Source organism: Ipomoea triloba, chromosome 10, assembly GCF_003576645.1.
Source record: "Ipomoea triloba cultivar NCNSP0323 chromosome 10, ASM357664v1".
NCBI classification, from domain to species: domain Eukaryota; kingdom Viridiplantae; phylum Streptophyta; class Magnoliopsida; order Solanales; family Convolvulaceae; genus Ipomoea; species Ipomoea triloba.
The window spans coordinates 25122734-25239497 of NC_044925.1; the positions used below are offsets into that span (position 1 = coordinate 25122734).

General features: G+C 34.9%; 9 protein-coding genes and 2 non-coding genes across 16 annotated transcripts in view; 4 read left to right on the plus strand and 7 right to left on the minus strand.

The window, feature by feature from the left end:
• LOC116031986 (probable LRR receptor-like serine/threonine-protein kinase At3g47570) overlaps window positions 1-5899 on the minus strand; it is a 10280-nt gene extending 4381 nt beyond the window's left edge. Inside the window, exons 1-6 of the mRNA XM_031274366.1 lie at window positions 5867-5899; window positions 4963-5698; window positions 4719-4790; window positions 2743-2814; window positions 1137-1208; window positions 796-867 (exon numbers count right to left, since the gene is read on the minus strand). Of these exons, the coding sequence (XP_031130226.1) occupies window positions 796-867; window positions 1137-1208; window positions 2743-2814; window positions 4719-4790; window positions 4963-5698; window positions 5867-5899 (1057 nt within the window). The remainder of the gene's footprint in view (window positions 1-795; window positions 868-1136; window positions 1209-2742; window positions 2815-4718; window positions 4791-4962; window positions 5699-5866) is intronic.
• Window positions 5900-11113: 5214 nt separating this feature from the next.
• On the minus strand, window positions 11114-23542 carry LOC116032542 (receptor kinase-like protein Xa21). 2 transcript variants are annotated; one of them, XM_031275148.1, is made up of 6 exons: window positions 22739-23542; window positions 15624-15695; window positions 14941-15012; window positions 13943-14233; window positions 11747-13735; window positions 11114-11646 (listed from the first exon to the last, which is right to left on the minus strand). In XM_031275148.1, the coding sequence occupies exons 1-6, from the start codon at window positions 23514-23516 to the stop codon at window positions 11291-11293; spliced, it is 3558 nt and encodes a 1185-aa protein (XP_031131008.1). In that variant the 5' UTR covers window positions 23517-23542; the 3' UTR covers window positions 11114-11290. The 2 variants fall into 2 exon arrangements, with proteins under 2 accessions (XP_031131008.1, XP_031131010.1); XM_031275150.1 differs by lacking the exon at window positions 15624-15695.
• Window positions 23543-26036: 2494 nt separating this feature from the next.
• Window positions 26037-28405, minus strand: LOC116033364 (receptor kinase-like protein Xa21). Its single transcript, XM_031276113.1, has 5 exons — window positions 28237-28405; window positions 28029-28175; window positions 27570-27697; window positions 26493-26985; window positions 26037-26125 (listed from the first exon to the last, which is right to left on the minus strand). Exons 1-5 carry the CDS (start codon window positions 28403-28405, stop codon window positions 26037-26039), a joined length of 1026 nt encoding a protein of 341 aa, XP_031131973.1.
• Window positions 28406-32658: 4253 nt separating this feature from the next.
• Window positions 32659-35849, plus strand: LOC116032037 (CBL-interacting serine/threonine-protein kinase 12-like). Its single transcript, XM_031274424.1, has 2 exons — window positions 32659-34352; window positions 35188-35849. The coding sequence occupies exon 1, from the start codon at window positions 32887-32889 to the stop codon at window positions 34333-34335; it is 1449 nt and encodes a 482-aa protein (XP_031130284.1). The 5' UTR covers window positions 32659-32886; the 3' UTR covers window positions 34336-34352; window positions 35188-35849.
• Window positions 35850-38615: 2766 nt separating this feature from the next.
• Window positions 38616-40628, minus strand: LOC116032038 (CBL-interacting serine/threonine-protein kinase 20). The gene has a single exon (XM_031274425.1). It carries the CDS (start codon window positions 40339-40341, stop codon window positions 38983-38985), a length of 1359 nt encoding a protein of 452 aa, XP_031130285.1. The 5' UTR covers window positions 40342-40628; the 3' UTR covers window positions 38616-38982.
• A 3000-nt stretch (window positions 40629-43628) lies between these two features.
• On the minus strand, window positions 43629-48659 carry LOC116033536 (protein MALE DISCOVERER 2-like). 5 transcript variants are annotated; one of them, XM_031276285.1, is made up of 14 exons: window positions 48145-48659; window positions 47456-47976; window positions 47235-47367; window positions 47008-47079; window positions 46678-46821; window positions 46423-46593; window positions 46091-46171; window positions 45943-46004; window positions 45449-45853; window positions 45174-45364; window positions 44961-45093; window positions 44712-44866; window positions 44437-44622; window positions 43629-44315 (listed from the first exon to the last, which is right to left on the minus strand). In XM_031276285.1, exons 2-14 carry the CDS (start codon window positions 47571-47573, stop codon window positions 44055-44057), a joined length of 2112 nt encoding a protein of 703 aa, XP_031132145.1. In that variant the 5' UTR covers window positions 47574-47976; window positions 48145-48659; the 3' UTR covers window positions 43629-44054. The 5 variants fall into 5 exon arrangements, with proteins under 5 accessions (XP_031132145.1, XP_031132144.1, XP_031132141.1 ...); XM_031276284.1 differs by having other exon boundaries at window positions 45449-45850; window positions 46091-46186; XM_031276281.1 differs by having other exon boundaries at window positions 46091-46186.
• Window positions 48660-54443: 5784 nt separating this feature from the next.
• On the plus strand, window positions 54444-54515 carry TRNAE-UUC. The gene has a single exon. It is a non-coding gene; the product is annotated as a tRNA-Glu (tRNA).
• A 1211-nt stretch (window positions 54516-55726) lies between these two features.
• On the plus strand, window positions 55727-56740 carry LOC116032792. The gene has a single exon (XM_031275510.1). The coding sequence runs from the start codon at window positions 55893-55895 to the stop codon at window positions 56415-56417; it is 525 nt and encodes a 174-aa protein (XP_031131370.1). The 5' UTR covers window positions 55727-55892; the 3' UTR covers window positions 56418-56740.
• Window positions 56741-66474: 9734 nt separating this feature from the next.
• On the minus strand, window positions 66475-69349 carry LOC116031489 (protein LIGHT-DEPENDENT SHORT HYPOCOTYLS 10-like). Its single transcript, XM_031273712.1, has 2 exons — window positions 68673-69349; window positions 66475-66798 (listed from the first exon to the last, which is right to left on the minus strand). The coding sequence occupies exon 1, from the start codon at window positions 69277-69279 to the stop codon at window positions 68704-68706; it is 576 nt and encodes a 191-aa protein (XP_031129572.1). The 5' UTR covers window positions 69280-69349; the 3' UTR covers window positions 66475-66798; window positions 68673-68703.
• Window positions 69350-97651: 28302 nt separating this feature from the next.
• Window positions 97652-99067, minus strand: LOC116032825 (ervatamin-B-like). Its single transcript, XM_031275545.1, has 2 exons — window positions 98584-99067; window positions 97652-98443 (listed from the first exon to the last, which is right to left on the minus strand). The coding sequence occupies exons 1-2, from the start codon at window positions 98909-98911 to the stop codon at window positions 97860-97862; spliced, it is 912 nt and encodes a 303-aa protein (XP_031131405.1). The 5' UTR covers window positions 98912-99067; the 3' UTR covers window positions 97652-97859.
• A 2078-nt stretch (window positions 99068-101145) lies between these two features.
• On the plus strand, window positions 101146-101248 carry LOC116033735. The gene has a single exon (XR_004100908.1). It is a non-coding gene; the product is annotated as a U6 spliceosomal RNA (small nuclear RNA).
• The last annotated feature ends 15516 nt before the right edge of the window (window positions 101249-116764 follow it).

Consider the following 116764-nt stretch of genomic DNA (forward strand, 5'->3'; position numbering starts at 1 on the left):
GGGGGGGGGGGAATTGTAACAAACAGCAGCCTCACAGCCATGAGGAAGCTGTGTTTTTTTTTTTTTTCAAATATAAAGCAGAGTGGATTGTGGCTCATAAACAGGCACGCACCACACTACTCTGGAGAAACTTTTCTCTGGGGAATAATATTTGCTCTCCTCTATTTATTTTCTTCCCCTATCTCTTCCTTTATCTCTCCTTTAATTTTTAATCTCCTCCATCTGATGGAACAATATCTTAACACTATACTATAATTTCATACTCCATACTTGATAGACGTAGAAATCTTGTCATATAATCTACCATCCATACATGACAAGGAATTCTCAATAAGTTTAATATCCTTTAACATTGTCAGATTCCAATATTCTCTTGACAATGATCCATTTAGTTGATTCTCCCACATAGTATTTAAGTGATCGAAGAGCATTCACCTATGTTCCTTAGAATGTTGCCATAAAATTTGTTCTTAATATGCAAGTAAAGTTTTTCAAGCTTTTGAAGATTGAACAATACACATGCTTGGTAAGAGAATACAAAACAGGCTTTTGTTTGTCATGTTATATGACTTAGTGTAAAACTGTTAAATATTATTATTGGTATTATTCCTAAAAATTTAAATAAAAACATGAGTTATTTTTTTTTGAGAAATAAAAACATGAGTTATATGCACTGTATATATATATTTATTAGAATTATTATTGCATAAAAACCATTAAATTTGGTCATTTTTAAATGTTTCACATTACTCTAGTAGCTAATTGCAAATTGCAAGCACATACTGACACACTTACCTTCCAAGTTGTTACCATTGAGTATTAAAATCCGAAGCATATTCAAGCTCCTAATCTCTCTTGGTATTTCACCTGTCAATTAGAGTTACCCAAGCTAAGTCACGAACAAATACAATATTATATGTAATCGTCATAATGGGGTCTATTCCTGCTAGATTTACACTATAATAACTTTCTTTTATTTTGCAGCTCAATAAAAAGTTGTACATGTTGAAAGCGCAAGACAATTAAAAAAAAGAAGAGATCTACATTCTATACCTAACAAGCCAAGGAATTTTCAGTAAGTCCAAGATATTTTAGCATTGTCAAATTCTAGTAGCTAAATGCATGCACATATTTACCTTTCAAGTTGTTACGATCGAGTGTTAAAACCTGAAGCATATTCAAGCTTCCAATCTCTCTTGGTATTTCACCTGTAATTAGAATTACCCCGCTATGTCATGAACAAATACAATATCCATATGCAGTTGTCATGATTGATGAGTCTATTCCTAGATTTACATTATAATAACTTTCTTTTATTTTGCAGCTCAATAAAAAAAAAATGTGAACACATGTTTGGTGGGAGAACGCCAAATAGACTGTTTTTGCCATGCTTATATATATTAGTGTAGAATTGTTAAATATTATTTCGGGTATTGTTCCTACAAACTAAAACATGAGTCATAAATAGTGTGTATGTGTTTGGAATTATTACTGAAAATTGTTAAATTTGATCATTTTCAAAGATTTCACAATACTCTTGTAGCCAAATGCAGGAACATACATTACCTTCTAAGTTGTTACTACCAAGTCTTAATACTTGAATCATATTCAAGCTCTCAATCATGATTGAAAAAATTGCTAGCGGTCCTTGGTCGCCTAATCGGCGATTAATCTGTGCCTAGGCACCCTTGTTTTTTTTTTTTTTTTTTTTCCATTTTTAAACTTTATTTAAAATTTTTACATTTTTAAAGACTTTTTTCATTTTCTAAAATTTTTTTACATTTTTTAAGACTAACCATTATAAACTATTTAATACTTTAATAGTTAATACTAAAATATTAAATATTAACCTAAAAAGCATCCATAGTTCGAACAATTTAGGATTATTTCGCTCAAAGCGATGTCTAAAAAAGAAGAATAGCTAATTGATCGACTAGGCGGCCTAGTGGATGCCTAGAAGGCTTAGCCGGCGCCTAGGAAGCCTAGGCGGTTAGCACCTAAGCGGCCTTGGCGGCGCTTAGACGGCCTAGTTTGCAACCTACCACTAATTATGGTGATAGACTAGGCAGCTGGCCGGCGCCTAGTCGTAATTTTTGCAACACTCCTCCCAATCTGTCTTGTTATTTCCCCTGCAAATTCAATTTTCCCAAGCTAATTCACTAATAACAAATACGATATCAATACGTTGTTGCACATGATGGAGTCTATTCCTTGATTTACATCATAATATCTTTATTTTATTTTGTAGCTCAATAAAGCACGGTACGTGTTGAGGGTGCAAAACAATTTAAAAGAAGAGATCTATCCTTCATAGCTTAAAATGAATTCTCATAAAGTTGAAAATCCTTTAGTATCCTCAAATTCCCAATATGTTTTGGCAACAAACCATTTAATTTATTCTCCCACAAATAAAGATATTTAAGTGAAGAGTAGTCCACTGGAATGTTGTCATATAGCTTATTCTTATACAAGTAAAGTTCTTCAAACTTTTGAAGATTGGAACACATATTGGATGGGAGAATACCAAATAGACTGTTGTTGCCATGTTTATATAAGTTAGTGTCGAAATGTTAAATATTGTTTCTAGTATTATTTCTACAAAATAAAAAGCAAAACATGAGTTATATATATACTATATTCTTATTTATTAGAATTTATTATTACATAAAAATCATTAAATTTGATGGTTTTCAATGGTTTCACATACATCACTCTAGTAGCCAAATCCAGGTAAATACATACCTTCCATATTGTTATTTTCGAGACTTAAATTCTGAAGCATATTCAAACTCCCAATCTCTCTTGGTATTTCACCTGCCAATTCAATTTACCCAAACTAAGTCATGAACAAATACGTTGTTGTCATGATGAAGTCTATTCCAAGATTTATATTATAATATCTTTCTTTTATTTTGTAGCTCAATAAAGCACTGTACGTGTTGAGGGTGCAAAACAATTTAAAAGAAGAGATCGATTCTTCATACCCAACAACAGGGACGGAGCTACAATAGGGGCAGTGGGAGTAGCTGCCCCCACTCACCCCACCCCATCCTATATATAACCCTTGTATGTATATATGTATATATAGTACATGTTTTAGATATGACTACAAGAAAAAAAAAATATATGCAAACAATTGGTTAGTTGAGTTGGTAGTGGTGCCTTCCCTTATAGGAAAGGTTAAGGGTGCGAATCCCCTACGGCTGTAAACAAACTTTATTATATTTTTATGAATATTTTTATATGTGTTTTATTTTTAGCCTATATCCAATAATATTTATGACTATATTTGAGATGTGTAATTTATAATGTGTTTTCTATTTAAATTATTTTATCAAATTAATTATGTTTCATATATATTTTGTTATGAATATTTTTATAAAGTTTTGATGTGTTTTTTTTTTTTTGCATATATCTAATAATATATATGAATATATTTGAGATATGTAATTTATAATGTGTTTTATATTTGAATTATTTTATCAAATTAATTATGTTTCATATTTTGTTATGAATATTTTTATAAAGTTTCGATGTGTTTTAATTTATTTTTCGCCTATATCCAACAATATTTATGACTATATTTTTTAAGTGTTTTTTTTAAATAGCTTCTTCAAAGCTTTTTTAATATATATATATATATATATATATATATATATATATATATATATATATAGAACAATCATTTGGTTTGGTTCATTCTTTGACTGCTCTGCTCCCCCCAAACAAAAAGAGAGACTTGTTCTTGCTCACGGAAATCGCCGGTTGGGTTTACCAAGAAAAAAATGGGAATAATTGGACGTAACATTCTTTAACCGCTTATATACATATATATATATATATATATATACATATATATATATATATATATATATACATATATATATATATATATACATATATATATATATATATGGGCGCGCTCTAATGAGAACGGGTGCCCAGGAGAGAAATAAGAGCGATCCACGTCCACGTGTCTAGATCAACAAATCAGATGTAATATTAAAAAAACGACGCAGTGGCATTTTCGTAAATAACTCGAACTTTGGTGCAAGTAAATGTGTTATAAGTGCAAGTACAATCACTTACAAGTGCACCTATTTTCACTTACAAGTGCAAGTAATTTACCTTGTAACATTCGTGCACCTAGGTACAACTAATTATACCATTAGGTGCAACTAGTTATAACGTTATGAATATTTTTATAAAGTTTTGATGTGTTTTATTTTTCGCATATATCCAACGATATTTATGACTATATTTCACCCCCACGGAACAAAATTTCTGGCTCCGTCCCTGCCTGACAATTATTTCTTAGCAAGTACAAGATCCTTTAGCATTGTTTCAAATTTCCAATCTATCTTGGCAACGGCCCATTTAGTTGATTATCCCACATATAAAGGTATTTAAGCGAATAGCATTCTCTTATGCTCCTTGGAATGTTGCCATATAGCTTGTACTTATACAAGTAAAGTTCTTCAAGCTTTTGAAGATGTAAACACGTTTGAAGGAAGAATACCAAACAGATTGTTGTTTGCCATTCTTATATATGTTAGTGTAGAAATGTTAAATTTTTTTCAGGTATTGTTTCTACAAAATTAAAGCATAAGTCATAAATAGTGTGTGCGTTTAGAATTATTACTGAAAATTGTTAAAAATCTGACCATTTTCAAAGATTTCACAATACTCTAGTAGCCAAATGCCGGAACATACATTACCTTCTAAGTTGTTACTACCAAGATTTAAAATCTGAAGCATATTCAAACTCCCAATCTCTCTTGGTATTTCCCCTGCCAATTCAATTTACCGAGGTTAAGTCACGAACAAATACAATATCAAATACGTTGTTGTAGCTCAATAAAACACGTACGGTACGTGTTGAGGGTGCAAGACAATTTAAAAGAAGAGATCTATCCTTCATACCTAACTTGTTAGCAAAATGCAAGCTAAGAGCATACATACCTTCTAACTTGTTACTGCCAAGTTTTAAAATCTGAAGCATATTTAAGCTCCCAAACTCTCTTGGAATTGTCCCGACAAAATTGTTGTAACTCAACCGCAAAACTTCAAGTTTCAAGCAACTTGATAAATTCCTTGGAATATTACCATTCAACTTGTTGAAATGCAAGTGTAGCACTTCGAGTCTTTTAGCATGTTCACATAACTTCATTGGAAGAGAGTCAGATAAGCTATTATTGTTGAGCACCAAATTTTGTAATGTGGAAATGTTGAAGATGGTGAAGGGGATAGGACCAACGAGTTGGTTAACTTCCAATATCAGCCATTTTGCATTCTCAAGATTGCCAATCTCCTCTGGAATTATTGCACTAAAATTATTATAACCAAAATCTATGTATTGTAGTCGGCGTAGGCTGGCTAACTCTCTAGGCAATTTTCCATAGAAACTGTTGTGACTTATGTTAAGAGAAACAAGAAATGAGAGGTTGCCTAATTGTGGTGGAAGGGTACCCACAATACCCATATTTGATATGTCTAATGCGACCACTCTTTGGTGTTTGGATCCGCAAACAACTCCAATCCAGTTGCAAACAGAAGCACTGGTTGACCAGTTGTTTGCCAATGTATGGTTGTGACTTAAGCTGGTGTAGGATTTCAAAGAAAGAAGCGAGGACTGATCAGTGGTGATGTTGGTGGCTAGGGCGCTGGGTATGAACGCCATTGCTAAAATCAACAAGGATAATAGAGAAGATAAGTTTGTGATCTCCATGGTATTATGCATATATGACAGTTGATACAGGCGTAAGGTTTCCATGAATAAATACTACTATATATATATATATATATCTTGGGTGGCACCAAATTTACTTAACGAGTGGACTTCAATTATCTATCATTTATCTTAATGAAAATGCATTATTGCAATAATATATGACTTCATACTTTTGTATCCTACGGGTCTTCATTCAGCTCTCAAGTTGACGACCCCACTATATATGACCTGTACGTATTGGCTGTATGCATGCAAGAATACAAAATATCATCAATTCTCCTTAATTGATTGATACGGTGTTCATAATCAGCTCTAGAATGCATTAATTTAATTTAATTTGTATCTCAGCTAAAGGCATGCATGGAAGTCTATGGCAGGGAATTTATTATTAAGCCCAGAAATTGGATCAGTAACCTGGAAACACACCAAGCACACTCAGGGGCTTAATGAATTTGATTAATATTCTTTCTTCAACAAATAAGGTTTTAAGAAAATTGTGTTTTGCATGACTCAAACTAATCCTTATTTTTTTGTTCTTGTGCTTGTTATTTTCCGGAATGATATTTTGTTGTAGTATTATATCTCTAACACAAACAACATAACAACTATAAAAATAATACTGAGTACAAATAAGTCCAAAATTAACATCTAATATCAAATTCAAAATAACAAGTTCAAAAAAATAAAAAAGACACACACACTGTTTGTTCACATTACAAGCCAGAAACATAAAAATATAAGAAATTTAGATTCCACATCCCACAAAACTTAATACATTCAACTCCAATTTCAAAATTTTTTAATTTTTAAAACTCGATAATTGTAAACTATTTTTTTAAATGATAATTGCAAACTATTTAATACTTTAATAGTTAATAATAAAATATTAAATATTAACCTAAAAAACATCTAAAGTTTGAACAATTTAGAATTATTTCGCTCAAAACAATATCGTTTTGAGTGAAATAACCTATTTAAAAAAAGAATTAGGGAACAATAACTAATCGGCCAACTAGGCGACCTAGTCGACCGCCTAGTCAGTCAGTCACCTAGACCATCGATTATGATGATACGTTAAGCAATCAGCCAACACCCAGCGCCGATTAAACGGTACCTAGGCGGGATTTTTGAGTTTATAATGAATTCTAGGAAAGTGGCGTGACCCTTGGAGCAAGATAGAGTCTGAAGCCAGAATGAGACATATTATTTTGTGTTTAATTTATTGTTTGGTTGACCTTGACCTTTCACGAAGTGGCGTGACTCTTGGAGCAAGATAGGCTTGGTTGATTTCGTGAGTTTCAGAGACGAAATATTTTCAAAAGGGTAATACTTGTGTTAGACCGGTTCACGGGTCTCAATTTATGAGACGGGTCGGATTTTTGACATCATTAATCAAAGATCCGATCCGTATCACGGATTGAGATCCGTGAGAGAGTCTCACACGAATTTTTGTTTTTTCAAATTTATAAAAAATAAATAAATAAAACAAAATCAAAAAAAAAAACTACTATTTTAAATTTGGTCACATTTAGACCGTCTCACGGATCTTTATTCGAGGGGTGGGGCGGGTCAGGTTGAATCAATATGCAAATGTCATACTTATATGTTCAAATGTAATACTAATCAGGAATAAAATGTTTGTTACTTATAAGGAAAAATGTAATACTGTAAGTATTATATTTTCCATCAAAAGTATTACATTTTTCATAATAATAATGTTGGCAAATACCCCTTATTTATAACGAAAAAATAATACTTTTGAAGAAAAATGTAATACTTTTAAATCGAAATGTAAAAGTATTACATTTTCCCTTGAAAGTGTTACATTTACCCTTATAAGTAACAAAAATTTATATTCTTAATTAGTATCAAATTTAAGCATATAAGTATGACATTTGTACGTATAAGTATTACATTTTCATATTAACTCAATCCGATCCGACACGTCTCATAATGAGACGATCTTATACAAATTTTTGCCTTTTAAATTTTCAGTTAATCTAAAGGAAGACCACTAGACCTCAAGATAAAGACCAAGACAAAGTCTTCGTTGGACTGACGACTTTAATGATTTTCATGAAAGCAATATGAGTAAAGTTCACGCAAGTTCGAGTGATAGCGGTATTCCTCTTACAATAGTCAATTAGAGTGTGCTGAAAATTTATTCCTACTAATTTAATGATTTGTATATATATGGTGGGAATTAATTTGATGCAAAGAAAGCAAAAGGTTGCAAGACTTTTCAAATAGAAATTAGCTGGAAAAATTGGAGAGAGACCAAAAACAATTAATAATAAAGAAAATAACATTTGTTTCTCATGAATTATAAGCTAATAGCACTTTTTTCTATGAATTATTCATGTATTTACATCTGTCTCCTTAATTATTTAAAAAGTAGTGTCATCCCTCTTCTGTTAAATTGGGCTTTTGAATTATTAAAAGTATGAGCAAAATATGTATTTCAAGTTATTATTCTTCTCCAACAAATTATTTCTTATATATGAGAATTATAATAAATACAAAAGAAAAAAGAGAAAAAAACTATTTATAAATATTATAATTATAACTTTAAGCTAATACTACAATACTAGTAACAGAATTAAGACTTTAAACACAAATCTATACTATTCATAAAAATAAAATCATCCATTTTAACTTCTCATCCAAAACACTCTTATACTATTAAGGTGTAGCAACGCCCTGATAATCTTGCTCCAGCATTACTCTTAATCCGTCCGGAGGATTGACTAGTATAGTCATACCCTAAGGCCAACCTTGCCCTATATTGGCTAAGAAGTCTGCACATTAGTTGCCTTCCCGATACTGATGGTCCCAGATTAACCCACCTGCATTGGCAATTCCAGAACTTGACTTCATTGCACCATCCGTATTAAGTTTAACGAAACCTGGCTGCGGAGGAGACGATGCAACCCAGACTTGTTTTGCCACTAGAGGGCCATGATTCTTTTGTTTTTTTATGTTTTTCTTTTCAATTACAGCTTGGACAAAGTCCGCAATGGTCTTCGTCATCCACTAGTTTGGATGAAGAACATTAGATGATAGGATGAAGAACATGACAAAGTCTTGGTCGTGTACGGGACAATAATTCCCCGTCCAAAACGCACTATAGACGTTGGAAGCAGGATTGGCGTGCTTTAGTAAAGCTAATCTCCTTCTCTTTAAGTCTTTAGTGGCCTATTTTTGGTCTCATATGACTCACTGTACTTTCTTTTGTTCCCGGTTTTTTTTTTTTTTTTTGGTTTTCAAAAAAAGAAAAAAAAAACCCGGAAACAAAAGAAAGTGAGTCATATGAGACCATCTCACATATGAGACCATCTCACAGATCCGGTGAGACGCATAAGGTTAAAATGAAGATGTAATATTTATGCTGAAAAATGTAATATTAATTAAAAATAATAAATTTTTTATTACTTATAAGGGTATGTGTAATAATTTTGGTCAAAACCTCCGCTTCCTCTTCAAATAAATAAACTCAGAAAAAAAAAATAAGATCTTGTGCGATATTGTTTTATATAGGACGTGCATGTAATATATTTTTAACAAAAATATGCTCCGTACTTCTTTTCTAGGGACCCATGAAAGGTATTACCAATCGTTATATCGTGGACCACAGTGCACATAACAATGTGCATCTTGGTCCAAAACGACGTCGTTTCGGTGTTAGTGGACGCGGATGCGAATGACTCCAGGAAATTCATTATCTATAATACACATAATCATTATCTAGAATACACAGAACGTTTGCCTAGAATACACAGAATGTTTGCCCAGAATACACAGAATATTGACACAAAATACACAGAACTCATCCTCCTAACATTCGAATGCACAAACGCATCACAACCTGTGTTAATAACATGAATACACAGAATATTGACACAAAATACACATAACTCATCCTCCTAAACATTTGAATGCACAAACACATCACAACATGTTGTTACTAACATGAATACACAGAACGATTGCCTAGAATGCACAGAATGATTGCCTGGAATACACAGAACGATTACCTAGAATACACAGAATATTAACATAAATACACAGACCGGCCGAAACGGGAAACGTGATTTCCAAAAAAAAGGACGGTTAATTTACAATGCTCAAAACGACGTCGTTTACGTACGTGGTGCACATTGCTATGTGCACCGTGGTGCATGGTATAATTTGCCAGGTATTACTGTATATTTTAGCTAAAAAATTATATGTCGAGGCGGTCTTATAAAGACTTAATTCCAAAAAAAAAAAAAAAAAGAGTATATGCTAGGACAAAAATTAAACATTTTAAATAGGTATTAAGATCAAACGCTTATCACTTGCCAAAAGCTATAGTTAATAGCAAAAAAAAAAAAAAACTTTAATGTACTTCTTTATACTTGTATAGTAGTAAGTTCTACATTTCAATAGTAGTGTGTTCGACTTGGCCTCTAGGGCTCTGTCCAACAATAGGGATAAGCATAAGATAGCTAAGTGATGATGGAATAATATAATATCCCATTATTATTATTATTTATAATAAATAATAATAATGATATTAGTCAGAAAAAAAGAAGTTGGGGCATGACAATAGGGAGAGTTGAGGGAAGTTGTAACTACACAGAAATGACCATATAAAGGCTGAGGATCTGAGACTCATTCAGTACTAAATATATTGCCTCTCTTCTACGTGTACCTTAGCTTTCTTCTTCCTTCTTTTATCTATCATGTTTATTCCTTCTTTCCCATGACCATGGCTGCCTCTGTACATGTACAACACCTACACCAAATATAACAAAAACTTTCGGCTTGGCTTAGCATAAAGACTTTCTGCTTGGCTTAGCCCAAAAAGGCCCGTGATTTTTACTGCTTTGGGTTTGCACGTTAAATCCTTGTGTCATATATTGTTTATTGATTCTCTGCAATCACTTCATTATCACCCATTTATTATCTTTTTTTTATTTATTAATTCGGACACACCGGATTAATTAAATCCATCATTAAGTTAAATGCTACGTAGCAACAATATAATTTAAGCATATTGGTGGAAAATTTTTGAACATTTATGTATTGTAACGATCATATTTAACTATTAAAATTTTAAATATTTTAAAAATTATCTCTTTTTTTTTAAAGTTTAAAAATTATATCTAATTATATTATCAACTTAAAAATTATTGTCTTCAAGTAAGTTTTTCTATTGCAAATTGATGTTACAACACAATTCAGATCACTGACAAATTAATAAAATTAAAAGTAAAATATTTTTAAACAATTGCAAAGAATGTTACTGGATTTGTGTATAACAACTGTGTTACTATACTCTATAGACCAATACTTCCTTCAAGATCTCTAAATCCATGGAGCAAGGTGAGTGAGGTTATATATAATGAAGCTGGAGCATGGATGAAGAGAAAACTTAAAACAGAATTCTGGAAAGAAGATGCAGCTAAAGATGACCTAGTAAATTACTAAATAGGATTTCTGTACATAAACTGTATCTGCTGCATTTTATTTCCATTTTAAAGAAAGATACAATAGGAGATGCTAATACATACTACTCTAAATACTTGCATACAGGGAAAGAAGTTGGGCTTTGATCTTTATCAATGCTGATAAGGCATCTTTGATATTCATCCTCTCTCGAGGGGATTTTGTTGAGCATTTCATGCCTATCTCAAAGATAGCCGACACACACTGCAACTTTTCATCGTACTTCCCTTCATCTGATTCAAGTAAATTTGGATCTATAATCTGACTTGTATTTACAGGAAGTGCATTGTGCACCCAACTTCTCAGACATAAATCTTCGCTGAACATTTCATCTCGAGGTTGAGTCTTCGTGAAAACCTCCAGCAACATAATACCATAACTGTACATATCGCTACGTGTGGATATAAGACCTTCTTGCCCATACTCTAGGAGTGCAAATTTTGATAGAAAACCATTAGAAATGCAAAATGTTATGTGATCAATGTTAAAATCAAATCTAGAAATTTAAAAAACTGAAACATTTACCTGGAGCAATGTAACCAATTGTTGCTAAGGTGTTTGTAATGGCAATGGAGTTTCCATCTCCTAAGAGCTTTGCAACACCAAAATCACTCAAATGCCCCACCATGTCAGCATCTATTAAGACATTACTGGGTTTCAAGTCGCAATGGATAATAGGATTGGAGTAACCATAGTGGAGATATTCCAAAGCAGATGCCACATCTATCATTATACTCACTCTTTGTATCATATCCAAGAAATAATTATGAGAATGCAACCACTTATGTAAACACCCATTGGGCATGTACTCTAGCAACAATGCTTTAAAATTCAAGTTGGAGCAACTACCAAGGACCTTTGTCAGATTTCTGTGCCGAATGCTGTGTAAAACCTCACATTCACTGTCAAAACTCCTATTTGAACCTTCATGTTCCAAACGAAAAACCTTGACAGCTACGTGCATCCCATTTGTTAAAATCCCTTTATAAACTGATCCAAAGCTTCCACTACCTAGCGAGTTGCTTTCATCAAACCCATTTGTTGCCCGTTGGAGTTCATAGTACGAATATCTTGCTGGTGTTGTTGCTAACAGAAAGTTTGGTTCATCTGGAACCTCACCCCTGTTGTGCCTCTTGAAGATGCATAGCACAGAAATAGAGGCAATTAGCACTATAAGAACTGCCAACGAGACAAGTACAATGAGAAGAACTCTATCCTTCTTTGATTGATGCAGAGTATTAGCAGGGCATGGTGGGACATGCATCCTACGAGTACCACATAGACCATCATTCCCCAAGAATGATTCATAAGTGAAGTTGGCAAAAGGGCCTCCACTCGGAATTTCTCCGGTTAATTTGTTGTAAGAAGCATTGAAATAGTTCATACTTATAAGTCCCTCCAATGACTTGGGAATTATTCCGGAGAATTTATTATCGGAAAGATCCAACCAATGTAGATCCAGGAGTTTGCCAAAAGTGTTAGGAATAGAACCCTGAATTTTGTTATGGGCCACAGAAAAAAGGATTAACCTTGTCAAGCCTCCAATACTACTCGGAATATCTCCGAATAGTTTGTTATTTGAGAAATCAATACCTACTGCCATATTTGCATTCCCGATTTCTTGAGGTAGAGAACCGCTCAAGTTATTCGAACTCAAGTTAAGCACCAAAAGATGTTTAATGCTCCATAGGGTAGGAGGGAAGACAGTGAATTCGTTTTCATACAGATAGATCATTCCCAGGGAAGAAATGTTCCCTAAACAATCCGAGATTGGACCTGAAAATTTATTTCTGCCTAAATCTATCCAAAACAAATTCTGTAGTTCACATATCACATCTGGAAATGATCCTATTAATTTGTTGTCCGATATGATGAACGCCTGAAGACTCTGAAGCTTTTGAATGGTTGTAGGCAAAAATCCTATAATGTCGTTGGACCATAAATTCAACTCGTATAAGCTGCTAAGATTGCCAATCTCCTGTGGAATTCGTCCCCTGATGTTACAATTTGCTACGTTCAAAATTTGGAGAGTGTGGGAGAGGTTGCCAACTGCTTTTGGGAGCACGGCGTTTAAAGGGTTAAATGCTAACTCTAATACTTGGATAGATCTACAATTTTCCAATGAAGTTATAAGGCTAAATTGAGGATCAGTTGTTAGGTTGTTGGAAAACAGCTTTAGAAGTTCAAGTTTGGCCAAGTTTCCAAGGGAATTTGGAATGAAGCCTGTGAATTGGTTCTTGTCAAGATCAAGATGAACAAGGTTGGAAGCATTTGAGATTTGGGGAGGTATCAGTCCTCCAATATAGTTTTGGCCAAGGTATAAGTATTCTAAATTATGAAGGGAATGACCTAAAAATGTTGGAAGAGTACCTGAAAGGTTATTTACTACAAGGGATAGTGATTTGAGTGTTGATATATTGAAGATTTCCCACGGGATGGAACCACTTAATCCATTTTCCTGCAATCGAAGATTCTCTAGTTTATCAAGGTTGCCTAACTCTTTTGGTATTTCACCTGCATGTCAATTCAAGTTACTCAAGCTAAGTCATGAACAAATACAATATTAAGATATAATTGTCATGATGGAGTCTATTCCTACATTTACATTATTATAATATCTTTATTTTAATTTTGCACCTGAATAAAAAAAATTGTATGTGTTGAGAGTGCAAAACAATTTAAATAAATAAATAATAATAAAAAGAGCTCCATTATCCATACCTGACAAAAAATTGCCACCAAAATCAAAAAACTCTAGCATTGTCAAATTCCCAATCTGTCTTGGCAACAATCCGTTTAGTTCATTCTCCCACATAAAAAGGTATTTAAGCGAAGAGCATTCACCTATGCTCCTTGGAATGTTGCCATATAGCTTGTTCTTATACAAGTAAAGTTCTTCAAGCTTTTGAAGATGTAAACACATGTTTGATGGAAGAATACCAAATAGAATGTTGTTTGCCATGCTTATATATGTTAGAGTAGATATGTTAAATATTGTTTCGGGTATTGTTCCTACAAAATTAAAACATGAGTCATAAATAGTGTGTATGTGTTTAGAATTATTACTAAAAATTGTTAAATTTCACCATTCTCTTGATATGAACCTGATTGATCCAATCTTCTCTTTACACTCTAATTTAAAGAATAATTTAAAATGGTTTATTAGGGTAGGTAAAATCGAATATGGAGGTTTAACTTGGGGCTAGGAAAATGGCTAGTTTTTGGGTGTTGATAAGTCTTCGTCCACACCGGGTTATAAGGTGATACATAGGAGCATAAACGACGCCACAAGTGGGGTTTCACACTTGATAAGTCAGGTTTGCCATGACCAACTCACAAGTGAGGTTCACACTTGATAAGTCAGGTTTGTCATGACCAACTCATGGCCGAACTCTTCCCGAGTTTTAGAAAAGACTCAATTTTCTAACTCAAAAATTCTAAACTCTATATTTCATTTGACATTAAATGACCTTAAATAGTCATTAACCAACATATTACAACCATATGAGATAATTATTAAGAATATGATAAACTAATCCTAACGAACAAATTAAGATAAACATGAAAACTAATATAATTCTAACAAATTAAGTCTAAAATAATTTTAAAAATAATCATCCTAATTAATTAATAAAACTAATTCTAAAATATTCTATAAGAGTTCAGGTGCCACAGCAACTCTAGTAGCCAAATGCAGGAACATACATAACATACATTACCTTCTAAATTGTTATTACCAAGATCTAAAATCTGAAGCATATTCAAGCTCTCAATCTCTCTCGGTATTTCACCTGCCAATTCAATTTACCCAAGCTAAGTCACAAACAAATACAATATCATTATGTAGTTGTCATGATTATTGAGTCTATTCCTAGATTACATTATAATATCTTTCTTTTATTTTTTAGCTCAATAAAGCACGGTACGTGTAGAGGGTGCAAAACAATTTAAAAGAAGAGATCCATTCTGCATAGCTGACAATGAATTCTCAGCAAGTTCAAGATCCTTTAGAATTGACAAATTCTCAAGTTGTCTTGGCAACAGCCCATTAAATTGATTCTCTCACATATAAATATATTTAAGCATTCACCTATGCTTCTTGGAACGTTGCCATATAACTTGTTCATATACAAGTAAAGTTCTTCATCAAGGTTTTGAAGATGTGAACACATGTTTGGTGGGAGAATACCAAATAGACTGTTGTTTGCCATGTTTATATAAGTTAGTATAGAAATATTAAATATTGTTTCTAGTATTATTCCTACAAAATAAAAGCAAAACATGAGTTATATATACTAATAAATATACTTATTTATTATAATTATTACTCAAAAATCATTAAATTTGATGATTCTCAATGGTTTCACATTTTTCTAGTAGCCAAATACAGGCATATACATACCTTCCAAATTATTATCATGGAGCATTAAAAATATAAGCATATTCAAGCACCCAATCTCTCTTGGTATTTTACCTGTCAATTCAAGTTACCAAGCTAAGTCATGAACATATATACAATATCCTTATGTAGTTGTCATGATTATTGAGTATTTTTAGATTTACATTATAATAGTTTTTTTTTTAAAAAAAAATTTGTACAATAAAAAATTGTACGTGTTGAAGGTGCAAGACAATTAAAAAGAAGAGATCTATCATTCATACGTGACAATGAATGCTCAGCAAGTTCATGATCCTTTAGCATTGTCAAATTCACAAGTTGTCTTGGCAAAGACCCATTAAGTTGATTCTCTCACATATAAATATAATTAATGTCGGCAAATGGAGTTAGGCAACATCCATGCAGCAGCCAAATTAGGAAGTTGCCAACTTTGAACAAGAATGTTAGGTAGCCAAACTTTGTTGAACAAAATATTTATTGTTTGGTCCTTACATTTTAGGCTAATTACAAAATGACCCCAAATCTACAACTATAAATAGGGAGGTCATTTGTCATTCTTGTCATCCCAAATCATTCTATTCTTCCCTCATATACTAGAGATATTAGAGAGTTTGTTGAGTGTATTTCCCCTTCCTAGCAAGAGAGAATTATCATTGTTTTCTCCTTGTTAGTTAAAGAGTGGTTGTAACTCCTATTTTCTCATAGTGAAATTCTTCTACCCTTGCCCGTGGTTTTTACCCTAATTTGTTTAGGGGTTTTCCACGTAAAATCTGTGCCTCATTTATTTTTCTTTCTCAAATTATTGTTGCAATCTGATCTATCCCACTTCCGCGGGCGCAACAATTGGTATCAGAGCCTTCAGATATATTGTTCAGAATTTGTTTCAAGAACAATATGGCAGCGAAATTTGAGATTGAAAAATTCAATGGGAAAAATTTCTCATTGTGGAAATTGAAGGTAAAGGCTATCCTGAGGAAAGACAACTGTCTAGCAGCTATCAGTGAAAGGCCGGTGGATTTTACTGATGACAAAAAATGGAGCGAGATGAACGAGGATGCTATGGCGGATCTATACCTATCAATAGCAGATGGAGTATTGTCAAGCATCGAGGAGGAGAAGACGGCCAAGGAGATTTGGGATCACCTCAACCGGTTGTACGAGGCCAAGTCACTGCACAACAAAATATTCCTTAAGAGGAAATTATATACTCTTCGTATGTCAGAATCTACTTCAGTGACGGAACACTTAAATACGCTGAATACTCTATTTTCCCAGCTTACATCTCTAAGCTGTAAAATAGAGCCACAGGAGCGTGCGGAATTTCTACTTCAGAGTCTACCTGATTCGTATGATCAGCTCATCATCAACTTAACAAACAACATCCTTACAGACTATCTAGTCTTCGATGATGTTGCAACTGCGGTTCTTGAAGAAGAAAGTCGGCGCAAGAACAAGGAGGACAGACAAGTCAATCTGCAACAGGCAAAGGCGTTAACGGTGATGAGAGGAAGGTCAACAGAACGTGGCCAAAGCAGTGGTCGTGGTAGATCAAAATCAAGTAAGAAGAATTTAAAGTGTTACAACTGTGGAAAGAAGGGTCACCTAAAGAAAGATTGTTGGAATTTACCTCAGAATTCCAATCCTCAAGGAAATGTTGCAAGTACCTCGGATGATGGAAGTGCTCTCTGTTGTGAAGCATCAATAGCCAGGGAAGGCAGAAAAAGGTTCACGGATATATGGCTCATAGACTCGGGAGCCACATATCACATGACCTCAAGGAGAGAATGGTTCCATCATTATGAACCAATCTCAGGAGGATCTGTGTACAGCTGCGACGATCATGCCTTGGAGATTATCGGCATTGGAACCATCAAGCTGAAGATGTACGATGGAACAGTCCAAACTGTTCAGGATGTGCGGCACGTGAAGGGCTGAAGAAAAATCTATTATCCTATGGAATATTGGATAATAGTGCAACCAAGATTGAAACACAGAAAGGAGTCATGAAGATTTTCCAAGGAGCGCTTGTGGTGATGAAAGGGAGAAGATAGCTGCAAATCTATACATGCTGAAGGGAGAGACTTTGCAAGAAGCAGAGGCATCGGTTGCCGCATGTAGTCCAGACTCTACGCTGCTATGGCATCAGAAACTTGGGCACATGTCAGAACAAGGAATGAAGATTCTTGTGGAGCAAAAGCTACTTCCGGGGTTAACAAAGGTATCACTTCCTTTGTGTGAGCATTGTATAACAAGTAAGCAGCATCGTCTTAAATTCAGCACATCAAATTCTAGAGGCAAGGTTGTTCTAGAATTGGTTCACTCTGATGTGTGGCAAGCACCGGTTCCATCCCTAGGAGGGGCAAAGTATTTTGTCTCATTCATCGACGATTACTCTAGGAGATGCTGGGTGTACCCTATCAAGAGAAAGTCAGATGTGTTTGCGACTTTCAAAGCCTTCAAAGCACGGGTGGAACTTGATTCCGGGAAGAAGATCAAGTGTTTCAGGACAGATAATGGAGGGGAATATACAAGTGAGGAATTTGATGACTTCTGCAAGAAGGAAGGCATCAAAAGGCAGTTCACGGTGGCATACACTCCTCAACAAAATGGAGTGGCAGAGCGGATGAACAGAACCTTGCTGGAAAGGACAAGAGCAATGTTGAGGGCTGCGGGCTTAGAAAAATCATTCTGGGCAGAAGCAGTCAATACCGCCTGTTATTTGGTGAATCGAGCTCCATCAACTGCAATCGAGCTGAAGACACCAATGGAGATGTGGACTGGTAAGCCTGTTGATTATTCAAACCTCCATATATTTGGAAGCATTGTGTATGCAATGTACAATGCCCAGGAAATTACAAAGTTGGATCCGAAGTCCAGGAAATGTAGATTCTTGGGGTATGCTGATGGAGTAAAGGGGTATCGCTTGTGGGATCCCACTGCCACACAAAGTTGTCATCAGCAGGGATGTTATCTTTGTAGAGGACAGGCTACAAAGAGGAGAAGTTGATGATAGCACGGAAAAGAAAAGCCAGAAACTACTCAGATACAGGTAGAGGAGGAATTTGAACAAGATTCTTCTGAAGCAGAACCGGCGCACGAGGAACCAGAACCAGAACGCTCTGGAGCTCCAACAACTCGTCAATCAGACCGTGAAAGAAGATGTTGTGAAGCATCAATAGCCAGGGAAGGCAGAAAAAGGTTCACGGATATATGGCTCATAGACTCGGGAGCCACATATCACATGACCTCAAGGAAAGAATGGTTCCATCATTATGAACCAATCTCAGGAGGATCTGTGTACAGCTGCGACGATCATGCCTTGGAGATTATCGGCATTGGAACCATCAAGCTGAAGATGTACGATGGAACAGTCCAAACTGTTCAGGATGTGCGGCACGTGAAGGGCTTGAAGAAAAATCTATTATCCTATGGAATATTGGATAATAGTGCAACCAAGATTGAAACACAGAAAGGAGTCATGAAGATTTTCCAAGGAGCGCTTGTGGTGATGAAAGGGGAGAAGATAGCTGCAAATCTATACATGCTGAAGGGAGAGACTTTGCAAGAAGCAGAGGCATCGGTTGCCGCATGTAGTCCAGACTCTACGCTGCTATGGCATCAGAAACTTGGGCACATGTCAGAACAAGGAATGAAGATTCTTGTGGAGCAAAAGCTACTTCCGGGGTTAACAAAGGTATCACTTCCTTTGTGTGAGCATTGTATAACAAGTAAGCAACATCGTCTTAAATTCAGCACATCAAATTCTAGAGGCAAGGCTGTTCTAGAATTGGTTCACTCTGATGTGTGGCAAGCACCGGTTCCATCCCTAGGAGGGGCAAAGTATTTTGTCTCATTCATCGACGATTACTCTAGGAGATGCTGGGTGTACCCTATCAAGAGAAAGTCAGATGTGTTTGCGACTTTCAAAGCCTTCAAAGCACGGGTGGAACTTGATTCCGGGAAGAAGATCAAGTGTTTCAGGACAGATAATGGAGGGGAATATACAAGTGAGGAATTTGATGACTTCTGCAAGAAGGAAGGCATCAAAAGGCAGTTCACGGTGGCATACACTCCTCAACAAAATGGAGTGGCAGAGCGGATGAACAGAACCTTGCTGGAAAGGACAAGAGCAATGTTGAGGGCTGCGGGCTTAGAAAAATCATTCTGGGCAGAAGCAGTCAATACCGCCTGTTATTTGGTGAATCGAGCTCCATCAACTGCAATCGAGCTGAAGACACCAATGGAGATGTGGACTGGTAAGCCTGTTGATTATTCAAACCTCCATATATTTGGAAGCATTGTGTATGCAATGTACAATGCCCAGGAAATTACAAAGTTGGATCCGAAGTCCAGGAAATGTAGATTCTTGGGGTATGCTGATGGAGTAAAGGGGTATCGCTTGTGGAATCCCACTGCCCACAAAGTTGTCATCAGCAGGGATGTTATCTTTGTAGAGGACAGGCTACAAAGAGGAGAAGTTGATGATAGCACGGAAAAAGAAAAGCCAGAAACTACTCAGATACAGGTAGAGGAGGAATTTGAACAAGATTCTTCTGAAGCAGAACCGGCGCACGAGGAACCAGAACCAGAACGCTCTGGAGCTCCAACAACTCGTCAATCAGACCGTGAAAGAAGACGTCCCACTTGGCACTCAGATTATGTTATGGAAGGGAATGTTGCATACTGCCTTCTAACAGAGGATGGTGAGTCATCAACCTTTCAGGAGGCGATAAACAGCTTAGATGTTTCTCAATGGACGGCAGCAATGCAGGAAGAAATAGAAGCTCTCCATAAAAATAATACATGGGAACTTGTGCCACTACCACAAGGAAGGAAGCCAATTGGTAATAAATGGGTCTTCAAAATCAAAAGGAATGGTGACGATCAAGTGTAGCGGTATCGTGCAAGACTGGTGGTGAAGGGATATGCTCAGAAAGAAGGTATTGATTTCAATGAAATATTTTCACCTGTGGTTCGACTAACAACAGTTCGTGTAGTTTTGGCGATGTGTGCTACATTCAACTTACATCTAGAGCAGCTAGATGTGAAAACGGCTTTTCTTCATGGAGATCTTGAAGAAGAGATATATATGCTCCAGCCTGAAGGATTTGAAGACAAAGAGAATCAGAACTTGGTTTGCAGGTTGAACAAATCTCTATACGGTTTAAAGCAGGCGCCAAGGTGTTGGTATAAGAGATTTGATTCCTTCATCAAGTGCCTTGGATACAACAGACTGAATGCAGACCCTTGTGCATATTTCAAGAGGTTTGGAAAAGATAACTTTGTTATATTGCTGTTGTATGTAGATGACATGTTGGTCGCAGGCCCCAACAAAGATCACATTGATGAATTGAAGGCACAACTGGCTAGGGAATTCGAAATGAAGGACTTGGGACCAGCAAACAAGATTCTAGGGATGCAAATTCACTGAGACAGAGATAATAGGAAAATTTGGCTTTCTCAAAAGAATTATTTAAAGAAAATCTTGTCACGTTTCAGCATGCAAGATTGTAAGCCAATTTCTACCCCTCTTCCTATTAATCTCAAAGTATCCTCAAGTATGAGTCCTAGCAATGAAGAAGGGAGGATGGAGATGTCTCGAGTACCGTATGCATCAGCGGTGGGGAGTCTAATGTTCGCTATGATATGTACAAGACCAGACATTGCGCAAGCAGTGGGAGTAGTTAGTCGGTACATGGCGAATCCAGGCAGAGAGCATTGGAACTGTGTGAAGAGGGTCCTAAGATACATCAAGGGGACCTCAGATGTTGCATTATGTTATGGAGGATCAGACTTTCTTATCAACAGGTATGTGGATTCTGACTATGCAGGGGATTTGGATAAAAGTAAATCTACTACAGGATATGTGTTCAAAGTTGCTGGTGGAGCTGTAAGCTGGGTTTCAAAACTGCAAGCAGTTGTGGCTACGTCAACAACAGAAGCAGAATACGTAGCAGCTACACAAGCTAGTAAGGAAGCAATTTGGTTGAAAATGCTATTGGAGGAGCTCGGGCACAAACAAGAGTTTGTCTCTTTATTTTGTGACAGTCAGAGTGCCTTGCATCTAGCAAGGAATCCTGCATTTCATTCAAGGACGAAACACATACGGGTGCAGTACCATTTCATCCGAGAGAAGGTGGAAGAAGGGACAATAGATTTGCAGAAAATCCATACCGCGGACAACGTAGCAGATTTCCTAACAAAGGTAACCAATGTTGATAAGTTTACTTGGTGTCGATCTTCCTGTGGCCTGATAGAGACGTAAGCGACATGGAAGGTGCAAGGTAGAAAGAATGGTGTGAAGATATGATTGTTACAATCTGATCTTCAAGTGGGAGATTGTCGGCAAATGGAGTTAGGCAACATCCATGCAGCAGCCAAATTAGGAAGTTGCCAACTTTGAACAAGAATGTTAGGTAGCCAAACTTTGTTGAACAAAATATTTATTGTTTGGTCCTTACATTTTAGGCTAATTACAAAATGACCCCAAATCTACAACTATAAATAGGGAGGTCATTTGTCATTCTTGCCATCCCAAATCATTCTATTCTTCCCTCATATACTAGAGATATTAGAGAGTTTGTTGAGTGTATTTCTCCTTCCTAGCAAGAGAGAATTATCATTGTTTTCTCCTTGTTAGTTAGAGAGTGGTTGTAACTCCTATTTTCTCATAGTAAAATTCTTCTACCCTTGCCCGTGGTTTTTACCCTAATTTGTTTAGGGGTTTTCCACGTAAAATCTGTGCCTCATTTATTTTTCTTTCTCAAATTATTGTTGCAATCTGATCTATCCCACTTCCGCGGGCGCAACAATTAAGCATTAGAGCATTCACCTATGCTCCTTGGAATATTGTCATATAATTTGTTCATATACAAGTAAAATTCTTCATCAAGGTTTTGAAGATGTGAACACATGTTAATTTGGTGGGAGAATATATATACCAGACAGACGGGTGTTTCTCATGCTTATAACAATTACTTTAGAAATGTTAAATATTGTTTGAGGTATTATTCCTACAAATTAAAACATGAGTCATATATATAGTGTATATGTATTTAGAATATAACTATTACCGGAAATCATTAAATTTTTCTAGTAGTCAAAGGTATGTATGTTACCTTCTAACTTGTTATGGCCGAGTTTTAAAATCTGAAGCATATTTAAACTCCCAATCTCTCTTGGAATTGTCCCGACAAAACTGTTGTAAGCCAACCGCAATTGTTCAAGTTCTGAGCAACTTGATAAATTCTTTGGAATATAACCACTCAACTTGTTGCAATACAGGCGAAGCACTTTGAGTCTTGTAGCATGTTGACAGAGCTTCATCGGAAGAGAGCCAGATAAGCTATTATTGTTGAGAACCAAATTTTGTAAGGTGGAAATGTTGAAGATGGTGAAGGGGATAGGACCATCAAGTTGGTTAACTTCCAATATCAGCCATTTTGCATTCTCAAGATTGCCAATCTCCTCTGGAATTTTTCCAGTAAAATTATTATAACCAAAATCTATGTATTGTAGTCGGCTTAGGCTGGCTAACTCTCTAGGCAAATTTCCATAGAAATTGTTGTGACTTATGTTAAGAGAAACAAGAAATGAGAGGTTGCCTAATTGTGGAGGAAGGGTACCCACAATACCCATATTTGATATGTCTAATGCGACCACTCTATGGTGTTTGGATCCGCAAACAACTCCAATCCAGTTGCAAATAGAAGCCCTGATGGACCAGTTGTTTGCCAATGTATTGTTGGGACTTAAGCTGGTGGAGGATTTCAAAGAAAGAAGAGAGGACTGATCTGTGGTGATGTTGGTTGCTAGGGCGCTAAGTATGAAAGCCATTGCTAAAATGAACAAAGAGAGTAGAGAAGATACGTTTGTGATCTCCATGCTAGTATGCATATATGACAATTGATACAGGCTAAGGTTTCCATGAATAAATACTACTATATATATATATATATCTTGAGCAGCACCAAATCTACTTAATGAGTGGACTTCAATTATCTATCATTTATCTTAATAAAAATGCATTATTGCAATTATATATGACTTCATACTTTCTTATCCTACGAGTCTTCACTCAGCTCCAAGTTGACGATCCTGCTATATATGTGACATGTACGTATTGGCTGTATGCATGCAACAATACAAAATATCAATTCTCTTTAATTGATTGCTACGGTGTAGAGTTCACGCAAGTCCGAGTGATAGCGGTATTCCTCTTACAATAGTCAATTAGAGTGTGCTGAAATTTTATTCCTACTAATTTAATGATTTGTATATATGTGGTGGGAATTAATTTGATGCAAAGAAAGCAAAAGGTTGCAAGACTTTTCAAATTGAAATTAGCTGGAAAAATTGGAGAGAGACCAAAAACAATTAATAATAAAGGAAAATATTTTTTTCTCATGAATTAAATATATGTTAATAGCGTTTTCAATATATATATATATATATATATATATATATATATATATATATATATATATGTTAATAGCACTTTTTAATCTGAATTATTCATATGTTAATAGCACTTTTTTCTCTGAATTATTTATGTATTTATATTTGTCTCCTTAATTATTGTTTAAAAGACACTTTTTAAATAATTCAGGGGATAATGTGGATGCATAAATTATTAATTGGAAGAAAACAAAAAGCACAATAAACATATACGGAGTAATTCGGAGAGAAAATTGATATTTTTCCTATTAATAATAATGTAGAGAAAGGGAAAGCTTGAGAGATTATTATCATTGTTATTATTTTTTTTCTTTCCCTATACACCACAAATAGATTTTGGTCTAGGTATTGTCTTACCTAGATATTAGGGTTTTTTTTTGTCTTTTTTTTGTTTTTGTTTTTTTTTGGGCATGAAAGCAATAGGAGTAAATTCCACGTAAGTCCGATTGAGAGATATATTCCTCTTAAAATAATCCTCTCTTAAATAATTCTATCTCTTACAGGCTAAAATTTTATTGGGAAGAGGTTGTCCTCATTTGGTGTAAAATGATTAGGCTTTCTTTAACCTAACCTAAATTAATTTAATATTTTAATTGAATTCATTTATTGATTAAAATTAAATTATTTGGAGAAAATGGTGCTATGCTATTAAGTGGTGGCATGCCAAGCTAAATATTTCTGCAGTCCCTGTATAAAACCTTGAGTGTCTCGATCTGTTAAAGTGCTGGAAATTCCATCAAATGGTATCAAAGTTTTAGCCATTCATGTTGATTTTGATGGTATTTATTGTTATGCCCTATATTTCAGAACAAGTGTTAATTATATATACTACTCGATTTCTACACAGAAACTGTATCTCCTGCATTTTATTTCTATTTACAATAAAGATAAAATACAAATATGCACTGCATACTACTTTAAGTTCTTGGCCCTGTTTGGTAAATAATCAGCCTATCAGTCAATTTTGGCTTATTTGATCACTATTAGTTGTTTGGTTAATAAGCTTTTTGTAACTCTAAAATACTAAAATTCAAAAGGCTACTCAAAGCAGCCTTTTCAATTAGCTTTTTGAGAAAAAAATTATACTGATGTTATTAACAAATCATACCTTTTAACCCAAACAGCCAACCCAATCAGCCAACAGCCCTACCTTGTATACAACGAAAGAAGTTGAACTTTGATATTTTTCAGTGTTGGTAAGGCATTTTTTATGGCCATCCTCTCTCGAGATGATTCTGCTGAGCATTTCATACCCAGCTCAAAGATAGCTAAGCTAGCTAACCCGCACTGCAATTTTTCATCATACTTTTGTTCATCTGGTTTAAGTATTTGGAGAAAATTGTGCTATGCTATGCTATTTGTATAAACTGCAGTTTGTTATTTGCTAGTTTGTTTAAATATTTCACTTGCTAGTTTGTTATTTGATATATCAATAAATAACACCATCTTTGCTTTCATGATTTCTTGAGGTAGAGAACTGCTCAAGTTATTTGAATTCAAGTCGAGTGTCAAAAGATTTTTAAGGCTCCATGGGCTAGGAGGGAAGTCAGTGAATTCATTTTCAAATAGAAGATCTCTCCAAGGGAAGAAACGTTCCCTAAGCAATCCGAAATTGGACTTAAAAAATTATTTTTGCCTAAACCTATCCAAAACAAATTCTGAAGTTCACAAAACACATCAGGAAATGATCCTATCACGCTCATGTGACGTGCCTAATCCGAGGCTATAAATAGGGAAATTTGGGCAATTAGATGGTATTAGATATTAGATGGAATTAGAAAAGCAGTGTATAGTAGATTTAGGCGATTTACTTTCAAGTTCTTAGATGTTATAACCCTAGATAAACATTTACTTCAATTTGCATTTCAATTCCAATTTTCATTACAAGGTCTAGATAGATATTCAAAGTCTATTTACAACAAAGATACAGTAGAATATGCTATGCATACTACTTTAAGTTCAAGCAAACAAAGAAAGAAGTTGAACTTTGATCTTTTGCAGTGCTGGTAAGGCATCTTTGATGGTTATCCGATCATGAGGGGATTTTGCTGAACATTTCATGGCTAGCTCAAAGATAGATAACAAGCACTGCAATTTTTCTTCATACTTTTCCTCAATCCTCATTTGGTCTAAGTAAGTTGGGATCTATAATGTGATCTAATTTCATTGGAAGTGCATTGTGCACTCTACTCATCAGACTTAATTAATCTTCATTCAACTTCTCATCTTTGGACTTCGTCCTTGTGAAAACTTCAAACAACATGGTACCATAACTGTACATATCGCTTTTAGTAGACACAAGACCTTGTTGTCCATACTATAGTGACAATGTAAATTTTGATTGGAAGTCATATGAAGAATGTTAAAACCGAATTTAGAAATTAAAGTGAAAAGAAAAAAAAGTGAAACTTTTACCTGGAGCAATGTAACCAATTGTTGTTAGGGTGTTCGTAATGGCGATGGAGTTCTCATCTCCTAAAAGCTTTGCAGCACCAAAGTCACTCAAATGTCCCACTACTATGTCAACATCTATTAAAACATTGCTGGGTTTCAAGTCACAATGAATAATAGGCTCAGAGTAATCACTCAAATGTCCCACTATGTCAACATCTATTAAAACATTGTTGGGTTTCAAGTCACAATGAATAATAGGCTCAGAGTAATCAAAGTGGAAATATTCTAATGCAGACGCCACATCTATCACTATACTCACTCGTTGTATCATATCTAGGAAATAATTGTGAGAATATAACCACTTGTGTAGACTTCCATTAGACATGTACTCTAACACCAATGCTTCAAAATCCAGATTGGAACAACTACCAAGGACCTTTGTGAGATTTCGATGACGATTGTGGCGCAACACTTCATGATGCGAATCTGGTTGGCCCGATCTGTTCTTCACACTCTAATTTAAAAGGAAATTTTTTATAATGATTTATTAGGCTTGGTGTGATCAATTTGTAGGTTTAATTTAGGTCGGATAAAGGGTTGTTTTTGGATGTTGGGATTTTGATGTATAGTGGTTTGCCACACTCGGCTGTAGAGCGAGTGACGCCACAAGGCTGGTAACTTCCTTGATAAGTCGGTTTGCCATGATCAACTCAATGGCCGAACTCATACCGAGTTCTAGAAAACATTCCGTTTTCTAACTCAAAAATTCATCTCAATCTATCTATATTTCATTAGGCATGCAATGGCCTTAAATAGCCATTACCAAGCTGATTACAACCACATGAATGAGATAATTATTAAATATAGGATAAACTAATCCTAACTAATAAGCTAAGATAAATATGAAAATTAATATCAGTCTAACAAACTAAATATAAAATTAATTTTAAGATAATTCCTAATTAATTAATAAAATTGATATTCCTAATTAAATAATAAAACTAATTCTAAAATATTTCAACAACCAATTTTATTGATTCCCGTGCCCACAACACTTCACACTCATTGTCGAAACTCGAAACTCCTACTTCCACTAACCTTCACAGCTACATGCATCCCATTTGTTAAAACCCCTTTATAAACACATCCAAAGCTTCCGCTACCTAGTGAGTTGCTTTGATCAAATCCATTCGTTGCCCGTTGGAGTTCATAGTATGAAAATCTTGCTGGTGTCGATTTCAACAAGTTAGGTTCACTAGGAACATTGCTTAAACAATTTGAGATTGGACCTAAAAATTCATTGCGCGCTGGCTAAATCTATACAACCCAAATTTCGTAGTTCACAGACAACACCTGGAAATGATCTTTTTAATCTGTGAATTTGTTATCACCAAGTTCAAGAACAACAAGCTTCGAAGCATTTGCGATATGGACAGGTATAACTCCTCTAATATTATTGTCTTCCCCAAGATATAGTCCTTTCCTTTTAATCTTTTTTTTGAAAACCATAGTCCTTTAAATTGGGGAGCTAATAACCCAAAGACGATGGAAGAGTACCTAGAAGGTTATGATTTGATGCGAGGGATAGTGCTCTAAGCCATGATACATTGAAGATTTCCCATGAAATTGAACCACTTAATTCATTATGATTCAATAGGAGTTTCTCTAGTTCATCAAGGTTGCCCAATCCTTTAGGTATTTCACCTGAAAAGTTACCAAAGTCACAAATGTTAATATAAATTAATTAAAGCTTTATTGTCCACACCTGACGACAAGGCATTCACACCAAGATTGAGTATTTTTAGCATTGTCAAATTCTCAATCTCTCTTGGTAATGGCCCATTTAGTTGATTCCTCGACATATACATCACTTTAAGCGAAGAGCATTCTCCTATGCTTGTTGGAATGTTTCCATTTATCTTATTCGTTAGCATGTAAAGTTCTTCAAGTTTCTAAAGATGCAAGCACATATTTAGTGGGAGAGTACTAAATAGGTTGTTGCTTGCTACATCTATTATAGTTAGTGAAGAAATTTAAATATTGATCCGGAGATTGTTCCCATGAGAAGGTTGTTGTTGTGATTTGAACACAAATTATGTACCTAATTAAATTAGATTTGAAAAATAAGTAAATATATAACATATGTATATGTCTTGTGTTTTTTTTTTTTTTGTCTTGTGTTATAAAATTCTGTATTTTACGAATATGAATTAAGTATATCGTCGTTTCGATCCAGAACCCATAATGCTATGTGAATCGTGGCACATGCTATAAATTGCATATTAGAGAATCTCTAGCGGTGGCTTTTTCAAGGTTTTTGGAACAGTAATGGTTGAGGTGGATGAAAGAGAAACCAAGAGAGAGAATAGGTGGGTTTGTCTGCAAAAAGATGTTTTTGGAACAGTAAATGGGACCCACAGACTCTAAAGCTAGGTCGTGCACACGCCGTGTGGCTTCAATAAGTGTGTCCAGCAGGCGCATGTACGGCACGCGTCCCGCGCGTGGGCGCTTCAGGCGCTTCTGCTTTACTTCTGACAATTACTTTTTTTTAAAAAAATCAGATTTGTTTTATTTTTTTTCTTCCGCTCCCATTTTCACTTTCCTAATTACACTTACAAAAAACTTCTCAAAAATTAAAAAAATAATAAAAAATTACACTATTATGGATGCTCTTAGGTCCAACAAAATCTATATTGGGTGAAGAAGAAAATTGGGCTTGTGAAGCTATGCGAGTGAATGGCGCTTGTTTTATAGTGGAGAGAGGTCCAAAGTGATGTCTTTTCAGTGGATCCATTTTTAAGGGGGAAATCGCTTTGTTTGATTTTTTGTCATCTTCCAGTTAGCTTGCAATTCAAGATCAGTGAGTATAATTCCCACTTAGGATGAACGAAAATTAGAAAAATTCAAATGAAAAGTAGTATTTATGATAATGTTACCAAAAAAAAGAATTAAAAAACTTAGAGAAATTTAAACTAAAAGTAGTATTTATTTAAATTATCATTTTTAGACTATCGATTTTACAAAGTTGCAAATATTTAGTTTAGTGACAATTATATAATGAATCTCCTATATTATATTGTATTCATATACTTTGAATTACTTATTTAAATAAACAAATTCGATATTCAATTACCTATGGGCAAACTTCATTTTCCTATATAATCTTGCATTAATATTAGCCTATTTGCATAATGCGCATGTGAAACTAGTTTAATAAATAAACATGGACAAAAATTGTAATATGCGACATTGATTATGTCCACTTAACCAAAATAATGAGGTGAATCACTGCATTAATGTGTTGCATTACATTTACCTGCACATGTTTAACTCACTGGTTCAGTAGATAATTTTTAAGAAAAAAGATTAAGGTTCGAAACTCGACAATGATAACGTAAGAATTATATCCAAAGTGAACAGATCCCGCAACGGCAACAATCAAAGAAACTAACTGATTAGGATTAACCCAATTAAAAGGACATCGAGGACTTAGCTTGCAATTCAAGATACCCATCCTCCACATGCATTATTATCATTCAATCTGTGAAGAAATTTGTCTCACCGTAAACATATCCGATTATACAACTTCAATCTTAAATAGCTGTAGTGAGATGTACATGTGAATATTTATTGTTGTCCTATGAAAATCATTTCAAAATTTGTAAGTTTATAACAACCTCATATATAACTATGCATCAAATGGGTGCACGTTACACGTCGTTACAATATATTTTTTCATTGTTTACGTGCCTTTGAGTCAGCAACAACTGTTGAGTCACTTCTTAGGTTATTAATTGAGAAGCTTTGTTTTAAAGACAGATCTATCCATTCATCATAAGACTTCCAACGTTAAATTTCATATTGCAATATTTTTCCCCCCGTTTTATCTTTGTTTTAATATTTTTTTTTATGATTAGAGAAATTGCAGCCATTATCTGAAGATGTGTATTAGATAAATTCTACTATGACTCATCGCCAACGATTCAATTTGCACAGCTATCCATCTTCCATAAGTATGAATTATGATTTCATACTTGAACAAAATAGCATTATTTCTTTCTATTTATTTTGTAGGCAAAAGAAATTGTATCATGTGCTTTAATTCTATGGAATATAAATCTCAAAAAGAAAATAATGTGCAAACTTATTGCCAAAAAAGGGATGAAATTTTGCATACAAAGTCATAATAATCTGGTAACGAATTGACAAAAAGTCAAAAACTTCCAAACCAAACTTCTCTTTCATCATTTTAGTTAATTAAGTTGAATGGCTATTGTTTTCAAAAAAAAAAAAAAAATGTTGAATGGCTATTAGGCATCTTTGCATTGCTTGCAGTTATAGAATACCTTCCCACTGCACATACATCCTCTTTTTTCTTCCTTCTACTTTCACTCTTTCTTATATTTGTTTATGTTACGTTAGGTCAAATATATAGGGTTGGTTTATTAATTAAAGATTTTTAATTTTTTTCTTCAAAGAATTTTTTTTTGAAAAAAATAAAATAAAATTGAAGCATGAATTTATTTATAAATTTCTCTAATTTACAAAATATATAATGAAGTATAGAAGATTGAAAAAATTAAAATTAAAAAATAAAGAATTAAAATAAACACAATCTATATAGCTTTTTGAAAAAAAGATATTCTCCCGTGAAACCATCTCACATATCTATATCATTGAGACGGGTCGGATCAATATGGAAATGTACTACTAATGAATAATAAATTAAAGTGTTTGTTACTTATAACGAAAAATTTAATACTTTTAAATTAAAATGTAAAAGTATTACTCCGTACATTTTTCTTTAAAAAATATTACGCTTTCCCTTGTAAGTAATAAATACGCTATTCCTAAATAGTATTACATTTTCATATTATGAACTTTTATCCTTTTTTTTTTAAAGGAAACTTTTATCCTTTTTTTTAGTATTACCGGGTCTGTTACAATGCAGTACCTGTTTATAACTACTTTCTCAACCTATTGAAGTACAAAAAGTCAATATCGCTCAAGATTATATTGAAATGTAAATTCCAATGCTCCCTATAATTCATTCAAACGCCCTCCCAGTGTGCAATTCGATTGGTCGATCAATTTAAACGTTATTTCAAGTGCAAACTAGCTAGCTAGTAGTACATTTTAGAATATTTTATCAATTAAAAGGGAATAAATACGGAGTAACTTCTATACAATTATATATCTTTTATGTTGAATATAATGGTTCTATTACTAAGGGTAAACAATGACCACGACAACATTTTAGGCATATATATTATTAATTCTGTTGCATATTTGAATTGGTTGCTACAATACAAAATTATATATGTTGTTGATTTAAAAATAATAATAATAAACGACAAATGTCATTAATTTCGATTTATTCTATTTGTAGTTATCAATTTTAAAAAGTAAATCATTTTAAATCAAAATGCCAATCTAACGGTGTTTTAAATATTTAAACTCAAAATAAAATACATTTTAACTTAGACTGTCCTAATCCCTAAAAGAAAGGGCCTTGCAAAATGATGTGGCATGTTTTATTATTATTATTATTATTATTATTATTAAATGATGTGAAATTAGAATCCAGTCTTAAAAGTGGAAAAAAAGAACATATTGGAGGGATTAAAGTAAAATTGAAAATATTACTATAATTAAAGAATTAAAATTGGGATAAACTCATAAAATGCAATGTGATGAACAGGCAAAAGTTGAATTGATATTCACTAGTTATCCCATATAACGGGTTGATGAGTCATTGTGATTTATCATTTTATTATCTTGTAGAGTTGAGGTGTGGAATTAATTGGAAGGAATTTGAACAAAAAATTAAATTGATATTTACTAGTTATCCCATATAACGGGTTGCTGAGTCATTGTGATTTGTCGTTGTATTATGGGAGTTGAGGTGCGAGATTAATCCGATATGGGAGTTGAGGTGCGAGATTAATCCGAAGGAATTTGGGCAAAAATTTGAATTGATATTGGTGTGGGGCCAATGAATAGGAAAAATCACAGCCGTTGGTGGAACTCAAGATTTTGATGAGAAAATCAAACATGTTGGATATACGTGTACGTCAGAAACAGTTCGTACCCTACCCCACCGCCACCTAGGAATAGTAAAATCTGAAATTGTCAATATATAAAGATGGTAGCTTTCAAACACCCATAAACTCTGACACAAATCATATATATATATTTATATATTTGTATATACATACGTGAGGTGTGTATACGGTGAAGGTGTACGCACCTCAAACTACACACACACCGCCTTTCAATGGCGACAACAACCCTCGCATTTCCTCCTCCAACGTAAATTTCCCAGAACGGTTCAGAGTTTTTTTTTATTTTGGTTAGACATTGATTATTGATTATTCGTTTCTGGATTATTCCGCTTCCTAAAGAGAAAGGGCGAATGGCCGACACCACCGCGGCCGCCGCGTCGAGCGCCGTGAAGCCCGCGGTGGCGAAAAGCTTCGGCAAGAAAGATCTCCTGGGCGGGCTTCTATTGGGGAGATTCGAAGTGGGGAGGCTCCTCGGCCACGGGACTTTCGCCAAGGTGTACCAAGCTAGGAACGTGAAAACGGACGAGAGCGTGGCGATCAAGGTGATCGACAAGGAGAAGATCTTAAAGGTGGGGCTAATCGGGCATATAAAGCGGGAGATCTCGATTCTCCGGCGGGTTCGCCACCCCAACATTGTCCAGCTCTACGAGGTAATGGCGACCAAGACAAAAATCTTCTTCGTAATGGAATACGTGAAAGGCGGGGAGCTTTTCAATAAAGTCGCCAAAGGGAGGCTCAAAGAAGACGCCGCCCGGAAATATTTCCAGCAATTGATCTCCGCGGTGGCGTTTTGCCACGCGCGCGGCGTTTACCACCGCGATTTGAAGCCGGAGAACATTCTGATCGACGAATATGGCAACGTAAAAGTCTCCGATTTCGGGTTATCCGCTATTTCCGAACAGATAAAACAGGACGGGCTATTCCACACTTTTTGCGGCACGCCGGCGTATGTGGCCCCGGAGTTATTAGCCAGAAAAGGCTACGATGCGGCCAAGGTGGATATATGGTCATGCGGGGTAATTTTATTTGTTTTAATGGCAGGTTATTTACCTTTCCACGACCAAAATGTTATGGCTATGTATAAAAAGATTTACAAGGGTGAATTTAGGTGCCCTAGGTGGTTTTCACCTGAATTAATCCGACTTCTGACCCGATTACTCGAAACAAATCCGGCAACTAGGATGACAATTCCGGAGATTATGACTAATAAATGGTTCAAGAAGGGATTCAAGGATGTTAAGTTTTATATTGAGGATGACAAATTGTGTAATGTTATTGATGATGGGGAGAATAATGGCAATGGCAATAGCAATGTGAGTGTGACTGATTCTTTGTCTGATTTATCTGAGTCAGAGTCTGAGATAGAGAGCAGGAAGAGACTGAATAGTGTGCCAAAACCTGTGAGCTTGAATGCATTCGACATTATTTCGTTTTCGCGTGGGTTCGATTTGTCTGGATTGTTTGAGGAGGGAGGGGATGGAGGGAGGATCATTTTGGAGGCACCTGTGTATATGATAGTGAATAAACTGGAGGAGATTGCGAAGGTGGAGAGTTTCAAGGTGAGGAAGAAGGATTTCAGAGTGAGCCTCGAGGGGTCCAAGGAGGGCGCGAAGGGGCCGCTCACGATTGCTGCTGAGATATTCGAATTGACACCGTCTTTGAGAGTTGTGGAGGTGAGGAAGAAAGGAGGGGATAGAGGGGAGTATGAGGATTTTTATAACCGGGAACTGAAGCCCGGTTTACAGAGCCTAGCACTTGAAGATGCTGCTAATTCTGGACAACCTTCAGATTCTGAATAGAGGGAGAATGGAAAAGGGTATGCTCTTTTCTCCTTCTTTATACTTGGTTTTTCCTTCTTTTTTTCTATTTGCTTTTGCAGTGAGGATTAAGTTTTTATGTGCTTTTAGTAGGCCTTCCAAATCATCAAGGAAACAACACATTGTTTCTGCTAAAGGTGTCTTCTTTGCAGTTCTGTTTCTGGTTTTCATACTCAAAGTAAAAGTATCACCTTTGAACTGAATTTTGACCATAATATTGCTACCATCATGCACTACAAGATTATTTTACCATTGTATATAGTTAGATCAAATTCTTTTAAGTTTATGTGTGTCAAGTTGCAGTCTTTTACTTCTGGAAATGCTGAGCTTTTTAGTAGTTAGAAAAAAACAAAAAGCCGTTTTTGACATTTTTGTAATGCACGCACATTTGATTGAGAGGAAACATCAGTACCCATAGATCATGTAACGAATAGCTAGCGGGTGAATTTGATGCGAGTAGACAAGTGTAGGAGTTATAAGTGCACAAGTCGAACCATAGACAAATCTTCGGGAGGCCACTAAGATTATTCATGTCTGCTCTCTGATTTTCTTTTTCTTGGCTCTAATTCTCTAACTCGTATCGCATTTTTACCATGTAGCATCTTTGGCCTTCAATTGTGTCTAAACAAGACATGGGCACTTTCGTTGCTCGTTCTTTAGCTCATGCTTCTACCTCTTTTCCTGTTTTAACCGAACAAGGATACATGTTGTGCAGAATTGCCATGCCTGGGATTGTTCGATACCAGACAATGTTACACTGTCGTTTTATTTAGTAATCATAAGACAGTAGTATTCCAACGCTAGAAATTGATGATTTTTATGTTTTTTTTTCAGGATGGAAGCTCTGCGCCTGCAATGACTGGTTAGGATTGCATCTCCACTTGAAGGAAAGACTGCAAAAACCCAAGACTCAGAACCACAGCCAACCCAAATCTGGGTTCAATTCATTTCCCAGTTTCAACCAATCAATACTCACTAAAGAAATGGTGTTAATATCTGAACTGCAATTTGATTGGTTGGGCATTATTATCTGATATTCATTCACTGTATTACATGGGAAAGAGAAGAAAACAAAAGTGATGTAGAATCCAACAAAACAAATCATTCATTAAATTCTTGATTCAGGTGGTTTTTGATTCACTGGGTGTTGCAGTCTTGCCATCAGTTTTGTCTCCTAGCTTTAGCATGGCTTCTCTGATATGTTCTTGGGTCAAGTGGAAATTCTTTTATTATTTAATTTGTTTATTTATTTTATTTTATTGTATTTTATTATGTAAGAGTAAGATACTAGAATCTATGTAATATTCAGGAATCATACTGTGTCTAGTGAGACAAAAACAAATCATTCATAAATCCTCGTACTCTCATAGCATGATTTGTTTGAGGTTTTGTTTTATATGGATTATAAGATTCTGATGGAATGTAAGACAAGAAGTTGGCACTTGTATTATGTTTTATTTGAATATATATCTACCAAGCTGTGGGAGTTGTAGAAATTGTTTAATCTATTACGTAGTATTATATTTTATGGTTAGCAGTTGTTTATCATGGTATAAGTCCCAGAGTAATTATACATGTATTCTCATTCTATACGCTAATCCCTAATATGTGACATACTTTGATTCCTTAATTTAAGGAGTCATGATTTTTATCTTTTACTTTTTATTTTCTTCCAATAAAATTTAAATATTTAGTGGGAGTAAAAATTAGGAGTAAATTTTTGAAGTCCAACTAGTATTTTTGTAAGTTCTTGGACAAGGCTCATTTACAAGGCTAGATTTCAAATTTTCAATATTTCATGTTGTAAATAGTACGTTGAATTCAAAATTATATACAAATTTCATGTAATCTAATTTTATTCCCTCATTAATTATATTTCATGCTATCCTTATTCCTGAAAAAAGCACGCTTTTAAGCTGATGTGATTGCATATAATTTATTTTCTTTCACGGTGTATTGCAAGCTTGCCATACAATGCAAAAGCTGCTAATGAAAACTTTTGTAAATTTATTTCATTTTATATATGTATATATTTATTGGAAAAATATATTCATTTATTATCGTAATATGAAAGTTTGAACACTTTTGAAAGTAAGAGAGTATTGTAAGATGTAAAGAAAATAATGAAAGAATTACAAATTTGGTGTCATGGAGGTAGGACCTACTTTCGAAAATGAGATAATATTTCAGGGATAAGGATAACGTCATAATTAAATACAAAAAGTCTAATATAATAATAGCGAGCTTTGATTTACAAGAAAGTTATAGTTACTACTCGAATGTGCGCTTTAGGTGAACTCTCCTTGTAACCCTAACTAGCAAAAGACTACCAATGAAGTAAACCAGTTTAGATTGTTCATAGTTGACTAGGTCAAATCAAGAAGATCAATAAACGATTTTCACAATGAGTATGACTTGAAAGTTGAAACATTGTGGTTATCAAGCCAATTGTCGACTAGCTTGGCTGATGTTGCCTACCAAGTTACATCATAAGGACCATTGCTAAGAGCACCCTTATCAGGGTTTTTATTTGGTTTATAGCAGTAAAAGTGCCAACATGGCATGAGAGAGAGGAGGAGAGAGAGTGAAAAAAAAATGTCATGCAAATACAAGTTATTGGAATAGTGTTTGGCAGCATCAAAATCGAAGAAAAGAAAGGTGTTGTGCGCGAAGCGTCCATGCGGGCGCGCCGGAGAGTAGCTTTACTTTTTTATTTTTTTATTTTTAAATTAGATTTGTTTTAAGTTTTTTCCCTGGGTGTGGTCGTCGGTTCGTGTTCTCGGGAACTGCTCGGGACCACTAGCTCTTGGTTACAACAAAATATTAGGGATTTTTGGAGGACTCAAGAGTATAAATGGAGTAAGGATCCACGAGATTTGAGAAATCTTGCCTAAAGTCAGATTTAGAAACTCGTTACCTAATATGCTCCGCTTTCCTATTGTATTTTAGGAAGTATTTTAAAGCTTGAGATCCTGGTTTGGTAGGCTTATTTTCAGGAATTCAATTTCCTTTTGTGTACTTAGAGTATCCATATCAGTTGTAATTTTTTAAGGGTTTTTGCAGGTATGACTATGAGAGAAGGTGAAAGATAAGGAAGAAAAAATTTTTAAAAAAAAAACAAACAAAAAGATGTCAGATCTAAAAAATAAATTAAAAAAAGATTCTACGCGCCCTCGTGCATTACAGGCGCTTCCTAGGCGCCTTTGTGCCCTCCGTTTCCATCACGCGAAATAAATTGATTTGCAGATGTTTTCTCTCTCTTTCTAGAGACCACAAATAACCCAATTCTTCTCAAATATAATTTCTTCTCTCATCCCTCCTCTCTCTTCCATATCACCCTCTCTCACTTCCAACTCATCCTATAATCCAAGAAAAAACTCCTGTTAAGGATGCTCTTAGTTCTCCTGCATAAGTACCCCTCCCAGGGTGTATAAAGGGTCCGAAATTTTAAGGCAATTTATGCAAAATTTCTTGCTTTAGGCTCTCTTTTGCGTTCTTGTTACTTATCCTTTTTACATTTAAGTTTATCCAAATGGTTGTGTTGGCCAATCGTTAACTACCGTTAAGCGTAAAATCAACAAATAAAATATGAATATTATTTCATTATTTGGTTGGACTATAAGATTACATAAAGAATTATATTCAAAGGTTTGGTCTGTTAATAAATAGAAAATGAATATATAGTCTAATGATAAAAATACTTATTTGGGGAACTACCATTGGGTCTCACTCCAGCGTCGAGCTGATAGTTTGGCTATATACATCCAAATATATTCAACAACTAGAATAACGCCAAAGTTATTTAGCTCCAAGTGAATTATGCTCTAATGACATATCAAAGCGGATCGTGATCAAATAGCTTAAAATTGTTTGTTGCCTAAATGGTAGCCGCAATGATGGTGATGAGGATGAGGAGGGAGGGAGTAGCGGTTTTCTTTGGGTTTGAATGAGTCAACAAAACAAGTCATCAAATTATTTTTATTTAAATTCAATGTCTGCATTATGGGTATTTACATGATAATAACCTGGAGAAAATGCTAATCTAACATAATTTAAAAAGTAAATGTGGCAAATTAAGTTCTGCCAAAGAGTTTTTGTTCAAAATTCAAACTAGACAGTTAGACTAAAGTTATTGTGATTCATATCCTTTCAAATCCTCTATGCCCAACCTTTTGGGACAAAAGAAGTTTCCATTAAATAAAAGTTTCCATTAAACATATTCTATAGTAATTTCACCTCATGGAATCCTCTATCCCATCACCTGACAGTTTCCGTTAAGTGATATATTAATCTTTTTGTCCACCGACATCCTAATTTACCAAGAATTATGCTCATTTCATATGCAAATGTCAAATGAAGTTCAAGAATACAACAAATATACAACTTTGTTCTCCTTTAACTCATCCTGAAACTTTCTTTTGGCATGAAAAGTTGTGGTTGGAGCTTAAATTTGAAACACATCTTTCCTCAATCTGTAGAGTTGAAGTTAAATACAGGCATCTCTTCAATCCCAGAGACATATACATCGCAACTCTCAATTAATACCCAATTTCTCGCTGCTTAATTGTTATTAATCTCGATTCATTTGAAAACAGTTTCGAAACGTTAAAAATTCTCCGATCATCCCAATTAACGCGGCTGCTCACTGCCTTCCCATTTCCATACGATGTCCTTGAGCGACGGTCTCAATTCCCGTTCGCAGAAATTTCTGTACTCCATTGTATCGCCGGAGCTTTTCTTCACCTCCACCACGTGAAACGACGGCGTCACCTCGAAGATCTCGGCGTCAATGGCGAGCTGCCCTTTCCTCCCCTGTTTGTTCCCCTGAAGCTTCACCATCCCGTCTTTTTTCTGGACCTGAAAGTGCTCCGACATTGCGATTTCCTCGAGCTTGGAGACGATGGTGGAAGCCGGCTGCTGGGTCGTGAATCGGGACTCCGGTTTTTTGTTCGTGTCGACGTCGAAGAGACCGGAAAGGTCGAAGCTTGGGGAGAGAGAAATGATGTCGAATGCGTTCAGGCACGTGGGTTTCATGTTCTCTGTTTTTTTCGGTTTCTGGGACGAGGATCCGGCCTGGTCGTCGATGATGTCGAAAACGCTTCTCGGAGATTCTTCGGATTCCGGGTCGAGGGTTATGGGTTTGGGTTGGGATTGGATTTGGATTTGGGTGAAATCCTTTTGGAACCAGGAATTTTCCATGAGTTTAGAAAGGGAGATTCTTGTGATGGGATTGGGGTCAAGAATTCTTGAGAGTAATTTCTTGGCCTCGGGCGGGAACCATTTAGGACACTTGAAATCTCCTCTGCTAATTTTCCTGTACATTTGCATGAGATTTGCGTCCTGGAATGGGAGATAACCGGCGAGGAGGACAAAAAGAATGACCCCACAGGACCAAATGTCGGCCTTCTCGCCGTCGTAGCCTCTCTTGGTGATGACCTCGGGCGCCACGTAGGCCGGCGTCCCGCACGTGGTGTGTAGGAGCCCGTCCTGCCTACGCGATTCGGCCAGGGCGCTCAGCCCGAAATCCGACACTTTAAGATTCCCCATCTCGTCCAGCAAAAGATTCTCCGGCTTCAAATCGCGGTGGTAAACTCCACGGCTGTGGCAGAAATCCACGGCGGCGATTAGCTGCTGAAAGTATTTCCGGGCGGTTTCCTCCTTCAGCCGCCCCTTAGCCACCTTGTCGAAAAGCTCTCCGCCCCGGACGTATTCCATGACGAAGTAAATCTTCGTCTTGCTCGCCATGACCTCGTGGAGCTGGACGACATTGGGGTGTTTGATCATCCTCATCACCGAAATCTCCCGCTTGATCATATCGATCAACCCCACCTTCATCACCTTCTCCTTGTCAATCATCTTCACGGCGACATTCTCGCCGGATTTTAGGTTCCGGGCGTGATACACCTTGGCGAAGGTCCCCTGGCCGAGAAACCGCCCGATTTGGTACTTGTGCATCAACATCGCCCCCTTCTCCATTTTTGCGTTCATGGTATCCGAGCCCAGGCAAACGAATCAGAGGGGTGATGAATATGGCCTTACTGAATATAATTGACCATTTTTTGGGGCTGGAAAATGGATTTAACGCAGGGTGGAGGAGGAGGACGATGCAGGCCTGCAGGGGCTCGGAGGGAGAAAGTCCTCGCCCCTACACAGTGTCACGAGGGAGGATTTGTTTTGGAAGGCGAATGAAGTATCAGAGGCGCAGAGTGGATTGTGAGACAACCAGAGAGAATGAGTCTAATGTTGTTTCTCAGCCATCACTTGTCCTAGAAGATAGAGGCCGGTTTTAGTTTGGTGCAAATAAATATATATATGTTCTATGTTTACTAATCATGGTTTTTACACTTAATCAGATTGACAGAAGAGTTGCGTTCCAGATATGACAATTTGAGTGGGAATATTATTGTTGATGAGTTAATGATTTTGATATACATGTGGTAGCTATAATGCTCTCATCCTTGATCTTTTTGAGGAGAGGAGACTCTCATCCTTGATCTAATATATGAATACAATTACATTTATTATATACATTGAAATAAACTTTCAATTCACTCGATCAAAATATTTTTTTCTGTAGAACATTCGGTATTCTCATCACTTGAAACTAGTTCCTATTTGCACAACTTGTAGTACATTTGTAATTCGCTCACTAACTATCCCAAACTACTGAGTTATAATCATATTTTTGTTAAAATTTTATATGCTTATGTAAATTAATTTAACAATCTCAACATAAACTATTGGACTTAGTTTGGAAATAATCCACGTACAAATAGGATTGTAAACCAATAAATCAATAATAGGAAATAAATGAACTTCTGGTCACTCGGGGTGAGCTAGGAGTAGAGTATAGTATTATTAATATAGCAATGTGTCGATTTTTTTATTTTTTAGTTTTTGATACATTAACATCGTATTTATAGATGAATATGAAATAATTCGCTCACTAATGGTGTGTCTGGTACGTACATGCATGCAAAGTTTTCCTAGTAGAAGACACAAGTGAGAATACTATATATAGGGTGGTTACAATGTACTTTGTGCATCTTAAGATAGTAGCAAGCTTAGGTCGATCAAAGTTGAGAAACCCAAATGATAACGAGTCAAGGTTAATTCAACACAACTACACGATTCAATTGATCAACATTAAATTATTTTTTCATCAATTATTCTATTTAGGTCAAACTTACGTACTCTCCAAATAAAATGACGTAAGTTAATAATAATAATAATAACCACAATAAGCGCGACACGTAATGATTCAATTTTAAAAACTTTTTAGGTAGAATATCAATGTCACGTTTGTACATGTTGTTTGTGTCAATGGCAACACACTAAATAATAGCCATCTGATGGGAATGTCTCAATGTTACAATGAGATCGAACTATGAGGTTGGCATGTAGGAAAAATAGCGTATCAGCCAAGAAACATTATCATATCATGGTCCCAATCTTTTTTGTTGTGGCCTGGCTAGGGCAAGATGAGAAGCCAAGAATTGAATGCATGTACACATCCATGACTGGAAGACCACGTACCATGCACCATATATGTATTCAACAAATTAAAACTTATGAAAATAATATAATGGTGGGCTAGATGGGTGGTTCGGTGCACCGCATCACGTGTTGGGACCACATTTGCATGTGACTTGTTTCAATAGTGTCTTGCCAAGTGGCAAATTATGCAGCTCTTCTATAGTGTGGTGGCTGCATGCTTGTACTAGCTGGAGCCCAATGGTTCACAGAGAAACAGGGCCTCTATACCGCACAATGTTTTAAAAAAAAAAACAATTGATTCATAGTTCATACAAGACAAGACATCGTGTATTGTATTTTGTAAGGTTTACATGTTTTTTAATATATATCCTAACCTCCAGAACCTTGCTTAAGAATCGTTGAAAGAGGTAAATCGCAAGTCATTTAAACAGTTTCCCAGTCAGTTCCTGTCGCTGTGTGCACAAGGGATTCATTTTCACACTTCCATCAACTTGGGGAGCATAATCTCCCATCTAAGGAGTCCAAGGGTCAAACTCTAGCCTTGCGCCGCTGAAAATCAACCAATTTTCAACGACAAAATAAAAAAGTGTCATTTTTTTCAGACCATTTTTGTGGGTGGTCGGAAAAGTGGTCAGAAATTTGATAATTGCCAACAGTGTCGCCGTAACCGTAAACAACAATGGGACATAAATAGGTAAATCAGTCTAAGTTGTCTCATATATTGCTGATCGGTTCAAACGAAGAATACCAATAGATTATTTAAAAGGAGTCAAAATTATCAAATTAATTGTTTGAAAAAGTTGAAATGAAAGAAGAAACAAAAGCAAAACTCATTAACAAAATTAATTAATTCTTTAAAAAATCAAGAATACAGTAAGTTGAAATGAAGGAAGAAACGAAAGCAAAACTCAATAACAAAATTAATTAATTCTTTAAAAAAATCAAAAATACATTATACACACTTCTGTTCATACAACGTTTTTTTTTTAACTTACTGAAACACAAAGAGTCAACGTTCTACTAAAGATCAAACATGTGATCTCTCACTTGGGAGAGCCACAACTATGCCGCTAGACCACAAGATCTTTCGCATACTTCTAAAACAATGGCATGGTGGCTTTGAAGACATTATGAAAGGCCCGATCCGGCCTTTTTAATGTGTAACAGCAAACATGCGCAATAAAGATGAAATTCCCAACTCCCAACGTAACTGCCCAACTTATGTATCTAATTTCTAATGCAATCGTCCAAAGCTTTAAAATTTTGTATTTTATTGGCCATCAATGATTGAAGTTGTCCCTGACCAAAAGCAATCTGATCGAATTTATTGATAACTTTATTATGATTGAATTATATCGTTAGAGCATCCGTAACAATAGATATTTGAGAGTTTATAGTACAAGAGTTGCTTAGTTGGAAGTGAGAGAAACAATGTGAGAGAAAAAAAATCAGTCTACAAAAGAAGGGTTCTTCGTACAGTAACATGCTTTTATGAATTTCAAGAACAATTGTGCCACCCAATTGCGCCCAGCGGGCGCGTCAGGCACGGCTGACAATCTTACTTTTTTGTTTTTTTTTTTCTTAAATTAAATTGGTTTTAATTTTTTTTCCCTCCCTCTTACTTGTCAGGCGCGTGCAGCGGCGCGTCAGGCTTTGTCTTAGCCCTAGTTAACTTTTGACTCAAAGAAACATATTTTTTTAACTATGAAACCTTCTATGTAATAACAAGGTCTATTACTTTAGAAAAAGATAAGAATTTAGCAGAGTTACAGACACGATACTCAATTCCCTTCTATTCCATTCCATTCCAATAAAAATTTCACAAAATCTGCAAATACCACTCTGTAGAACCTAAGAAGCTAGAGACAACTAGGATGGAGCTTAGGTAGTTACAAACACTCGACACTCTTCAAATCATCTTTTCTTTTTTCTTTTCTTTTCTCTTTTTTTTTTTTGGTAAATATTTTACTTTACATTGACATTCACGAAAGTAGCAAAGCACTTCAATCCAAAGAAAAAAAAAAGGTGAAAAAATAAAAGTGAAACAAAGAATGAAACAGTACTAGAAACCCATTACAAAGGCAGATGGAGAGAACAACTAGTACAAAATATATGTGAGGTTTAGCTGAAGTACTGCACAGGATTATGGAGTATTTATACATAATAAAACCAATCCTTCCTCTTAAAATAGGCCGGTATGCCGATTATGGTGCCTCCGCAGATAGGATCTCGAGTTCAGCCCACCAGAGCGGAGACAGCCTCGGAACAGCAGCCTCGGGCGAGATACCAAGGACTTCCCTCAGCTTTGAATTGACTTCGTTGATCGTTGGTCTTTTCCTCGTGTCTTGCTGAACGCATTGTTGGATTACCTCGCAGATGACTGCTAGCTCGTTATCCTTGTAGGACTTCAGTGTTGGATCAATCAATTTGTCGGTGTTCTGTTTGTCGTTCAGAAAAGGTGTAGCCTATACAAACCCACAGTCTTGTTAAGAAAGCTTCTAAAGGGGGCTAAATTAAACTTGCAAAACTAGTCGAACTTTCACCGAAGAGAAAAGAAAGCGGGATACTAATACAATTGAGACTTACCCAGTTCAGAATAGGGCCTTGCTCTTCTGAGTAAGGTAGCTTTCCCGAAATTATTTCGAGTAACATAAGTCCAAAGCTGTAGATATTTGTTTCCGGTTCTGCAAGTGGTGGCAGCTCAGAATGCTCCTCGTTTTCCCCTAACTTTGTCTTGTCTGTGAATTCTTTCCAGAAGGTGATCTCTCCAATCTGTGAAGAAACAATCGCTTAAATTAGATGTTTTATACAAAGTTGTGTGTCAAATTTATCAATAACATTTACAAAGGATAGATGTGAACCTTAGCAGCATAATCATCTGTCAAAAATATGTTATCTGAAGTCATGTTGGAATGAGACAAAGGCGGATTCAGATTGTGCATGTACTGTAGACAATACGCTACTCCCATTACAATTCTCATCCTTGCACTCCAGTCAAGATGTTCGAGTTCTTGATCTGAAGTCACAATGAAATTAGATGTTGTAAAACTGCGCGCTTTCTTGAAAAAAATGTTTGGAGATGCAAATTTGCGTGAGTAGCTAGGATTTACCTTGGAGATGCTCAGAAAGAGTTCCGTTTGGAGCGTACTCAAATACCATCATCCTAGTAAAAGGTTCCTCCTCCTCACAGTAACCGATGAGGTTAAGGAAATTCTTGTGGTTAATTCTTGAAAGAGTGTCAATCTGTCAAATTGCAAATAAGTAAATAGAGTTTTTTTCTAACGGGAAAAGTGACAAAACACTGGATTACTTTGTCGTCTAACCTTCTTCCTGAAGGTCAATTCTGAACACTTGGACCAATCTTTTAGAGCATGTATAGAAGTAGAAACAACTGCAATCTCGACTCCACTAGATAAAGTTCCCTTGTAAACAGTGGTAACCTCGTTTGTTCTTATGATGTTGCTAAAATCTTCACATGCTGCTTCTAGCTCGGGTCTGTTCAGCTTAGGGACACCTGGAAAAAAAAAAAATTGCTACATGAATCAAAATTTCGTTCAAATCTAGATTCTGCTTTCTCGTGATTGTCACTTATAATCACCTGTAACGAATGCTTTCTGCAACTGACCACTCAATCCCGTCTTCCACGGGCCAATGGTTCTGGCTGCTCTGCATCTGCAGATACAGATGATCACCAAAGCAATAATAAGCAAGAAAACTCCGCATAAAATGGCCACTAAATACTTCCATGAAAGTCCAGAATCTTGGTTGTCGGTTTGCTGTGGATTTGATTTACTATGCTGCTTTGAATCTCCAGAAGGCGGTGGTGATTGAGGAGGTTTCGCCTTTGCCCCAATTACAGCAGGAAATGACCCGCTACTTCTGCTGAATGGCTGGGGAGAAATATTGCCCAATGGTGCCCCGCCATTTGCGGGAGCAGCAGCTAGGTTATTTGACTGCTCAGCTAACTTACGTCGTGTGATGGCATGGAGACGAGACAAAGCTGCTAAGAGCAAGAGTCGACGGACCCTTTAGAGTGCTAAAAAAAGGTATGCACTTCAATGAAAGTTAATTTAGAGTAGCGTTTTGTCTCACTTGACTGGTGTTCGAAGCTGTAGTTATAATTCCCGTGCAAAAAGCCCTTCCCGAAATTCAATCTGTATTGGAATGAGAACACGTTTCAGAAGGAGCATCAATTGAACGAGACATGGCAGCCTAACAAACATTTTAGCATTTTACTCACATGGAAACGAGATTGAGATAACGGACTAGTATCCCTTTTATAGGCGCTAGGTAGAAACCCATTTTCTTCAACGGCCTCCAACTGGAATGACAGATGCTGCCCAAAGCTTGCATCAAATTACCAGAGCAAATATTCCACTCAAAAATGCATGATTTGCAGTAAAAGCATAACAATGTTACTAGAGGGAACCATTTTTTCTTACTAAGACTCAAGTCGAACAAGATGAAAAAACGTGCTCATGCTGTCTTATTCGAGAAAATCCCGTCTCCAGTGACTTTACTATGTATCAACACACAAATAAATTACAGCATTAAAAAGTTAATAGCCCTTACCAGCCCCCGAGTTTTCTATGTATGAAGCCAGTTCCTGCAGAGATGAGGTTCGTGTCAAACTGCAAGTCTGTCGTAGAGATGAGGTTCGTGTCATACTGCAAGTCTGTCAGCAACTCGAGCTGCCCAATCTCCAAAGGAACGTTTCCTTCGAAGTCATTGTTACAAAGCAACCTGAGGAAAAGTGAAAACGATGTTCAGAAGCTCAAATTTTTTGCTTCTGCTGCACGAGAATTCCATAGTGACAGAATGTCTCACAAGCTTCTTAGTAAATGTAGGCCACCAATTTCTGCCGGAATTCTTCCATTCAAACGATTATCCCTTAGATCCAGCACCTCTAGCATTTCGAGTTGTCCGATTTCTCGAGGAACAACGCCAGAAAAATGGTTGTTCGAGAGCTCACTAACGATGCAATTAGACAGCACAAAGGAATAGATTCTTAAGATTCACAAAAGAAAACGCAAAGAAACAGAGCATGTAAATATATATCTCGCAATGCGACCTCCACACAAGCTCTTCTAACTATTACACGAACATAAGCAAACAACCTCAAAACATTAACTTGAATAGCAAAGTAAGACTACTTACAGCGATTTCAAATGGGGAAGATTTCCAAGCTCCGGTGCCAATGTTCCTTTTAGATCGTATCCACTAAGATCCCTATACAAAAGGGAGGCAAATACATCAATACAAGAAACCATTTCGTATTAGTTCACCACTCGGCCACATTGTTCTATCGAGATAAGACCTAAACACTAAACCCACCGAAACAAACTCCTAACGAAAAACACCAAGTAAAAGCAAGAGGGACTTACAGCATTTCCACTTTACCATCAAAACAATGAACGCCAGTCCACAAACAAGGATCACAATCATCACTATTCCAGTTTAAGAAAATTTCATATGGATCATAAACCACTCTTTCTTGAAATTTCAACAACGCCAATCCTGATTATGGTCAATTAAGCTCGGTTAAAAGCACAAAAAGTATAACCAAGACCGAACTACAAAAAAATCACGATTCTTCAATCTTCACCTTCAGAATTAAGAGAGCAACACCCGTGAATGTCCAAAGCGAGAATCAAAAGGGCGAGATACAAAAACTGAATTCCTCCATATGCAGTCAATCTAACCCCCATTGCTTTCCAAACCATACAAAGCTGTGATTGAGGCAGCGATAATCTCTGCCAACAGCTAGGACTCTACACAGAATTGCCAGCTTTCTTTCGTCTCTCTCTTTATCAACAAAATGACCCTCCGAGCAACAATTTGTTACTCGGACACAATCACACTTAATTTTAGAGAACACCAAATATGACAAACTCAAACACTAAACGCATTTATAGATAGATACAACTTTCCTTAAATTTCCTACAAAGCACATACTAAATTACAATCAAAACCAAAAACATCAGCGCTTTCCAACCCATCCATCGAATCAGGGCCTCTCATTGTTCCGGATTTCTATTTTTAGCCTATTCTACCTGCGTTGTCTCCAGCAATCCAACAAACAAGGGTCGACGAATCATTAAAATTTCTCCAAGATGCAATCTTTAGCTGCAAATTTGTTCAGAAAAGGCTCAAACTTGCCAAGCATTGCTTCATAACAAGAAATAAATGAGAGCATTGTTTCACAAGCTAATCAAAAGAAAAGTGCATGGAATATCAGAATAACCATATTCACAAGCAATCTATAATATAAGGGGATTGAAATAATTAACTAACCCAAAAGGAGGATGAAAGGGCAGTCAACGAATGATTATAAGATGAATTGTTCTTTTTGCTGCTTTCTTGTTGCCGAGGACGAAAAGTTTCCACAATTATTGAAAATGGCGATGGGTGTATGGAAAAATTGGTGGGCCCCGGAAGGCAGCTGAAGAAAAATTCAATCGTATAATGTCGGAAAACAATTGGGAAGAAATGAATTAACGTGAGAAATGATCAAATGTTTGTGTTTTTTTTTTTGGGTAACTTTTTTTTTTTTTTTCTTTTTCTGGTTTTGCTCTTGACTGCCCTTTTTCAGGATGATCCCAGAGAACCTTCTCTTCTTCGACCCTCTGAAAGTGGGGAAGAAGAGGGTGGAAAAGCTTTCTCTCTCTTGTTTTCCCTTTCTAAAAAGGTTGTTTTTTGCCCTTCCACTTTCTCTCTCTACCACCCCCAACACCTCAGCCACCACCACCCCACACCAAGCTCTGTTCTTTCCGAGATTTTTCCACTCTTTTCTGATTTTTGCATTTCCATTCACGCTCAACATTTTTTTCCCTGAATTTCTATATATTTTTTATTTATGATACGTAGAAATATTTATTATTATTTTTTTAATAAATAAATTTTATTTGAGCCCAACACATAAAAAGAGCATTAGTTTTTGAGAGTGTCGGGTTAACTGTTAACCGCCGGCGATGTATTTTCGCGCGGTTTCCGTGGGTGGTGACGATGGCCCCCACATCCGAAGAACTCGGACGCGCTTATACGTACTTTGACTGGGTCCCACCCTCTCCTACTTCAAGTTTCAACTCATCAACTCTTATTATTACGTGCCACCCTCTCATTTGGTCATTTGGTGGCACCAACTGAGATTATATATTCGAAATATTTTTTTAATAATATAATTGTAACTTTTTAATACATCTTAATTTAAAAAAGTTCACAAGCACTATCTATAATTTAGTCAAGTTCATCTCCTACCTTCCTAACATGTTCTCGCTAGATGAAAGATTCGTTGAGGACTTCAATCTTGGACTGAAAATGTTCAAAGAGTGCACATTTTAACAGCTTTGTGAGGATATCAACAAGCTGCTCTTTAGAAGAAAGATGACGAACAACTAAAGCCCCGATAGTCGCCAACTCATGAACAAAGAAATAGTCAAGTGCAAGATGTTTCATTCTAGAATGGAACAGGGGATTGTTACAAACATATGTAGCACTGAGATTATCACAGAGTATAACAGGAGAGCAATACACCCGTAGTTCTCGCAAAAAATTGATGTTAATAACTATTGAATAATAATAACAAACCCAGAAGAATGAGCTAAAGACTAAGTACAATCTATATTCCTAACAAGCCTAAGGATGTAAATGAGTCAAACTACTCATGAGTTATTCAGGTTTAATTCGATAAATATTTAATTTTTTTATCAGGCTACGAAGTGTCCTAAGCAGGATTCAAATTTGATCCAATTATAATCGAATCAAGTTCAAATAATTTAAGTAATAAATTAACTATTCAAATTTAACTCGACTTTTAACTCGATTACATCGTAATCCAAATCATATAAAAATCATGATAAATATCACATTAGCAACTTTAACATGGCAATGAAATCCACACACTCGTCTCCATTCTTTAAGGTGCTTTTCAAAACAACTTTTACTTATTCATTAGCCTGATTCGTATTGATCAATTATGTGTCGTACTTATTTATGCTTCACCCATTGCATCCAAACATCTTTAATTCTTACACTCCAACAAAAGAAGAGATTCCTCGATCTCCTTCATATATAGTCCACCGCTCCTCTTTACACGTGCCCTTAGCTTCAATAATTGTTTCAGAATCTAACTACGTGCTTACACTATTCAACTTCCTTCCTCTTGTTTTCTTAACTTCATTAATATAATTCTATCAAAAAACTATTCATGGATATAACTTTTTCGACCGGGACTAACTACACCACAATTAAATATTCTATTGTAATGTCACTCTTATAATGTAATAATAGTCCATGAGGTAATCAAAATTTGGGTTGAGCCTAGACTTGAGGTTTCTTAATCCCACTTTCCAACTTTCATTTAAATGACAAATTATATTGTAGATCATAATTCACATTTCGATATAGACAATGAATAAATGTACATTTTAATGTACTAAATTAATCATTATAAATTAATATAACATTTTATAATGCATTGAACAATACATACTTTAAATATAATAAATAATCACAGTATATATTAATCTATAAATGATGAAGATTATATTATCAACAAATTATAATTTTCTCTTTTGTAAATTAATTTCAGGGTTTAATTTGGGCCATAAATGGATTTAGACTGTGACATGTTTTCTTGGCCTAGTTGCTTATTGGTCTAAATATGGTATTTTTAGATTTGGGCTATTCTTGATTTTGGGCTGATTTTAGTTTCACAGTGAATATTGAATCGATTCTGAAATAGAGTCTGAGATGCCACGAGACTCTTTCAGTTTACTAAGCACGAAGAATAAGATTAGTCTCAATAGTCAAATAAAAAAATCCTTAATGTATTACTTGTATATCTTATTAATTTGTTGAATTATATTAAAATATTGTAAAGTGTAAGTCTTACCTTCTTGTGGAATATTTGATACTTTTCTAGTGTAATTTGTTGAAATAATACATCATTTTTTACTAACAAAAATCACTCAATAAAAAAGAAGAAATTAATTTGTTCGTTTGCATAACTCCATCTTTAACAATAGTTCCAATTTTGCTTCTTTGAGAATTACATTTGATCACTTTTTTTTTTGTCTCTTAGTTCAAAATGGATTAAACTATATCCGTTAATTATTATTAGAAAAATGTTTCACTTTTAATTCTAAAATGTATTGTACGTTTTGGTTTCTTTGAGGATTAAAAGGACTTTGTGGGGAATAAAAATAGAATTAATTCTATATTTTATAATGTCAGAGAGAGATTGGGAGATAAACAAAGGGAATTTTCAGATGAAAAAGATGGATAAGCTGAGCAGTGTGGAATGCGACAGGATGAAAAAATAAAATGTCAGAGGTAAAATATCCCTTTTGGTGATTTCAAGGAGATGATTTGGAAGCAATATGGTAAGGGAGGGCTATACACTTTTTTTTTTCTCTCCAATAATGCATGCAATCACACATCATATCCCATGCTCTCATCCATCTAATTTTCTTTTCTTTTTACCATCATCTGCAATTGCAAAATTTGTGGTACGTGAGAGTCCGATATTCTATCATTGAAATGTTGTGCTGATTGTTAAAAAATATAAAGAAATATAATTATATATTAGCTAATAGGTATAATTACTTTTGATGTAGTGATAAGTGTTTAGTCTTATATAATTAAAAAAAAATTGCACGAGCATTAACTTTAATGAAGACAACCTTAAGAAAGATATTTTTGAATAATGTAATGTTTGGACCGGGTTTTCGGTGTGGGAGAACTTGGAAAATCGAAGTCAACGGAAATTATTTTTCGGGTCAAAGGAAAACAATGTTATTTTTGTGAAAAATGAATTCCGCCAAAAGTCATTTTTCGAACCAAGTTTGCGCGAATTTGAAAAATCTCAATCCTCTGTCTTTTCTATCAGAAACCAGAGAGTCCTCTCTCGTTCCCACAGCCGGAAACCACAGAGAAGTCCTCTCTGATTCCCCGACATTTTTTTATAAATAATATTATTTTAATATTATTATAAATACTTTCATAATTTAAATAAAATAATCAAAATATTTAATTATACAATTCTACTCATTTTTCATAAAATAAACCAAACACATCAAGACGGTTTTCCATAATACAACCAAACACATTTTCTGACAAATGATTCATTTTCTAAAAAATATTTTTCAAAATTCATTTTCTGGTTTCCAAACACAGTCTAAAGTGATCAAAACTCAACTAACTTATTCTTTATCATACTTAATTTTTTTTTAAGGTCTAATCAACCACAATCACAATCTAATTACTGCCCCAAGCATGATGAGGCTCCCCTTTGATGTATCTTACCCAAGGGAGTCCCCCCAGGCCAGCTTCTATATCCCTCACATGGTGCCCACTAACTCACTACATCCATTCATGTATGGCCCATCCCCTTCAATTGCTTGCAGCTGCCCAAAGTTAACAGTATCCTGTCACACTCAAAAATAGGATAGTGTCCTATCACAGGACTGCATTTCAAAATCTTATAAATATAATAATATTCCTCCGTTCCATTTTACTTGTCATGTTTACTATTCATTGGTCAAATCAACTCTTTCTTAATTGCTTATTTTCTTTAGTAATTTTTAATTATTTGTAAATTTAATTTTTTTGCGTTTAATAGTACTTTTGATGTAGTTTCTAAATATATAAATTTTATATACTAATATTAAACTTAATATTATAAAAAATTGAATTAAAAATAACTTTAGTCAAGCCTCGTTAACCGAATCAGACAAACAAAATGGGACGATGTAGTAACATATTAACATTGAAGAAACCCTTTTCACACTAGATTATTTAATATTATTTCAACTTTCAATTAATTAAAATACATTTAATGTGAGTCCTAGATACTTGAAGATCTCTAACCTTGACTATAACATATAAGTTAGAATGCAAAGAATTTAGTTAAGTTTGAAGATTATTCACTTTATTTAAAATGACTTAATTCAATTTGTGCTATTTGAATTTATCTTCAAGAACAATTCATAAACGTAAGTCATATTTGTCATATCAAACGCTTACCACCGTATCAAAAGTTATAACCAATAATGAAAACATAATTTTAATTCCTTATACTTGAGTAACAAGTGTCACATTTTGATGACATGATGTGAACTTGACCCTCTAGGTATTAATGAATTTTTTTAATGTCATCAATCAAATGCAATGCCGATAGTATAAAGTTTAATTTTATATATTATTATTGATTTACATACTAAGTATTATTGGAATCCATGATACGATTATTCAATACAATAAAAAAATAATATACATGATTATAGATAGTAGCGGATAACCTGGTCCCAACTGGAGTAGTAGATTTTTCAATATATATATTATTATATCTTGAATTTGAATAACTTTTTCTTTCCCTAAACTTTTTTCTTTTCAAACTCTAGTTCTAGATTTGAAATTATATTGTGTGAAGACCTAAAGAGGAAACTTTTGACAAAGATCAACAAATCCACTGAATTTAACTGAATTTAACTTATATTTGTCTAATCACAATTATGGCATAGCTACCATCCTAAGCACAATTGTCCAAATCAAAATGCAGTACACATCAAATCATTCACACTATGCAATTCTTTTCGATTCATCATTTTATCATTTTATGTGTGTCATGATATCCATTTGAATTCACTAAAACCGGCCTACAAGTACAATGGGTAATCACCTAGGACTCCGAAGAATTCAAAAAGAAAAAGAAAAAGAAGTTGGATTGAAACACCAAATATTGTCCGGTCTCGTCGTAGTACTCTACACCCCAATTTGATAGAATAATGAATTGCAGTGACTCAGCGACCTATTAGGTGAAAGGACTAGTGTCTGGTGCTTACAAAGAACCCGACATATTGGGTTTAATTGTCAAACTCGATGTTGTATTTTTACCCACAATGTATCACTGATCAGAAATGAACTGAAATGTCTATATGAGTACAAAACACCATATCTTGAATATGCAGGTTGCCGGAGTAGAGATTTGGTGGTATGCATCTTGACTATAGAACTTTGGGTAATGATATAAAAGCACATGGCTGGTTTGGGTATGAAATGCATCCATCTTCAATTCTTGAAATGGTGGTCAATAGGACAACCAACTTCATTCATCTCACACTAGTCAAAGCACTCGAGAAACCAAAATCCACTACCAAGAGACAATGGAGACAAGTGAAAGGTAGGGAGAGTGAGTTTCTCCATCACACCCCTCATTTTCCCAATGAAAATCAACACCACATATCTCACATGATCTTGCTTGGGGATTTTGCAAGACACATCACTAAAAATAAAAAACCCTATTCTCAAAAAGAAGAAAGTTTATCTCTTGCATATGCCCCCATTTCCTCTTTTGCTTTCTCTACACTTCCTCCATCAGCTAAATTCCAAACAAACCCTTCCCTTTCTCTCGCATTTATACATAATTCTTTCCGACATAGGACCCTTATTACACTAATACTATATCCTCACCTACTCCAAATAGGGAAGAACTTCATCATTTGTTGACATGTGTCAAGTTTTAGCACCCAAAAATTAGTGAAATATTAATTTTTGGTCAAATAAAATGTATAGTGAAAACATGTTAATAGTCCTCCGTTGTTGTCCAGTGGTTAGGATTTTTGGCTTTCACCCAGGAGACCCGGGTTCAATTCTCGGCAACGGAAGTTTGCCAAGCACCATAATAAGATTAACTCTTTTACTTTAATAGAATATGTTAACAATAATTTTACATGATTGTGACATATTTATTCATTAAGAAGGATTTAATACATTAATATAAGATTTTTACCATTTAATGTTAAAATGATGGGAATTAAATTCATGTATACCAAAATCTAAGTCAAGATCCTCCAAACATTGTGCAAACATATCCAACTCAATCACAATATAGAAAACAACTAAATATTTTGAAGGACAAAGAGAATGGGTGATCAACGAGACCCGGTCGGATTGTAAAGGTCCCACGAATTATAGATCCAAAAGGCAAATTACAGGATGAGGTGCATTAATGTGCAATTATTCATGCCATATATAGATTTCAACCCCACCCTCATTCCATTTACAATTATTTTTTGAAAAACAAAGGGATTTTTTTAAGGCGGATATATATATTAAACTAGACCTTTTAGGGCAGTGGCTCGATGAGTTAAGTCCAGCATCTTACCAGTTACCATCTAAACGTGGCGTTGACTGCAACGCAAGTATAATAAAATAAAATTGCGTATTTGCTACTAACTATAATTTTTAGCGTAGTGGTAAGCATTTGATTGTAACAATTGGCATCACAGTAGGTCGCGCATTCGCTACTAGATATAGTTTTTGGCGTAATGGTAACTCTTCGATATATGATCCTGCCACCTTTTGATATTCAAAAGAGTTCAAGGAGTCGAGTAATTATTCTATTTATCCCAATTGAGTTTGTTGAACAATTGGTTTGGTAATCCCAGAATCGAACTTGGTTTTAGATGATCATCTATGAACAACATAAAGTAATTTTTCCAACCATGAAAAGTGTGCGGCTATGATTTTTTATGTAAATAAAAAATTCTAAAAGTTGTTTAAATAAAACTAAACTTTTAGAGATTTTTTTATTTGGATTAAAGTAGACTAGAGAGGAGGAGAATAATAATAATAATGATAATTCTCCACATGGAATATATAAACGAAAAAACTCAAGCCCTTGAGTTTGTGCCGGTCAGCTATGGGTAACCTAGGCTGATTTACCTCCTTGTGGCTCTTTGCCGGCTAGGGTCACAGGGCGAGGGCTTTACCCACATACTCACATAGTGAGGAGTGGGGTTTACCTCGTTAATAAATAAATAAATAAAAAAATCATCATTTCCACCAAAAATCTATACTAAGTTTGAGATTGATATTCATAGATCGAATTGTACATTTATACCCTCCCCCACGAGGGTTCTTCAATACCCCTCTCCTCTCTCCCCATAGCTTTCTCCTCTCCCATTTCTTCTTCTTCTCAAAACTTCATATGAGATACAGAAAGAAAGCGAAAAGAAAAGAAAAAGAAAAAGAAAAAAACTATGAAAAACGCCCTTAGATGTTGCATAGCTTGCATTCTGCCATGCGGAGTTCTTGACGTGATACGCATAGTGCACACCAACGGCCGAGTGGAGGAGATCACCGGCGACGTCACGGCGGCGGAGATCATGAAAATGCACCCCAAACACGTCCTTAAGAAGCCGTCTTCCCGCTCCGTCGTCGACGGCGACCAAGGCGCGTGCCCCAAGATCGTCGTGGTCCCGCCGGAGGCTCATCTCCAGCGCGGCAAGATTTACTTCCTCATCCCGGTGCTGTCTCCGGCGCCGGAGAAACCCCGCGCGAAATCCTCCTCCGCCAAAAAGAAGCGGTCCTCGTCGCCGGAAGTTGAGCAGAAGCGGCGGAGTAAGCAGAACGCTGCCGCCGCCGGTGTCATCGTCTCCGATCAGTACTTGAGTGAGATTCTGTCGGAGAAGCTTTCCACGGCCCAGAGAGATCGCCGGCGCGGCCGTGTCGGCGTCTGGAGACCTCATCTAGAGAGCATTTCCGAGACTCCAAGTGAATCATAGTCTTTTGGTCCTTTTTTTTTTTTTTTGTTCTTTTTAATCTTCCTTGTTTCATATTCATTTCCCTGGGCTCACACAATTCGAAATCCCTCACCTCAGAGCTCATTCTTCGACCCAACAATATTTGTGAAGATGGTGAATCACAATGACTCAATGGGTCATTAGCTGGAAGCATAGACTGCGAGTGAATCATATTCATTTTCTTGAATATAATTATCCATTAGGGTTCTAAGAAGCTCGATATTCAACATCCTTTATCTTTTCCTTTTTATTCTTGTATATAAGAGAGCATAGATGAAAATAATAATATGTCGAAGTTTATAGTATAATCTTTGAACATTGTACTACTTGGATCTTTGGTTAAAATTGATGTATATAAATTGATCATATTCATAATATAAATAATTACAGTCTTAAACAAAGAGCTAAATGAGTTATTATACATTATATATGTAATTTCGATTTTACCATTTCACCATCTCCTATATCTTGATTAAACCCAAGAATATAATACACTCAATGGACAATGGCTTGGAGTGGCATGGGGAATTGGTCTAATTGTGTAATTGGTTATGGAATTAATAATTTAATTAAGATTTGGTGTTACTGTTGAACGAAAATAAAAAATCAACTTTTGTTGGTCACCCACTGTTAGCTCCATTTGAATTGATAATGTTACTTCTATTCAATATTCATATAAAAACTTTTGATTAATTAATGTGCAACATAATTAGCCGACTCATGAACAATTGTTATACCATGGACCAAGATTTATATTGACAAAAAAAAAACAAAAAAAAAACTCATGCAATCAACATCTGACAAGGGCTCTAGTTCAAAGGAACTATACATATAAAAAGAATACAATAATTAAGATATTTATCATAAGTCATGTTAAATGTAAAATTTTAGTGCAAATAATATTTTTCAAGTTATTTATATCTATCTGTTGGCATTGACGCAATGTCTATATACATATCAAAATTCAATAAAATTGAACACTTTTAAAGCCTAAATTCACAACAAGTGTTTTTAATAATAATGAATTAATAATATAATAATACTAATAATGATTGGTGATGCAAAAGGTCACGAACTAGGCAATGACATTTGTGAAGATAATATATAGTGATTAATTATAGTGATATGATGATAATCATGTCTTAATATTCCTTAGTGGATAAAATGACTATAATCAACAAGATTTTAGATTAGAACATCATGACCTTTTTTCTGGCCTCCAGAAAAGTGAACTCTGGCTTTTTTATTTTTAAAAAATAAAAAAATTATATTATTGGTAAAAGGAAAGATAAAAAATAAAAGTAACTTTGAGGTTGATGGAAAAAAGTGTCCCCACAAAATTGTTTTCAAGCATAGAATAATGCAATTGTAGGTTGCACTAGCGAGTGAGTGGGAAGATGTCTTTTAAGGCATTTTCTTATGTTCTATTCAGACTTCGAGATGACTACAATACAATTATTTTCTGATACCCAAAGCATCCTGGAAAGTTGTTTTCTGATGCGACTTCGACCCTTCCACTGTCTCCAACCTCACTTGTTCGTTCAACCTTTTTTTTTTTTTTTTTTTTTTTTTTTTTTTTTTTTTTTTTTTTTTTTTTTCCCTTTAACAAAAACAACGATTGATTGTAATCCCAAGATTCAACGTTAAATCTAAATCGTAAAATAACAAGTATTTGTATGCTCAATGTGTGTTAGGATCATGCCTTTATAAATGTGCTAAAAGTTATGTTCACACTGCGTCGTCCTTGGAAAGGCCTTGGCGATGGGGTGCGGGGACTGCGAAATCCAGACCGATAGTGAGGAGGTTATTGCCAACTCCATGAATGTCAAATTCTCGGTCAGAAATGGTCAGGATACCATCTTCAATCACCTCAGGAAGAAGATTATTGAAGAGGGAGAGGGCAAGATCATATAGTGTATTGTGAGCAAAATTAGGTGGCGGATGGGCTGGCTAAGCTTGTGTTTTTTGAGGCGACGGATTGGATTGAATTTGACGAGCCCCCAGGTTGTAGAAACTGGGTTGATTATGACCAAATTGGTATTTGTACGCAGCGCTTTGTTTTGTTGGACACTTAGCTGCTGCTTTGTTTTGGTTTTGGGTCCCCCGTTGTGTTTCCAAAAAGTTATGTTAGGAGCAATGGCACAACTTTATTTCGTTATGTTTGCGTAGCAGTTAAGACCATGCTTAGATGACATAATGTTGAACTTGAGTCTCTAAGCCTCTGTTCAGCAATGTGAATATTATAAATTTTGCATAAGGTTGACATAAACATTAAAAGATTTGCTTAATTAAGGAAAACCGACATTATTTATGTATTTTACTAAGGTTTGTGTGGGCTGATGTTGTATGTTGATAAGGTTGAATTTTCGTATAGTGGGTTGTGGATGATCCCATTCCCATTATATATGTTCTGATCCTTATTTGAGTTTCTGAAACTCCCCCACTAATTGGAGGCACAATCATTGGAATCTGTTTGAGTTATTGGATCAAGAATGGATGCCATAAGGAGAGGAATATAATCATATAGAAGCCAGCATTTATCAGTTGAAATTTTCCAAAAGCTAAAAAACACAACCTTCCTTTCCATCCATATAAGAGTTGGAGACCATATATAAGAATTTCCTCAATTGTGACCCCAAGCCTAAGAATGGTAATGATTTTCCCATAACAATTACTCGTTGACTAATCTCGACAAATGGGAGCTTATAAGTTTTATGTCCATAATTTATTGCCTCAAATGAAATATTATGTATCAGACTAATTCAATTATTGTCTCACTTACCGGCTCCAGGAGCACCTGTCAGATCATTTAAATTTGTGACCTGTTCTGATACCAATTGTTAAGATCAAACGCTTATCATTATGCTAAAAGTTATAAGTGATAGCTGCAACTAATGTCGCCTCTGCCGCTGCACCGCTCTCATTTTAATGGCATCAGTCAAATGGAAGCAGAGAGACTAGAAGTGAATACCCGGTTTAGACCGTCGGGAAAGTCAACTCAACAGTTCTTGCTTTTGTTTCAGAAACTGTGATAGGGGAAGCCGCTCTTTTCCCTGTTTCCACTATTGAAGGAAAAAAAAAAAGAAAAAAAGAAAAAGAGGGTCGCCCTAGTATTGATAAAAAGTATATACGTGTTTAAGCACTTCTTTAGGGTATGTAACCTGAAAATTCCATTTTTATTCATATATATGGTTAGGTCCTAGCCATGTTTATTATCTTCACGCGGGGATGCCCCTCATATTGAAATAGCCCGTATATGAATATTACATGCCTTGCCCTTTATTGGAGCATATATATATATATATATATATATATATATATATATATATATATATATTCGATGGTAGTTTGGACGGTCGAGTCCAGCATAACGTGGCTTTAATTGCTACCCAACCATAAAGAAATCTTTTGGTATAGTAGTAAATGATCGATCTTTGACCATTTTTTTGGCAGGGGTTAAGAGGACTGAGTTTAGTATCATGTTATCAAAACGCAATGTTGATTACTACATAAGTATAAAGAAATTGGAGATTGTTGGACGAAGGTTTGGATAGTTGTATACTAGTAAACTGTAAACTACTAAGTAAGTATAAAGAAATAAGAAAAGACATTAATAGATATTGGTAGTTGTCTAATCATACCTAGTGTTGCAAAAATCCTACCTAGGCGCCAGCCAACTGCCTAGCATATCACCTTAATCGGTGGTCTAGGTGGCCGCCTAGGCCGCTTAGGCACTGACTGCCTAGGCATCCTAGGCGCTAACTAGACCGCCTAGGCACTGACTAGGCCGCCTAGTCAGCCTTGTCCTTTTTTTTTTAAATGAGTTATTTTAGTTAAAACAATATCATTTTGAACGAAATAATTCTAAATTGTTCAAACTCTAGATATTTTTTAGGTTAATATTTAATATTTTAATGTTAACTATTAAAGTACTATATAGTTTATAATTATTAGTCTTTGAAAAATTAAAAATACTTAAACAAAATTTAAAAAAAATAAAAACAAATACACGGGCGCCTGCCTAGCGTTTTTTTTTTCAACCATGGTCATATCCAAACAATTATTCCATAGAGAAATGCACCTAAGATCAAATATTTCAAGTCGGCTTCTATCGAAAATTCAAAATTTCTTTTTGATGTTATGATCACATCAAAACATAAAAGTTATGTATTTACTATTAGGAATGACAATGAGTCAGGGTGGGTTGGGGAGGGCTATGATGTAACAAATATTACGGTATATGATCGGGAAAGTAGTCTCGAAGCCTTATGTGTCTAGACTCGGGCGATGGGTGAATATAACTACAACGATCAGTTATGAGATCAGCAAGTCAATACAATGTGGTTAAAAGTGTTTAAAGTGGGGAAAGAATCAAAAAGTCCCTCCTTCTAGCAAATAATGCACCTTTTATGGGCGAGGCCGGGTGGGGTGAGCATTCTGAGCCTTCTGCATGTCTTACACATGTTGAGCGTAGGTTCGGCGATCATATATAATCACCATGCCAAGTGTCCATAAGACAGAAAAGGTGATGGGATGTGATATGATTAATCTTTTGTCTATGGATGAGTGTTTTTTACTTAATCGTGGGGTAAAAGGCTTAGCGACCGGTCACATTACTAAACATCTCAGTCAAGTCCAGTCAGGAACGAGTGTGACATGGGTTGAAGTGGAGTCTACCAAGCACTCGTTTGGATCGAAAACCGTGGTTGGTTCAGACCGATCCCATTAGGATACATCCACATGTATATTGTCTATCAAGTTACATCCTCCACCATCCGACCTACCTTATTATACTTCTTCCACCCACCCCCATTCCCAACTCGCAACAGGTGAATTTTTTTCAAAACTCACCCCGCCCCATCGGGTGTTGGATGGTGTCCATTACAGTTACACATCACTTAGCTTGTTATCTTATTAAAAATTTTAAATACTATTTAAATTACTTACCCATAATAAAATTATAAAATTCACTAGTTATATTAAAACATAAAACAATAGAAATATTCAAATATAATAACTAAATTGTTAACTTTTTAAAAGTAAATTTATTAGTTTAGAAATAAAAATATTAAAAAGTTATAGAAATTAAACTTTTATAATTAACTACATACTAGTACTTATGTTACTATTATATATATAATAACCAATTTAAACCTTATATTTGGAAAAATTGGACGAATCCTATATATCAATTTTTTTTTAAATACAGTGATATTTTCGTAATTATCACCAATTTACTTTGCAAACTTCAATATTAAAATTTGCAATTCTTAGATTTTGTCAAGTTCACATTTAGTATTAACATTTTGCTTAGAGAAATTTCATTTTTGGTCCTATAACTATTGGGGTCTTGTTAATATATTGCAGCTCACGAGTTTCAAAATTGTCAATTTAGTACCTTAACTATTCAATTTTTTTTTTTCAATTTCAGACACTCTAGTCAAATTACCGGCTAAAACTAACCCAAAAATTTAATAGGTAAAATAATGAGTGTATTTTTGTCTTTTTGCTTCTCTTTTCTTTCTTCCCCAATGGGTTCTTCTTCGATGAAGTTCTCCACAAAATTCAACCACTCAGGGGTGTCTACGGTGCAGGAGGAGGGGTTGAATTTTGTGGAGAACCTCATCGGAGAAGAACCCAATGGAGAAGAAAGAAAATAGAAGCAAAAAGACAAAAATCCTCATTATTTTACATATTAAAATCTTTCGATGAGTTTTAGCTGGCAATTTAATCGGAGTGACTGAAATTGAGAAAAATTGAATAGTTAATTAAGATACTAAATTGATAGTTTTGAAATTTGTGGACTGCAATTAATTAATAAGATCCCAATAGTCATAGAGTCAAAAGTGAAATTTTCTCTTTTGTATATTTAGTATTAAAAGATTGCACTTGCAAAAATGCGAAAGTGCATTGCACTTAGAGTTTTAATTTTAGAGTTTATGATTGAGTTTTCAGTTTTATTTCGTTTAGTGGTTCACTTTTTAATACTTAAGGTCTAGCATTTACGATTTAAATTTAAAATTTAGCTTTTTCGTTGATTTTATAAAATTTACTAGGTTTGCAAATGTAGTTGTTAAAAATTGCATATTTAATTAATGAAGTTTACCTTTCAAAAAAAAATTGCATATTTAAGTATTTAAGTTTGGATAGTGAAGTTAATGATAATTACAAAAATGTCACTGCATATTTTTTTTTTTTAAAAATACGATTAGATGCATTGAATTTTTACCGATGTAAGGCTGAGATTAGTTATTATTTCTCTCCTATGGTACTGTTCTCACATGATCCTTAGGTCTGTTGGGATTCTAGGCAAGTTTTGTATATAAAACACGAATCTAACCCGACCTACTGCGGGTTTAATTTATTAAGTAGATCAAGCCCTAGTCCACCACCCTTTGTCACCCAAAAATATTAGAATCATGCGGAGTGAAATCGGGTGGATATTCTCCGGAAGGGGCAGTTGAAATTATCATCCTTATTCACTATTAACTATAACTTTTGTTATAGAGATAAAAACTTGGTTCTGACAATAATTATTCACTCACATAAATATTTGTTGTGACGTATTTTAATACTATAAAAGGGTAAAAGTAGTATTCTTAACTTGATTAAACCCATCAGCCTTTTTTTTTTTTTTTTACATTATTATAGATATAAGAGAGATTATAAAAGCTCTTCTTGAGTTTAATGATTGTATTAAAAGAAAAGGAATTAAAAGAAAAAAAAAAGTTATGGAGTTGTATGTTTTTATTTATCAAATGGTGAATAAAAAAATATAAAGTGACTCAGCGCTTTACCTTTATCAATTTGGGTCGTTGTCTCCGCCTTTTGGTATGTTTTCTTGGAGTCTTTTGTTCATTTTTAATAATTGCATCTATTTTAATTTATTTCTCAAGATTTTTTTTTTAAAAAAAACATTGATAAATAATTCAACTTGAACGAATAATTTATCCATAACATTGTCACGCATTACAAGACGTCACATATCAATAATAATTTTTAACTGTGTAATATTACATTTATTCTAGTTTTTATTCTATAGCTTATATCGATTGGTTCAAAATTTATTATTATTATTATTATTATTATTATTTTATATTTCTACTTCCAATAAAAACATTATATATATATATATATATATATATATATATATATATATATATGGGTAATATTTTTAAAAGTACATTTAGTATTTAATTTTCAACAAATTCTTTGTCATTTTGAAGAAATTAATTAAATCCCTTTACATTTTCATCAAGTTCAATGCATTATATTATAGAATCGTATATGGTCTGAGAGATTCTTCTTTCGACCAGTCAAGATGGAGTTGGTATATGATAGCTAAGCTCCAAATCAATGGGAAGAGAACTTGGAAGATACAACAAAACCAGGATATATTATTGTGATATGATATTGGGCATTAATAATTTATTGTACTTCCATTTTTTAAAAATTTTATTTTAAAATAGAATGGCAAAGTGGCAGTAGTTCAAAATTGTCGCTAGTGCTGCATTCGGTGACGAAATGAAACCAAAATTATATTTATTTTCTTTAATAGGAAAAGTAGAGTATAAAATAAATCCTTATGTTATAGGGATATACTTAATATGTACATTGATTTTTTATTATGTCCGATCACAGGATTGCACTTCTAGACATGCCAGACTAGGAAGTTGGTCATACCGGGATATACAAATGATCCGTGAAGTGCCATTTTAGTTGTTCCATTAACTGAGTTGTAGATAAGCGTTGCATACCATTGCTGGCAAGAGTCCCAGTATGTGCTCCCTTACCCAACACTATAAAAATCGATGAACCCTTCGAAGAAAAGCAGACTTTTGGAATCGATATTATCTAGATACTTTCTGACTTATTATTGAGAGCCTCAACAAATACTCTGTACTAAGAATTCTATATCCAAATAATACCATCTTTTAACTTGATTTATACACTTGGGTTCTTCATATACCTACACGGCTACACTATACAAAATATCATACTAAAAGACAATTGACATTATCATGATCTTATACTATATTTTTTTGGTTCATAATTATTTATTAGATTCCACTTAAGTTATTACTAAATATTAAAGCTAGCATATCCATTCAATGTATAATCTTTATTCTTTAATTCAATATGTAACATTTTGTCAGCAATTGAGACATCTTTGAGCAGACTCAACTCATAAAATTAAAGTTATATAACTAAATAATAATTAAACAATGGTCCTAATTCAATATATATATATGTTTGGTACTATTTTAAAAATTTTGTTCCTATGCTCTTGAAATTGAAATATTATAGATAACCTTGTCATTATTGAACTCGTAAAGTTGTCAGAAATATTAATCTATCACTAACGTGATATTGACATATATCATACTTAATATAATTAACGAATATTGTCATATCAACATCTAAACTTTTAATATTTTTTATGAAATTAATTTTTAATTTTCTAAAATTGTTATACAAGAAGCAAGTAACTCATCAAATCACTTGTAATTATGTTCCTAAATCCTAAAACACCAATATGGCAATATATTGTGACTATTATCAAATATCAACTTTATAACTTTCAAAAACAAAATTGAATAAAATCTTGAATATACTAAAATCTCTCCTCAAAGTTACTTGATTATAATAATGAAATCGTGACATGATCTTGACTGTCTAGGGAAGCTAAATTAAAAAGATTTATTTAATTTTTTATTCTTTAATTAGTTTTCCCTTTTGTGTTGTGACAAAAAGTTGTATTTATATTTTATAGTAGCAGGGTAATCTGGATGTCAGCTTTTGAACACATGGGGAACGGATAACTCAGTCGCCATCAATGTAAAGTTCATTGCAGGCCCAATAATAATACAAACCTCAACTGGTCCACCCCACCCCCTTCAGTCTTCATCCATTAATCAGTCATTTCCATTTGCTTTGCTTGCCAACTTTAATTTTCTTTTAATGGCACTTTAATCTCCAACACACAGAAAGCTTGTGTCTTGTGTGTGTATGTATAATTGTAGTCTATAGATATCTGAATTGTCTGAGAGAAAATTAGGCTTTTGGTTAGTTGCAATTCTTTTATATTAAGTAATCCTTATATATTTCGCTACTAAAATATGTCAACCCCATCATAGTAACATTCTGGACAAGGAGACTAATTAAAGAATTTAGGGTCGACGTGTGTTGCCATTTAATTGATACTAAAATTTATTTTTAGATAAATATGATACAAATGACAATTCCATAGCCTCTTCATAAGCTCACGAATATTGATCCAATATGAAATGTGGGAAATCAAATATAATTTTCTCTTTTTTATTTTGGAAAGAAAAAAAAACTATCTTTATATGTTACGTTGGCGGCACGTTAAGCGACATTTTCAAGCATGATAGGTTTCCCAAGTAACACAAACCAACCTTAGTCCTTAGGTCAATTCAGTCGATCACAACATATAGTTTGGCTGGTACATGCATGTATGTTTGTGTGTGTGTGTATTTCTATATATGTATATATGCATGTATTAATTATAGTGGATCAAACCTAAGATCGTTTGTGTTGATTATGGATAAGAGGATATCCACATCGTTAATTGATATGGCGAGACCAAACTTGTCATTGACTGTTAATTGATATATTGGGCTATCAATAAGATTTGATTCCTTTCAAAACCCAGTCAACATATATAATTAGCCCATATTTCAAAACTGGATTCTACTCCGTATCAAATAGGTTACCCCACCCCCAGCAGGTGAGCCTAAACCAGTGATTAAATCACATACAGAATAAATTCAAGATTGGAAAAAATCTCTAGTCAAGTTATTTGGACAGTTAACACTACAATACCGAGTCTTTTAATTTTAGTCTTAGCATTCATTCTAGGGTTTCCTTTTGTTCTTTCATACATTCACGTTTGATTTTCAGTGAGTTGCGCCTATCTTCTTTTTAAATAAATTTATTTATATTCTCAAAATAAAAAGAAAATTATAATTATTACAAAACAAGCATAAAATCATATTAAATTCGTAGCAAATGGTAATTATTAACCAAGTATATGAATGCTAATATGATGTTTAATTTTACAGTAGCAAGAACTTTGATGCAATTTATACTGGAGAAGAAAATTGTTATTTTTCCATCTCTGGAGAGCAATTTCTTGCAATTCTTTGGAAGGGTATTAATAAATTGCTTGAAATTAAAAAGACTTAATTGTCATGGTATTTTAACTTAAAGTCCAGTACGTCTTGTATTACTAGACAACAAGTTCATTGGCAAAGAGAGAAGCAAGCTATAGTAGGTATTGAAATTGAAATGGGGAATTCATTTTCAGATGGTCTGCAACTCCAACTTGTCAAGAGAGCTCCTGCATGCAATGAGTATAGTGATTAGCTTCCTATAATTTTTTTTTTTTTTTTGTGAAATAATTTATAAAACATTTAATTTAAATATTGCATGGGGCAAAGTGGACATGCATCAAAATGAAGATGAAGAAAAATCTACATGGTTATGTGGCACTACTATTTAGCTTCTTGATCATGTACATTTTTATATTAATTCCAATTATTATTATTTAGAATTTTTGGCATATCATTTCGTAGTTGACAACGCAAAAGGATAACTCCAGCCAAGTTGGTCGGATATTTGTCTTGGTAACTGCAAGGTTCCAAGCAGAAATACAATTTTTATTTTACCATTGGCAAACATTTATGTTATTAGCACCCCCACAATAAGCACACATGTTTACCATGTACTACAATGGTAAAATCTAATAAATTATTCTCCAAGTTATATATAATTATCCCATAAATATACTTCCACACTACAAAAGTGTACTGTAATTAAATAGAACAATAATAATGACTAAGTACTTGTTTTCTTTAGTTTAATGTTTTATTAATTGAAGAATGAGACATTAATGAGGAATTATATATACTATCATAATCTTAGCTACTATATATACCACAAGTCACATAGAGCTGCAGGATGATTATGCAGACTAAGCTATCATATATATACACATATAGCTTTAGGCATCATGCATGATATAAGGTACCTTAATATTTGCAAATTAATTTTTTTTTTGATAATACAGATTTTCTAACTTCATCGGACTATATCCTGAACTCCATGAATTCATCCCCAGAACAACTACTCCATATGTGACAATAATAATAGACATTTTTTATTTCATCATATAGAATAAGTTGATGGGTATAAGTGTTTTTTGTAGGCACATGCATACATGTTTTCCATCTTATATAGGTAACTTAATGGCTAGCTATGAATTGAAGACATTTTGTAGCATAGGCATGCTCCTACACAAAAGAAATAGCCATGTGAAATATATTATATTCTTTGTAACATAAGACTATGAATCTTTATCATCAGACGGCATGAAAGAAAACATAGCTAGCAGCTATACCTATGTATGAAAGAAGAAACTAAACCTTTTTTTCCATCTTTTGTTACCAGGCTTTCTTTGGAACTTCGAATGATGATCATATCTATTTTAGATCAAGATAGTAGGGACTAGTGGTAGAAGAAATAATATAAATATATAAATAAATATATTAAATTTAAATTTAATATAATTCAGAATCTGTGCGTATATATGTATAGATATGCATGCAGAGAATGGTGTTTATATAGCATAGGGTCAGCCATGGGCCGCACAAAATCGTGTCGAATCTTGTAAGGGCCTTCTGGCCCAGAAGGATGTCAATCTATAGTTTCAAATAGGAATTTAATTTCACAAAATAGTAATAATAATAAAACAAAATTGCTGAGTAATTAAGAGAGTTTCTAATTCTGCATGTTATCGATAGCAGATAAAGAAACATCATAAAACAGCACTGTTGGAAGATACTAGTATTTATTGTTCAAGTCACTTCAGAAAAACATATTGAACTTTTTAGTTTGAGCCAACGAGCTTTGAATAATTTAGATTGATTTATTTCTAATCATTTCATTTAATTTGTCAGTGTACTAAGTACACAACCTCAAATAGTAACGACGCGTTTAGTGTAAATTCGGTGTCAGTTTTCTGATGACTTTGTTGCACAAATCTTATACAAGATAAAATCTAGGGTTTTGATTTATGGGTTTAGGGTTTTACCACCTAGATCATGATTGGTGATGAAAGATTTGATGGATTTTACCACAGAATCAATAAAGATAAGACTTTCAAAGAGGGAAGTGTTAAGTTTAAGGTAAGATTTGAATTTTGAACATACTTACCAACCATTCATGGGTACGAGGAAGCAAGTAATTAAGTAGAGTGCTTCAGATTTGTTTGGTGCTGATCATGATGATTAATTCCCTTAATTGGATTTAATCTCTTCTTCTTTTTCTTCTTGTACGGAATTCCCCTCGCCTTGGCCTGACATTCCTTCACCTCCCGGAGATAAACCCGAATCGCTCCGTTCCCGAAGGGATTATTCTCCGGCGATCCGCCGTTTTCCTCGTACGCCGCTCGGAGGCGGCCAATCAAGGCGTCGAGGCTGCCCCACGCTTGCCTGAGAGGGCACGTGCACGGCGCGGGGGGATCGGGTTGTCCGAAAAACACGCAACCGTGCAAGTGAACCTTAGTTTTTCCGAACTGGTCGAGGTATCGGAGGAATTCAAGGACGTGGTTGCAAGTGCACTGGGAAAGCGACACTGGGGGCCTCTGGTTCTTCAAGTACTGTCCGAAGGTGTTCCAGTCGCGGCGCTTCTGGGACTCGTACCTGCTTAGCGCCGGCGATGGCTGGGGATGGTCTCCGGCGCCGGAGGATCGGGAGGATCCCTCGGCGGAGCCCTTTGGACCGTCGATGATGCTCATGATTGTTGACGCAGATGAAAGCATTATTATTTTTTTTTTGGATGTGTTTTAACGAGGGTATATGGTGTGATATGGGTATGTAAAGAATCTCGGTGAAAGAAATTAAAATGGTTTGAGCTTAGTGGAGAGAAAAAATGAAAATCACACACCCTTCAGTCCATTGACGAGACGTGATATGGGTCCCCCCTCTTAATGTACTTTTGTTCCTTAATACGCTCTAATTATTTATATGATTCAGTATAGAGTCCCAATATTATAAATTCAACTCTCACGAAAGTAATTTATCAATTTTATTGATTCAAGCCAGTCAGCTAGAGATAGATAATAATCTAGGTTGGTTTATCTCAATGTTATTCTTTGTTAGTTAGGATCAAAAAGCACTATTTACCGCATGCATACTCTCGAGTAGTGATTTCAAGTTCCCTCATCACTCAAAAACATAATACTCTAAAGTAGCCATCAAACTACACAACAAACTACAATTGGATCATCGAACTCAAAAAAAAAAAAAAACTACAATTAGATCCCGAACAATGCAAAATAATGCAATTCAACCTAAAATGATGACATATTAACATGCTGCTGTGGCGGTTATCAAATTTTAAAATAATTATTTTAATAAACTTAAATAAAATAATTATTTATTTTTTTTTATAAAAAAAATTGTGTCCCCGCCTTCTCCGGTGAAAAAGCAAGGTGACAACTGGTTCGCCTTCTCCGGTGTGCATCCAAAACCCAATGATTTTTCTGTAGTGATTAAACATACACATCATTATATTATATTTTATGAATAATAGTATATGCACCGAGCATATATTGTATTATATTAGACATATACTATATTCTATGATTAATTAAAGCTAAGTATGCAACATGATGCTTTACGAGTCATATATTCACTACTAGCAAGCTAAGATGAAAGCATCCCCGTGACAAATAAGTCGGTGCGACAAATCTCATCACTTCACAATGCAAATCAGGTTCCTTCAATGCCTGCTGCGCTAAGGTTATCACAAGATATTAATTTAATATTAATTTAACCTACTCACGTGGACTTAACAACCCAACAATTTTTCTTTTTAAGGTTGCTAATTACAGGTTAATTGAATCGTTAATCGAATGAGATGCGATTCTAGAAACTGGTTTTTACTCCTGTGTTCTTGAAGGATTAATAATAATTAAAACATATAGCCACCACCACTGTTTCAAAAAGCATTCTGACCTCGATAAATAAAAATGTTTGTGACAATGATTCTGTGTCTTTTGACCTTTTCACTATATATGATAACTTTTGTACTTAGGGTATGTACACTGCCTAGCAAGCTTGTTGAGGATTTATATGTATTTCTACTTAAATATTATGTATTACATAAGTCTACCATCTTATTTTACCTGGTCTGAATTTAAAATGTGACACTGACTATTACACAAATATAATTATACTTCTATATTTGCTACTGATTATGACTTATGATATTGTAAGAAATGTTTAATTATAATGGAATAATATACAAATTATTATATTTAATGTTGATAACGATTTAAATGGATATGTTAATAGGCATGCATTCATGCCCTAAATGGGGCAGCATGAAATTTTGTAGATGCATAAAAAAGGGTAAGATTAAGAAAAGAAAAGAAAATAAATAAATAAAACCTGAAATTAAGGTTGAAACTTGAAAGGACTATTCTTACTTTTTGATGGAATTAATAAATTTGCTTTTGTTGGGATATGGAGGGTCCCAGAGATTAGTTCCTTGTTGATTACGTATAATTTTGTTCTAATAATCGCACTTATTCATCTTTGTACTCCGTATTGTATTGACTCCTTTGCCATCATAATTATTTAATTTATATACAATTAACCAAGCATACAAAATATTCTATACTGTCACGAGACTATTTACATATAATCAATTTTTCTTTTTCATTTATATTATTAACCAAACACGTAATATAATTTTACTAAAGAGTTAATACCTCCAATGATCCTCCGAGTATTTGTGATTTTACCAGCTATGGTCCTTCGACTTTTAAATGATCTCAAATAGTCCTCCAAGTTTTAAAAAATAACCACTCATAGTCTTAATTCTTAAAATAACCTGAGTTAAAAATGATCACGAGACGTCCTAAAAGGATCATAGGTGGTGATTTTTTTTAAAACTTGAAAGACCATTAGAGGTCATTAAAAAGTCGAGGGACAACAGCTAGTAAATTGCTAATACTCGAATGACCATTGAGGTATTAATTCTTTTACTAAATATACAATAAGGTAAGAAACGATGACAATATCTCCTACTTGGGTACTACTATGCCTACAATAGTATCTAAATCAAACGCTTACCACTAAAATAAAAATTATAGTTAGTAGTGAATGCCAATTTTATTTTCTTATTCTTACTATATACATAACCACCTGTAGTGTCAAGTACTTGTCACTATGTCAACTCTTATGACTAGTAGCGAATACCTTATTATTAGCCCACATTTTGTTGATTTCAGGATCAAATGTTTATCACTATGCCAAAAGCTATGTCTAGTAACTTACAGTATTACTACTGACTCTGTTATAATATAATATCTGATCATAGAGGTTCGAACCCACTCCCTTTCATGTGAGAGAGTAAATCGGGTGCCACTAGACAAGATACTGGACTTGATTTTTTGAGATTTACATTCTTTTGTTTTTTAAAACAGAATCATGGAATAGGAGGCCCCGGTAACAATCCAAAATCCTGTGGGTATATGTGTGTATATATACAGAGAGAAAGAGACAGAATGTGCAGACATGATTTGATTTGGGAAAAAACAAAAGGCAGAAAAGGACATAAATTGATGGTATGAAAGTGGGGGAGAAATAGGGCCGGCCGGATGAGGATGCCCGTTAGGATAATTCTCAGTTTCTCACCTTAGCTTTCACTACGTACGATTGACGCGTGGGCAGGCGGCGTACGTTCATCATCATCTGCTTCATTCAAAACATACCAGCTAGCGAACACATTTGATTTGTTTTTCTGCAAATTAAAATTATTGGTCCAACCAAACTGCTTAACTGGTAATAGCTAGCTAGGTCATCTATGCTACTTCACATGAAAAAAAAGAGATTAAATTATTGGGTGGCTGAAATGATCTGATAAAGAATTGAAGTGTGAATAGGGCAGGGTTAAGACTTACTGTGAAGATGAAATTAAAGTAGGTAAAGGGGAAACAATGGTTCATCGTCATCCGCCCTATATACCTGCTTGCCAATTTCTAGGCCGCATAGGCAATTAGGCATGGCTTTTTTACTATGTGGAGTAGTCAGTACATCATTTCCTCAATCATGACTGCCCAAACCCCTTACTAGAACTACATTTACTATAAAAAAAAAAAACAAAAATTAAGTTTGCTTGTACATTTTTTTTAGTTAAAAAAAATATAATATAGAATGAAGAATTGAAATAGAGATATACGGGGCATATATATACTATACGAACCTACATGCCAGTTCAACTAGTTTTGAAGCCTTTCCGACCTCCCTAACTGGAAGCCAACTTCTGGGGTCAGTTTTTGGTAGCATGAACATAGCATTAGTTGTCATTATCTTGAACGCGTTACTTTCTGCCACATGTCACAACTGACAACTAACTTGAGTCTATTGGATTACAACTTGGAGAGCCAAGTTCAGCATCCTATCATCGGATTCGACGTTGTCAACTATACAAGTATAAGAAAATAAGTTACGTTTTCGCTACTAGCTATCTAATCTTTGCTTTATTACTTCTCTACAACACAATTACAATACTTCATAGCATTTAGCCTATAGACTATTAACACAATCAATAATAATTATCTTTTAAGAATTAAATAAGTTGTGTCATTGTATTTATATTATGATTTTATTTATATTATCATAAAGATATATACATAAATTGATAACTGTAACAACTTTGGACTACAAATATTTAAGAAAACACAACTTAATTTTTATAAATTTCTTTGTATGTGGGCTAGGCCAAACCAAGACCTTAATAATTTGGTCTAGCTTAGCACAATCCAAAATTTAACTAAGAAAACCCGATTTAGTTCAAATACTAATTAGAAAATAATATGTCGACAATCCTATTTGATAGAATTAGAGGGAGGGAGATATTGGGTGGTGGCTCAAAGAGGCGAGTCCAACATCGTATTATTGAAATATATGGTGATGACTATTACAAACCCTGGTCCTAATGGGATGGGTATGGGCTTCAACATATATATCTTGTGCTAAGCTTTCAAAAGGAGTGTAAGTAAAAAAATAAAATTTAAATACTTTTGACATAATGATAAGTATTTGATCCTGACAAGAGAGGTGAGTGAGAGGGAGTAATGTGAAAAAATATCTTCCAAGTAAAAATCACATACGATATTTTTGGCCAAAACAAATCATTTTTACTTTAACCAGAATGATATTTTCATCGACTTCTTGGACTGGTATATTGGTTTTGTTGAAACTTGAAACTGACTCAGTAATAATTTTAGTAAATTGATACTCGCTGGCTCGCTGCATAATGGTATTATATTCAGTTATTCACAGTTGACGGTAGAAATGTTTTTGGAAGATGAACAGGGTATACATAAAGCGCATACAACCAAATCCCAAATCATAATTTGCCAACAACTTAACTTGCCCCAAAAGTACGATCCATGTATCATACTCTCATACTAAAATATTACGAGTTTAATTTTTTAGCATTATTTTAATTGAATCTGTCACACAGAATTTTAGTACGATTTATTTTTTCTGTGTAATTTATGAGTTATTATATAAAAACAGAGTTTATTTGTTCACATCTTCAAATAATGACTATAGATTTTCTTTGTAAAAAAAGATTGGGGACGACTTTGCATTCTTTGTGACAAAGAGGAGAAAGTAAACTGAAATTAAGGAACCTTGTAATAGGACAATCAGCAGCTTAATGAAGACGCCAATATAATGGTGTCCAAAGATTGATAAACAAGTCATTTTTGTTTTATTACACCTTCTTGGGGGTTTAGTAAATGAAACCTTAATCTCTTTTTACCTTCTTTGTTCAATTCCTCGACACTCTTTTGATGCAAACTTTAATTTGTAACTTTTGACTCTTGAAATAAATATGTTTATGCAGAAATTTTCCCCATTAATTCTCTCAAGATCAACTGCAGAGCCATAGCAAAGACGCCACATAACTACAGTATGCTTTCAATGAACTCAAACTCATAACCTATTTACAATCACGTTAAATGTTGTAATTAATACCCAATGTAAAATTTTATTTAGTTATACTTGTGTAATAGTCGACAATATATTTCATCGACAAGATGTTAGATTTCACCCTTCTAGCTTCCGCTAAAGAAATTTTGTCTGAAAGACATATAGCACTACTTTATATTTATTCATTTTTTAATAAATAAATATGATCTGATTGTAGTAGGTTATTGATGGATCATCAACCAACATCAATTAATAACAACAGTGTAGTTAGTAGTATAGTGATAACAAAAGAGACTCAACATTGAATGGTGCCAATATCTAGTCATGAGATCCTGTCTCCTTGGTTTGTCTTTCCACTAGTTTAATTATACATAATTAGATTAGACTAATTGTTTTTATTAGTGGCTAGTAGCAAACCTAGCTGGTAATTAATTGGCTAAGCTAGTGGGCACAAATTAGAAAACAATTGTGGTGATGAGGTAATTAACAGTGCCACAGCCTCTAATCAAAATAAAGTGTTACCTTTTTTAATGGAAGGTCTCATGTTCAAGTTTTATCTCAATTGAGGATGTTGACATATCGTGTTGAGCAGATATTATACGTATGTTAGATTTTGTCAAAAAAAAAATTATTTTGTAAAAGGATTAAAAAATAAATAAATTTATGTCAGTTCTTTTAAATATCGTGTTGAGCAGATATTATACGTATGTTTAGTCATTTTTATATATAATAAATTTATTTAAAAAAAAAACAAAGTAGACAAACATTCTAGTAAGTACTAACCACAAATAAATTTTTAGAACAACAAGCCAAAAGACTAATCTCTATGTTGATTTGATTTGTCTTTCTCAATGTACTTAATATATTTATGTCAGTTCTTGCGAAGTGATAAAAATACATAAATAAATAAATAAACAATTGGGAGTTATTATTATTATTATTATTATTATTATTATTATTATTATTATTATTATCATTATTATTATTATTATTATTTGCAATAGGTCTTGGAAACAAAAGCTCAAGATATAGAGTTTACAATATAGTTGTGTAATATGGTGTCTATTAGTATCAATGTTTGGTACGACTGGATACAATTGTGTATGATATATTTAGTTGTATTAGGTACTATAAACACTAATATTATTAACATTAATTACAATTAAGTATATTATACATTATTGTATCAAAGTATTATTGTCTGGCAGATGCTTGAAGAATTAAATATAATAAAATAAAATTACACATTTACTATTAATTATAATTTTAAATATTGATAAAAATTTGATTATGAAATTGACATTTGATATGCATTATGTGTGATGCTATGAGAAGAGGAATTATTAATTAACACGGATATTGATCCGCACTATAGAAAATTTCATGATTATATATGTGCAGTAGTGTGTGTGAGAATAGCAGTAGTAATATTTTGTTTGTGCAATGATATTGCAGGGGGTTAAGGGATTGTATGAGATAATAATGATGATTTTTGTGCAACTTTTTCAACTCTATTAGATTTCACACAGGTGCTATAAGTTGAGATGGATACTGTCGCTCCTCTTCGCTATTTATTGGTTTTCTTCACTACAATGGAATTAGAGTTACCCATTTTGGTGATTTGTCTCTTATCTCTTGAACAAATTTCATGCCCTAATTGTATTGAGGAATCAAAACAATTGATGATCACTCTTATAACCCCACCTCAATACCTATCGGCCTCAACTACACAACGTATCAATTGTCAGGATCAAACTTTTATTACTAAGTCAAAAATTATAGCTAGTAGCAAACGAACAATTTTATTTTCGTATACTTGCATAATAATTAATGCCACGTTTCGGTGACAGGACACTGGACTCGACTCTCAAGCAGATGCTCAATACTCACGCTTACCAACAAGTAAATTTTGTAACAAATTGATTAATCACAATTACTTTTTACCATTTTGCACGTACCCTATTTATTTCATTAGTTTGTTTGAATTTCCATACACACTAAATACGATATAAAATCTATAATTCATATGTTTTGTTTCGTTAAACATGTAAAATGCAAATATGAAACTGATGTATATATATCTATACTTGTACAATATACATACGACACTTGACACTATATGATTGAATAAATAATTAACATCGAAACATATGTTAAATCCATATGAATATGGTTGTATAATTGTCAAATATTTTATATTTGACATTCTTTCCAGTTCCCAAATTCGTCTAGTCTGATCTCTTTGTTATGATAAATCAACAACAGAAGAATAGATTGGAGAGGGATATGATCTTGAAATTTGGCAATGTATGCTTTCTTCTTCCATTCCTTTACGGACAGGGAAGGCTTGAGGGAGAGGAGGGGTGGGAGTGGGGGTAGGGTTGAAACTCTTCAATGATTTAATGAGAGAATTGGAATCCAATGCAAATAATAATAATAGAATACTCATCAGACCTATATTATCACAAACCACCTATAATATGTGGATACTTTATCTCTCTTTATTTATAGGTTCAGCCCATTATCCAAAGGCATAATGGAACAAATAAGCTTTATATTTTTATAGCAATTCATATATTTGTGTTGAGTAGCTCAGAGAGTCAAGTGCAGCATCTTACCATCAAAACGTAGCGATGACGGTTATGCAAGTATAAAGAAATAAAGTTGTGTTTTAACTACTAACTATAACATTTTGCCTAGTGATGATAGATGACGCTTGGTCCTGGCAATTATTTTTGTATAGCACTTTTTAAAAAGTATTTTGAGACGACTGAAAATTGACTTCAAACTTATATTTAGAGCCTACAGTTAATGCATGCACTGCCATAAAAGAAAGAATCGCAAGCTAATATCATTGAACTATAAGATTATGACTGAGATGAGAATTCTTATATTATAAGACCTAACATCGATAATGCGTGCCTTACAAAATATGAAAAAACGAATAACTTATAAGTATACACAAGCTAAAAAGAACTCTTTATTCATGATAAATTTGAATGACTTATAAGAACACAACCCAATAGTATCTTCCAATAGAGGAAATAAGGTGAATGACCTATAATTTTTATTTTTTTTTAGAAAAAAAACACTAAGGTGATATACAAATTCAATTGTCACTAGAGTTGTCGCTTTGACTTATTCTACATGTCTCTAATAGGCGTATGCGATTCCTCTAAGTGTGCAGTGTTGAACCCAGCTGAGCAAAGCGGCAGAATCACGTTTGAGAAGGAAATGTCTCTGTGGATTCTGCTAAACCTTTCACTGTGTGTGATACTCCAACTAGTTAATATGCATGTTCTATGTTTTTGTTTTTGTTTCTGTTTTTTTGCAGAATCGACTGTTTCTTGTCTTCTAGTACAGTTAAGCTCGAATGATCCAGGCTTCAAAATGTTTAGCCACTCAAATATTTGTGAGATCTGGAGTGGGGTATTCTCCTTACAGCTTTAATTTGCACATCAATCTAATCACACCACATGTGTGTTGTATGCCAAAATGTTTCACATCATTCAAGTGGACAACATTACCCAGCAAAAATAATTTTTTTTTTTAAATTATAGCCCATTTGTTAAACAAATTTGTCATGGATAAAATCGTGTGAACCATCTCCCCTCAAACAGATTTCAAATAAGTAATGTTTTTAAAGGAAATTATTACATATTTGAAATATGTTTCATGTGAGACACTTTTGCACAAAACTAACTGTAAAAAAAAATAGTTAGGTATTTATAGTATTACTTAATAAGGAATTATAACATTTTGTCAAATGTCTTTTAGTACAATCTCTCTTTCTAAAAGGAAAATCCCCTTCAACTTTACACGATAGCGCAATTAGCCCTCTAAACTTTTAATAAGTACAATTAACATTCCAACTTAGTAAATTGAATCAAATAAGCCCGGCCAATTTATAGGCCATCGTTGACCATCACAATTTGTTGTTGACCACCGTAAACTGCCATTGACTGTAATAATTGAAAAAAAATTAGCCACTGGCGATTAACCAGATCTGGTCCCCTTCTCCAATGAAGATTACCACCGATTGGAGAAGGCGACCGCTGATTTTTTCGCCTTCTCTAATAGAGAAGACAACCAGACTGGAGAAGACGATCGATCTGGTCACCTTTTCCAAGCGAAGGCGACCATAGTGGTTGCCCTCTTTGGGGGAGAAGGCAACACAAATGCGGTCGCCTTCTGCTTGGATGAGGCCGGCGGCCGGCGACGATCGCGGGAATTTTAAAAATCTGAAATGACTTGCAAGCTAAGTGACTTGTTATTGGAGGTCATTTATCAATTTTAAGGTTTCAATGCAACAAAATAGCCTGTTGGAGTGTTTAATTGCACTCTTTAAAACTTTAGAGAGTTAATGCACTTTCTTGTAAAGTTTGAGGGTCTATTTAATCATTTTCCCTTCTAAAATAGAGAAAAAAAAAATGAAAGAAACAAGTTTTAGTCATATTAACTAGAAAATATATTATTATTCAATCCGTTTCATTTTGTGTCTAGTTTAATTTGATTAACGAGATTTGACTGAAGTAATTTACAATTCAATTTTGCATAATATATATTAAGTTTAGTAGTATATAAAATTTATATATTTAAGAATTACATTAACAATACTATTAAACACCCCTAAAAATTAAAAAAAAATAAAAGTAAAATACTAAAAAAAATAAGCAAAGAAGAAATAACGACTTTGATCCATGAATAGTAAACTTGACATGTAAAGAGAGAGCATTTAAGTCATTTAAACCTAGTAGTTCAATACTAAACACTTTATGTCATCCTACAATAACAATTATTTTGTTACTAGTACTGGGAATTAAATTCAAAATATTTTTTTTGAGTACCACTATCTATATCTGGGGCTCAAATCTATGAACTTCCAATTGGAATAAATTAAATTCAAAATATTTTTTTTGAGTACCACTATCTATATCTGGGGCTCAAATCTATGAACTTCCAATTGGAATAGTCAATCCGTGCAACTAGATCACAAGCTCATTGTACAAAATATTATTGTTCTAATCTAGAAAACTTGTTTAATTAGACTCATCATATTGCTTTAATTAATTCCTTAGATATATAGCGAATACAAATATCTACACCTAATATGTATCGTACGAGTGATAGGATCCACAAATATTTTATAAGTACATCTGTTATTCTATCATCCGACCTTCAAACCAGTAATATTATACCGTGTTATATACTTGTACGTAACTCAAACATGATTGTATAATAAGCGTAAAGATAGATGTTAAAGTGAAAAAAAATTGGTACAAGTATGGACAAGACGTTTGACTGGGTGGGTGTTTTAAGCTTTTAGTTGCAGAGTCTCTTTCACTTCACCATTTGCTCCCTCAGGTACCGACGAAGAGCTAAGCTTTTTTTGAGTAAAAGCTGGGACTTGGGAGGGGGGGCATTAGGTCCACTAAGCTGTATTTGTTTGGGCATATTTTGTATGTTAGCCTTCAGGCACTTAAGTGCAGTGGTCCGATCCGGTCTGGTGCACCAAAAAATCATTCTTGTCTCTAATTTTACATTTGTGCAATCTCCGTACACCATTTCTTCTTTTTGTGTGGTGGATGTTGATAGAACATGCCCCGTGTGTGCCAGACACAATTACAACCCCCTTAATCATGTTATTTAGCTAATTACTCCCCTAATTTCAAACTTTTTGTTTGTTAATCATGTTAATAATGTATTAGGTCTTTGAACTCAAAAAAAAAAAATGTATTAGGTCTTTAGATACCTCAATTATTTCATAGTTTAATTTGTATTGAGCTAGGTATCTTCTGTCGTAAAAAATTTAGGATTATTTGTATTTCAGGTTGAAGCTAACCAGCTCATTGCATAAGTTGGATGTTGCGAAAGCATCAATTACAGTGTTTTAGTGGAACTAAAGACATCGAACCAACAGAGTGGATCAGCGCAACAGGTCAGTAGAGCAGACTAGGCTAGCGAAGGAGACGAGCTGGATCCTCAAGGTTGTTTTCAGTAAACTCCTAAGGTACTTCTTCACTTGGAAAGGCAAAGCGAATCAACAAAGATTTTTCAAAAGTAGTTGAGATCAAGACATCTGAAAGAAAGGACAAATGTTACGTTGCACGTCCTTTTCAAATTCATGCAAACTCTAACAAAAAGGATAAAAGGCGTTACAAAAAAAAGGGCAAGACATACAATTGTAGCACATTGGAGTTAGAGGGTAACAGACTGATTCGAATTTCTTGGAAGATTACACGCCTACACTTACCTCTACCTTATAAATAGATCAAAGGACTCCAAAGCTCAGAAAAGGTTGTCGTACCTGTTGTGATTATTGCTATTGCCGTAGTGTTGTGCAGACGAATTCAAGAAGAGAGAACATAAGCTAACTAAGTCCATACTTAGAGCAACTTTTGAGCTTAAAGGGCATTTTCTAGATTCACAGTCCATCCCCTTTGTGAAGACAAACAAAACAATTGCATTTTGAAGTTGTGGTTGTAGATATCTACTATTCAATGTGACTCTGTGACTAACCCTTGAGTAGAAAATCAAGTGTTGAAGATTGGAGGGAACAACCGAATCGAAGGAACACTGTCGTGATTAGGGTGCTTGGTAAATACACTATGATTGGTTTCACTTTTATTTTGTGACAAATAATATTAGTGAAAACATCATTGGATGTTAGGAGGAGAGTGGATTAGGCCGTTGTCGTATCACTATAAAAATTATCTGGCTATTCTTTTTACGTTCCTACACTTAGTTTTCAGTTAATCGATCCGAATCCTTTAACACACACACACAGATGCTTTAAGTTGTTTGAAATATAAAAACGCGCTACAAATTTTCTAAGTCTTCCGCTGCCTATCAGAGTGATTTAAGTTCAAAATTTGAAAAAGTTTACTCAACCGCGCCTCCTCCCCCTTCTAGATTTTTTATCAACTACCCCGAGACCAACATTGTTATATCAGTAATCAATTATGATATCATCTCAGGTAAATAATGCTTATATCAGGTAATATGAGGAAGGAGTTTGTTGTACAAGATAAATTACGTTAATTCAGACTTTTAATTGAGTGCGAGATATTTTGTCCTGACTAGTGAAGATCTTACAGATTGAATCAGATAAGATAATGGTTAATATATAATATCTTTATTGTCTAATATCATGACTATGGCATAAAACATCCTTTAATAGTTCCATTAGCAAAGCTTAATGATCAAGTAAATAGTGGCATGTAGCCAATAAAAAACAAGTAATGAACAGTAGATTAGACACAGAGGTTTAGCATCTGTGAATGTGAAATGTCAATCGAAGAGGGAATTGATGAGTAGAGACATTATTGGTGCATAAACATCTGAATGACAGACACTTACTACAAATGGTAAGCTTTAATTAATTGCTAAACCAAAAAGGCTTATCATTCCACGTGATTGACCCTACACCCTTCTCCAATTGTCTCCAAGTGCACCACTCCCTTGCACGCCACAAATATATTCATACTCATTTCCTATACTCATTGGTAATTTGGTATCAATTATATGCATAAAAGCACCACACAGTGTTCAAAAATGCACGATTAAGTGTGGTGCATTTTTAGGTGTGTTATGCGTTTTTGTGGTGTATTTGTGCATTTTATTGTTGTGCATTTTCCTAATACAATTGGTGTCTTTTTCAAGCAACTGCACCGACTGCATGGGAAGGCGCGATCGCATTTGAGTAGAATTATAAATAAATAAATAAATAAATACATATATAACTAGGACGGTAGTTTTAAAATTACTTCTTTATGAATAAATTAATTATGACATCTTGTCATTAAAATGTGACACTAGTTGTTATGCAAGTATAACGATATAAAGTTGCGTCTTCGCTACTAGCTATTGCTTTGATATAGTACAACGATATATATATAAGTGGTTGATCCTAGTTTCAAAAAAAAAAGTGTTCGATCCCCGGGGATTGTTGGATAGGGGCTTGGAGGGCCAATTCTAGTTTAGTATATTGCCATCGAAATATGATATTGATTGTTACGTAATTATAAGGAAATAAAGTTGTGTATTCACCATTAGCTATAACTTTTGTCATTAAGTCTTATCTTCATGAAATGTGAGGGTTAAAAGGTAAATTTATATATCATCAATAATGGTGGAATATAATCGTCAAAGACTCAAAATTAATGTTTGCAAATCATTGATTTTGCTCTAGTAACCATATTCATGTATGCCACTCAACACTTAAATCCTTACTAAACTATATATCTAAAATTCTAATGGAAAATGCTTCCACTCCAACCATTACTACTCCTTATTAGCCCCTTTGGATTTTAAAAGAAAAACTATTTATTTTCATGGGATTACTTGTGATTTAAAAAAAAAAAATCATTATTTAAAAGTTTAAAAATTGTTATGGCAAAAGTAAAATAGCGTTTTGTGCCTACCTTCACCCTTAGACTGTGAGAACATAAATATAATATGTGCAGTCCAATTATCAGCTTAGGCTTTTAGTTGAAATGGAGTACATGCTTTAATTTGGTATCAGAGTCATGCAAAAGGTCATAAGTTCGAATCTTCGCGTCACCCGAAAAGAGACTTCCATCATAATATCTTAGGCCGTAAATAGTATTTAAAGGTGAAAATAGTTGTACTAATGAGATATATTACAGAAAGTGATTATTAATAATATTTGTGTCTTACGGCACGTACAAGTACAATTCCTTAATGTAAGATGAACGCGAGAAGCGCTACAAATGTCAGTACGTAAGTGTACTAAGAAACTAGAAAATTTTATACCTAAGTTGGATGATGTTTCTATTCATAATATCGAAATAGGGATCACATGCTAAGTACTTAAACGTATTCAAATATATTAAGCAATTATAATGTAATTAAAACTAAAATTTACATTTATATTCATAGTTGAAAGGCATGAAATGTTGAATTTATTACTTTTGCCCAATAATTGATGCCTTACAAATGAATTTCTTAACTGATAATTAAATTTAAAACAAAATCAATTGTCAAAGATCAATTATAATCAAATAAAAATTTAAAGATAAAAAATATTAAAACGTCGAAAGTTAAGCAACTATTTCTGAATGAACGCTTATTTTTATACTAGTTTTACACGCGCATTGTGTGACTAATTTAATACCCAATGTTTGTGATAGCATTATTTTACTGTTGGTTTGAATAAGCATTCTTTATAATTAACAAGACTTTTTAATCAATTTTGGGATAATGTATCATCTTTGAAGAGTTAATTCCAGCAATGGTTCTCCTCCGACTATGTTGATTTTCCAAAATTAGTCCCCGACTTTTAATTTGAACAATTTAGGTTCCTTGACTTTCAAATTCTTTCCAATGTTGGTCCTTTCGTCAAATTTTGGTTAAATTGAGGTCAAATAAAGGGGTAGAATTGTCTGTTCACATGTAGTGTATTATTACTCGTATTTCTCATGTCATATACGCTATATATATGATATAATCTCAGTCGAAGAGACTTCGACTGAGATTATATGGCTTCGATTGAGACTTTCACTGAGATTATATTCATATATACAGCGTATAGGACATGAGAAATACGAGTAATAATACACTAAACAGGTGAACGGACAATTTTACCCCTTTATTTTACCTCAATTTAACCAAAATTTGACGAAAGGACCAACATTGGAAAGAATTTGAAAGTCAAGGGACTTAAATTGTCCAAATTAAAAGTTGGGGACTAATTTTGGAAAATCAACATAGTCGGATGACCATTGCTGGAATTAACTCCATCTTTGAATTATTAATTAGTCTTGTGGGCTTTTATTTGTTTTATTAGTTTATTGTTTTTTATTGCTATGAATTGATCAATCATTATTGCATGGACCATGGTCCACACAGCTGTGTGGACCATAGTCCATACAATAATTTGCCTGAATCGATTAGAAAGAACTGTTACAGTATTATTTTTGACTAATCCACTATCCCCAAGCCCAACACCTTAAGCCCATGAAATAAAACCCTTTTCTTCTTGTCTTCCCAAGTTGATTGCAGCGACGGAGGAACGAGAGAGGCGCAAGAATTTGAGAGAATTAATGGAGTAAACATCATACCTTTTAATTCATGCTCTATAGGATAAAAAGATGAATGATTTGATTGTCGTATTGAATTGTTTATCTGGTTCTAACTCGGATATATTTCGTAAGTTCTTTTAGGCGTAATGGGCTTTAAAAGCTTGAATAAATGTTTTAGGCATATGAACTGTTAAAACACGGAATTAACTCTGGACGCCATACGAAGTATTTTTATTAATGAAAGAACGAATATTTAATGGGTTGGCAATATTAGGTTTAAATTGCAGAATTAGTAATGGTTTTTTATTCATGTTCCTAGGCTTTTCCAATTTGATTGTTTATTTAAATAAGTAATTTGTCAATACAAGATTATAAAAGAGAAGTTTATTATTATTATTATTATTTTTTGAATACTACTAACTCTATTACAATGCAGTTTGTCAATTCAAGATTATAGAAGATAAGTTTATTATAATTTGCATTAAAAATTAATGTTTAATTTGGACTTTTATTTAAACAAACAAACAAGCTTTCTTTAGATCATGTCAAAACCCAAACTATCAAAAATGATAGTTGACGTACATCAAACCAAACCATACATACATTCAATTATAAAAACAACAACCCTCGCAAAAGCATGTGCTACTTATGTGCTCTCTGAACGTTTGACAAAAGAGAAGTTCACATTTGGAAAACTTACCCAAAAATAATTTAATATCACTAAACAAGACACCTGTGGAAGCATTCACCGACTAAAAACTAAGGGTGCGTTTGGAAAGTAGGAAAATAACTTCTAGAAAATGAGTTATTTTCCGGAAAATGAGTTCATTTTCCGTGTTTGGATGTACTCCGGAAAACTGTCTTTGGGTGTTTGGTTCATTTTCCAGAAAATGAGTAGAAATATATAATTATATATTTTTATTATTTTATTTAAAATATAAAAATATATAAACTAATAATATTTATTATAAATAAATAAATTAATTAATTAAAAATATTTATAAAAAAAAAAAGGACGGCTGCCCGGTTTCCGGCAGAAACCAGAGCAGCCCCCACTCTATTTTCCGCCGACTGAGGAGGGACGGCTTGTTCCGTCCCTCCTCGCTATGGAGCCTTGTTCTCATTTCCGGAAAACGACTTCCGAACTTTTTGTCCGGAAGTTGTTTTCCAGAATTTTGGATTGATTTTCCGTGGTCAACGAACATTTTCCGTTGACCACGGTTTCCTGCTGTTACCAAACACACGAAGCCCGGAAAATGATTTCCGGAAATCATTTTCCGAACTTCCAAACACACCCTAAGTTCTTGAATCACTTGCTTGGCGTCCAACTCAATATGAAGTTGAGCAATTCCCAAATTCTTAATCCAAGCTAGCGCTTATTCCCAACGCCTCTCCCTCATTTGTCTTTAACTTACCTATCCAAGGGATGCACTTTGCTTCCCAAATACCCCAGCACATCATGGCAAGGAGACAACTATTTTCAATATCCAGATTATTGAAATTGTAAGAAGCCCACTCCGAGATGTTGTTAAATTCCTGCCTGGTTAGATTCAGGCTCAAAATACCCCCAAAATTATGAGCAAACACGCAGTCCACAAATATATAGAGGGGATCTTCAACGTCAGTATCTCCATGAACACAACTTAACTCACAGTTCAATTGTTTTGTCCTCAAGGCATTACCATAGAGATACATGTTAAATCTGCACTTTTCTAAAAACAATTATCTAAATACTTATTGTAGTTAGTATGGTATTAGGTGGTAGATACTACTTTTCGTTGAAATTATTCTAAGTTTTGTAAATTTACTTTTGGAATGGTTTGTCATCATTGTATTCGTCTTCATTGGTTGTTCGTTTTTTTTTCTTTTTTTTTTTGGCAGTATCTCATGTTTAATTGGGTTACTAGTGCTAGTTTGCAAAAGAAGCAAATTTTGTCTAATTAGTTTTGTTACATTAAACAAATAGATGCAGGGAATCTCTAAGTTAATTCCCTTATACTAATATTTATAACATTGACCTGTCATTTTTTAGCCATTAATCATCCTAGATGGATGGATCAAATTAGTCCACACTTATCACGAGAAATCTAGTTAACGTAATATTTCGTTACTAAAGTTTACACTAACGAAATATGAGGGTATTTAGAAAAAAATAAATGATACGTAGTATAATAGAGGGTAAAGTAGAAAAATAATAAAAATGCTAAATTCAAAATAATATGAATCATTTATTTCAACAAATAATTTGACCAATATTTTTTAGTTCTCGTTATAGACTTAATTTTATTGGAAGTTGTTATACCATGGACTAGGGATAAGGTGGACCATAGTCCTAAATTGTGCATTTTTAGTTTTGAAATTGTGAGCTTCTAGAATATAAATTGTGTTTATATGTCAAAACACATAAATTGTATATGTTAACATTGTGTGTTCGTAGTATACAAATTGTAAATTTGTAAAAGGCATGTAAATTGTGAGCATTTAGTATGTAAATTGTGAATATTCACATTGTGTGTTCGTAATATACAAATTGTGAATTTTTAAAAGATAATTTGAATATTTAGTAGGTAAATTTTGAACATTCAAAATTTGGATACACCTTACAAGGTGAATCCGGATCCATAGAATAATTTTTTACGCTTTATTGATTTTTGGAAAAAGTGTCAAATAGACCACTGAACTTATAGCTTTTGTGCAATTGGGCCATTGAACTTAAAAAGTGTGCAATTCAACCATCAAACAAGCAAAATTTGTGCAATTGAACCATTTTTACAAAAAATTTTAATTCAATTTGAGTTAAAAATATTTCAATATTGACTCCCAACTAAGTATGGTAGAAGAAAATGCCACTCTTAATACATATATGTTAGTAATATAATTGGATTTTACCAAAAAATTTTGTAAAAATGGTCCAATTGCACAAATTTTGATTGTTTGATGGTTGAATTGCACACTTTTTAAGTTCAATGGCCCAATTGTACAAAAGCGATAAGTTCAGTGGCCTATTTGACATTTTTTCCTTGATTTTTATTAGATTAGTAGATATACATGAACATGTTCTAGTTAACCAAATGAACATTTAGCATGATAGGGAATTTTTTGAAGAATCTCCTATCCGAAATAGAGCAACAGCCCAATTCTTGAATTTTGGGCCTTAAACTTAGAAAGCTTTAACGTCAACAATCATTATTGCATGGACCATAGTCCACACAGCCATATTCCATGCAATAATTTGCCTAACGCCAACTACCCAATGTTCTTTCTAACAATAGAGAAAAAATAACAAAAAGAAAGCAGTTTATTCATATTAACGGGAAAATATATTATTCAATCCGTTTCATTTTATGTCTAGTTTAAGTAAAGAAATTTGCCTAACGTAATTTACAATTCAATTGTGCATAATATATATTAAGTTTAGTATTAGTATATAAAATTTATATAAATAAGAACTACATTGACAATACTATTAAACAACTCAAAAAATTAAAATAATAAGAAAATACTATTAAAAAAAAGCAAAGAAGAAAGAACGATTTTGATCCTTGAATAGTAAACTGGACATGTAAAGAGAGAATATTTAAGTCATTTAAACGTAGTAGTTCAATACTAAACACTTTATGTCATCCTACAATAACAATTATTTTGTTACTAGTACCGGGAATTAAATCCAAAATATTATTATTCTAATCTCTTGAAAACTTGTTTAGACTCATCATTAATAGGACTCTAGTAGTGTAGTCTCTTTAGACTTCTTGTTGTGTAGTTGTCTATATGTATTTATGTGATTATTGTAACCCTAACAGATTATTCAATACACATACATTCATCTGGTATCAATCGCTTGGTTACGATCCTGACTAATGGCTTCCGTAAATCAGTCCGAAGCTTCATCTGAGTGCACCATCACTGCTGCGGCGTCGCCGGCTCTCCCCTCGCCTGCTCCGATGTCTCTCAACTCCGCCCATCACTTTGTCTCTCTCAAGCTAACGTCGAAGAATTACATGTACTGGCGAGCGCAAATCCTTCCGTTCCTCCGTGGTCAGACTCTGCTCCGGTTCGTTGATGGTTCCTCCGTGTGTCCGTCGCGGCCGGAAGCTGATAAGGATGCCGAAACGCCGCTGCCTGAGGATCCCGCTGTCGCGGCCTGGGAACAGCAAGACCAGGTCGTCCTCTCGATGCTTGTTGCGTCCTTGTCGGAAGAGGTTCTGTATCTCGCTCTCAGCCACACCACATCTCGGTCGTTGTGGCTGGAAATCGAGACTGCCTTCGGGTCCGTCACTCGAGCTCGTTCCCTTGGCCTTCTCACACAGTTGCAGGAGCTGCGTCAAGGTGACAGCACGGCTTCGGAGTACCTTGGGCGTGCAAAGGTTCTGGTCGAGGAGCTTGCGATGGCGGGGCAACCGGTGTCGCTTGACACGCAGAACTTATACATCTTCAAAGGATTGCGGCCAGAGTTCAGGGCTATGGCGTCTTCCCTGGTCACTGTTGGATCTCTGGTGACCATTGCCCAGCTTTCGGACTTGCTGCGTGCTCAGCAATTTATTAGCAGCGACAATTATTCCCCTGCAGCGGATTCCCAGCCGGCGGCGATGCTGTCGCGGCGAGCAGGTGGGGCCGACAGTCGGCTGATGTTGGTGGATGGCGTGGTGGTGGTCGCGGCTCGGGACGTGGTCGCGGTTCGGGCCGTGCTGGACGCGGTGGCGGCAGGTGGCCTCGCTGCCAAATATGCCGCAGCCATGGGCATACGGCGGTGCATTGCTACCGGCGGTACTCCGAGCCGGCCTCTCCGCAGGTTCACGTTGCGGCTGTCCCTGGTGATTCGGCGTCGCACTCCCAGGCTTGGTTTCCAGACACGGGTGCTACTCACCACGCCACGCCATCAGAGGATGTGCTAGCAGACACGGAGGCCTATCGTGGTTCTGACTCTCTCCGGGTTGGAAGCGGTGAAGGTTTGTCTATTACCCGTATTGGTCATGCCCATGTTTCCTCGTCTCGGTCTCTTAATTTGTCTAGTGTTTTGGTTGTTCCTAAGCTATCTCATTCGTTACTTTCTGTTCAAAAATTTGCCCGTGATAATCATGTTTATTTTGAATTTTATCCCTCTTTTTTTGTGGTTAAGGATATCGTCACCAAAACTCTGCTACTTAGAGGTCCGAGTATGGGTGGGCTATACACGTTGCGGCTTCCTGTGTCTCCATCCGTGCCTTCTGCGCTTCTGTCTGCCCGGACTACATCAAGTGTGTGGCATAGTCGTTTAGGACACCCTCATTTTCGGGTGTTAAATAAAGTGTTACGTAGTTGTTCTGTTAGTAAGCTAGATATGAGTTCAACTCAATTATGTTCGTCTTGTCAATTGGGAAAGTCCTCCCGTTGTTCTTTACCTCGTGTTAATTCGCAAAGTTCTGCAGTATTAGACTTGATTTATACAGACATTTGGGGCCCTGCGCCTGTTCTCTCTAGTACTGGTTTTCGATATTTCGTCTTATTCGTTGATGACTTTTCTAGATACTGTTGGCTGTTTCCGTTGCGTCTTAAATCTGATTTATACTGTGTGTTTGCTAAATTTCGAACAATGGTTGAAAATCAGTTTTCCTGCAAAATAAAGGCTCTTCAGTCTGATCTGGTGGGTGAGTACAATAAGTTGAGTTCTGTCTTAGCTTCGCTTGGCATTGTTCATCGTAAGTCTTGTGCTTATACACATGAGCAAAATGGCTGTGTTGAGCGTCGCCATAGACACATTGTGGAGACTGGGCTTGCTCTTCTGGGCCAGGGCTCTGTTCTGTTTCGTTTTTGGGACTATGCATTTGAGGCTGAGGTGTATCTGATTAATCGGTTGCCTTCCTCCGCTATTCAGATGGATAGTCCTTATTATAGGTTGTTTCAGTCTGAGCCTTCTTATTCTCATCTCCGGGTGTTTGGGTGTCTTTGTTTTCCATACCTTCGGCCTTATAATCGTCACAAGTTTGCTTTTCGGTCTTCCGCTTGTGTCTTTCTTGGTTATCCTTTGTCTTTTCGTGGGTATCGGTGCATGGACCTCAATACGGGTAAGTTGTTTGTCTGTAGGCATGTTCGCTTTTGTAGAAAGGTAGACCAGTACACTCAACAGTATATTATTCATTGATAATTTACACTGTAAAGAGCTACCTATTTATACAAGAGTAGGGAAATAGGGAATGGACTCTCAGCCACTCAATTCAAATTTGAATTGAGAAGCTGAGAGTAAATCACTCAACTAACACTCCCCCTCAAGCTGGAGCATGAATATCAACCATGCCCAGCTTGTTACATATATATTCAACCCGACTCTTACCTAGACTCTTGGTAAACACATCAGCTAATTGATCAGCACTTCGAACATGCACTGTCGATATCAACCCTTGTTGCACCTTCTCTCGTATGAAATAGCAATCCACCTCAATATGCTTGGTTCGTTCGTGGAAGACAAGATTATTAGTAATGTGTATGGCAGCACGATTATCACACCATAAACTCACTGGTAGCTGCACCTCTACACCAATTTCCCTCAAAATATTGTGTACCCAAACAATCTCACTCGTGACGTGAGCCATGGCCCTGTACTCAGACTCTGCACTAGACCGGGCTACGACACTCTGTTTCTTGCTCTTCCATGAGACCAAGTTGCCTCCCACAAACACACAATAACCTGTCGTTGATCTTCTGTCACTTGGAGACCCAGCCCAATCAGCATCAGAAAACGCCTCAACACGAGTGTGCCCATAACCTGCATACAAGACCCCTTTCCCGGGAGCACCCTTCAAATATTTCACGATCCGGATAGCTGCCTCCCAATGAGTTTGTGTAGGTTCACTCATAAACTGACTCACCACACTAACAGGAAACGCAATGTCAGGACGAGTAATAGTGAGATAATTAAGCTTTCCCACTAACCTCCTGTACCTCTCTGGATTGTCAAACGCCTCTCCTTCTCCAGCTACAAGTTTGGCACCAGGATCCATGGCAGTATCACACGGCTTCGCCCCCAGCATACCACTGTCATCAAGCAGGTCCAACACATACTTTCTTTGTGAAAGAAAAATACCTTTCTTGGATCGGGAAACTTCAATACCAGAAAGTATTTTAGTATACCCAAATCCTTAGTATGAAACTCGTCCTTGAGAAAGGACTTAAGAGCATCAATTCCTCCAGCATCGCTCCCTGTGATTACTATATCATCCACATATACAATTAACAAAACACAACCATAACTCGTGTGCTTATAAAATACCGTATGATCACAAGCACTCCTCTGCATTCCAAACTTGATGACCGCACTACTAAACCTTCCAAACCACGCGCGCGGAGATTGCTTCAAACCATATAAGGACTTCTTCAGTTTGCACACCTTCCCTGACTCCCCCTGAGCAACGAACCCAGGTGGTTACTCCATATAAACTTCCTCGGACAAATCACCATGTAAAAATGCATTCTTCACATCTAGCTGATACAAAGGCCAATGATTAACGACAGCTAATGAAATGAAAATCCGTACAGAAGTCAATTTGGCTATGGGGGAAAACGTCTTTGTATAGTCAACACCATACATTTGTGCATACCCTTTAGCAACTAGGCGTGCTTTCAATCTAGCAACAGAACCATCCGGGTTCATTTTGACTACATAAACCCACTTACACCCAATAGCAACTTTACCAGTGGGGAGATCAACAAGATCCCAGGTTCGATTCTCCTCAAGAGCGCCCATCTCCTCTTCCATAGCACGCCGCCAACCATCATGAGACAGAGCCTCTCTTAACGACTCGGGAACAACTACAGACTCCAACTGAGACACAAAGACACGTGAAGAGGGTGACAGATCATTGTAAGACACAAATGAGGAAATAGGATGAACACACCGACGTTTACCTTTTCGAAGAGCAACAGGAAGATCTGTTGACGGAGATTGCGGTAAGGTAGAGCTGGCTGGTGGGCGAGACGACACCTTTCGCACAACCTTCTTCGGCCGCCTGTTATATACTTGAGTAATGGGGAGCCTGGGTATAGACTCAACCCAGGAGGAAGGAACAGTAACAGTATATGTGAGAAACGCATTATCCTCTGTTGACACAGTGACACAGTCTGGATGATCGAAGACCGCCCCACTATATATGGTATCCTCAAAGAACGTAACATCGGCAGACACTAAATACCTCTTTAGCTCAGGAGAATAACAACGATATCCTTTTTGAGTAGGAGAATATCCTAAGAATATACATTTAAGAGCTCTTGGGTCAAGTTTACCGTTCTGGGGCGAATATCTTGAACAAAACAGGTGCAGCCAAACACTTTAGGAGACAAGTGAAACAAAGGACTAGAGGGATACACGAGATGGCACGGAACCTGTAACAAAGGACTAGAGGGATACACGAGATGGCACGGAACCTGTGCTCGGAGGACACTAGAATACACGAGATGGCACGGAACCTGTGCTCGGAGGACACTAGATGGCAGTCGATTAATCAAGAAGGAAGCTGTATGGACAGCATCCGACCAAAATATTTTAGGGACTTTCATCTGAAATAACAGGGCTCGAGCGACCTCCAACAGATGGCGATTCTTTCGCTCTACGACACCATTCTGTTGAGGCCTACCCACACAAGAGGACTGATGTATCATTCCATTCTGACTCATATAAGTTGAGAAGGGGCTAGAGAAATATTCAAGAGCATTATCACTACGCAAAACTTGAACACTTTTATTAAACTGAGTTTTGATCATAACACAGAAGTTACAGAAAATAGTAAATAACTAATCTCTAGACTTCATTAAATATAACCAAGTATGTCTCGAAAAATCATCTACAAAGGTTACGAAGTACCTAAACCCCGATTTCGAAGACACACGACATGGACCCCACACATCCGTGTGAACCAATTGAAATAACGACTCCACCCTATTATTGACTCTAGGTAAATAAGTTCCCCGATAGTGTTTGGCAAGTTCGCACGACTCACACTGTAAAACAGATAAAGACTCTAAATTTGGACACAATTTCTTCAACGTAGGTAGAGACGGATGACCATACCGACAATGTAATTGAAAAGGAGTTGTGTTTCCCAGCAGACTGACAGAANACAACCCACCAGTCTCCTTCCCTTTACCAATAATCTCCTTCGTCAACAGATCCTGAAACAAACAATAACCAGAGAAAAACAACACACAACAATTTAGAGTTCGAGTGATCTGGTTTATAGAGAGTAAATTGAAAGGGAACTTTGGAAGATACAAAACAGAAGAAAGAGATAACCCCTGAGTAGCAATTGCATTACCTTTACCCAAGACAGTGGTGGAAGAACCATCTGCCAGGGTAACTGTAGGACCACAATTAAAAGGAACATATGTGGAAAAGAGACTCGAATTACCTGACATATGGTCACTAGCTCCTGAGTCAATGACCCATTTCCGAGATGAAGAAGAAGAAACACAGGCGACAAGATTACCTGTTTGGACGAACGTAGCCGACTGAGACGACACAGAGTCATGATTAGTTGGAGGCGGCGAGGAAGACACCTTCAGCTGGTTGAACAAAGCTAATTCCTCATCAGTCACCACTATTGTATGTCCTTCTAGTTTTATGACAGAATTAGCAAACCTTTGTGGTCGGACCAGTTTCGGGCATTGACTACACAGGTGACCGGGGTCTCCACAAGCATAACAAAATGGTTTAGGACACTGATTACGTAAATGATTTGGGTCTCCGCAGTTATAACATACCCTCGGTCCCCCGCGTCCTCCACCACGTCCTCCTCGACCACGCCCCCGGAATCGGCCACCTCGATTATCGCTGCCATTCCCTTGTGACAACAGTGCTTTCTCCTCAACCATATTATCCTGCGACAAGAAAACGTGTCTTTCTGACACGTCTCCACTACTAATGTTACCTGATGCATTCTGGACCCTCGCAAAGACTTGATCCAGTGATTCTAACTCTTTGTCCCCCAACAACTGCGACTAGAGAACATCATACTCCTTACCTAACCCTGAGATCCAACTAAACACAAGCAGTTGGTCACGTTGTTTCTTCATTTGAGCCACGTCATTTGAGATGGGCATAGCAGCGCACAAAGCATCACTCGCATTCTTGAACTCATAATAACAGTCTCTAATGTCTCGCCCATTTCGAGAAGGACGATAGACATTTTGAGACAATTGATACAACCTCCTTAGGTTATATGTCCCACTAAACCATTTATGTACTAGATCTCATACTTCTTTCACAGTTGTACAATGCTTCATTGACAAAATTATTTTCTTGTCAATACAATTAATGATTTGAGAGAAAATAGCTTTATCATCACTCTTCCACTGACTAACTGTGTCAGGAGATCCAGTTGGACAGACTTCTGTTAAGTGTATATCCTTTCCCATGCCACCCAAATTAACTTTAATTAAAAACTCCCATTCACCAAAATTAGACCCATCAGGTGCAAGTACCACATCAATTAACTTAGATGGGGTTGACACCACTGTTATAGTCCTCCCTTCAGCCATATGGCCTCAAAACCCTAGCAACCAAAGAACAAATCCGAACAACACAATGCTAGACTCGCAACTCTCTCGCTGCCCCCCCACCTTTGCTAACATAACACACCATAAAACATACCTAGGTCGAACGGGCTCCCTGAGACGAGACCGATGATGCCATTTTTGGCCGGAGACAACGCCGGAAAAACGCTCACGCGTCGGCGCGTGAACGACGAGGTGGCGGACAGCGGCGGCGCGTGGGGATCCCGATGGCGGCGAAACTTCTCCGGCGAGGTCGCGACGCTGCTCCGACCAAAGCCCACTAGGTCACTCTCCCTCAACCTCGCTCTGATACCATGTAGAAAGGTAGACCAGTACACTCAACAATATATTATTCACTGATAATTTACACTGTAAAGAGCTACCTATTTATACAAGAGTAGGGAAATAGGGAATGGACTCTTAGCCACTCAATTCAAATTTGAATTGAGAAGCTGAGAGTAAATCACTCAACTAACAGCTTTGATGAGGTTGTTTTCCCTTTGGCTAGTTCTATTGTGCAGGATTGTTCTTCTTTGCCTGTGGAGCCCTGGGGTGCCGGTTCTATGGTTGTTTCGCCTAGTTCTGTGCCTGTTACGCCGCCAGCTACTGTGCCTGTCTCACCACCAGTTGATTCTTCTACTCAGCCTGCTGGGACAGTTGCTGCTGCTCCACGTTCTCGGCATGGTCGGGGTCGTGGCGGGCCACCTCCGCCTCGGTCTCATGCCATGCGTCTTCGCCATATGGAGTCTTCGTCACCTCTACGGGCTCTTCTGGCTACTGGTGGGGATCCCACCTGTTATTCTCAGGCAGTCCTTCACTCCGAGGGGCGTACTGCGATGGATGAGGAGTTTAATGCACTATTGCATAATCAGACGTGGCGGCTGGTTCCGGCTACTCCGGACATGAATGTTGTGGGCTGTAATTGGGTTTTTCGGACTAAGCGAAAGGCAGACGGGTCGATTGAACGGTATAAGGCGCGGTTGGTCGCGAAAGGGTTCAATCAAATAGCTGGTGAGTATTTCTTTGACACGTTTAGCCCGGTTGTGAAGCCTACCACCGTTTGTCTGCTTCTTTCTTTGGCTTTGTCTCTTAAGTGGACTCTTCGTCAGTTGGATGTGCACAACGCCTTCCTGAGCGGGCGTTTGGCTGAGACAGTGTATATGAAGCAACCACTGGGGTATCTTGATCCCAGCTTTCCTGATCATGTGTGTCATCTCCAGCGTTCTCTATACGGTTTGAAGCAGGCTCCGAGGGCTTGGTTCAAACGTTTACATGATTTTCTGCTTTCAGTTGGGTTCACGCCTTCCAAGACTGATATTTCGTTGTTTCACAGGTCAAGTGCTGGGTCTCATCTGTTTATTCTTGTTTATGTGGATGACATTCTCGTATTGGGGAGTGATTCATCTCTTGTTTCTGAGCTTCTACAGAGTTTGGCTTATACCTTCAAGATTCGAGACCTAGGTGTTCCACACTTTTTTCCTTGGGATTGAGACTGTGCCGGTTGATGGTGGCTATATTCTTTCACAGTATCAGTACATGGTTGATATTCTTAATCGTGCTGGTATGGTTGACTGCAAGCCGTTGTCTACACCTATGTCTACGGCTCGTGCCTCCTCTGGTTCTGACTCCGACGCTCCTTTTGATAATCCTACTCAGTACAGGAACCTTGTAGGTGCGTTATAGTACTTAACTGTCACAAGGTCGGATCTCTCTTTTGTAGTAAATCGGCTGTGTTAGCACATGCATTCGCCTTCTATTTCGCACTGGGTTATGTTGAAGCGGGTGGTACGGTATGTCAAGGCTACTCTACAGTTCGGTCTATGGTTGCGTTCTACTCGAGCTGCTGTTTTGCATGGCTATTCAGATTCAGATTGGGCTGGTGATGTTCTTGATCGGAATTCCACCAGTGGGTTTGCTGTTTACCTGGGTGACAATTTAGTATCATGGGTCTGTCGCAAACAACGGACAGTAGCTCGCTCCTCGATCGAGGCTGAATACAAGGGGCTTGCTGATGTTGCAACTGAAGTGACTTGGATTGTCTCGCTTCTCACTGAGATTGGGTTACCATTGTCAGCTCCTCCAGTATTGTGGTGTGATAATTTGGGAGCCACTTATATGTGTGCTAATCCAGTGTTTCATGCTCGTACTAAGCATGTTGAGGTGGATTATCATTTTGTTCGGGATAAGGTGGCTTCAGGTGATCTCCAGGTTCACTTTGTTTCAACACAGGATCAGGTTGCTGATATTTTCACTAAACCGTTGTCTATAAAGCGGTTTGTTCTCCTTCGGGACAAGCTTAATGTTGTGTGTTTACCACCTTAAGCTTGCGGGGGAGTAATAGGACTCTAGTAGTGTAGTCTCTTTAGACTTCTTGTTGTGTAGTTGTCTATATGTATTTATGTGATTATTGTAACCCTAAGAGATTATTCAATACACATACATTCATCATCATTGATTTAATTAATTCCTTAAATATATAGCGAATACAAAATATCAGCATCTAATATATATAGTACGAGTGATAGACTCCACAAATATTTTATAAGTACAACTGTTATTATACTAATATTACACTTTGAATTTCTCGGAAAGTAAAAACAACAAAAAGAAAAACAAGTTCAAAATCAGAGCTTTATATTATAAATATTTAGTATTTGTTTTGGTACAATGAAACAAAATTCAAAATTTATATTACACTCTACATTATGTTATGCGGAGTATAATCTAAACTTTTTGGGTACAAATATAATATTACTATAGTTGATGATAGAGTGCAAAATATCTTGCAAAGCAGGGTTTAAACTTAATTAATTATATTTAGATGGTTAATCAATGGTAGGGTAAGAAGCCATTTTGGCAAGCCCACAGAGCCCTCCCTCAACCACGTCTCTCACCATTTTTATGTACCCATTTTCGCCCCAGGTGGTACCCCACGAATTCTTTACCAGCCAATACTTGTCCCCCTCCATGGTGGCACCGTAGCCCACCACTGTGATGGCGTGCGAGGCCCCGCTCCCGCAATCGGTGGCGAAGACGCCGCTTTCATAATGTTGGAGCACGTAGCCGTCCAAAGATATGACGGTGGAGACTGGCTGGTTGGTCACGGCCTGGAGGAGCGCGTCTTCGCCCTGCTCCACTTGATCAAACCCGGTTATGGTTGCCGCCGCGTAGCCTCCGGTAGTGGCGCACGTGGCTTGCTTGTATCCCTTGTAGGGATAGTCGGATTCGGACATGAGGCCGTTGGCTTCCTGCACGTACTGGAAGGCCTTGGTTGGCCAGCCGCCGCCGCAGCCGTTGTTGGTCTCGTCGCAGTCCATGAGTTGTTGCTCCGACAAGGGAACTAACCGCCCGGTTTTTATCTGGGTTATTCCTTCTACTGCTGCCACGGTTGAAAATGCCCAGCATGCACCTGATTCATAAAAGGAATAATTATTTACAGATCGATCGGATTATTTTTGATGATCCCAGAGAAAGTTGTGGCCACTATTTAAAATTAAAGTACTTGGTATGTCAGCCTAAATTATGAAATGAATATTATTCATTACTTACCACATTTGAGTTGATCTCTGATTGCAGTAACAGCTCCCCTCTCTACCCAGTTCACACTATTTGGAGGATCAATGACAGTACTCTCATTATTTCCTAATGAGTTTCCTTTTGGAAACTTAGTAGCAGGGTGAACGATATTGTTTTCGTCAGTAAGCATTGTGGCTTTGAATTCTTTCGGACTCATATCTGAAAATTTGTTCAGACCAAGTTTGTAAGAATGGTTGCCAGCTTTGTTGAAGGATTCAATAAACTCTAAGTTTTGTTTGAAGATTTTGAATCGATTAGCTTTTTCAACGTCATCTTTATATGAGCGGGCATGGTGAGCCATCCACCGCTCATGACGTTGGACCAAGGATGCCTCTTCAAGGGGAAGGGTGCGGGAAGTGACTTCGTAAGCACACGTCCCTAAGAGGAAAAGATTGCAAGAATGAATTTGGAGTTGAGGTTTATGGCCATAATGGTTAGGGCAAGCTATGCTAGAGGAATAGAGGATGGTTGGTGAGTTTTCTCTGAGGATACAATGCCGTATCTATTTATAGATTTCATCCATGCTGTTTGGGGAAGACCAAAGCAATAATCATATTTAAAAAAAAAAAACAAAAAACAAAAAACATTCAGGTAATACTTCTTCTTTTTCTTCCAAAAGATATAATTATCAATCCAAAGGCTCGATAGAGAATTTAGATGATATAAATCATATTGCAATGACTCAATAGCTGAGGCATAATCCACTAGTTTAATTATACATAATTACATTAGACTAATTGTTTCTATTATTAGCTAGTAGCAAACCTAGCTAGTTATTAATTGGCTTATAAGCTAGTGGGCACAAGTTAGAAAATAATTGTCTTGATCGGGTAATTATATTAACAGTGCCACACCATCTAATCAAAATAAAGCGTTACTATTTCAAATGAAAAGTCTCAAGTTCGAGTCTTATCTCAATTGAGGATGTCAACATATCATGTTCAGTATTAATATGTTTATCTACTTTGGTCTTTTTTTTTATAAATAAATTTATTATATATAAAAATGACTAAACATAATATAATTTATTTATTTTTTTAAACCATTTACTAAATGACTTCTTTAGGAATCAAAACAGTTGATGATCCATATTACTCTTATAACTCCATCTCAACACCTATTGGTCTCAACTACACAACATATCAATTATCAATATCAAACTTTTACCACTAAATCAAAAACTATAGCTAGTAGCAAATAAGCAACTTTATTTTCCTATACTTGCATAGTAATTAACGCCAGATTTCAGTGACAAGACGTTGGACTCGACTCTCCAAGCCGATGCTCAACACTCACGCTTACCAAAAGTAAATTCGGTAACAAATTGATTAATATCAATTAATTTTTGTCATCCCTCACGTACCCTATATATTTCAATAGTTTGTTTGAATTTCTATACACACTAAATGCGCTATAAAATCAATAATTCAGATATTATATTTTGTTAAACATGTAAAATGCAAATATGAAACCGATGTGTGTATATATATATATATATATATATACACACACACACACATACACATACTTGTACAATATACATATAAGATTGACACTTGACACTATATGATTGAATAAATAATATCGAAACATATGTTATAATCGATATGAATATGGTTGTATAAGTGTCAAATATTTTATATTTGACATTCTTTCCAGTTCCCAAATTCGTCTAGTCTCTTTGTTATGATAAATCAACAACAGAAGAATAGATTGGAGAGGGATATGATCTTGAAATTTCGCAATGTATGCTTTCTTCTTCCTTCCATCCCTTTACGGACAGGGAAGGCTTAGCTTGAGGGAGAGGAGGGGTAGGGGTGGGGGTAGTGTTGAAACTCTTCAATGATTTAATGAGAGAATTGGAATCCAATCCAAATAATAATAATAGAATACTCACACCTATATATATTATCACAAACCACCTATAATATGTGGATACTTTATCTCTCTTTATTTATAGGTTCAGCCCATTATCCAAAGGGATAATGGAAGAAATAAGCTTTATATATTTATAGCAATTCATATATTTGTCTTGAGCAACGGCTCAGAGAGTTAAGTTCAACATATTACCATCGAAATGTAGTAATGACGGTTACGTAAGTATAAAGAAATAAACTTGTGTTTGGTCCTGACAATTATTTTTCTACAGCGCGCACGACGACTAAAACTTCAAACTTGTATTTGGAGTCTAAAGTTAATAATGCATGTATTGCCATAAAATAAAGAATTACAAGCTAATATCATTGGACTATAAGATTATCAGATTATGCATGTATTGCCATAAAATAAAGAATTACAAGCTAATATCATTGGACTATAAGATTATCAGATTATGACTGCTATGGTTGCATATAACCGCAAGATGAAAATTCTTATATTACAAGACCTAACATCGTTAAGGTACAAAATATGAAAAACTGAAGAACTTATTAATTAATATACACAAGCTTTAAAGAATTCTTTATTCATGATAATGCATTTCAAGAACAAAATTTGAATAACTAAGAACACAACTCAATAATATCTTTCAATATAGTCCCTTCGGGGACATCCGATAAAATTGGAACGATACAGAGAAGATTAGCATGGCTCTTGCGCAAAAATAATACGAACAAATCGAGAAATGGTCCAATACAGGAAATAAGGTGAATGACCTATAAGTTATTAAAAAAAAAAAAAAAAAAAAACAACAACAACAACTAAGGTGATATACAAATTCAATTGGCAGTAGAGTACAGTTGTCGCTTTGACTTATTCTACATGTCTCTAAATGCGCATGCGATTCCTCTAAGTGTGCAGTGCGGTCGAATCACGTTTGAGAAGGAAATGTCTCGTTGGATTTGTGCAATCTCCGTACACCATTTCTTCTTTTTGTGTGGTGCATGGCTGTTGATAGAACATGCCCGGTGTGTGCCAGACACAATTATAACCCCCTTAATCATGCTATTTTGTTAGATATATTAAATATAATATATCTAAATATATTTAATTTATAAATATAAATATACACGTATATATGTATTGAGGGAGAAAGAGGAATTGAAATGAAGAATACTTTGAATTGATGAATAAAATGATTAACAAAGCATCCTATTTATACTAAGGACAAACTATCAAAGCTAAATAAATGGTAGCCACTAATCCATACACCCATGTTGACACACCCACGTTAACATGCCATGCATGGCCACTAATTACTTTCATTTCTAACAAACTAACTACTTAGGACTTGGTTTAACAATCATAATTATAATAATAATAATAATAATAATAATAATAATAATAATAATAATATAACATATTTAGCTAATTACTCCGTTAATTTCAAACTTTGTTATAATCAGTAATCTTTTATGCAGATGTCACCTAGGTATAGGGTTAATATATAATACCTTTATTGAGTGGGGATACAAGATAAGTTTCAAATTCTTAATTGGGTGGGGAATATTTTGTCCTTCAGGATCTTATTATAGATTGAATCAGCGGATAAAATAATAGTTAATATATAATAGCTTTATTGTCTAATATCACTATGGCATAAAACATCTTTTGATAGTTCATAAAGCTTAATGGTCAAGTAGTAAATAGTGGCATGTAGCCAATAAAAAACAAGTAATAAACAGTAGATTAGACGCAGAGGTTTAGCATGTGTCAATGTTAAATGTCAATCGAAGAAGGAATTTATGAGTAGAGAGAAACCAACCTTCAGGTGAGAATTTGTGGACAAATCTAAATTGTCGCGGCAAGATCTGATGGATATGAAATAAGTAAGGAAATATGTCATTTTCATAAATATTATAAACTTTTGAAATTTCTAATTTATATAGGCTTATGCACTTTCGCATTTTTACAAGTTTAATCTTTTAATACTAAATGTGCAAACTTGAAAAATTCTAAGAAGTGCATATTTTAGTATTTAAGTTTGCATAGTAAATTTGGTGATACTTACGAAAATGTCACCATATTTTTTTAATTTGATTTGGTCCGTCCAATTTTTTCAGATGTAAGGCTGAGATTGATTTTTAGTTTTCTCCTAATCACTTGTACTCATACGATCCAATACATACATACATATACATATACATATACACACACACACACACACACACACATATATATATATATATATATTCAAACTAGGATGGTAGTTTTAAAATTACTTCTTTATTAATAATTTAATTATGGTGTGGGGGTTTGGGTGGAAGACTTGAGCTATATATGGATAAAGTATGGGTAAACAAAGATTGGGAATTAGAGATCCAACACATGTACTGGTAACAAAATAGTATTAAAGGTCAAAATAGTTGTACTAAGAAACTAGAAAATTTTATACCTAATAAGTTGGATATATAGATGATGTCTCTATTTATAATATCAAAATAGGGATCACATGTTGAGATCTCACTAACTGATTTGACATGGTGTCACGTTGCTAATAGTTCAGGTCGGTCACAACACATGTTGAACTCCTATGTGATGCTTAGATCAGTAACGGCGAAAGTGACTTGCTTGTTGACATCACTCTAGCTACCTCCATGATCAATTTCGCAGCCTTAGAGATTGGGACTTGTTCATATCCAGTCAGTCCTCAAGTTATGGCACTAGTAGACTCACTATATAACCTTATAAATCACCATCAAATGGAAGCCTTTTCCAGTAATAAAATTATAATAGCTTTACAATAATTGAATATAGTATAAGTACTTAATCGTATTCAAATATATTAAAAGTATTAACCAATTATAATGTAATTAAACCTATTCACATTTATATTCATAGTTGAAAGGCATGATATGTTGAATTTTATATTTTTGCCCAATAATTGATGCCTTACAAAGACCATGTTCTAAGGCAAATTATACTGTGCACCACGGTGCACATAGCAATGTGCACCACGTACCTAAACGACGTCGTTTTGAGCATTGTAAACTAATCGTCCGTTTTTTTTGGAAATCACGTTTTCCGTTTCGGCCGGTCTCTATATTTATGTTAATATTCTGTGTATTCCAGGCAATCATTCTGTGTATTCTAGGTAACCGTTCTGTGTATTATAGGCAACCGTTATGTGTATTCATGTTAGTAACACATGTTGTGATTTCATATTAGTAACACATGTTGTGATGTGTTTGTGCATTCGAATGTCTAGGAGGATGAGTTCTGTGTATTTTGTGTAAATATTATGTGTATTCATGTTATTAACACAAGTTGTGATGTGTTTGTGCATTCGAATGTTAGGAGGATGAGTTCTGTGTATTTTGCGTCAATATTCTGTGTATTATGGGCAAACATTCTGTGTATTCTAGGCAAACGTTCTGTGTATTCTATATAATGATTATGTGTTTTATAGATAATGAATTCCCTGGAGTCATTCGCGTCCACTAACATATGTGTATTTTGTGTCAATATTCTGTGTATTCTGAGCAAACATTCTGTGTATTCTAGGCAAACGTTCTGTGTATTATAGATAATGATTATGTGTATTATAGATAATGAATTCCCTGAGTCATTCGCGTCCGCGTCTACTAACACCAAAACGACGTCGTTTTACGTACGTGGTGCACATTGCTATGTGCACCGTGGTGCAGGGTATAACGATTGATGTTCTAATTAACCAAATGTACATCTAGCATGAGAGGGAATTTTTCGAAGAATCTCCTATCCGAAATAGAGCAACAGCCCAATTCTTGAATTTTGGGCCTTGAACCTAAAAGGCTTTAAGGTTAATTACCCAAACATTGTTTGAGGAGTCTCCACGGCAAATTATGTTGTGGACCCAGGTCCACCTTTGGATCCAGATCCACCTTGCAAGGTGGACCTGGGTCCAAAACTACGTCGTTTTTATCTCTTTTTTTTATCTTTTTTTTTTTAAATTAGTAAACATATTGCTGAATATAGAGTTGTTCAAAATGTGTGAATGTAGAGGTTTCAAAGTGTGAATGTAGAGTATATAAATCGTGAATGTAGATTTATGATTGTGTGAATGTAGAGTTGCCCAGAAATGTGTGAATGTGGAGGTTTCAAATTATGAATATGGAGTATAGATATCGTGAATGTAGAGTTATGCATGTGTGAATCTGTAATAGAGTTAAGAAGTTCTAGCAACTTGTAGACCTGTAATGTGTGAATGTGGAGTTCTCAAGTTGTGAATATGGAGTATAAGACTTGTGAATATAGAGTTTTGAATGTGTGAATGCATAACAGTGGTAATATAGTTACTAAACATATAATCCTGTAATGTGTGAATGTGGAGTTTACAAATTGTGAATGTAGAGTATAGTGTATGTGAATGTAGACCTAGGTTTACCTTGCAAGGTGGACCTGGGTCCACGGCATAACACCCCTCGAATTTATATTCATAAGGTACAAAATTTCATAACATAAAATACAAAAAAAAAAAAAAGCATAACACAAGACACATGGCATTATGAACCTTGGATTGAAACGATGATGTACATAATTCACTCATAAAGTACAAAATTTAATAATACAAGACACATACACATTATATATATACTTATTTTTCAAATATGATTTAAGTATATAATTTGTGTTCATACGCACAGAATTTCGCAACATAGGCACATAATTTCGCAACACAAGACACAAAAATTCATAACATAAGACACAATTACTAATTTATTTTAGATATAGAATTTCATAATGTAAGACACAAAAAGTCATAACATAAGGATTATATTAATAAATTTTTTGAAGCAAAACAAAGAAATAGATTAATGAAAAGTAGGCCTCTTGTGCGCACCGACATTTGATCATGTCTGTTGAACCACTGAGTCAGCGTGATTTATTACTTCCTCTCACATACTATGTCGAACCGGGGTGCGGGGAACCTTTGGAGTTGGAGATTCAACCATTTGGGAGAAGATTAATGAGAAGTAATTAAACGTCTAATACAAGCAAAGTACGAGCAAGGGTCACCCAACCTGGTAATCGTATCAGATTTAGAGTACATAGCTTTAGCAAGAGTCTGAGTTACTGAATTAGTTTATCTTCATCTTCACATAACTAACCAAAAGAGTATCCATAGAGTTAACTAAAGAAATGGTTTTTTTTTTTTTTTAAAAAAAAAGAGTTATATAAAGAAATAGACTCCATAGATCTATCTCTTCACATTATATTAATATTTTTATTAAAAGTAAATATTATTTCATATTTAAAACTTGTTTTAAAAAAAGTGCTGAAAGTTTAACAAATGAATAAGGGTTGAATCTATTTTTAAATAGTAAGTAAAATGCCCTTGAAATTTACTCCTATGCCTCCCCTTGCTTACATTTAGGGTGTGTTTGGTAGCCCGGAAAATGATTTCTGGAAATCATTTTCCGGACTTTTGGTGTTTGGCCTTGCCTGGAAAATACAGTTAACGGAAATTACGGAAAATAATTTCCGTTGACCAAGGAAAATGAGGTAATTTTTTTCGGAAAATGACTTCTAAATTTTTTTTCCGGAAGTCATTTTCCAGACTTGGCTTCAACAATTGTTTTGGCCAAAATGGCCACATATGTTACTTTTTAAAAGAAATATTATTATTTTATATATTATTATTATTTTATATTTTAAAAAAATAATTAAAATGTAAAATTATACAATTTAATTCATTTTCCAGAAAATGAACCAAACACACAAAGACAGTTTTCCAAAATGCAACCAAACACCGGAAATGAAATTGTATGACGCATTCTCTATAAAATATTTTCCAAAAGTCATTTTCCTGTTTTCCAAACATACCATTAATGCATTTTTAAATATTTTTTTAAATAATGGTACTTTCACTAATTTTTTAGATGAAAAATTGAAGAATGAAAAATATTCTGAAGAACAATAAATTATGCACTACAGAGTACATGCCGATCTCTTGGCCCGAAGAATGCCAAGTCTATCCCCCATCAGAAAATACTAAAGGAAGACTTTCTAGCGGGTGTGGGTGGGGTTGCCACTCGAAAGATCCGCTAATCCAACGTCTGATCTAACCCCTCGTTCTTCATCTATAAATTAAAAACAAAAAAAAAAAACAAAAAAAAAAACAAAAAGAAAGAAGATACTAGAGGGAGGGAAAAAAAAATACAGAACACACTTTTTTAATCACTTAACATGACTAAAATAGTTTTATTTTTCTATTTTTAGAAAGAAGCTTCAAAAAATCCCTAAATTATATAGTTCATCCTTAAAAAAGTTTTTTAAAAAAAGATTATCATTTAAAATTTGAGTTGGTATTTGTGAAATGCATGCATATTGTGGTTTGCAGATATGCAGGGGAAAACCGGAAAAGGTGGATTCATTTATGAAAGCGTTGACTAACAACAACTGCTTTGCTGTGGACAGAAATATAGGGATCATCAAATCCCAGGAACATGTATGTATTTCTTCGTACCCTCTACAATTTCAACACAACTTGCATGCAATTTGCAATGTGCCGCCAGCTTTTTCAACAATAAAATTACTAATTAATCTCCCGCATTATTAGGGATGCAACTTGTTGCTCTATGCATGTCAAATAATTCCCAAGTGAGATGCACCTCTTAATAGTGAAGGTTGTTGATGAAACCTAAACATATTAATTAGATTGTTGATAAGTTATCTGTTTTTTACTCATAATTATAACTAAATTCATATTAATTTTATAGTAGAAAGGTGGATGAGAGTTTTACCGAACTTATATTCAAATATTGAATATCAAATATCATATATATTAAGAGGATTTCAATAGTGATATCTGTGCGTTTTTGTGTTGTGTTGAAAGAAAGAGAAGGTGACGTGACAGATGAAAGAAAAAAAAAAAAAAAGGTTACATTACCGGAAATGCATGCAAGTGGGATATATACATATTAACATACATATACAACGCCCAGTAGGAGCATGCCTTTCACTTACCCATTGGCGACCACTCTCCCTTATTGTTTTTTATTTAAATATCGCATTAGTCCAATTTTACAAATTGATGTCACAAATAAAACTCAATGCAACCATCGGGACTGGTCTGAGTGAAATAAACAAATATTATTTTAATTATTCAAAGTAACAATTAAATGATATGTTCTGTCTCAATTAAAATTTTAAATTGATAATGAGAATACATAAATATTATATTATATATCTTATGTTTAACAGCAAAAAGTAGTAATTAATTTTTCAACTTTGCATGCTTTGATTAATTAAAGCAACTTGATCTACCAATTATATATATCATCTCCTGCAAGCATCAACCAACATGCAGCGCAGCTTGCCCTTTCCAACACACCAAATATGCCTTCTATTGAGTATATATATTATGATATAATATAATAGAATAATATGATATCATTTCATTCTTCTTCTTCTTTTGTGTCTAATGCTCATTGGTGCCTAAAGTGTACTCTGTATCATAACAACATTAGTACTTTATATTACTCTTTAAAGTGCATAACATCACATAATTTTGTAACTAAATACTTCTCATTTTTAGCCGGCCTGCAATCAGATCAGCTCCAATTCTCTATCTTTTTTGTTCAATATTATAAATATTGATTATGAATTTACTTATGTATGCATTACTAATTTTTATTTACAGTAATATTGACCTGACTTAACACTTAAATATAAGAATTTTTTTTGGATGAATTTGAGTCTATATATTGGATGTGAAATGTTTCGAAGAAAATACACGCACCATGGTGATATAGTGATATGATATGAGAACTGAAATAATTGTCCTTATTTTTTAAAAAAATTTTAATAAAAAATTACTTTAATTTACGAAAAAGTTCACAATCACTATTCGAAGATGTTCTCTCCTTCAGCCGATTCAGATACCGAATCGTATCTCTTGGAGAGAAGTGAAGAAGCTCTCCCTTTGACTCNGGGGGGGGGGGGGGGGGGGGGGAACAAGCCAGACATTAGTTGGATAGACAATTTTTAGGGGGCAAAAGTGCCCCCTCTGAACACTCTTCTTCCAACATCATAATTTTTTATTTTTTATTTAATTTCTTTGGAGATCTCTTTGAAACTATGGAATGATGAAGCAAGGTGGAAATGCGGAATCACCACTATCCAATTCTTCCAATTCCAGTGTTTGGTTCGTGGAATAGGTCGGGAATGGAATACCATTCCCGGGAATAGACCTATTCCATCGTTTGTTTCGTCATTCTATTCCTGGGAATAGCATTCCCGGGAATGAGCTATTCCCGGGACCCCCTAGTATTAGCTATTCCCAAGTATTTGGGAATAGGTTTTATACTATAGTACCAAAAATACCCTTTTTATTATATTATAATCCTTATATATAATATTTGTTTATTTAATATTTAAATATATATATTAAAAATGTAATTAATAATTAATAGTAATAATAATACATTTTTTTTATTTAAAAAAAAACTTGTAACTAAGAGCAATTAAGACTCCTTTAATGAATGAGTTTTTGCTCTTTAAGGCTTCCTCATCTTGTTGTTAATTTCAAAAGACAAACAATGATTCTCTTATATAAAGGAGCTCAAATGAGCTCCTCTTTATGAGTTATCAATGTGGGATCAAAAACTCTAATTTGTGTTTTAAAAAATTATTTTATATATAATTTTGTTTTGTATTATTATTATTATTATTATTATTATTATTATTATTATTATTATTATTCCTTTTTTCTTATTATTGTTATTAATATTATTATAAGTTTTATTTTATTATTACATAATAATAATAATAATATTAATAATAACATGAATGTCATTATTATTATTATTATTATTATTATTATTATTATTATTATTATTATTACATATTTTATAAGGGTATTTTTGTCTTTTAAAACATATTTCATTTCTATTCCTTAAACCAACCAAACACTGTAATATAATTCCTAAAGTCCATTCCTTTCGCGAACCAAACAATATAATACAATTCCTATTCTATTCCTTGCCTATTCCATTCCTTATGGAATATCATTCCTATTACCTCAAAATTCATTCCGTGAACCAAACATGCTGTTATAGTATTGGAGGAAGAGTGATCAAAATAAATGATTTTGCTCTTGTTTTTTCAATTACTATTCGTAAAAACAAAAAAAAAATGAAGTACCACTTTGTTAAAATTATTAGTCAAGACTTTAGAATTATATTAGCCAAGACCTTGTGGTCTAGTGGCATCCGGCATGCACTCCCATATGGAAGAGAGTGAGTTCAAGCCTTAAGGAGAAACATTGTTTACTCTTTGACTTTCAGTAGGTTGAGAATGTAATTATGAATAGATAGTACTAAAAAACAGAACTCTAATTTGATGACTACAAATGTAATTTTTTATTTTAATTAATATATCCAAAGAAAACTAAAATGTAACGTTCCCTTTAATTTCTTTGATTAATTATGTAATTAATATTAATTAAACCTATAGAAAGAAACTCTAAAGCAGCCTAAAGAAAAAAGTGAACATCTTTCCTACAAAAGAACGAAAATGGTTGTTTGTCCACAATTTTGTAGGTTTGAAAAAGTAGGTGTTGAAAATGATCCACTTTTGCGTACTTTTGAATTAATCAAAAGAGAAGAAAAAGCTACCTTTATTAAAGTAATCCATTATATAATGTATTTTAGTCTTTAGAAGACGTCAAGATCCCCTTTCATTTTTTATTCCAATTTTTCTATTTAATTTTATATTTCTTGACGTGGATAAGATCCAGCACATTATATGAAATGTGTTGTATTAAGTCAAAAAAAATTAACAGGTTAAACCCAACAATTTAAAATAGTGATTAAGCAGATAATTAATGTAACTATTTGGAACAATTTAGTGTGTCATGTTAAAGAGTTTTGGTTCAAATTTCTTTTTTCATTTTGGAGTCTTGTCAAACATACGCCGAGTATTCCATTAGAGAAAATAATTGGGAAAGTGTTCTTTTTTGTGCATAATAAATTCTTGGTATTTAATTATTATGAATATTTACTTTATGGTTTTGTTCTAAAAAGAAAATTCTTTACTTAAAATTATATACCTCTTCTTTCTCTTTTTAAGTAAAAGTTATTTCTTACAAGCACATATTATTACAAAAAAATAGTAGTAATTGTAATAGCATCATCACCTTATTAGAAAGGAATTGAAGTAAAATAAGTAAACTTCTAAGGAGCGAGTAAAATTTTTGTCATATATCATGTTTTGTTGGTTAAAAAATAACAATAATTATTTTTTTTCTAGATGAATCAAAGTATATCAAGTAATTAAGTAGACAAAAAATGAAATAAACAAAAAAATAAAAGTATGTGTAATATTATTGTCAAAAAATAAAATGAAAAGCATTATGGAAGTAAAAGGTTTGGAGCTAGCCGGACCACAACACTTTAAGTAACAAATTCTAAGGTATGAAAATGTGGCAGAAAATAAATTAAAAGTTAATGACAAATCCCATAGATGCCTGAAAAGCAAAGACTTTGATGGAAAGGCAAAAGGGAATAGCATTAGCTTACCTGCCATATAAGAAGCATCAATCTCCAAGCAGTATCACATTCACCCTTGTTTTGGGCATCAAAAATATCCTCCATCTACCTTATGATGACACCACATAACCCCTCATTAATACTACTACTACTATTATATTATTACGGAGTATTATTATTCCTTATATTCCTAATTTCAATTTTTTGTTTTGTTTTTTTTTCCCCCAATCTTAACAAGCATTTAATGATGAGAGTAGCAGAGTGTATTTACTACTTTGTCAGAGTAGAAAATTTTATCATCAACCCATAAAATTAAATAATATTGAATATGCCAATGATGTCGTGGTCTACTTATATGAAGTGTCTTTCTCAAATGAAAGGTCATGAGTTTGAGCTTCGGTATAGGGGAGTAGGTTGAGAAAGTAATATCAACTTTTTGCGTCTCAGTAGGTTAAGAAAGTATGTATGAATATATATTACATTATAACAGAGTCAGTAGTACTAAAAATAATATTACGTAATAAATTCCCAAGCCATCCATAAGGATTGAATGAAAGAGCGTCGAAAATTTCTAAATTTTTATTAATTTTTTTTTTTTTTACTATGATCTCTAATCTATACATAGTATCTATTAAGACTCTAGACTTATATTCCTAGTGTGACTCTACTTCTGTGTTTTATATTTAGCATTGCTTGTACAGTTACTTTGTGATAGACAGTGAATATCCGAAAGGACTGTCACTGCCGGCGGTTCTCCACTTTGTGATAGATAGTGAATATCCGAATAGACTCTAGACGTATATTCCTAATCTGACTCTACTTTTGCTAGATGATTATCCACTCTCATCTGGTATCAGTAGTGTTAGGTTTTCTTATGACTTCTGTCACTGCCGGCGGTTCTTCTTCACTGGCAGCGTCAATGGCTTCCAATTCTCTTTCCCCTACCCACCATTTCGTCTCACTCAAGCTCACCAACCAGAACTATTTATTCTGGCGAACGTAGCTCGTCTCGTTTCTTCGCAGCCAAAACTTGTTGTGCTATGTGGACGGCAACCCGCCTTGCCCACCGGCGTTTCTGGTTGCTGACGATGAGGATGTTTTGTTAGCCACTACTCCCAATCCATCATTTACTTCGTGGGTGCAACAGGATTAGGCGATCCTATACATGCTCATCTCCTCATTGTCAAAGGAGGTGATGTACTTGGCCGTCGGACGTTTGACTTCCAGGCAAGTGTGGCAGGCAGTGGAAGCTACTTTGGAGTCTTCGACACGGGCTAGGAGCCTAGGACTTTGAATCTCCTTGCGTAGTTCCAAGGTTTGAGGCAAGGAGATATCACACAAGGATGAAGTTTGGGATAAGAGACTAGGGATCGAGTCTCACCAGCGACAGTGTGGGAGCAACCTCTCAAAGTGAGGGGGCTCCTTGTGCACTGTGAGCAAAAGTCTAACCTCTGTGTTCAGTTGAGTTACCATGATTTACATCCTCCCATAAGCTTTGTCGGGCCGGGGCATGGGGGGCCCTTGGGGAAACAATCCTTCAACAAAGTAAAGATTCACAAGATAAAAGCAATAAACACAAGAACAAAGTAATCTAAGCTAAGAATCACAAAATATATCTTTACGGAAAAAGATCCCCTACACAGGTATGCCACTGCTAGTGCAGGTGCACTGACAAGGAACGAGCACAGAGAGCCCTTACGGTGCCACCACTCGTGCATGGCTTTGCTTCCACGATACGAACTCTATCTTCGATCTTTTGCTCATCTTTTCCTGGTTTCGCTTCTGTGTGCTCTTTTCCATGCGATTTTGCTCCATTTTGATAAGTTTTCGCTTCTTTTTCCATTTTCCTCTCATAAAAGTGTATTTGGGTGCAGCTTAGCATAAAAAACACATCTTTTAGTTCAAAATCCCAATAAAACATATTGAAATGTGGACAAAAAGGGGTTAAGAATAGGTAAAATATAGTACAAAATAAGCGTCATAAACTTAGCATAGTGTTTGTCGCCTGACTTGAAGTCATGACAAGAAGAACCTCATTAGAAACATGAATGTAAAGAGGACCCAAGATGATGAAATGTATGGATTGAATTCTTGTGCGCACATGAAGAATTGACCAAGTAATCAACACATTTGTTACCTTCCCTTATAAAATTTAAAAATTTTGCTAAATATATTATTATCTTAAAATTCGTGAACTAAAAGCATAATTTTCTCCCCAAGATATCCACTTATTATAATTTTACTATATTCATCTTAAAAAAGAGTGATATATATGTCATTCTCTCGTAGAAGTAACCACACAACTTCCAAGTGGATGGTGTTTGAAAAAAAAAAAAAAAAAAAAAAAACTTCCAAGTGGTTTTCATTGATTTAGGTGAAAAAAAAAGTTTGCTTTCATTCTAGTATATATCTTTTTCTTTTTTCTGGCCTCTTGCTTTGCTTTCTTTAATTTGATATTGGCTTTTTGTCAAACTATAAACAACTTCTTGATTAAGATATCTAAATTAAACATGATCAGTCTACATATTAGGAATTGTTTTGTCCGAATTTTTTAGTTCAATTCCTCCATCCACCACCCCTCTCCAATGATTCTTTACTCTCTCTCTCCCTCTCTTAAAAAAAAATTCCACTATTACTCAATAATAATTGTATGATTAATATTATTAAAGTAAAAATTTTAGATAGAATAAATTACCAGCTTTAAATATAGTACTATTTAATTAAAATCTAAATGAAATCAAACTTATTTCTTATATTATTATAACATATAATGTCTACATGCTTTATTACCTTTAAGAATATAAGAAAATAGATATTATGTATGCATGTGCATGGTAATAATAATCAGAAAAGATAACAAAGTTATAATGGTAGTGATATTTTTGTTCAAAAAATTGTATATAGTACAACTCTTATTATAACATAGGAAAATACTACTTGAACTCCCAAGTTCTACTCCATACTCTACTCCTTTACACAAAAGTTTGATGTTGACACTTTCCTGGGACCCACAAAATGGAGATAACATATCATTTCTTGCCACGTTAGGGAGTAAAAGTGAGGGAGTATAAAATGGGAGTCCATGTAGTAGAGCTCTATAACATAATGTATAAAAATAATTACCAGAAAAAATAAACGTAAATCAAGAATATAACTAACCTATATTGAGACTTATTATGTTTTTAAATATTTTAATTTACTATATAATTATTCATAATTTGGGTATGGAATGCATGGAGATCTCATTCCAGATTACGATGGCTTAAAAGAGTGACTAAGTAAGTACAACATAAATCTTGTATCTAAAGACCATGTACTTTTTAATAAATTTAATTCTATGTAATTTGTAAGCTATTATTAAGGAATGGACGTTATCTCGTAGTGTGAGTTTTCTATTGTTATCCAAAATAACGATGGAAAAACACATAGTAATTATCTTGCTGCTAGCTCATGTTTTATTACAGAAAAATCCAGAAACAGGTGAAACAATATAAATATATGTGTAGGAGCTTCATCCTTAAGATTGAAGGCTCATGACTATGAAGATGATGTGTGAAAGTAATCCCAATCTTGATAAGTATGAAACAAAGATGATTAATTTATATTTATTAGGGAGTAATTAATAATTAAACAAAGTACACAAGTAAAAGCAAAAAGACTTCGCTTTTATCTTCTTCCTTTTTCATCTTTATCAATGCTCCCCACTTTCAAAAAATATTTGACTCCTATTAGTTATTTAAGAATATTATATTATACTCAAAAGTTTTTGAGTTTATATTATATATACTTCTTTTGTCCTATTTTATATCTCAAGTTCGATTAATGAGGATTTACTAAAATTATTTACAATTTAATTTTTCATAATATTAAGTTTAGAAGTTAAAGACCTTGTGGTTTAGTGGCACTCGGTGTACACTCTCACATGGAGGGGAGTGAGTTTGAGCCTTGGTGGAGGTGAACGTAGGTTGAGAAAGTAGCTATGAACAGATATAACAAATGTACATTAAGTTTTTTTTTTTTTTTGAGTTACGGGGAAACCTGCAATCACTATTTGAAGGTGTGCTGGTTAAATTTCGTATTGTGACTTTAGCTGGCAAAAGACTACAAAAAAGGTCAATAAGCCGTTCTCGCTGGTATTCAAACTTGTAGCCTTGTGGTTATCAAGCCAACAATTTGATCAACTTGATTAGGTTTGTCCAAAATTTTAAGATTATTTATTTATGTTATTGGTGACATAAAATGTGACAAAGTTGCATTAATTGTCATCAAGAGTGTGTAAACCCCACCAAGTGAAGATCAAATAAAAGGAGGCTAAATATTTAGAAAATCACATTTATGTCCCTCAATTATTAGTCGATCTGCAATATAATGTAGTCTTTGATTTTCAATTTGAACAAATTTGATCCTCCAATCATTCTAACTTAAGCCAATTTAGTCCTTCTATGATTTTATTTGTTAACCACTCTTAAAACCAATGACATTTTGGAAATTTCACAACCACTTAATATTTTCCCCAGTTACTTCCCTCCATTCGTCTTCCCTTCTCCCATTTAGCTAGCTCGGAAATTTAGCAGAAGTTGCAATATTTTTTTCATTGAGTTTTCAACTTCAACGAAGACTTGTTACAATAATATTCGTTACACTGATATCGAAATTTTTATTATTTAGTTTGTAAAGCTATAGTTTTTCCTTTTGGATGCTCTCGGCAATGGATGATTCAAAGACGTGAAAGGCACATCGGCGGTTTCAATTAACTTCAAGGTGGTGTAGGTGTCAGGAAGCAACAATTTTCGCAGGTCGGCGTAATTCCTGTCGTCCCATCGCCGCTTTGCCAGCATCTCTAAAATGTGCACCATCGCCTTCACAGTCTGCTCAGTGTTGGCATGCGTAGCGTCAATCAGCCCTAATTCGAACGCCTCCCCCGCCTTCAGCTTCGAGGCTTACAACACAAAGGCTCATGGCAGCTATGGAGACCACCTTCGATATGATTGGCAACGAGTAAAATCACAGAAGCTAAGGACTAAATTGGCTAACGTTAGAAAGATTGAAAAATCGAATCTGTTCAAATTGAAAATCAAAAACTACATTATAAATCCGCTAATAATTGAGGGACCAAAAGTGTTATTTCTCTTTTTTATTTGTTTATATATTTTTTCTGCCATAAAGAGAAAGATAGTCCAGACACTAACTTATGTGTATATAGACATCTCACTTATAAATAATTTTCAATATCTCTCCTATACAAATCTCTATAAGTATTTTTTTTAATCAATATATTTAATTTAATATACATATTTTTATTCTATGCTTTAATTTATAACATAAATTAATCATGTCAAAAACTTGTGTAAGACCGTCTCACGGGTCTTAATCCCTGAGACGGGCCAGGTCAACATAATTTGTGTCATAATTAATTTTGTTAGTTGGTTATGACCCAAATTATGTTGACGCGACCCGCCTCAGGGATCGAGAAATGTGAGACAATCTCGCACAAGTGTAACTATTAATCATTAATTTTAAATTTTAGTCACTTTTTCCCCTTTGTCCAATCAATAATACACATTATGTGGAGAGAGTATGTCATCTCAAGAGTACTTTTCCTTTCCATATATGCTCATACACCCAATGGATCTTTTCTTTCTATATTTTAACTTTTGTTGCCTCCTAGCATCCATGAACTTTTCCTCTCCTTTATACCCCCCCCCCCCCCCCCCCCCCCCCCCCTCCCTTTTTTTTTTTTTTTT

Bases quoted from the DNA above. Each gene is read 5' to 3' on its own strand.
- LOC116032542 (XM_031275148.1), bottom strand. From the start codon at position 23,516: ATGCATACTAGCATGGAGATCACAAACGTATCTTCTCTACTCTCTTTG. The intron at 15,696-22,738 runs GTAACATACATA...TTGAATTGACAG, and splicing joins CGGCCATAACAAGTTAGAAG to GTAAAATACCAAGAGAGATT. The intron at 14,234-14,940 runs GTAATGTATGTT...TTAATTTTGTAG, and splicing joins TGGTAATAACAATTTAGAAG to GAACAATACCCGAAACAATA.
- LOC116033364 (XM_031276113.1), bottom strand. From the start codon at position 28,405: ATGCTAACGAATAAGATAAATGGAAACATTCCAACAAGCATAGGAGAA. The intron at 28,176-28,236 runs GTGTGGACAATA...GTAACTTTTCAG, and splicing joins TGTGAATGCCTTGTCGTCAG to GTGAAATACCTAAAGGATTG. The intron at 26,986-27,569 runs GTTAGTGGAAGT...CTTTTAAATTAG, and splicing joins GGATGCATGTAGCTGTGAAG to AGTGTGAAGAACAGATCGGG.
- LOC116032037 (XM_031274424.1), top strand. From the start codon at position 32,887: ATGGCCGACACCACCGCGGCCGCCGCGTCGAGCGCCGTGAAGCCCGCG.
- LOC116032038 (XM_031274425.1), bottom strand. From the start codon at position 40,341: ATGAACGCAAAAATGGAGAAGGGGGCGATGTTGATGCACAAGTACCAA.
- LOC116033536 (XM_031276281.1), bottom strand. From the start codon at position 47,573: ATGGTTTGGAAAGCAATGGGGGTTAGATTGACTGCATATGGAGGAATT. The intron at 46,594-46,677 runs GTGAGACATTCT...ACTTTTCCTCAG, and splicing joins CTACATTTACTAAGAAGCTT to GTTGCTTTGTAACAATGACT. The intron at 45,854-45,942 runs GTGAGACAAAAC...TCTTGCTCTTAG, and splicing joins CAGCTTCGAACACCAGTCAA to CAGCTTTGTCTCGTCTCCAT.
- LOC116032792 (XM_031275510.1), top strand. From the start codon at position 55,893: ATGAAAAACGCCCTTAGATGTTGCATAGCTTGCATTCTGCCATGCGGA.
- LOC116031489 (XM_031273712.1), bottom strand. From the start codon at position 69,279: ATGCTTTCATCTGCGTCAACAATCATGAGCATCATCGACGGTCCAAAG.
- LOC116032825 (XM_031275545.1), bottom strand. From the start codon at position 98,911: ATGGCTCACCATGCCCGCTCATATAAAGATGACGTTGAAAAAGCTAAT. The intron at 98,444-98,583 runs GTAAGTAATGAA...TTTATGAATCAG, and splicing joins CAGAGATCAACTCAAATGTG to GTGCATGCTGGGCATTTTCA.